At 41.2% G+C, this 144,179-nt stretch overlaps 5 protein-coding genes across 5 annotated transcripts; 2 read left to right on the plus strand and 3 right to left on the minus strand.

The window, feature by feature from the left end:
• Positions 1 to 25,518: 25,518 nt before the first annotated feature.
• On the minus strand, positions 25,519 to 66,162 carry snx19b (sorting nexin 19b). The gene is made up of 14 exons (XM_080428910.1): positions 66,079 to 66,162; positions 64,950 to 65,204; positions 64,629 to 64,823; positions 63,105 to 64,391; positions 62,542 to 62,755; positions 60,729 to 60,829; positions 60,340 to 60,459; positions 60,008 to 60,132; positions 58,687 to 58,780; positions 58,328 to 58,499; positions 52,559 to 52,694; positions 28,611 to 28,795; positions 27,759 to 27,846; positions 25,519 to 25,765 (listed from the first exon to the last, which is right to left on the minus strand). The coding sequence occupies exons 2-14, from the start codon at positions 65,190 to 65,192 to the stop codon at positions 25,645 to 25,647; spliced, it is 3,081 nt and encodes a 1,026-aa protein (XP_080285036.1). The 5' UTR covers positions 65,193 to 65,204; positions 66,079 to 66,162; the 3' UTR covers positions 25,519 to 25,644.
• A 1,128-nt stretch (positions 66,163 to 67,290) lies between these two features.
• On the plus strand, positions 67,291 to 75,739 carry il4i1 (interleukin 4 induced 1; the record flags this gene model as incomplete). The annotated part of the gene is made up of 8 exons (XM_080429198.1): positions 67,291 to 67,335; positions 67,563 to 67,665; positions 68,742 to 68,956; positions 69,670 to 69,782; positions 70,104 to 70,308; positions 73,874 to 73,942; positions 74,051 to 74,187; positions 74,971 to 75,739. The coding sequence occupies 8 exons, from the start codon at positions 67,291 to 67,293 to the stop codon at positions 75,737 to 75,739; spliced, it is 1,656 nt and encodes a 551-aa protein (XP_080285324.1).
• Positions 75,740 to 77,110: 1,371 nt separating this feature from the next.
• On the minus strand, positions 77,111 to 79,246 carry timm8b (translocase of inner mitochondrial membrane 8 homolog B (yeast)). The gene is made up of 2 exons (XM_080428547.1): positions 79,027 to 79,246; positions 77,111 to 77,570 (listed from the first exon to the last, which is right to left on the minus strand). Exons 1-2 carry the CDS (start codon positions 79,123 to 79,125, stop codon positions 77,403 to 77,405), a joined length of 267 nt encoding a protein of 88 aa, XP_080284673.1. The 5' UTR covers positions 79,126 to 79,246; the 3' UTR covers positions 77,111 to 77,402.
• Positions 79,247 to 80,400: 1,154 nt separating this feature from the next.
• On the plus strand, positions 80,401 to 91,684 carry LOC308085646 (succinate dehydrogenase [ubiquinone] cytochrome b small subunit B, mitochondrial-like). Its single transcript, XM_080428883.1, has 4 exons — positions 80,401 to 80,535; positions 83,088 to 83,198; positions 86,270 to 86,420; positions 89,777 to 91,684. Exons 1-4 carry the CDS (start codon positions 80,487 to 80,489, stop codon positions 89,940 to 89,942), a joined length of 477 nt encoding a protein of 158 aa, XP_080285009.1. The 5' UTR covers positions 80,401 to 80,486; the 3' UTR covers positions 89,943 to 91,684.
• A 129-nt stretch (positions 91,685 to 91,813) lies between these two features.
• LOC308085645 (uncharacterized protein) lies at positions 91,814 to 96,852 on the minus strand. Its single transcript, XM_080428882.1, has 6 exons — positions 96,801 to 96,852; positions 96,097 to 96,212; positions 95,948 to 95,962; positions 95,722 to 95,859; positions 95,098 to 95,237; positions 91,814 to 93,030 (listed from the first exon to the last, which is right to left on the minus strand). The coding sequence occupies exons 2-6, from the start codon at positions 96,158 to 96,160 to the stop codon at positions 92,806 to 92,808; spliced, it is 582 nt and encodes a 193-aa protein (XP_080285008.1). The 5' UTR covers positions 96,161 to 96,212; positions 96,801 to 96,852; the 3' UTR covers positions 91,814 to 92,805.
• Positions 96,853 to 144,179: the final 47,327 nt, after the last annotated feature.

A 144,179-nucleotide genomic window follows, 5' to 3' on the forward strand; every position in this document is an offset into this window, starting at 1 on the left:
AAGAACAAAACTCTTAACCACTTTAACCCTATATACTTATTTGGCTGGTGTTGCCCAGGGATCTATAATTGGCCCTCTCCTTTTCCCCCTCTACACCAAATATCTGGTGTAGAGAGGGAAAAAAGCTGATTTACGGGGTGGCAGTGGCAGACTGGCAGAGCGGCCGTCTTGGAATCCGAAGGTTACAGGTTCAATCCCTGGCTCCTCGTCGAAGTGTCCTTGAGCAAGACACTGAACCCCTAACTGCTCCTGATGAGAAGGTTGGTGCCTTGCATGGTTTCCACCGCCATCGGTGCGTGAATGTGTGTGTGAACGGGTGAATGTGAAATTCATTGTAAAGCGCTTTGGAGAAAAGCGATATATAAATGCAGTCTTTTTTACCATTTAAGCTCACAACGCAAAGCATTGAGTAAAAACTGAATGTCCTTTACCCTCTAACAACCTCATCTGTCTGAAAGAGGAGGAATTATCTGCTCAGTTCTAAGGTTGAACACTATATTGTCTTGGTAATCAGAGGCTGATAGCAGATAAACATCTTATACAAATTATACAATGGTGATGATTCAGGCTGGGTAAAACCAAAAGCATCACGTTCAGGTTACCGATGACAACATGGGAAACTAGAAAAAGTGCTCCTCGGAGCACAGGTCTCTGCCAGGTCAGGTAGGTTATTGTGGCCTCCTGGTGGTGCTATAATAGGCCAATGTTTAAAGGGTGCCATTTGTTTTTAGGCCTTGCACGGCAATCGGACACTGCATTCATGGTTTGAGGCATTTTGTGTAAAACAAATGTTTTGCTAAATTAGACCTGCTGGTGGCGCTATAACAGGCCAATGTTAAATTTGTTCCTCAACATAGTGTGAATGTGCGTGCAAAGTTTGACCGCAATCGGACGGTGCGTTCATGATTTGCGGAATTTTGTTCAAAACAAGCCACTACTGCAAACTTTAGATGTCAATCTTAGCCAATGAGGATGGAATATGAAAAATCAAACACATCCGTCTTGATCACATGACTATGGAGATCATGTGTACCGATTTCGGAAGGAGTAATATTAAAAAATGTGTTTTACATAAGTCGGCCTCCTGGTGGCGCTATAAAAGGCAAATGTGAAAAATGCAGGGCAAAAGTTTTTCCTTAGCCTCTAGGGAGTGCGCATACAAAGTTTTACACAGATCGGTGCAGTTATAGGTAAAAACATGAATCGGCCTGTTATAGCGCCACCATGAGGCTGATTTGAAAATGTTCAAGTTGCATTTCTTCCTGGCATAGTGGAAATATGCGTGCAGAATTTCACGGAAATTGCATGCTGTGTTCATGATTTGAGGCATTTTGTTGAAAACGGAGCACTCCTGCAAACTTTGGAAGCCATTTTTAGCCAATCAGGATGGAATATGTTTAATGACTATAGAGATACTGTGTACCGATTTGCGAGATTTTTGGACAAAATCTGTAGGAGTACTGTCAAAAAATATGTTTTGCACAAATCGGCCTCCTGGTGGCGCTATAACAGGCCCATGTCAAAAACTTGGGGCAGAGGTTCTGAATTGGCATCCAGGGAGTGTGTGTGCACAGTTTCGCAGCGACCGCGCCAACGGTGCCGGAGATTAGCTGTTCACAGACAGATGGACACACGGACACACGGACACACGGACGGACGGACGGACGGAGGGTAAAACATACTCTCTCGCCATGCCTTTCGGCCTGGCGGAGACAACAACAGAACAGAGTGCCTCAGCGGTACTGTTGCAACACAGCAACAAGGTTGCAGCTTCAAAGCCTCTCTGTGTAGAGTTTACATGTGGGGTTCATGTGGGATTTCCTCCCACACCAAGAGGCACTGGCCTTAGTGCTGGAGTTGTTCCCTGCCTCCCTGGGGCGCTGATCAAATACAGAGGAACAATTTCCCCACAGGGATCAATAAAGTGTAACTTAACATGGGCAACATGTGAATTCCACTACAGTATTAGCACAGCAGAGTGGCACTCAATTCTGATACCATGTAAGAGAAATTCCCTGCAAGCCATTAAATGCATGGCTGATATGAAGGAATATAAATGTGTATGCTGATAATTTAAGTCATGGGAAAGAGCAGACATGCAGGCCGTTTAAAGATACAAACGTCTAGTAAATGGACCTGGCGTTACATCTTTCCCCAAGCAGAATGGGGTGGAGGGGGGACTCCAGACACCGAAGCTACCAAACGTCCTCCCATCCTCTACACACACTAATGATATTTACCTCTGATGAGCAAGGGAGGGAGAGTCAGAGGGGGAGGGAGGGAGAGACGGAGGGAAAGCCTATTTCACCCACACAATAACTTGAACACGCTGATCAACGCGTTGCAAAATTATGTGTTGTCAGCACAATCCCCCAGCAGTATTTTCTGCTTGTGGATTATTTGTATTAGTTATGGATTATATCTGTTCATGTATTTGAGACATTCATTTAAAAAAGTTAATCACTGTGGGAAAAAAAACGTATCATGCTTTTGTTTTAACACCAACCATTCAAATTCCCATTCCTTATTTTTCCATGAGTAAAAACTAAATGTCTTTCGCTCTAACATCCTCATCTCCTGAAAATTATGAGAAGCATTTAAACACACTGAACCTTGATAAGTATTGGCAGTGATGCTGCAGTAGGCTATATGAGAATGATTTTTGTTGGGATGGTTGAAAAGGTCTTGTTGATAGAAGCTTAATCTGCGTGTGAACCGATCCACTGACTTTCCCATGGAAAGAAAATGTTCCTCTGTGGTTTTATTGCCTCACTTGCCAACAATGACATGACCAAAGAAGTGCATCTGTTGTCTACAGTCATACTTCTAACACGGGTATCCAGGGTTGTTTCTGAAAAACATCTCATCTCAGATAAGAATGAGGGAGGCTAAATTAAAAGTGACAGACTTTACATTGGAATTATCTTGTGATGTATCTTAGAAATGAATGCATGAAGTGTTGTGGCTTCAGCCCCTCTGGCTGATGTCATTAGACTGAACCATGGGTTCTATGATTTGCTGCTGGCGTTGGGTCGTAATGAGGTGGGCTGCTAGAACTGATCCAACTCTGACCAATGCAGGCTCAGAGAGTATGGAGTAATGTCAGCCTGAATTTATATACATGGAAACAAAATGTGCTTCTAAGTAAATAACAAATACGTTAATTAAATGATAGCAAATTATGAAATATAATTATAGCTTTTTTGCACTAACATCTGTTATGTACGTAACTGTATCATTTACAAGGAGCTGCCAAGTACAACCACAGCCAGTTTGACCATTGGGAATGCCCAATTCAACCTCAGTCTTGTAGAGTTAATCGCTGGGAACTGCCCAATACAACCACAGTGTTCTTCAGCTGTCCCAACAGAACATATGAGGATTCATTATGTAATACTGTACTTGGAAAGATAGCAATGTCCCACAGCCCGATAACAAACTAGCTGTCAGCTGAGAGTACAGTACAGTGAGGATACCACAGCTCCATTCAATCAGAGACTAAATCATGTATAATACATCTATTAAAACATTTCTGATTTAATTGACAGTATAAAATGGCAACCTGTGAAGAAAGAAAAGGAAGAGATGAAGAGAAGATGTGCATCATGGTTCATGATGTCCATGACATCACAACTAGGTCTGTGCTGCATATCGTCCCTGTTGGTCAGACCTTGTATCTCCATATTTCATCTCTCCCCCAACCCCCATGAATGTGTTATTGTCTCCGCCAGGCCGAAAGGCATGGCGAGAGAGTATGTTTTCGCCCCTGTCCGTCCGTCCGTCCGTCCGTCCGTCCGTCCGTCCGTCCGTCCGTCCGTCCGTCCGTCCGTCCTGTCTGTGTGTGTGTTAGCAGCTAATCTCTGGCACCGTTGGCCCGCTCGCTCCGAAACTGTGCACACACACTCCCTGGATGCCAATTCAGAACCTCTGCCCCAATTTTTTCACATGGGCCTGTTATAGCGCCACCAGGAGGCTAATTTGTGCAAAACCTTTTTTTTTACATTACTCCTACAGATTTTATCCAAATGTCATGCAAATCGGTACACAGTATCTCTATAGTCATGTGATCAACACAAATCTGTCCGATTTCCCATATTCCATCCTCATTGCCTATGGTTGGCTTCCAAAGTTTGCAGGATTGGTCCGTTTTGAACAAAAAGCCTCAAACTATGCACGCAGCTTGCGATTTCCGTGAATTTTCACACACACATTCCCACTAGGCTGAGGAAGAAATGCCACCCTTTACACATTGGCCTGTTATAGCGCCACCAGCAGGTCTAATTTAGCAAAACACATTTTTGGAACAAAATGCCTCAAATCATGAATGCAGTGTCTGATTGCCATGAAAGACCTAAGAATAAATGGCACCCTTTTCACATTGGCCTATTATAGCGCCACCAGGAGGCCACAATAACGTACCTGACCTGGCGGAGACCTGTGCTCCGAGGAGCACTTTTTCTAGTTTGTCATACAGTTTGTCTGAGTAGTCTGCATGTTTTTAAGCTGTTTTTTTGTGTTCATGTGTGCTTAGATAAGCATTGTAAAGGGATGCTTATGTGATTGTGAAGGCATTCAAATCCTTTTTGCATTGTACAGAGGTCTCCCTCATCGTCTACTACTGCTTTGGATCTTTGGCTTTTTTGGGAACCCTAGGCTATCCAATCTTTTGTGTGTGATACTTTATCATAGAGAGTGTCACACAAAAGGAGCTAAAATACATCCAATCTCATCATCATTTATTTAACTCACGACCATGTTCACATGGTATGGAGCACAGATACATAAATATAAACAGTATACGATACATAACAATATTCATATAGACGTAGCAAAAGGCATGGCATGCATTATTTGAACAGAGGAAGAACATTTTTCTTTTGGCTTGTCAGATTGCAGTATTACAATTTAAACTAGACGCGTCGCAATTCTGGGAAATTGCAAAGTGTGGTTGCGCCGACGCCGGTCGCGGGCGGCCGCCGGGACGTGAGGGATACGCCGGGAGGATTCCCGTCGGAGGCCGCGCAACGTAAGATTCGAATTCGGTGCCGATCGGATCCCGCGTTCGTGACGCGTGCTGTTTTGATTTGAGGAAATAGGCCCCTCCCACTAAAGAAACAGGCCCCTCCCACAAATGTAGCGGGCCAATGACATCGTCGTGTCACTCCTGAGATCACTTGCTTTTCTTTTAGAGAGAACTGATTCCCCCAAAAATCATGTTTTTGTGTCAAACGGTTACATTTTGCGCATTTGTGGCGCCCCCTATGGGTCAAAGTGGAAATGCTTTTGGGGATTCGTTGAGTAAGCCATCCTCGACATGTGATTAAAATTTGGGATTGATTGGACGTTTTGTTCGCAATTTTAGGCATTTTTGGTAAAACGGGCCCCTCCTGCTAACTTTGGAAGCCAATTACGGCCGAACGGTATAGACTATCAAAATTCCGCTTGGATATGTTTATCGCATGGGTCCAGAGATCATGTGTACTGATTTCTGTGAGATTTGGACAAAATCTGTAGGAGGAGGAGATAAAAGTGTGTTTTGAAGAAAATTCAAAATGGCGGAAATGGGCGACGGAAATGGGCGTGGCCTATATGGGAAGTTGCGTCTACGACCTACGGTTCAAGAGTTATAGGCCAAAAGGTATAGGGGGCTGTTATAGCGCCACCATGTGGCCGACTGGTGTGATTCTTTTATTAATAATTTTGCAATAAACTATTAACCTCCCCTCCAAGTCTTGTAACTGTAGCCCTTACGGTTTCCGAGAAAAAATACTTGAATGGGAGTTTTTTCATTTTCCCATTAAAGTGTATGGGGAAATTTAATGCACTAATAAATCAATATAGGAAAATCTATCCAGACGCAAATGGGCGTGGCCTATATGGGGAGTTGTGTCATGACCCAAGGAATCCAGGAGTAAAGATTTTTTCATTTTACGACCTACGGTTCAAAAGTTATAGGCCAAAAGGTAAAGTGGGCTGTTATAGCGCCACCATGAGGCCGAATGGTGTAATATTTGTTTCAATAATTTGGCAATAAACTATGAACCTCCCCTCCAAATCTGGTAACTCTAGCTCTTACGGTTTCTGAGAAAAAAATACTTGAATTTGAGTTTTTTCACTTTCCCATTAAAGTGGATGGGGAAATTTAATGCACTAATAAATCAATATCAATAAAACTATGCAACCAATCTCTTAGCCGGTCATTATGACATATGGCACAAAATTGGGAAAAATAAACTGTGGGAGAAATAGCGAATAAGAAAAAAGTTTATCTAGTGGAATAATAAGAATAAAGTCGGTAGAGTACTATAGTCTGGTTGCCCATTCGGGCAACCACACTAACTAGAAAAAGTGCTCCTCGGACAGGTCAGGTAGGTTATCGTGGCCTCCTGGTAGCGCTATAATGTGAAAGGGTGGCATTTCTTCTTAGGCCTTTGATGGCAATCGGACGCTGCATTCATGATTTGAGGCATTTTGTTCCAAGAATGTGTTTTGTTAAATTAGACCTGCTGGTGGCGCTATAACAGGGCAATGTGGAAGGGTTGCATTTCTTCCTCATTGTAGTGCAAATGTGTGAGCAAACTTTCACCGCAATCGGACCCTGCGTTCATGATTTGCGGCATTTTGTTGAAAACGGGCCACTCATGCAAGCTTTAGATGTCAATCTTAGCCAATCAGGATGGAATATGAAAAATTTAGCAGATCCATCTTGATCACGTGACTATAGAGATCATGTGTACCGATTTGAGTGAGATTTGGATACAATCTGAAGGAGTAATATCCAAAAATGTGTTTTACATAAGTCAGCTTCCTGGTGGCGCTATAAAAGGCAGATGTGAAAAATGCAGGGCAAACGTGTTTCCTTGGCCTCTAGGGAGTGCACATACAAAGTTTTACACAGATCGGTGCAATTATAGGTAAAAACACGAATCGGCCTGTTATAGCGCCACCATGAGGCTGATTTGAAAAATGTCAAGTGGCATTTCTTCCTCAGCCTAGTGGGAATGTGCGTGCAAAATTTCACAGAAATTGCATGCTGTGTTCATGATTTGAGGTATTTTGTTCAAAACAAAGCACTCCTGCAAACTTTGGAAGCTATTCTTAGCCAATCAGGATGGAATATGAAAAATCTGAAAGACCCGTTTCGTTTAATGACTATAGAGATACTGTTTACCGATTTGCGTGACGTTTAGACAAAATCTGTAGGAGTACTGTCAAAAAATGCCTCCTGGTGGCGCTATAACAGGCCCATGTAAACAATTTGGGGCAGAGGTTCTGAATTGGCATCCAGGGAGTGAGTGTGCACAGTTTCCCTGCGATCAAGCCAACGGAGACAGACGGACAGACGGACAGACGGACAGACGGACGGACGGACGGACGGGGTGCAAAACATACTCTCTCGCCATGCCATGCCTTTCGGCCTGGCGGAGACAATTAAGCTTACAAGCTTACAAGTTACAGACACAAGCTTGCAACGGCAGGTTACGGACACCAGGTTAGAAGTGGATAGGTCTGTGGGTTTTATCAACATTTAACCAATGACATTTATAAGAGCTTGTGACTAAATAATAACAATATTGAATCCACTGGGACACCGGTGCTTTTTCCCCCCACTAACCATTTTGGACATACAAGGTTTCCGCCCCGACAGCGACAATAACAAATACTGTATTCACTAACAGACTATGCTACCAGGTTGGAGACTCAACAGAGAATGCCATCAACCCACGCCATCCCACGGCCAAGCGAGCACTGCCAGAGAAGATGTGGAATCACTCATTAATGTGTTGACCATCTGATAAGCGCTGCTGTACTGGAAACAAAACCACGACAAGCATTGCAGCGTCTGAAAGATCAACACCCTCTCATCAATGGAATCAATCCAAACTGTTTCATAAACTGTTAGTGCTTTGCCAGTTGCCGTCAGATCCGTTCCAGGTTATGGGTCCATAAAAGCAGATAGCAGCCTCTCCAAAATGTTTAGGTCCAATCCAATCAGCATTTTGTAGCCACGCTATACTGTACACACTACAACCATACTGTACATCTGTAAGAGACTAATCTCTCAAGACAGATTCTGCTGTTTTTCTTCTTCTTTTTTACCAAATGGGTTCCCAGATTTCTAAGAGGATGGTCAATGGACTAGACATACAGTAGCCTACAGTAGAACCTACTGATAATGATGAGTTTGGTCAGAATCTAATGACCTGTCATCGGTCTCTCTTTCTCTCTCTCTCTCTCTCTACTGTAACTACTATACTGAAACCCCTGGTCATCTCTATAATAGAATGGAATAGAATGACTTTGCTATAAAGGGAAACATATAGTAGCGCGTCATAATAGGAAAAACAAAAGGATATTGACTATCAGTATAGAAAAGTTTGCAGCAGACGCTCGAGCACTTCCACTTGAATATCAGATGTAGCTTTGGGAAGAGGAGGTCACTTCCTCTCTCACTTCATCATCGCTTTGTTTTGAAGGAAGCAGATGGGACACTTCCACAGCGAACACAGCCCCCTCTACATTTTGCATAAATCACATAACTCACTGTTTGAAAAGAGATTTCACGAACTCTCATGCTGTTCCCTGTGAGAAGAATCCAGATTACAATAGATAGCAGGTATAAAAGGGGGGGGGGGGGAAGAAAAACGACCGCCAGCTGCTTTCATTCAAGCTCAGGCCCGAGTGGTGGACTGATAGATGCGAGATGGAAAAAGACAGAATGGGTGGCCTGCTCTTTTTCCAGTTCCGCTGTACCGTGTTATCTAATCTAGACATTTCAAATTAAGAGCCTGGCAGGTCTCTTCCCGTTACCTCTCTGAATTATTAGATTTCACACAGGCCAGCTGAGGCCTGGGTGGGGTGGGGTGGGGTGGGGTGGGGTGGGGTGGGGGTGGTGGTGATGGAGGGCTGGGACTCCAGACTGAAATAAAAGGGTTGATGTCAGAGCATAAGAAGAATCAGGTGAGGGAGAGAGTGAGTGGGTAAGAGGGTAAGAGGAGTGAAGTGGAGGGAAAGCATTCTCTTCAATATTTATTATTGCTTTACCGCTGTTATGAGTGATGTTACGTAAGTCTATTTTGGTAACCTACACATGAAAATATCTTGAGAGTTAATCACTTTAGGCTTATGTTTAAAAATAGATCTACAAGCTCACGAGTCGTGTAATGACATCAAAAATATGACCGCATGTTAAACATGCCAGTGGTTCAACATTATTACAGTCTCAGAGATAAATGAACACTGGATTGTGTAGTGGTAAACTGGCCCAGACTGTAAATATGGATTGTAAAACGCAGACAACTGTCTAAGACTCGTGGGTTCAGATGGGTCACAATGCTGAGCATATTAACGTGATACCTTTTAAATTTGATATACAGTATGCTGCCCCATGGGAAGCATTCTGGCACACACGCAGAACCATGCAATATGTGTTTAAGAGGTTATAATCCCAGATGCTGATGCCATATTGAATTTGTAACATGAATCTTTAAAGGACCACTTCACCCATTTTCAACATTATCCGTCTACTCAGTCTGCATCTCAAAGGAGGGCTGTGGACATTTCAGAAACCTGCAGGTTTAGTCATTTCAAACTAATTTAAAAGTTTTTAATTATTTTAATTATTTTAATTAATGCATGCACAGTGGCTTCTATTTCAGCATGCAATGAACTGCAAATAGATACTGGAATCACTGCTATGCTGTCCTTGTGTCCTGTGACATTTTCCATTGAGTATCAATTTATTGTATTCTATCTCTATTTAACCACATGAACCCTAGCGTCCCTATTCTAGGCATGTCATAATAATGTAGGCAAACATTCAAAAATAGAAGATCTACAAGCTCGCAAAGCGTTAGCTTGTAGATTGGCTATTTACGGCTAAGAGATTTTTTATAGAGGGAAAAAAGGAGGAGGCCTAGTATAGACCCCTGGGGGACCCCGGCCAGTGGTTCTCAAATGTTTCATGTTTTCAAATTAATATGTATTTGGCCATGGTATACAAGTTTTCCCTGTTTTTCCCCAAGATGTTTTTGAAAATAGATTGACGCGTTGTGAGTTTACATAGATTGGCTATTTTCAAATGGCTGATGCACAGTTTAAGGGTTAAAGTGGTTGAACTGATTTTGATGCTAGATCGGCTATGCAACAAGTTTTGAGCTTGTACATCGGCTATTTTTGCAACTTTTGTGTGACACTGTAGTACAATAAAGTATATCATACATTTTGAAATATGGAGATACAAGGTTTCTAGGGTTCTTCTAGGGTTTAAGTGGTTAATTCTACCACCATGAGGCCAAAGGCCACATACACATCTTATTGTTCATACGCATTTGTATGAACAATAACGTTTATTCTAAAATACAGAGACACAGACAAGGTGTTATACAATGTGAAAGTCAAAGATCAGATTGCTGAGAGCTGATAATATCTCTGCTGATGCTGTCATTTGACTGAGGAATTGCTGATGGAATTGAACCCCCATCACAGCACATGATAAACTGAACGATCCTCTGGCACCAAGCAGCTGGGACACCAGCTCCAGCATACCCCAAAAAGTTCAATGTGAGACTGGTGGAAGGGAATCCATGCCTCTGCTACCTCTGTTTGATACGTTTGATATATGTACAGTAACCTCACGTCCATATGGGCACATTTTCGAAGATTTAAATAAAATATTTCCTAAATGTCTTACGCTGTAAGACATTGTGTGACACGTTGTGAGCTTGTGTGTGAGCTATTTCCGCGAATTGCTGTATGACTAAGTATATAGGGCTTAAGTGGTTAAGAAAATGTCCCCCCTCTATTTATTTTTTTGTTTGTTTGTTGTCGTTTTCTTTCAAAAATCGAACAACTGATTTTGGTTCCAATACAGAATGCATGAGACCTGCACAGATGTAGAGCACCATTTATCTTCTCAACCAGAGGACTGGGGCCCAAAAGTGGGCTGTGAGTGACATGTTCTAGTAGAATTATGGGAATAAACATCAACAACTTGAATTTAGGAATAACTTATTTTAGTTGTTAGTGAATGCAGAATTGGGGTGAAGTTGAATGTGAAAGCAGTTGAGAAGCATAATCAGGACAATATCAACTGATTGCTAAAAGGCCGTAATCAGGCTGATTATCATCTCTGCAGCTGTTGGGTATAAAAGGTCACAGTGGACACAACACATCCACTGTGGTTTTCTACGACACCTTAAAATCGGCTTTGTACAAACCCAGGATTTTAATTTGCCAATGAATGACAACTGATGAATAACTGAATAAAAATGACTGTTCAAAGTCATCTTTATGGATATTTGTAGCCCACAGCACCGTGGAGAGATTCAGGAAATAATTTGGAAGAAAAGAGACATGACTTTCAACAAAGGCCCTGAGCCCGGTTCAAAACCAAGTTGCCAAAAGTAGGACAGAATGGGTTCCCAAGATTGCTTCATTCATAACAGTCAATACAGCTTTTATAATTATAACTCTATCTACCTAATTATTATGACAATCAAATTTACATAGCTCTCTCATCTCATTATAATTATGTTACCTTATCATTGCTGCAGCAGAAATGTGGACCTCTGGTGACCTACCACAGGCCACAGACAAGGTCAGAGAGAGAAGGATGAGAATGGCTGGTCACCGAGTCAGGCACCCGGAACTAGTGGCAAGCAAACTGACACTGTGGGAGCCAACCCAGGACACAGCCAGGAAAGGAAAGAGGCAGCGGGTGTGGAGGGCAGTGATTCAGGAGTCCCGAGTTGGTGTTGGATATATAGGAAGAAAGGCTGACTGATAGCCCTCACCTTGACTCTTTCAAGGCTAAAGGCCAAGCCGGAAATCCTGATGTCCCTCGTCAAGAACAATTTAAGCCTACTTATCATCATAAAAAAAGAAATACAATCTCACAGCACAGCAGGTGACAAGTTGTGAGCTTGTAGAGCGGCTATTTTCCAGGTTAAAGGCCATTTCACAATAGAGGGGGCCTGGAAATGTTTAAGAACCACTGGGTTGTCAGCTATAGCTCTTTCAGAATGCATCTGACTTGCTTCTACATTATGAACCCTCGAGCAATCATAGGTCGTCAAGGACCAATCTACTAACTGTTTCCAGAACAAAACAAAACAAAACAAAGCATGGTGAGGCAGTGTTTAGTTATTATGACACACATAGTTGGAACAAACTTCCAAAGGATCTGAGGCTTGCGCCAACAATGACTACTGTTAATTTTGTCCACAGCCATTTCTAAAAAGTTTTTTTTGTATTTAAATGCTTTTACTGTACACCTTATCTAAAGCACATTGTATTGGCTTTTTGTATGCAATGTGCTGTACGAAGAAACTTGTCTTGCTTGATCAAATCCTTTGTGTTCAGTGGCTGAACAAAACAGCAAGTTCAGAGTGACCCATAACTGCTAATTCTCGATGTCATCTGTCCTAACGTATGTAAAACATGAAGCTGTGCCGAGATCAGACTGTATTCTGGGCGGTCAAACAAGGTTCAGACCTTTGATCATACAACAATCAGGAGAGTGGTACAGTCAGCTGCCAGCTAACATAGCCTCATAAGCTTCAGGCCCAGCTAGAACAGAACCACAGAGACTAGAGGAACAGATCCATTACCTGACCCAGGAACGGCAGCTGTGCATCGTCCAGGCTGCAGAGTTGGGCTCGACTGTGCTTCCATTCAATACATCAGAATGGAATGTGGAATTAAGCTGATAAAAAAATAGTACACATCAAGATTCATCAAAAACTGAACAATTATTATTAAGCCCAAATTATACACCGTTGTACGACGGAGAATAATCTGTGCATGACTGTAGTTAAATTTTTCAGAGGGTTGCACTCCTGTTCCAGTTCATTTCTCCAAAGCTTCTTTTGATTGGCCCAGCAGCAGGTTTGAACTGGAAACACATTACACCTTGACAGGTGTTTCCAGTTCAAATTTGCTGCTGAGCCAATCAAACAAAGCTATGAACAATGGCAATGAACTGGAACGGGAAACGGGCATGCCGCCTTCAGAAAACTGGGACTACAGTTATGCACAGAGCCAATTAGGCTTTGGGTCAGCTATGCACAGCCGGTCCTCTGAGGGTCACAGTGACTATACGTCAAAGTATTGACCCAAGGGTTGATTGACTGATATCACTTGACCTCCTATTCACCCAGCCTGTGGACATTTCCTCTACAATTAGGATAGAAAGAGGCCAAATCATTCTGTTTCTTGTGTGTGTGTGCGTGTGTGCGTGTGTGCGTGTGTGTGTGCGTGTGTGTGTGTGTGTGTGTAGCGAGTAGCCAGGTCAATCCTGTGAACACACACACACACACACACACACACACACACACACACACACACACACACACACACACACACACACACACACACACACACACACACACACACACACACACACACACACACACACACACACCTCCAAGATGTGTCCATCCATCACATGCTTTCATCACTAGCTTTGTTTACTGGTCTGTGGAACGCCAAGACTGTGTCAGACTCAGACTGCATCCAAACTTGGCAGAGAGAAAAGGAGAGAGCAAAGTTATATTTCCTATTTGCTTCAGGAAAATAACTAATGCAACAAAGAAGACAGTGTTGATTGCATGTGAGGGGTAGTAGTGGGAGACAGCTGCACTGCACACCAAGCATTAACTCCAGTCCAGACACAAGAGACCAGCACAAAGGAATGACACAGTCTGTGGAATCTCAAATAAAAAACATGGTTCTCAACCGGTTTCAAATCTCCTTGTGAATTCTTCATTAACCATAAGCCCTATTTTATGCTTTCAAGAGGTAAAAAAAAAGTAAAGAATAAATAGAATAGCAAAAATAGCAGATCTACAAAAAAGAAAGAAAACGGGGAAAAAAAGAAGAATGTTCACCTACAGTATAATGACATGCCTGAACTAGGGACTCCAGGGTGAAAGTGGTTAACCACACATGAAACCTATTCTATCCCATCCCTTTTCTGGGGTGAACATTCCACGAAAACAGCTGATCTACAAGCTCAAAGAATGTTGTTGCATCGCGTTGCGATGGGTGGTGACCTTGTAGATCGGCTATTTTCTTCGAAGAGATTTGATGTAGAGGGAAATATTAGCGGACCTAGTATAGAGCCCTGGGAGGCCCTGGTCAATTAAGTACACATATGGGTTTTAAGTGGTTAACCATAAACTATTGAGTAAACGCAACATTACTCTGTTTGGTTTGTCTGGGTTGTAAAGTATTCAGGTCTGAAAGTACAGATTGCCAACATTTCAGCAGCTTGATTGTTTATAGTCAATTATATGTGATCCATGTGAAATCATCTAATGATCCATTTTGAACCCTGGTGAAATGCACAGTTTCCTGGATTTTGACAAGGAAGGTAAATTAAAGAAGAGACGTGCTGAACGCCAGGCATGCGCCATGACACTCAGTTTGATGAAATAAATACATTGCAGTGAATGAGAGCCGGTTGGACAGCTTGTGAACAAACACTATTTCTGAACAATTGCAACCGTCATATAATCGGTTCAGGAATATAAAAGAAGACATATCACAGGTTGCTTTGTGACCACTGGTTTTTAGATGTGCACAGGATATGCACAAGTAGTTTTATTGAGGCAAGCAGCGGCAGGTATCGATTCAGGCTCGGTAGTAAGTCTCACGATACTTGGCATGTTCATAAATTTATTTTGTGCTCTTTAAATACCTCTATAAAATTATACAGTGTACACATCGAAAAGAAACACAGCAAAAAACAATTTGTAATATGTCTTCTTTTATTTTCCTGGACCAAGTATTTTACAAATTAAGGTCTCAGTCATTCAGAAATAGTGATTATTTATAAACTGGTCCACCTGGCCCTCATTGACTCCAAAGTATTCCATCGGAGTCCTGGCTGCATTTTGCCACCCAGTGCAACACATCTGCCAGCTGGAATTGCTGGATAGAGAAAATTACATTGGTGACCTTTCCTTAATTTAGCTTCCTTGGATTTTTTTTTACAAAATCCATTCACCCCACCCTGAGAGCTTAGGTCTACTTAACAAGCACAACACAAGCACAATTAAGCAGGTGCAATTAATTAGACAGCAAACAATCCTGGTTACAGCTGTGGATGTGTTATGATTTGCTTGACGTGTTCAGCTGCATTGCGACCTAGGTGGAGAGCATAGTGGATTGGTACACAAGTGGCAAACAGGATGGATCCAGTAACATGTGTTCAAAGTGTGGTGAGGGAGGTGTCTTGGAAGCTCTGAAACCATAATAGATAGATGGAGAAAGACAAAATGGCCTGGGTTTCAATTGGGTTCAGAAAATGCGGCAAAAGGCAATGATTATATAATTATAAAATATCTTATTGTATGTAAATGCTTCCTAATGGAGAAAGAATTGATGCTTGTCCTGTTTCTTAAATATGGATTGACTGGCGCTGACTGACTGGCACAATAGGAATTTAGTAGTTGACGTTTGAGAGAGAGAGAGAGAGAGAGAGAGAGAGAGAGAGAGAGAGAGAGAGAGAGAGAGAGAGAGAGAGAGAGAGAGAGAGACTTCAAAAATAAATAAATAAAACGACTTAACAAACGGGCTTAAACTCCATCATGCTGTGGAAAGTAGTCACAGAGAGAGCAACAGGTGAATGTCAACAGTTTACCACACAGCACCTCCCCATGGTCACCACCAGTATGGCACACAGAATCGACACTTTGGTCATAGCACCCTCTAGTGCCAAATGGGTGCTTTCGCATCCATTTAAACTATGATAGATAAAAGGTATATAGATAATACAGTTTTAGTCCGTGAGATTAACCAATTCTATTATTAGTTGAATACATCTCAGTGTCGAGCTGCTGGGATGAATACAGATGGGCAATGTGTGCATACTGTGCAATATGCTGCTACAAGGCTGTAGTTGCAGTCCAGATTCATATATTATTATAACTCTGAGTTTAATAAAGCATGCTTTCGTTTTCCCAGTCACACAGTTGTGCTGAACAGCAGAGGGTGCTGTTGTGTTCTATAGATTGTTTAGCTTTGCTCCTAAGGGAGATGCCTTTATATTGTATGTATCACTTTGGCACAAGTTTACCTGCAAATTGTTTTCACAACACTGTTGTATTTTTGTTAGAATTTAATGTTATTAAGCTATCATTTGCTTGTAGTTCAGCTCAAAAATAGTAAAGTCACTATTTGAGTAAATTCATTCATTCATTAAATGAAAAATATAGCCTAAAATAGAGATGCCAGGGTTAATGTATTTAAATGGTTGCTGCATTCTTTAAGCCATGTAGGCCTAAGTGTATACATTGCATGGAACAGCCCACCCTTGCCCTTAACTCAGTGGATTAGATCAGTGGTTGCCAAACTTTTTAGCTCAAGACCCAAAGGAGAAATTAAGACGTTTGCCCAGTACCCAAACTAGTGAAAATAGCAGATCTACAAGCTCACAACACGCCACTTCGCGCCGCGTTGTGAGCTTGCAGATCTGCAATTTTCACTACTTTTTAACTTCTTTTATTTATTTATGTAAATTAGATTTTTATTTCCCATTTTGTTTATGGTATACTTTGGAAACATTTTGGAATTGTTGTTAATTGATAAAAACTTTTATTCAAAACTTTTTTTATCTTTTGAATTTTCTTTCCTCAGTTTTTAGGAAACGGAAAAAAGGATATATTTACTTGTGATCCATAAAAGTTAGTCCACGACCCAAAGATGGGTCCCGACCCACTGTTTGGGAAACAGTGGATTAGAAGGCCATAGACAGTGGTCCTGTGCTACTGTGGAAGGTTTGAGGCTGGTCGATGGTGTTTAAAAGGTCATTTTTCTTTGGGGGGGGGGGGGGGGGGGGGCATCAGTTATGTGTGCAACTTTTTAAAGCCACAGAGAAGTGCCATGCTGCAAACCAGGACTGACCATTAACGTCCCTATCATAGAGGGACAAACATATGCGGTTAAATAATAGTGAGAAGAGTCGGCAGAATTGCTCACCTCCATTTGCGCCAACTGGATGGTTTGATGTTGTAGTAATAGCTAATTCAGGTCAGTCCTGCTTCATGTCAGGTTCACAAGTGGTGGAGACGTTAGAAAAACCCCTTCTATGTGTGCCCTACCACCGGAAACCTTGTATCTCCATATTTAGTCTTTCTATGTTTGTTTGCCATATTTTATACTTTGTTGTATGACAGTGTTGTGCAAAAGTACAGAAAACAGCAGATCTACTAGCTACACAAACTACAAGCATGTAGATCTGTTATTTTCACTATTTTTGATCTATATACTGTATATTGACATGCCCAAAATAGGGATGCCGGTTTTTAAAGTAGTTGAGTCTTGTGTTAAAACATTTATCCATTAACAAGAGCTTGAGACTAAATAATATCCAAAAAATATCCAATGGAACACAGGTTCTTCTTTTCATTTCCTGAAAAGTAACAGTTTTGGACATACAAGGTTTCCATCCACAGATAACAGCATAATATACAGTACTTTATTCAATAATTAATTTGTTTCTGATAATCAGAATCAGTTTCAGCGAGCAAGTACATTAACATTTTCTTCAGCTGCTTCACAATGGAACCAATGCACTCTCATCTTCTACAAGGTTCAACTTCCACCTATCTGTCTGTGTCTGGGTAAAGGAGATTATTATTAAGATTGATGTTAGTGCTACAGCAAAATAACAGTCTGGGTGAGAGTTCCTACACAGATCTGTTTCCTCTGTATTGTCTAAAGAGTTACTCCTCAAATGTCTCCTGCCATCATAGTCTGGCTCTTCTAGAAGAACATTTGAACTTTGGCGCGTGTTTGTATTTTGTATAATGGCTATATTCTTATGTAAGACGTGGATAAAAACAAAAGAATAAGACAGGGGAGAAGCCACAATTGTCTCCTCCAACTGCCAGAGAGCAAAGCGTGTCAAACAGCATTGGGAATCAGAGCTGGGAGGTTGCGTAAGCTGCCGAGGGGAGAAGGAACATGTGTTTTCCATGTAAAGCAGCCCCATGAAGACGGAGGCTCACACCGATGCGAAACAAGACTTTAAATCTATTTACTCTCTCAAACCACCGGCCGCATGCTACAAATTAGGACGGATTGTAAGCACACAGTTCATCTGGAGAGAAAGACCCATGGGGGTGAACTGCTGATACTGCTGTTTTGTGCTGTAGTTTGCAGGACGTTGTAACTGGAACTGTGCAATTACTGTTACCACTGCATCTAGTTTGATCAATATTTTATCTATTAATTCAATTTTGATATTAACACAGACACAGGCACATCAGCCAGTGCACACTAAACACACAGCACGTTGTTATAATTTAATTTCTTATAAAAAAAAATGCCTTGCGATGAAATGCATTGCGATGTACAATAAGAACATGTATTCATAGTTTTGTTATGCTCTCCTTTATCAGAGGAATGGGACCCATTATGGTTTTCTGGGGTGTCTTCAAAGCTTTATAGCTTTTGTCATTAGAGAAAAATCTGACCCCATTCCAGGATGGCCTGTTCTCTTCACCTGACAGACTGGGGTTACAGGGGAATACCACTAATTTTCAACATTGAACTATGTCTTTAATACACCTTAGAGCTGTTGTGTGGGAATAAGAAAAAAGTCCCCCCCCCCCTTTTATGTTGCCTAGAACTGGATAATTGATTGAGATCATGTGATCAGTGACATACGCAAGGTGTACTTTTGGCTCCGCCCCCTCAGCCAAAAGTACACCTTGCGTATGTCACTGATCACATGAGTTCTCCTCTATAGAAGGAGGGGGGGGGGACTTTTTTTCTTATTTCCACACAACAGCTCTAAGGTGTATTAAAGACATAGTTCAATTGAAAATGAAAATGAGTGGTATTCCCCTTTAACACTGTATGCATGTTAGCGTGTGGAGCATGCTAGGACATTAACCACTTATACCATCAAGACATAGTAAATTGGACCGGAGGTGGCTCTGTACTTGGACCACTTTTTTCCCTCTACACCAAATCTCTTCACTAAAAATGGCCTATCTACATGCTCACAATGCTACACAACACTAATGATCCCCCCAGAATATTAGATGATGGGGGTTCAAGTGGTTAATAAAGAAGCTGAGTTGGGTTGTCACCCCAGCAACCTCTACAATTCCCCCCGACTATGCCAAAGTTATGCCTGGGTGTGAGAACTGCTTCCTGGGGCAGTAATTTCACTCACACTGACCCCCTCCACTCCACCTAACTCCCCCCCGGGGCAGTGTCAGGTGGGGAGGCACAACAAGTTGCCAAGGAGACCACATTAGTCAGTCTGGTCATGTAGTGGGAATGATGGGATAGCTGGCTTTGACCCAAAACATCTGCCCTGAAATACAAAGAGCGCTCCGCTCAGTGTGTGGAGAGACATGGTTTCAAAATGCAAGCCTGTGTTTCCTGTTACCCGTGCTGTCTATCCATTCAGATAGTTTTGGTGTGATTTGCAGTGGTTTAGAGATTTATGCCATCATCTCAATACAATGGAGCTCAATGGCATTTGGCTTGTGGTGCTCGAAGCACCACAAAATTACATTTGAAAAATAAGGGGTGACAGCAGAAATCGACAGCAGAAATCTCCAAAACTCTGCAAATCGGATCAATCAAGAGATTTTGGTGTAGAGAAAAAAGTACAGACCCCTTGGTGGCCCCGGACAATGAAGTATAAAGGGTTCGTTTAAGTGGTTAATACAGCATACTGTAATTACATTACAAACAGGAGGTTGTGTGACACATTAGGGGTTAACCATTTACACAAGCTCACATTGCGGCTACGGTGCATTTGAAAACATTTGAAGCGAGAAAAAGATAATGCGGTAACCGAAAATGTATTCTATTTGATGAACACTTCCTGTTGCTTTTCAAGGAGACCGTGTTGCGCTGAATGGACGGCCACACCTGGCATTAATTTATTAAATACTTTTATTACCGTAAGCAAGGGGCACGGTGGTGCCTGCAGTCAGTAGCGCTGTCGTCTCACAGCTAGAAGGTCATGGGTTTGATTCCCACCGGGGACGCTGTGGGCGCGTTCTCTCAGTGCCCATACCCTAGGTGGGGTTGGCGAAAGGGCCTTTCTGTGTGGAGTTTGCATGTTCTCCCCATGTCCCCCAGGGTAGGTACCGCCACAAAAAACATGCAGCAATCCTGGTCTCTATACTGCCTCCCCCTGGTCAGCCGGGGCGCCTGATGGAGGGGAAAGGAACTGGTTGGAATAACGTATTCCTTCCACGTGCTACGTCCTACCAGGGAAACTCCCCCGTCAGGTGATAAGCAGCAGCCTGCTCACTCCTCATGCGTTGAAGGAAGTATGAGCTCAGTTCGGGGCTCTCCCCAGGCAGAGGGAGAGTAGCGCCCAGGATTACAAGCTTAGGCATTGGCACTGGGTGAAAAAAATGGGTTACAAAATCGTGAGATAAAAAATTAGGAAAAAAATAAAAACATTACCGTAAGCAAGGAAATACTTTGTTTTGTTGTTACTTTTGGGTCAATTTATTAGTAGTAGCCGCGTAATAAGTGGGATAATTGACGGCGGGATAATTTTTCCTTAACTTCTACTATGTTTTTTCTATCTTTTCCAACATGGGAATCTCTTTTTTCATGTCAAGGACCCTCAAATGAATATGTATTTGGCCGCAGACCCCCCATCTAAAAATATTTGGCGTATTTTTTCAAGATTAAAAAAATATAAACGATCTACATTACATTACATTACAGTCTTTAGCAGACGCTTTTATCCAAAGCGACTTACAATAAGTGCATTCAACATAGGTAGGGAACGAAATTACTAATCACCAGAAGTCTTAAGTGAATTCTCTTCTAAAACAAGCAACTAAGAGTATACCTAGCGCCTAGGTAAAAGTGCAATATATCAGCTACCTACTTTCTTAAACAGATGAGACAAATAGGAAAATCAAATGAGCAAGAGCTAAAACAAATAAGTGTATCGAATACACAAGATCCAATAAAACAATAAAACAAGAGTTCGTAAAACTAGTTAACAACAAGTAGGCAAGGCGAAGAGGAAGGGTAGTGTTTCCTGAAGAGGTGGCTTTTCAGCCTGCGGCGAAAGATGGGCATTGACTCTGCTGTCCTGACATCAGTGGGGAGTTCATTTCACCACTGTGGGGCCATAACAGAAAAAAGCTGTGACCGTGTAGATCGGCCAGAAGGACCACTGAGCGACGAGGCAACCAGTCGCCCCGTGGCGGCAGACCAAAGTGGTCGGGCAGGGGTGTAAGCATCGACCATAGCCCGGAGGTAAGAAGGAGCTGTTCCTTTCACTGCCCTATAGGCTAGCACCAGGGTTTTAAACTGGATGCGAGCCGCTACTATCTACAAGCTCACAACGCATAGCATTGCGACGCATTGTGAGCTTGTACTGTAGATTGGCTATTTTCAAACAGTATATAGGGTTAAAGGGGTTAAACTTAAACTTTAACACATTTTGCTGGGGACCCCCCGGAACCCCCTCAAGGACCCCTGGGGGTCCCTGGAACACACTTTGAGAAGCACAGGAATAAATAATAAAATGTAAATGAAAGAAATGTACTGGTGGATGTCCTAAGTTTCAGTCAGAGGCATTATTTGTATCTGCATGTCGCATCTCTGCTTAGTGTATTTTCTCCAGCCATGCAAACTCTCCACTACCTCTGGAATCAATCCCTGGGGCAGCATCCAACAAGCTGTTCTGATCTTAATTATAGGATGTTTACAGGATTTCATGCACACTTTTTGTTGTTGTTGGACCTAGACCATGAGACCGCAGGGCACAGCAGGAACTTGGCACGGAGACTATGGTGCAGCATTTGGTTCTTCACTAATATCCATCAACATGTAAAAAGATCTAGAAACAAATGGGTGAAAACGATTATGCGAGATGGCCAGGTTCAAAACAATATCCATAAATTCACACAACCTCCGCCCCCAAGAGGCACACTTAATGGTTTTCTGCTGTGGTTAAATGAGAGATGGTCATGATAAACAACTGCAAATAATTCCTGTGTTTACCTCCTTCACCTACACAGTATAATGATATTACAACCAAAGCTAAACAGCACTCAGCTCAGGCTCGGCTGGATTAACCAATCATTTTCAATGTCAAATGGCAGTAAACAAATTGTCCCAAATCATCTCTTTTCCAGAAATGTTCATTGCTTAATAACTTCAGGGTACAAAATCGAGGCCAGTCAAAGCTAAATGTTTAAACTTACAAAGATAATACAGCTCATCGACGCCAGGGCGAATTAAATGGAAGTGTTTTTCTTGTAAAACATATTACCCCATCCAGTCCAGGAAAATAATGAGTGTGAACAACACATTTAATAACCCACATTTGGCTGTTTTATTGTTTGTGAAAATATGCTGAAGCACAAGAACAGCAAATGTTTAAAACTACTATGTGACAAAATTCATTGACTAGAGCTGCACTGAGAGAAATACTGTACATTCAGAGCATTTGACATACACACAATTATTAATTATTTTGAAGCAAGATTAATAAGCCACACATACAGACTAATATGATAAAGCCTCATTTATTCGGCAAAGAAGCATGAATCATGTCATACTTCTTGTGCCACATTAGACTTTTTCACCGAAGCTTGAATTGAATCGGGGACCAGTGCACTAATATTAAAACATGAAGTAAAATCAAAATGAATAAGACAGGCACAAGGAAACATGGAACAGAGGCTGGGTGCTAAAAAGCTTTGCAGTGTTATGATGTCTGACCACTGCTTTTTCTTTTTCTCCACACAACCAAGATGTTGTAGCGGCATTTAGATCAGTGGTCACTGGTTCTCAACCTGTGGGTCGGGACCCCCAGGGGGGTCCCCATATGATTTGATTGGGGGGGGGGGGGTCCCCAGATGACAGTGAAGTGACAATTTAATTTAAAAAAAAGAAAAGAAAAGAAAAAACACCATTACTGCATCAAAAGTAAACAAACTATACTATAAAAACTGGTCAAACATTGGCCAAATTGTCAAATAATATAAGAAAGAGGCAAAAAAATATTTTCACAATATTTATCTGTGGAACAGAGTCAAACTTAATTTAATGCCTCAACTCCTACATTTCAACGGCTTCTAAGGGTCCCAGCTCAAATATGATAATTTTGCGGGGTCCCCAGTTCAAATATGATTATTATTATTTTTGTGGGGGGGGCCTCCAAGAGGCCACGGGGAATTCAACACCACAAAACCACTGTGCCTCTGCAAACTGTGACTCAACCCCGGAAGATTAGACAACAGAAAGCAAAGGTAATTTGTTACTTCATCACCACCAAACACAGTTGCTACATAGTTAAAATCTGACATAAAAATATTGACTGGTCCAATGACTTCATAAAAACCATACAGTACATACATTAATTGGCTCAATAAGATTGAAGGGTTTCGTATTTACCTTATCAACCAAGAGATTGTGTGGACTTAAATCACATTTGAACAGTGCACATCAAACCTCGTTAGAGCCACAATAATCCTTTCACTATACCTTCATTAACTGAGGTGTTTCCAGTATTTGTATGGTTACCGACAGTATAATTCAAATTCAAAAAGTAAAACAAGAAGCATTAATAAGATGTACCTTCATAAAACAGGCAGCAGAGAGGTCAGTATTGGAGAACAGCGACATAATATTCAACTGAATGTGGTGACAACCCATACTATTGTGTATATACTGTACTTGACCTGAATATTTCAAAATATAACAAATTTGGCCAGAATGTATTTCAAAATATGTTTTGGACCCTCCAAATACATTTTCAAAAGTGCTTTACAAATAATAATTAACAAATAATTTCACATAAATACGGGCCCCTTAAAATATATTTGGTCCATTATATGTATATTTTGAGACAAATTAAATAAATATTTTGCTGTATGAGATTGATCCAACAACTTAAGGCATGGTCACTGACTGGGATAGGAGCTGCTGTGTGCAGGTGAATCACTTCAAGTCATCTTTTAAGGCTCATCTCTCTCACACACACGCACACACGCACACATACACACAAGTGGGGTGGTAAATATATTGGCCGTGGGACCCCTCTAGTGTTTTACAAGGTTATCAGACCATATTTGACAGACAATAAAGTGTTATCAACAATCAAACAAATAAATAAATAGATTAATACATAGTCATAGACCAATTACCTGAAATATTCACCAAATATATTCTCAGATGATCAGTTTCAACAATTGATCATGGCTGATGGGAAAAAGACATAAGAACAGAATCAATCTTATCATGTGTTGGGGGAGTTCGGTGAGGATCTCATTGTTCATCTGGAGCTTTCAGTACACAGAACATAACACATGTATGTCTGCCTTTTGAAAGAGTCTACCGGTCACAGGATGGTTCAAATTTAGGAAATGCAGTGCAGTCGGTGTAACAATCACACTCGTGTGGCTCTAACAGAGACCTAGTTGGATTTGAAGGATGAAGCTCGCAAAACAAAAAACACAAACTCCACTGTAATCCCCCATAGGAAATCAATTCCATCATTCATTCACCTCTAGAACGGCTGGTTTTCTACTGGGACCCCTAATAGGACGTAAGCACAACACAGTGAGCTTTTACGGAGGGAGAAAGGCAAAGCCTGCTTCCCGGAAAGCAACGCGAGCATTGTAAGGTTGCACCAAGGTCCTATGCAAGGACCTCGTGCTGAGTGGGGGGTGAGGGCCTTATTTACAATTCACCCTAACATGAGTCTAGCCTGTGTTAACATAGTGGAATGTCACCCCACTGTTGTAATAGTTTTGATGTTCTATGCACTTATTCCGCTGATGATTATACAAGACTAATTTCCTTTTCCAAATAGTACTGACAAATCAATCGATCAAATTCATTCCATCATTCATTCCCGTCTAGAACTGCTGGTTTTCTACTGGGACTGGGACGTAAGCACAACTCAAAGGCAAAGCCTGCTTCCTGGAAAGCAAGGAGAGCATTGTACGGTTGCACCAAGGTCCTATGCATGGACCTCTGTGCTGAGGGGGGGGTGAGGGCCGAGTGTGAAGACCATCTGAAGTGAGTTTGTCCAAAGCCGGAGGTTTTAGTGTGCAGGAAGAGGCTGGATGTGGAGAATGGACGAGGCTTTTCCCTGCACATTTAGATGTGATCTGTGTTTCAGCACGGCACATCAGAGCCTTGCCGCCATCAAATGCAAACCAGGTGTTCTCATGTAATCAAAACGGCTGCAAATGTGCGATGTGTGTATGTGCGTGTGCGTGTGTGTGTGTGTGTGTAAGCACAAATGTGTACAGCACACCATGTTCAAGAGCTACATACTACGTCAATACATCAAGGTTAAATTGGAGACAGACCGAGACTGGCCTCAGGGGCCAAATCCAAGAGATCCAAGATGAGGACAATGAATATTCAGTCTTCAGCCAGATGAGTTCATTTGAACACACACAGCCTAAAGTTCACACATACTTTATATCGATTGATCTGGGTCAAATGATCAATTAACCAATGGGAAATACTTAAAGTGTGTGTGTGTGTGTGTGTGTGTGTGTGTGTGTGTGTGTGTGTGTGTGTGTGTGTGTGTGTGTGTGTGTGTGTGTGTGTGTGTGTGTGTGTGTGTGTGTGTGTGTGTGTGTGTGTGTGTGTGTGGGGGGACCGGTTCTTATGTCTTCATGGGAGTTTGTCTGGGCTCTTGGATAGGCTCTGCAGCAGACTTCTCTGGAAGTATTCCTCTGGTATTTCAGGAACCAGGAACTCCAGGAGAAGGTCACATATGCAGTAGACTAGGTGTCTGGGGAGCAAAAAGGTTACAATAAGACACTGCACCTCCACTTCACAGTCAAACTACTCCCATCAACACCACTCTTTATAGGACAGCCAGTACAAACACAATGTTTATCCCCATATCTACAAGACTACACTGATTTACAATTCACCCTAACGTGTGTCTAGTCTGTGTTAACATAGTGGAATGCCACCCCACTGTTGTAATAGTTTTGATGTTCTATGCACTTATTCCGCTGATGATTATACAAGACTAATTTCCTTTTCCAAATAGTACTGACAAATCAATCAATCGTAGTAGTGCTGGTTCTCTATCCTACTAGGACCCCTTGCACTGCTGGTTTTCCAACAAGTTAGTTGTATTCAGCTGGCATCATTGACTGCAGCTGTATTATCAAAGGAGTTCAACCTGGGACATAAGGTGAATGCAATTAACTACCTGGTAGGATAAATAGTCCCCAGCAGTACCACTGGGAACCACTGCATAATATCACAGTGAACAGACCTATAATCCACCTCTAGACGTACATCATTTCAGCTCTATGTGCAGCAGAGAAATAAGACATGGTCTTTTGCAACAGCCTTGAATACCTGCTCCAGACCCTTCCAAAAAGTGAATGTTCCAATACATCGGCACCAATGTACAGAATTGTTTGATGTCTATGAAAATCTCCTTGGTTTGACAGCTACATAAAACTATAAAATATATACAGCACAGTGCCAAGGTTTTAGGCCCTTTAGATGTTTCACAAAAACATTTGTCTTATAGGGTTATTCTGTCTTCTCCATTAGTGTCAATAGGAAATATAATTGTGAAATATTTCAGTGATATTTATATGCTGTTAAAGAAAGAAACAAAGTAACAGACCACTTACATATTAAAAAAACAACAACGTGAGGGTTTTGTTCACATATAGATCAGTAGAGGATGCAATTATACCAAATACTGTATGTGATAATGATCATCAACAGAATATGTAGGTTGAAGCAAAGTCATAAACAAAAACAGAGCTGTGTAGGAGGAATAAAACTGGGTGAGGAACAGCTATACTACAACGGTAAGGTTGCTGAAGAAGTTTCAAAGGTGAGGTTGCTGAACACAGTTTAATCTAAAAGAAATCTTACACCATGGCTAGGGTGAACATAGCAACAAGACACAAGGTGGTCATTCTGCATTAGCAAGGTTTCTCACAGGCAGACATTTCAAGGCAGACAGGTTGTTTCCAGATGTGCTGTCCAAGCTCTTCTGCAGAAGCACAAAGAAACAGGTTTAGGACCGGAAACGCTGTGGTCGGCCAAGGAAACAGCAGACGAAAGACACATTAAGCTGCCTTCCCTTTGCAATCGGAAGATGTCCATCAGCTCAGAACTGTCAGAAACCGGTGGGACCATGGTACACCCATCTACAGTCCAGAGAAGTCATGGAAGACTTGAAGCTAAAAAAGCCATTCCTACGACGAGGAAGCAAAGCCAAGCCACTCACCTGTGCATGCAAACACAAGAACTGGGGTGCAGAACAACTGTTAGCAGTGTGCAGGCAGTTTGTTTGCCGAAGGTCTGGAGAACACTGCAAGGTTTCTGATGGAGGTTTCTTGCACTTTTGGTTGTAGAATTGGTCAGAATTAGTGGTCTCCCCAATGCTGAGAAGCAGATTCTTATCCATCATGCAATTCCATCAGGGAGGCATCTGATCCGTCCAAAATGTATTCTGCAGCATGGCAATTACCCCAAATATACTGTATAGTCATAAAAGTACAACATATCTTCAAAGAAAAATAAGAACAAGGAGAACCTAGGATAATAAGACACCTTATTCGAGAGAGACAGAGACAGAGAGAGAGAGAGACAGAGAGAGACAGAGAGAGAGAGAGAGAGAGAGAGAGAGACAGACAGACAGACAGACAGACAGACAGACAGACAGACAGACAGACAGACAGACAGACAGACAGACAGACAGACAGACAGACAGACAGAGACAGAGAATGTGTGTGTGTGTGTACCTGTTTATGAATGGATTCTGCAGAGACTGGTGTGCCGTTTGCCAGCTTAGTTTGTATTTGTCAGAGCCCAGCATGTCTGTCACCAGATCTACATACACACACATTGAAATCAATTGTTAGATATATGGAGGTGACATAGTAAACACAGCATCCTTCAAATCATTCAAAGAAACACGTGTCTGTCTTTCTCTCTGTCTTTACAGTTTACAAAGTAATACATAAGTAAACCAATAATCGAATAATAACTAATACATACGTAAACCAAGAACCTATCATCAGCCTACATTGAAACTATACACACTATAGGATGCCAGGCCAACAATGACCTGGCATCTGTATAACATGCTATCTAAATTACATTTTAGCCTTTGCATAATCCTGCAAGGTCGTCAAGGCTAAGGCAAATGCTACGGGCTGAGATAGAGTCTGAAGAGGTGAGTCTTCAGATTACGGCAGAAGATTCGGAGTGAGTCTTTGTTCTACTTCTATGAGGGTCAGTTATTACCACACTAGAATAGAAAGGAGAAATCTGCCATTGTATCGGTCCTCGTACCACTGTACTGCGCAAGGGTCTGTTTTAGGATTAGCAACTTAGTCTAGGTCTAGGGTTAGGATTAGGTCAAGGGTAAAGGTTTGGAGCAGGACAAGAGAATTAATGTTGTCAATGGGAAGGTCTTCACAGCTGTGTGTGTGTGTGTGTGTGTGTGTGTGTGTGTGTGTGTGTGTGTGTGTGTGTGTGTGTGTGTGTGTGTGTGTGTGTGTGTGTGTGTGTGTGTGTGTGTGTGTGTGTGTGCGTGTGTGTGTGTGCGTGTGTACATGTGTGTGTGTGTGTGTACATGTGTGCATTTATACCAGGTACTAGCTTGAGGAGGCTGTGCAGGGCCTGCTGTTTGGTATCTTCTTTCTGCTGCTGACTGCGTTCAGGGCGGGGTTGTGAGGGCAGCGACCCCCCTGGCCACACTGCCTCCTGAAGCATTCTCATGTACGTCACCCAGTACTGGACACAGGTCAGGTTGGCCACACTCACATCCAGCCATCTGATATGCACAACCACACAGAAAGAAACATGCTGTTTGTTTTTAGCCACATTAACCCTGGCATCAGTTAAGTCAATATAGGCAAACATTCAGTATAGGCAAAAATGTTCATTATTTGTAAAAACAAAGACATTATTATAACATTTAAATTGCCAATCTACAAGCTCACAACGCATCGCAATGCAGGTATTGCCGAGTATCGGTGGTTAGATTTACGTTTAAATGAACCTGTATGTTAGTGTTACTCTCAAAGAGCATGAAAGAGACAGGAGCATTACACAACTGAGCATTCTTACAAGACACAATAGCTTGGACTGAAACCCACAACCTAAACTGTTACAGTTCATGCAGTCAAGTCGATTCAAGATGATGTTGTTTTTTTAAGGACATTTATCCAATAGCCACAGAGGAGAGAAACAGAAAATGGCAGTCGAGGGGGGGGGGGTGGACATGCAGCGAGGACTGAGCCTTGAGATAGTACGCTCTGCCAGGTAAGCCACTGGGGTGCCACCGGAAGAGAAGATCTTATTAAATGACTATCTACGGATGACTGGGAAACATGGAGCCCAGGTCTGGTTGTGACCTGACCTTGTCCACACTGAGATTTACTATTGTTGGTCAGAAAATATGATCACACCAGCCATCCAGACTGGTTAGTGAGGTTATTTTTAAGCCCAATGCGAAGACTAAAAGACTACTTTTACTGTAGTGTTGAAGGAGCAAATACTGTAACAGCTGAGGTAGTATGATCCGAATCACAGCGTCCTGTATTTCAGTCTCTCATGTCATTCCCTCTTTTTCTACCTTCACTTTCCTGTACATCCTCTGCTTTAGACAATAATCTTAAAAACAAAAACAACTAAAAATAATAATAATAATGCTCTATCATACAGTACAGTGTTGATTTATGAGTCATATTGCAGAGATTATAGCTGCTGAAAAAGAATGGTCTTTAGACTGCTCACATACACAATGTATTAGTAAAAATACTGAGATGCAGACTTGACAAAAAACTGATTACAAATGCGCACACGCACACACACATTATTTCTCTCTCTCTCTCTGTTACAAATAACAGTTCTGACTCCAGACTCCGCTGAGATGTAGACATGATAAAAAACTGAACCAAAATGCCAAAATGATTTAACAGCATGCAGACACTCTTATGCAACGCTGTTCAAAACCACATACAGCTTAAAAGAAACAGGGACCTCCCTTCAGGGCTTATGTCATGTTTATCCATTGTTGACACATGAGGAACACCGAGGTCCCCCTAAATGAAGCTATTTCATTAGCGTGTCATTTTAGATTACCGACTGCTGTTTGACAGCAGTCCTTGGAGCTACAGAAGGGTGGATATTATGGTGGCCATAATTTTTCACTTTCTTATGCTTTCATCAGTGTTTCATAACTGCTAAAAGCGATACTGCGCTCTGATCACACTGTCTATTGTATGTGTTGTATAACTGCTGTGTTAAGACATCGTTGTGCCTGGGCATCAGGCACAACCTTCGCCAAGTTTATCCCTTTGTTCAATTTTTTTTACCTTGAAGTATTTAATACTGTAACTCAGATCATTTAAGGACATGCTCTGCTCTTTACGTTGTATAACTGTACTGTAGCACGAAGCTGAGCAAGCAAGAAATGATCCAACAGCTGAGATGTGCATCTGAAGACTAATGACAGAAACAACTATAAGTAAGTACAGAGTCAAGTCCAGACGCAACATATAATGCTGTCCCGTGCTTTATTCAACAAACAGACAGCATTAATTACTGTGTGCGAGTTTTTGTGTTTTTTCGTAAATTAATGACCTACTTGATCATACTACAGTCAGCGTCACACAAAAGCATCATAAGTAGCAGATCTTTCTTCAAGCTTGTAGATCTGCTACTTTTGCCTTTTTGAATTTGAATAGAGTTTTGGACATATGAGGTTCCCACCCGACAGAGACGATTACCTTTCTTTAATTTGAGGGGTTTGTTATATCAAGAATTAAAGTAGACATAAGTCAAAACTGATCATCACACACACACACACACACACACACACACACACACACACACACGCACGCCTGGCCCTGGGTTTCGTGGGAATTCTCCTGGTTATCAGTGAGGTCTGGCCTCCTCCCCAGCAACAGTGTTTATTTTGGTCAAGGCTAGTTAAGAGCCCAGTAGGAGGATGATTATGTGAGTCCATTCACCACCACATACCGCCCAGAGACAAGCTCATTAAATCACACTGACTGATGACAGGTCACTGCCCCATGGCTACACAGCACACAGGGAGCTACAGTTTGTGGAACACTGACAACTATAGACTAACGCTGCACACTGCATGCTAAACTAATACAAACATTAAAATGACTACAATTATTAAAATGACTACAATTTAGTCAGGGCAATAACCGTTGGGAATGCATGCCTTCCCAACGTGCTCAGTGCAGTACCCATTATCTTATAACTTGGAGGCCAGTCTATGTCATATTGATGAAATCCGGGCTCCATATATGGGCATAAAAGCAACACAGACCGAAAGAAACAGACAGATACAGAGATTTGTGGATTGATAGATATAGACCGGCGCCTACTCGGGAACGATGTAAGTTGGAAATACATACCCCACCCATCCCTTTAATGCCCATATTATGGAGATTTCGGTATCTGTCTGTCTGTGTCCATTTTCCCATTCATTTCAATGAAGTTGCTCACCCAGCGCATACACCCTCCTTCCAGGTTTGGGCACGCCGCATTGATTACATTATGGGGCCCATTTGTATGCGCAGCAGTGTCCTTCATGCATCTACGTCACAAACTACTTCCGTGTGTAAGCCCGTGAGTCGAGCCCATTGGTCGAAACAGTCTTTGCTATGTAGTGGGCCCCAACCGGCCCAAACTTGGAATACCAGATTTGGCCAGTAGGGGGGATTAACACTTAAAAATTCCCCCAGTCCTGGGGGCTTGGTCCAGGCCAGTCTATGGCATTCAGTACTATGACGTCATATGTATGATCCATATATGGGGATTTGCAGTTTTATCTATATTTTTGTAGATCCGCTGATCCAACCAACCTCCCACTCTGTGCATCACTCGACTTGATGATGTGCGCGCAAAGTTTGAAGTCGGTCTGATCGGCGGTTCTGGACAACCAGATCTCCATATTATGCCTATATATGGGCATATGGGTCCGATCACTGGCTCTGGACAACTGCCTAGCCGACCTAGTTCGAACTCGCATATCTCACTCACTCACTCACTCACTCACACACACACACACACACACACACACACACACACACACACACACACACACACACACACACACACACACACACACACACACACACACACACACACACACACACACACACACACACACACACACACACACACACACACACACACACACACACACACACGGTCTGAACTGCATGTTCTTTGTTTTACCTAGGACTGAACTCGGAAATAAAGTTAAGACTAAATACCACCCACAAATCACTTTTTCCGGGTCACCGGTCGGGTATCCAACGCAGGACTCTGGAGAGCTTAACGGCTCTGATGGCAAAACATCCACGAACACACAGTCAAAACCTAAGACACACAATGACATTGCTGAGGCCTTTTTTATAATTTGGGAGTAACTCTGTCCAACTGCAAATCATCTGATCTCGTCTCGTCTCAACACAGGAAACTTGATGTAACTTTCTCTCTAAGCCAAGTTTGTGTCGTTGTGAAACTGACAGCCTGATAAATGTCATGGAATGATGCCAACCTGTAGTAGCTAAGCCTGCTCTTGCAAGAAGGAAAATCTTCCATCAACTTCTGCACACTCCAATTTCTTTGAATATGCAGGTAGTCGTCCGTCCGTCAGAGACGGGCTATTAGAGAATAGAAGCAAGGGGGCTCAAGAAATTCCAAAACAAGATCTGAGACCAGCTCAAGAATATGATTAATGAGTTCAAAGATGAGACCACACACTTGGTGATCTTATTGTCTGATGGAAGACGACCTACTCTATAGCTGTGTATAGCTAGTGCACTTATGAATTGTTCAACATTATTTACAGAATGGAATCAATCTTACTGATGCAATATCTTTTCATACTGTACTGTCTCAGTAAAAAATAACATCCCAGATCCCAGCACTCGGTCCTTGCCATTTCTCATTCATTTACAATAATTCCTCAATTGTAAGGGGTACACTTTGTCATATACAGTGTTGTATACTGTCTGTATGTTCTGTAATGACTGGCGCCATTAGTGCAAGTTCTGTATGGTCTTGTGCCCTTTCAGTATTGTTATCCTGCCTGCAGCAATGTGTGGCAGGGTATTGTAATCGCTCCTCTGTTGCATATGTATGTGTGTACCTGTCGGTAAACTAAATGACTTGACGAATGTCCAGATTTTGATGGAACTTTGTTGGAATGATCAGTTGGCTGCCCAAAAGAGATGATTAACTTTTCGGTGGAAAAGGTCAAAAGTAAAGTCACAATTAAAGTCAATAAATGACTTAATTGCTCAAATGTCAGGAACAGAGACATAAACGTTAACACCCCCAGGTGAGTCTGCAACCCGTGTCTGTTTATTTGTCTGTCACAGTGATAAATCAGAATGTTTAATCAGATTTTTATCAAACTTGGTGGATGAGTTATGAGTTATCAGGACCTGCACTACTTTATTTGTTTACCAAATAGGTCTTAGAAAAGCGCTGTGTAAATTCCAGGTATTATTATTATTTTTTAAATCCTTGTGTGAATTAACCCTTTCCCCCCCAAACAATAGCGGAAATAGCAGATCTACAACACTGCTTGTAGATCTGCTATTTTAGCTATATGTTGTAGACGTCAGGGGCTTTGTCAGAGTACCCATTGTACACGTCTGTCTGTGTCCCTTTTGTGTCCATATATGGAGATCTCTGTATCTGTCTACCGGTGTCCCTTTAATGCCCGTAAATGGAGATCCCTGATGTCATTAGTATATGCCCATATCCTGTATATTGGCATGGTCATATCATTCGGATCGGTGGTTCTGGACAACCGCATATCCGAACGACTCGGTGGCGGGGACAAAGATTTCTAGAGAAAAGAAGAGAAAAACAAAGATTTCTTTGTTTTTAATCATTTGATGACTGGCAGAGTCTCCTACTGAGTCTTCTATTGACCCGGTCAAAAATCTTCAGAAATAGCAAAAATTGTGAGCTTGTAGGCTAAGAATAAAATAGGGCTTACAGTAAGTGGTCACTATAGATTGGACCAGGCACTGAAAGCAACACACCATATTACCATTACCAAAAACGTTCTGCTGCAAATACCATTACTATTACAACTACAACTAGCTACTACACTTGCGCAAAACTGACTAATACCACCACTATTACTACTACTGCCACAACAACAACAACAACAACAAGCTGGCACGTTAGCTCAGTGGTTAGCACTGCTGCCTCAGAGGAAGAAGGCACTGGGTTTTTAATCCTACTGGCTTCTGACTGGAAACTTTCTGTGTGCTTTTCCCAATCCCGTGTCCAGGTGGGTTCCTCTGGGTGTTCCATTTTCCTACCGCACCTAAAGACATGCATGTTAAGTGCTTGTCACTGGCCTTGACCAAAAGGCACGGGCCTCAAAGTTGGAGCTGGTCCCCGGGCACCGCAGAACCGTCGCTCACAAATTCAAGGTACGTGTAAAAGTACTTGGCAATAAATACACTTAACACTAACTAACACTATATACAGTACTATATAATGGTGTTAACACAACCAACACTGTAATTATTGTTTGCTACCACTATGCACATGTCCCTGCCACTCCCATTTAAAACAAACCCTTTTCACAGTCCCAGTGTGTGTTCTTATTTCTTTTGACACTGCAAAAATATAAACACAATCACTTAAAAAATACTCCAGCTGGAAAATGACCCCGTCTAATTGACATTTAGAATTAGCCTGGAAAAAGTGACATGGACACAGGGCTCGGGTTGGATGGCTATGCGGGCAAAGAGAAGGGAAAGCTGATGTTCATTTGGAGAAGTGAGTGAGGCAATTAATGCATGGTCTGTGACTTGTTGGAAGAAGAATGTTGACATGAGGCTGTTTTTCACATCTTAGCACGTTGGCCCCGATATGGTTCATTTAGAATACACATTAGCCCCTTACTGAAGGTCTGTTGGCATGGGATACATTTACCTGTCCAGTCTCATTTGTGCATAAGTAAGATTTGGATCCATATAAAGGTTGGTTCATATTTTACTCACGTAGAAATACTGCGACTTTGGTACACTTTACTCATGACAGAGACACTTGTCTGGAAAATGACCCAAATAAATAAATAATCCAACATTATGCTGTTCCTTGCATAAATTGTTAGGATTTTGTGTGACTTTCAGTTCATAGTTTGTGCAAGGTTCTATTTTGAGCTGTTGACTTTATGAAACATAGGAAGAAGAGCCTCGAATCACTTTCATTGGGCTTCATTACTCCTCTGTCTGGCAATGAAACATACTCAGGGAATAAATAAATACTCAAGCGTAAGGACGTACCTTTATAAATCCTCAGAGAAGTGACGTTAGTGTACAATTCTACTCAAGTGTTTAATTATTAACATAGTAAGAATAGTAGTCATGACTTATCAGTCTCTACCTCTGGTGACGTTTATGTAAATAGTATGCTACTCTGTAACCCAAACAACCTGGCATCCAAGTACTGGCACTGGCAATAACATGGTGGCATTCCTACCAATCTGAGCAGCATGCACTGCTATTAAGGATTCTACTGTGGACTTTTGGCTGCAACTCAGTCCAGAGATCTTCAAACCTGACGCCCGCCATTAACACATCCAGCAGTTGAACTAATCCATGTCATGACCCACTGGCTGTACAGGCAGTCAGGCACATAAAAACCAAGCAGCCTTCAACTCTATTCAACGTACCAGCACCCTGACTGAAGAGAACAGCACGGCTGTACCATCCAGCTGCCCGGGCTGAACCAGAAAAGAGAGGGCAGCGTTTTCCTTATGGTTGTGCGAGTGTGGAGAACATGAAAGCGTTTTGAGGGGCTCGAGCAAACAAGGAGGCAAATGAAAGAACTGCAGTAGTACTTTTCCTCATTTGAGTCTGTGAGATTAGTGCATGTCACGTATACTACAATACTAAAACAGCCCACTGGATAAAAACAGAATGTCCAAATCTGGCTTCACACTTCAGTTTAGATTAATGTGATGTTGCTAAGTCTAAGTTTGGGTTGTGATCTAAGAGAAGGCATGCAGTTGGCAAATAATCCAACATGTTCCAGGCCTAAATTTCCACTCCTCTGAAACCAATCAAAGTACTATCAAGTTAATCACATTAAATCTGATTACCGGGCCACAATTTGTCAGGGACAAGCAGGAAATATTGATTGTAAGTATGGCGGGCATTGCAAGTGCGAATGAACAGAACACAGATGTTGAGTTCAGGGCATTTCATAACCTGATTATCCACACTAACTGCTGGTCTCAATTCCTGCATACCTTCCAAAATGAGAGCCAAAGTCGAATCGGAAAGCTGTTGAAAACTTTGTTTCATTTATCCAGCAAGGTATATCACACTGTTGACACAATCTATGACCGACCGCATTTACACTTGGCAATGAGATGCTTCTCATATCCAGATTGTGTCTCGTCTCGTATATTATTGTTATTTAGTTTATTTACTTTTTAACAGGGAACTTTAGTTTGCAGATATATTACCTGAATCCAATTGTTCAATTGTGAGGAGGACATGTGAACACTTCCAATTCTGTATCTCTGTGCTGGAAAACCTCTGCCAGCCTATACATCAAATGACACATCTTGAATTCGCTGGTGGAGTTTTTCCTGTGTCTTAAAAAAACATATCTTCAGTATCTCTTTTGAAATCAGATCTGTCCGATCTGATCTATTATAGGGCGACCAACAATGTTAATAAGCATAAAGGTCTCACATGAAGTGCAACAGTGTACAGATTCTGTACCAGCCAGGAGTAGTCATCTACTGGGATATTAGATTATAATACGGAATGCAGTGCATGACAAGTTATCAACACAGAACTGATGAACATCTAGAGTCTCTAACTGATATGTTTTACCCTCTCACTAATCACATGCATCAGACTTACAATAGCCTTTCCGTCTATTGTGAGGACATGTGAAATCTTTCCAATGCATTCTGTGTCTTAAGAGCTCGCTATCAAAAGGTGCTGGAAAAAAGAAAAGGAAAATACATTATGTTAAAACACATCTTCGGTCTAATAATCATGATCCTCCTCAACGTTTTACAGCAGAGACAGAGAGTCCCGTCTAATAAAAGATGGTACCGGTCAGGATGCTGTCTCATTAGTTGGAGCACAATCACACAGACATGATGCAGAGTGAAAAACAACAAATAAACACATCTTAGTGGCTGGTTTATGTGGGTGCCTTCAGCGCTGTGCTGTGTAGCAGTTAACTCTAATTAGCTCCAGATGCCTCAACTCCAGGCTTGGTCTCCTGCCTACAGTACCCTCCTGTCCATACAAACCTCTTCGTTCTCCATTTCAACCTAAATACACAGCAATACCACATGACGTATATAGGATGAACAAACACAACTTACACCTGAGACACTGTTTTCGGTCTGACTTAGTTTGAGCACATTTATACTGTACCTCAAGTGGAGTGTTAACAGTAAACAGGGTCTGTACCCAATGTATGTATTCCTGACCATTACCTTCTTGGCTTATTTTTTTCAAATAGCCAATGTATATAGGGTTAAAGTGGTTAAACTGATTCTGATGCTATATTAACTCAAGGACCCCTTCATCAGCAGGTAATAGTAATAGTCGCTTCCAGACTTTTTTTCGACTTCATATTATAAAAGGTTTCAAAACTACATGGGGATGCTAAGGATAGGCCTTCACATTTGACCTTCATGAAGATGAGATGTGGAACATGGCGTCTAATGATGATGTGAGGACCTTGTGTACTGTGATAAAATGTTTATAGTTCAAGCCCTAGACACTGAAAATAGTGTATTCACATTCATTAAGTGTCCTTAACTTAATGTGGTGCCAACCAAGTGGAGTAAAAAAAGAAACCAGGGTAAGAGGAGACTGAAACATTCACACGCCGAATCACACTTCAAGTGAGCTTAAATAGTGCAACATTTGAACTTTAAGTGATTCATAACAACTTGAACCAGTTTTGCCTCAGCGAGAGCTCTGTCTGAACACCTCAGTAGGCGATTCATAATGGCAGCCACAGTTTACATCTCCAGTGATGGAAAAAGTACCCACATATTTTACTTAAGTAAAAGTATCAATACCCTATTGTAGAAATAGTCTGTTAGAAGTACAAGTTCGGTATTCAAAATTTACTTGAGTAAAAGTACAAAAGTATTGGCATCAAAATCCAAAAGTAAAAGAATGTCCCATTTCACAAGTTTTCAAATGCATAAAATGTATTAAAATCCTTTGAAAATAGCAGATCTACAAGGTCACAACGTGTCACCTTGCGACTGGTTGTGAGATTGTAGATCGGCTATTTTAGAATTGCCAAAGAATAGGTCTGAAGTGGTTTTGTAATAATAATCCATATCTAGAACTTAACTTGTAACTAAAGTTTTCAAATAATTGTAGTGGAGTAAAAGTACGACATTTGCCTTTGAAATGCAGTGGAGTAGTACAGAAATTTGGAAATACTCCAGTTAAGTAAAGAATACCTCAACATTTTACGTAAGTACAGTACTTAGTTACTTTCCACCACTGCATCTCCACACATGAGAAAATTCAGATACAGCCTGTAGGCAGCATGGAAGAATCAAGAGCCCTTCTCTGGGCAGAGCAACAAGGGGAGAGTCAAGGGTCAAAGCAGACAAGCTCTGTGCAAGGCCCAGTATGACATGAGGCCTCGTTTTCATGGGAAAACCGTGCAGAATGGGTTAGGGCTAACGGAGACCTGCAGGGACATTGGTATTACAGATGAAGGGTATTAAGAGACAACATGTCTTCTTGACAACATGATGTTACCTGGTAACTGTCAGCTTGTGAGGAGGGGGGAAAGGATTTACGATCTAGGGGATCTCAGACGAATTTCTCTCTATTGTGAATACTGTCATTCTAGATTGGACTGTGGTGAAGCGGGACTTAGCAGAAGATGAAAAAATTTCAAGAAGTTGTCTTGCAGGGAGTGTATTTTCAACACTCCCAGCAAGATACCCTCTCAATGACTAACGGGTGGGGTAGTGGGGGTGCCATTGTGAAAGAATGGGAGAATATTCAACCTCTTCACCAAGGACACGCAACACTGTCTCTGCACTTGAGTTATTGATTGTATTCTTGCTTTGAAATTACTGATAATGGTCTAAAAACATGTGCAACAGGTGAAATGATCTGTTAAGAGAACAACAAGGACTGTCTGCATTTCTGTCTAAAAAAATATTCAATCAAGGTCTCTACTGAGTTTCTCAAAATGTACCTCCATGCCCACTACTGTAGATGCTCTGTAGCAACAGAGCGTGTGGGACATAATGGTAGGCCATGTCCTACTGAACCATTATAAAACAGTATAACTGTGCATATAACGGTCAATCACAGTCACAGAGTAGCACTGATATTTAGTAGCAGCACCTGGATTTTGCCCATCCACAACGAGATCTGGAATTGGAATTTTGAGTAAAATGAGTGTGTGTATGTGCACGTCTGTCTATGACTATGTGTTTTTACTTTAAATGTGATCCAAAGTATTAAATCATTCATTGGCCTGTCTCTTTTCTGTGATCGTCTATCTTCTCAGTAGCACCACACATACATTCCAGTGGTTCTATAACCAACAAGTGCCTCATGGTAAAAATACCCTCTGTACCAGGTGGGGTCGACCTAAATGCCCTACCATAACCACCTCTATTAGAGTGACAAGTGGGTGGACAAAAAAAGAAGTCAGTCCTAAGGTGTTAATGGTTAAATGCTAACGTCCGAATCTTACACCTGATTTATACTTCGTTGTGCCCTGGTGTCTCGCACCGCCACCGAAAATAACTGATCTACAAGCAACAATCTACAAGTATAAATCAGGCTTTACTCAAGAACAGCCACATCCGTGGAGAGCACTGGAAGGCTCTTGTGCTGTCTGTTTATATATTGTAGATCAGTTGGCGTAACTCTGCATGTGGACTGGGAAGACAGCTCACTCCCTCTCAGTGGAAGAGGTACTTAACATTGTTATGTATCAGTTTATATTCAATATTTAATAGGGCCAACAACAGAGAAATTACATAATTTAGGAGTAACCCTTAACCCTCCCCCCTAGTTTATGGGGATTTTAATTCGATGGTCTTGTTTTTTTTTTTATGCTTTGGAAAAAGTATGTAAAACCTTTTGTAGTACAACAAATAAAAACATGTCATCAAAAATATGTAGTCATTAAAATAACTCCTACGAGCAAAATCCCCAAAATACAAACATACCACGCATGCACACACACACACACACACACACACACACACACAGGTTAAAGACAGCTGCTTTCGGCCTTGGTGATGTATCTGTTCTCAGTGAGGCATGCAGTCCTCAGGACCTCTGGATCCTGGTATGTATGTACAGTACATGTACAGCTCGGCAGTGGCTCAGGAGGAAGAGCGGCCGCTTGGGAAACTGAAGGTTTCATGGTTTGATCCCTGGTTCCCCCTTGGGTTAGTGTGTCCTTGAGCAAGACACTGAAACCCCCAACTGCTCTTGCTTAGATCTGGTATGTCCTCTGTGTGTGAATGTGTGCGTGAATGGGTGAATGCACTGAAAAGCGCTTTGGATAAAGTATCTGGATAAAAGGTGCTATATAAATAAACCATTTACATGTGGCCCAGTACACTTCCACAGCATTCACATACTACAAACACACACAGAAAGATGTACAGATAAAGGCATGTTCAGGTGCACAGGAACATTAATCAAACTGACACACACACACACACACACACACACACACACACACACAACACACACACAACACACACATTGCAAAGAATTCCCCTTGAACCAATTAGAGCTGACAAATGCTACTGTAAGTAATTCTATATGAGAGATTGTGGTCTGGTGGAGTCTGGGGCTGTGCAGCATTAGAGCTACCGTGAAAACCACCAAAGTCATTTTCCAGTTCTGCTCCGTCAAACTGATATAATTCATTCAGGGAGCAGAATAGGAGAGAGAGGTAGCACTCTGTCCTTTGCTGCTAAACTGGGGACTCACTGGATAATTCTGCCGGATCCTCAGTGAGTGTACTGCAATCTTCAAGCTGTACGTTAAAAACATGAAATAATCACACTCATGTATCGATTATGGGGAAGCTGCTGACCCAGAGACTGCACTGACAGAACTGCAATCACAGATCCATCATGTTTTGGCACAGCGCCGCCTAGCGAATTGGACCCATTAGTGCATTGATATAACCTTCATTGACAAAGAAATAATGTGACTTCTTCCCAAATGAAATGGGTTGCAATGTTTTATTTTGGAAGCAAATGAAAAAGAAAAAGAAAAAACGTTTTATTTTGAAAGCAGACTATTTGTTTCCAGTGGAAATGGCAAGTTGGTGCATCGGCACCTGCCCGGTTGTTAAGTGATGTAAAATGTCATGCATTTGTAAAGATAAATGTTTACTTCAATACATTCAAACGTCATGTCAGCTAACGTTAGCTATTATGTAGCTAACATTAGCACACTAGCTAGCTATAATTCACTAGATGGCACTGTGGCCAAAAATGTAGGTTCTGTGAGTGCAGTTCTATCAGTGCAATTATGTCAGAGCAGGGTCCGCAGCTACCCACACTACTGAATGTATCAGCCACTGTAAGACACCCGTTTCGTATACCACTTTGAATTTGGGAGTGACATTTTTAGGGATAGCTGCACTTGTCTGAAGGAGGTGGTTTTAAGTAACTGAATTGGATTAAAAATCCAATGCATGGATTGCCTTCAGCATGCAGAAAACTGACCAATTTATTAGCTTCCTAAACTAAGAATATCAGAATCAGGAGCAAATACTGCCACACACATAACTGTGAGAGGCTGATTTACTATGGACAAGCCAAGTGTAGCTGGCCCTGGACAACCTGCGTGAAATACAGGGACAGTCACAGAGAGAGAGTACTGGCCAGGATTTCTTTCTGGTAGTGATTATTCTAACTCTCCTGGGCATGAATTACTGTGTGTGTGCGTGTGCGTGTGCGTGTGTGTGCGTGTGTGTGTGTGCGCGTGTGTGTGTGTGTGTGCCGTGTGTGTGAGTGAGCACAGTATGTCTCTTTAATGTGCCAGGAAAGAGACATTTACAGCGGCAGGTGACATATGTTCTAATCCTGAGAGGAAAATGAGGGCACACGACAAGGAGTACTAGAAGAAGTGGAGATGGAGGTGCAGTGCAGTCCACACACTGACCACTGAAATGTGGGCTGATGCCTGCACAAATGATACAGTGGATAATAGACTGGATTTATATAGCGCCTTTCTAGTCTTCTGGTCATTCAAAGCCGTTTACAAACCCACATTCACCCAATCACACACCAACGACGGAGTAGTCCATGCAAGACTGTGAGCCTATAGCAGTTAGGCATTCAGTGTCTTTTTCAACGTAATGGAACCGGGAACTCTGGTTTTCTGCAGCAGTTTGACAGGACAATCATTGGAATAACTGCAATTGTATTAGTGAGTGCATTACTTACTGTACATGCACACTATGCCGAATTGTTGACCATACCCCAATTAAAGCAGTGCTCTGGTTAATGAAATGGTTATGTAAGCAGTGCATGATTTACATAATTGTTGTAAGGTCTTACCTTGGGTAAGCAAAACTCATTTAAGATGTCTGGTTTTGCGCAATGTAACTGATTGGGTCGAATAACTGCATGGTGTTGGGAAGGGAGCAGGATTTAATTTAGCCATACATAACAATTTAATGTGAAAAAAATATATATATATATTTCTAGTTCCTGTCTACGTTAAATAACCACAATAGCTTCACACAGAAGAGATGTCATTGCAGAAGCATGCCTCTGGAGACAGGAGATGAAGCAGGACTTTGTAACAGAGCTGCGTCTCGGCCCCCCCCCGGGCTCAGGTGAGCAGTGAAAACAGATACTGTCAGTGCGAAGGCCATGGCATGACCTCATCCATTCACTGCCTTAATTTAACACATGGCGTTTATCACTTATCTAGCTCCTTTCACAAACACTCTCCCTGTCCCTGATGAACGTTTCAAGTCACGGCACTTGCTGGAAATCTAACTTTGTCTATACAGCAGGGACAATAATGAGCTGAGCTGAGCCCCCCCTTCCCAAACCGCGGCTTCTATAGGATTTGTGTCTCCTGTCATGGGAGCAGCCTGGGGCGATAAATTACAACTGGGACCACTGCAACACTCTAACCATGCTGGTCTAAAAATGGCCGAATGGACACTGAGATTGAGTGACGGGTCTTCACCGAGGACACATGAGAGGGAAGAGACTATGGCAGGGAAGAGTTTCATAACATCAACACCTAACTAGAATGTCACAGAATAGAATGGAATGGAATTAAATGGAATCTAATCGACCAGTACATGACTACCACAAAACTCACTAACAAAAGCACCGGCTCCCGACAGAAGCAGAGGACGGTGTGACACGCCTGAGAAAAGTGTGTCTGCATCGATTCCTGGAGTCAGGAACAGCTGGTTCTGGGTGGTCACCCCTCACCCCCTCTGCTTTATAAAGAATGATAGACTGTTACATAATAGAATAGTCTTTTCCATCCATCCATCCAGCCCATCCATTAGCCTCTGTCTAACCACCAGGACAAGACACTCAGCCTGGGAGGAAATCGCTGCTGACATGAAGCTGGGGGCTAACCCCAACGCAGTGGGGTCTCCTATAAGGTAATACCTCACATGTTGCCCAGAGGAGCCATAAGTCACTGCAGAGCAACAGCAGATCAGAACACTAGGAGAATAGTGATATCTCTCGCTGTGAAAACAACCTGCAGTGTCAGAACCCTCCCGGGTGGTTCAGGAAGAATCTCTATGTTGGGACACATCCTTCAGAAGAGAAAACCACTGAATTATTAGTTGTCCGCACCATAAGAAGGCACTAATGTTGTGTCAAGCAGTGGTTAGAAAAATGAACAGTTGAGAAGTTCAGAATTGTAAACTGTACAATTCTAGCCACGTTTCAAAAAGTGTAACACTTTGGGAACGTTTTATAAGAAACAGTATTTCAATTTAGCGAACTATTTGGTATTTAGTTTTCCAATGTCATAATTTCCAATCAAGACGCATACACCTACACAATGAATGTATAGATATTTTTATTATTTGACTTTTTTCCACTCTGATCAACACTGACTGATAGCAGCTGGGAGCTCTAACTTTAAGTTTAGCAAGTTTAGCAGGGACACAGAGATTAGGGGCCCTTTCACACCTACCCCATTTGGTCCATTTTAATCGAAACATGGGGGTTTGTTTACTCCGTTAAGGTCCTTAACACATTCACTGCCAGGGGAACTCTCCTGGTTCTGATGTGGGGGGTTCAAACTTTCTCGGTTCACTTTCAAAGTGCACCAGAGTTCGGTTCACTGTAGGTGAGAATGCAATCTGACCAAAGTAGAACTGTGCCAAAACACAATCAACGTGGAAATGATTGTAGTGGACATATTTTAATTAAAATGTATATTCTATAATTAGGTATACTGTAAGTAAAAGGTCAAATTTACTGACAAGCAGATTGATGCAGCATACTACTGTGCTTTTAGAAAAGGCATCAGCTAATCATCCCTGCAATGAGGATAATTAAAAGACTGATTTAAACCTTGAACAGCATGTGATCAGACAGCTTATGCATTTTAAACTTATTTATAAAATCCAATGTTACATAATATCATGTTAAGTCTGGATGTCTGATCAAGTCTAAAATGTTCTCCATGTGCTCTCATGCGGTCACTGGCTAAATAACTTAGTGGACTGACGGAGCCAAACAACATGCTTTCACCACCGTAGAAACTCTATCAGACCACTGGAGCTCAGTATCAAGTCCCTGGGCAGTAATTAACACACTGCGGCATAACAGACAGAAGCGGAGTGAAAAAGAGAGACAGAGAGAGGGACAGACAGAGACTTCACTGACTGACGATGACAAGCTCAAAATCCTTCATTTTTCTTTCCATCTTCACCTCTATCATCAAGCTATCATCAAAGACTTGCAGCCCCACTGGAGATGTTTAATAAACTATTAATATGCCATTTTAGGGAGTAAAAATAATGAATTGTGTCATTGGCTGACAGGTGCAGAAGGAGCCAGACAAGGAAATGCCAATGTGGCTTAAAGGAGGTGAAACTTTCTGCATGCTAGCGTGACTGCAGCACTGCTAACCAAGAAACAGCCACTGACAAAAGCCATAAGCCAGATTCCATTCCCCAAAGCTCGGTCACTCGCTCACTCTCCTCGCTTCCTCCACTCGCGCCTAAGCCCCGCCCCTGCGAGGAGCCGAGGATTATTTGTGAGGACGAGTGGTCGAGTGGTTGCCGTCAAAGGATCGGACTGCACTGGGTCCGTCATCGACAGAAAATTCCGCGATCACTTATGACGTCTCAAACAGCTGGACCAGAGCCGTGGATGAAAATATACATGCATAGAATAATATGCAGGTATAGAATAATACAGAATATAAGAATAAACAATTCATCAATGTGGATGGCCACATTGTTATCTTTATAGTTAACATTTTGTGCAAAGCCATTTATTCCTGAAATAGTGAACGAAGCGCCAGGATGATTAAACATTTATGAATTAAATCCTGACCCGTCCCTCTTTTTGCTCTTACAGTCCCCAGACCCCCCACCCCCCGCAGCAGTCCCGCAAGGCACTGCTGCTTATAACAGCCACCGTATATTACAGAGTATGTCTGACTCTGAATTACATCATTCATGCAGGGTAGCCATACGTCCTCTTTTCCCCGGACATGTCCTCTTTTGGGGGGCTGTCTGTGGGGGTTTCATAAAATCCTTCAAATGTCCGGGGTTTGAGAGTTTGGGTGATATCCCTCCTGGGACGAAGAAAAAAGAAAAAAACTCAGACGATTTTGTGATTTTGCTTGATATTGTTTGATAGCGAAATAAATCATGACTGATAGACATGAAAGAATACCCTTCACAGCTAATAGAGAATTTTAAATTTTAAGAATCGGTTCAGAATTGAATGAATACGGCTATAGTTAAAGCGTAAAGTGTCCTCTCCTATATTCAGTCTATATATAAATACAATACATTATTTTAAACATAATCTTTGTCACAGTAATTTATAGTAGTCCATGCACTGCATTGAGACATGCAAGGAGAGAAATGAACTATCAGCTTTTGAGACAGAATAAGTGTGCACAATATATTACTATGTATATAATTGTATTATACTTTATATCGTATTGTTGCGTCTTTTCAGTCAATTTACACTGTGTGTGTGTGTGTGTGTGTGTGTGTGTGTGTGTGTGTGTGTGTGTGTGTGTGTGTGTGTGTGTGTGAGATGCGCAAGTGATCGGCGGGGGCGAAGGGGGGGGGGGCGGGGGCAGCCGGTGGTTTCGGGTTTCAAGCATTGTTTTTGTGGCCACATGTGGAGGAGGACCATGTATACGTCACGGGAGAAGGGAAAAAACAAAAAAAACGTGTACACGTGATGCGGAAGTCTGCCGCGGAGGAGCTGTGGAGAGTGGTCGAGCCTACACTTGATGTACACTCGCTAAATGCGGAAGTAGAGAGCCGACTCGGCTCCTCCACTCGACTCCACTCGCCTCCTCCAAGAAGCAACTGAGTAATTGGAATTTAGCACATCCGGTTTGGAGTCGAAGTGACCGAGTGGGAGTGAGCGAGTGGCCGAGATTTTCGGGTTTGGAATCTGGCTATAGTGTATGTGTGGGGGAGGGCAATTTAAGGGTGAGGTACAAATTAGGGTAATGGATAATTAAGGCATGTAGTGTAGTGGGTAGGGAATGCATGTAGTCAATGTAAAGGAACAGTCCTGAAATGAGAGTAGAGCAGTGTTATGTTACCTGCTCCAATGTGTGGGACGTGTGATGTGATGTGGTCACCTTGCCAGTCCATCAGACATGACATGTCCGCAGCTCACACACAGGGAATGTTCCACATGAGAGTCAGCTACCCACTAAAGTCCAGCAGTTACCGAGAAAACTCTGAAACCACTTGATGTAATTTGATTAATTACCATCATTATATTTTATCATAGACACGATTGATGCAGTTTTCTCCACTATGCTGTCGCAGCCAACACTATCCGCTGCACATAAGCAGGTAAAGTGCATGAAAAGGACACATGGTACTCTTCCATGTTTCATCACCGTTGGGAGTTCTGAGGTCATCTGACCAGCTCAGGAGTAGTGTTAGATCTACTGTATATCAACTTGCCAATGCCAACATATTGGCCTACAGTATCAATAGATATATGAATAGATGTATATTTTGGGTGGGATTTCTCTGGCATTACAGAAATACAACTTTATAAAGATATTTCAATAAATTTCAAGATATTTCATGTGGCATGCTTGCCTCTAAACATCAGTATCTGTCCACAAAATCGTTCCTCAGTCTAACTGCAGTCCACATTCGTGGCTGCCTAAACAAAACAGACAATTCTTTGACATGTTTGTGATGCTAGAAAAAAAAAGAAGAGGCTTCAGTCTGGAAGCAGACTTGCTGCTACATCTACCATCTTCTAGACAATGACAACAACCTGGCCCTGGCTGGAGTTTCCATCCAGACTGCTGTCTGAGGAGAGAGGGAGAGAGAGCGAGAGAGAGAGAAACTATATTCATCTTAAACTGCCCCACTTTCCAGTCCATAAAAATCAGACATGTCCCAAAGCAGAGCCGTTCCTTGGAGCCCATTTATAGGAACACAGAGCTGGCTTTTCCAGCCAGACTTGTCACACACAGACAGACCCAGGCTGGGCCTATTGGACCCTGGCTCCAGACAAACAAGCGTGAGTGCACATGCACGCACGGCCGTGTACACACACACACACGCGCGCACGCACGCACGCACGTATGGCAGGCCCCATGCACGTGTCCAATAAGGACTGTGTTACCAGTCTGCCACCTGAAATCCTGGATCCCATTCAAGGACTGAGTTTACACCACGGGAGACATAGCAGCTTTCTTCCAGGATGAACACACCTCCTCATGATTGCTCATTGAATACTTTAAGGAGCATTGGAATTATTAAACATGCATGACAGCCTTCTCAGTCACCAGATGTCACCCAAATTGCACACTTGATGTAAGATTAGGGAACGTTGCAAGTTGGTGTAACATTCTGACACAGCAGTGGGTACGTTAAGGCTGAACTCTGTCTTAAAACTAATCAGCATAATTCCGCCTTGGTTTTGATTTGAAAGAAGAACCTGCATACCAAGGTATTGTCTACAGGCCAACTGTATTAATCAGAAATGGCACAGTTTCAATCCATGGTGGATCTTCTTAAGGTCTAAAATCCAATCCACCACAGATCAAACATCCTTTCTCAACAATGATGACAGTGTCGTGGAATTCTGGATCAATCAGCTATCGATAAGGCACATAGGAGTCGAGACAATATTCTAGGTGGTGGTGGTTATGCTTTGTGTACATGATATCATGGTCAGAAGTACATTAACACTCATGTCAGTGGTACGGTAGTTCTGCCACGAGCACAAGGCAGAGATCATAGTTAGTTATACTGTAGCTGCCTGAAGGACAAACTGAATCATAACAAGATAGGCTGTACCAAAACAATAGTTATTAGGCCTAGTGGAGACATTTAGGCTCTTACAAGCTGTCAAATATCATAATGTATTGTAGAAGTATTATAAGTGATAGGAACATATGAAGGTTAGATATAAGCAGCCATATACTTTCTTCCTCAACAGTCTAAATAAGACAATACCTCAGTGTGTGGGTTCTATTTTTTTTTTTTTACCGCCCAGCACCCACGTCGATGTACGTATAGTTGTCTCTTTTAATATGCCATGGTTTTGCCTTAATTCCATCCTTCGGCACATCAGTTGGAAATGAAAGTCTATGAGCGAAGCAAAACCTTCACTGTACAGTATACCAAATCTCTCAAGTTAAGACTATGTGCTCTTGAGCCGTCAGAGTTAAACCTTATTAACTACAAAAGAACAACTCCAGGACCCGTCAACTTGCACATAAAACATTGAGGCACACGGCCAGAGAACCTCCATGAGGACCTTTTGGTTGCTTGCCACCAAAATATGCTATTGTAAGTAGAACTGTAAGTGGTACCATGCAGCTCATGAGAGGAGGAGATAACTGTTGTGGAGAGAGCTGTCTCCACAGTGCTGACAGCTTGCTGCCTAAAATAGATAAAGATAAACAAAAGCACTGGGCCTTTGATGCTGGGTTCCTGCTACTCCTTAAAATAGAGGGGCTAACATCCCAGCGGTGGGCATCGATACTGGGGGGGCTGGGCCCTATACTGCCCCAGGGAACATGAGGTCACTGCACAAAGACTAGAACCTGAGAACATTGTCTGCATGTTCAATGTGCTGGTGGCAGCGTCTATACCTGTCAGTGTCAAATACTTGGAAAGTTGAGGACCAAGTGTTGCAACTTGCAGGCACGTGTGTACACACACAAGATACATATAACGCACACACATTTAACAATGTCTATACTCAAATGCAAAATGCAATGCAAAAACTGAAAATATAAGTTGAAATCAAATCCAGAGCAGATGTTTCTTTCTTTATTGTAAACACACACACTCTCTCTCTCTCTCTCAGACACACGTATTACTACACACACTTATTATTGCTGTCAAATTAATAGATTGTCAATGCAGACTGATGCGCTCAATTTCTAAGACACGGAACACTGTAACGGCTGGTATGTTGCCCTGGTCTAAAATGAGACCAGCTATGTCATTAACCACTGTACTCTCCAGCTCATAAACAAGTTTCTCGCTGTATAATCTTTAACTCTGTGCTATGCGTGTCATCACATCGTGACCTGGCTACAGAGACACAGTGACCACTCCCATCTGGAACTTTCCATCGCTGCTGCTTCTTCTTCTTCCGAGCGGAAAACCTCGTAAAAGCCCTTCAAGCACAGAGTCATCCAGAGGCAAATGTCATTAAATCACGGTTGGAGGTGAAGGATGAGTTTGGCATTGGTGTGGCTTTATTGCCGATGCTTACTTTGAATAAACTAGGTTGTGTGTGTGTTTTAAATGTCATCGATTTACAATGGTAAATGTAAACCGCTCTACCACAGGTGGTAGAGCGGCCGCTTGGGAATTGGAAAGTCCCCTGTTGGATCCTCGGCTCCCCCTGGGTTAGTGTCGATAGTGATAGCAAGACACTGAACCCTTACCTGCTATTAACCCATTCAATCCGGGAACGGATTTGGCTATTCAAAAATAGCAGATATACAAGCTCATAGCGCGGCACCAAGTGAGCTTGTAGATCTGCTATTTTTGAAAAAATCGTGAAAATGTGTGCAAATCTTTGAATATGTATTTTTCGAAGCGAACATTTGTAAAATATTTTGTTCCAGGGACCTCCAGAAGCAAAGATTTGAGTTAAAAATGTTGTTTCAAAAGATATATGTGTTCAAAGATTTGCACAAATGTTCAAGATTTTTCAAAAATAGCAGATCTACAAGCTCGTAGCTCGGCTATTTTTGAATGGCCAACGTATAAAATAATGGTTATAGCTCAAATCTAAAATGACACAGATGCGTTCCCGGATTGAATGGGTTAATGTACTGTATACGAGAATGGGTGAATGTAATGCACATTGTTAATCTGCCTAATTTACGTTCGTAATGTACAATCTATCAACTCTAGTTTACCGATGTACATAAGTGGAGCTTCCCATGAACCGTTTTTTGAAGCATTGTGACTGTTAAAATGTACATTTGGGATTACAGCTTAGTTTACTGCTGCAAACTCAACACACCAGGGCACAAAATCGATGGTCCTGTGTGTTTGCATTTTATTACTAGTCTTAGTCTAGTACCACACTTTGTTTGTGAATGTATGTATGTATGCGTGTTCATCTTATAACAGATGCAGTTCATGTAAGGCCATCATTTTTAGAGGACTGAATAAATATCAGTAATTATTTAGTTCTAGGGAAGAGGTTCAGCTACAGGTGACGATGTGATATTGGTGACTTCTAAGGAGAACTATTTGATTATTGACTAAATGCTCATGTAATCTTTCAGAATCTTTTCTTAATCATTTAGGCTACATGAACCACAACAAAAAAGAAAATCAACAAAGTTTTCATTTTCAGGAACGGGTCCAACTACAAATGCTGAACACCAAGTACACACGCACGCACGTACGCACGCACGCACACAGACACACGCACACACGCACACACGCCAGTTCTTACGTGTGGCTTCAAGCCAGCTAGTGTCTACTGGCTCCTATCTACTAACACATGGCTATATAAAACGCAGGTTTCATTTAGAGCAGGTAAAACTCATTTCTACAGTCCACCTCAGCCTCTCTCCACCTCCGGATCGACGCTCAACCCCCTTCCGTGCCTGCCACAGGCACATTTTTTGGGTTCAGGATAAATAACGACCCACTAAACAACATAACAAAATGCAAAGTCATGCCAATCAACAGCTGTGAGGTTAAGACCTCAGCTTCTGGAGCGTGATGTACCCTCTAAGCTGGCCAGGGACTGACTCATGCCAGTGCCTCCCCTTCACTATCAGCTTTTTAAACTGAATAGTTTTGCATTGTGAGGGTACAGCTTGCCTTTTTTCTTTGTGTGACACTGTATGCAATCAAGTATAAATCAGGGGCCAAGGTTAGCAAGACAGCGATGAACGCTATACTCTGCATTTATGAACCAATAAGGCCAGTCCTAACTTCTCACCCTTATTCAATGTCCAAAGCAGTGTTTGGACCCACAGGCATATAAAATGTCATATCAAAAGTTGTGGCTTCACAGCATGCACTATAATGCTGTGACAGGTTTGAGGCTTCCTGTCCACCAAGAATACCCAGGCTAGCACTCCGACACAGTCCACATGTGTGCATGCTGTCAAGCGCCCAACCAGCCAAGCGAGCGATGACCACACGTTCCTTACAGGCAAGTGCAGCATTGCTGAAGCACAAATTCCTTCAGGAGGTCAGGAGGCAACAGTCTTGCACATTGTTGGTAAAGTTTCCAGTTTTTAACCACATGAACTCGTGCCTCTATTCGGGGCACGTCATAATAGAAAAACATTGGACGGAAATAGGCGAACATTCACCAAAAATAGAAGATCTAAAAGCTCACGTGTTACAACATGTTTTCAATTTATTTTCGGAGATGAGATTTGGCACCTGAGTGAGGGACCCCGGGTCAAAGAAGTGGTTAAAATGGCAACTTCTACATCCCATAGGTTTTTAAAGAAATGTAGCACTAACACATCTTGAATAATGTAATTGTGATATGCAAAAATAAAGAAAATCCATGATTTTAAGCAGAGAGGGAGAGATATCAAATCAATTAGCCCTCCATGACCTGCGCTAAGATGTAGGCCTTCACTACAATTTAGGCTCTGGTGGTGGCTGTGATTGTATAAACTCATTAGGGACATCTATAGTAAAATCATTAATACTATGAGGCGAGCCAAATGTTTGTTTCAGAGATCTAAATAAAATGTAATTCTAAAAAAAAGTTACGTTTTTCACCCAAGAACTTAATCATTTTCTCCTCCAGTCCAGATGCAGCACACTGTTCCCTGCTTACTTGTTAATGAAGGTCCCAAACAGCAGTCTGATGGTCCTCTGGATGTTCTGGGTGCAAAGCCAGCTCCACTGTTGTTTCACGAGCAGACACAGGACGTCCAGAGCCATTTCAGCCATTGCAGTCTCAGACACAATACCTGTCATGTGTAAACACAACACAATGCAATGGCATGTCAGTGATTCCCCCGCATTTGATACGCATTAGGCCACGGACCCCCAATTTATATAATTTTGTATCCCTTGGACCAAAGTCTACACTGTAAAATCTTCAGTGTTCATTTTACTCTCCGAGTTACACTTCGTTAAGGGTCCATTTTCCTTATACGCAATTATTTAGCTGGTGAACCCCTGCCATCAGCTCAAGGACCCCTGGGGTTCCCCAGACCCCACATTGAGAACCAGAGGTTTAACAGGTCTCTACTCTTCCATGTAGTTCATTCCGCTCTCATGGTGATCCAGGTCCCCTGATTAGACAGATAGAAGGACATGGCCTTATACTGTACTGGATAAGTATAGCACATTTTTATTTTCATGTTTATCATTCCACCTATAATATAGTATATGAATTTATGTACTAAATCCTATCTAATATATATATTATTATAACTATTAAATGTGGATCTAGCAATGTTTTAATACTATTATTAGTACTATGTTTCCTTTGGACCTCTCTGTGCATATGTTCAATAGTTGCTCACAGCTCCTAATAGCTAAGATGTGCAGAGGACACAAAATCACAGGTATGTGCAATTGTACTTGACCAATACCCCAAAAAGAACATACAGGCAATTTGAAATCCAATCAAAACTTGCACATCTATACATCAATGCTGCCCTCTAGTGGTTGGACTGAAATGCTCTGCTGAGCTAAGTGGGACATCTCGCTTGACTATTTGGCCAAGACAAGACAAACATAACCACTTAAACCTCAGCATTCTTACTGAAAGCTTTCACAGAAAATAACCGATCGACAAGCTCACAACGTGTCGCAGTTGCGAGCTTGTCGATCGGCTATTTTCAGCAAAAGCTTTCCCCACAATAACCCAAAACAGAAAGGACACTAGTATTGAGCCCTGAGGGACTCTGGTTGCCCATATGGGGTTTAAGTGGTTCATTTGTATAGCAAATTAAGCTAATTTGTATTTAAAATAAGGCTGCCGGTGGAATTTGGACCCTGTGTATGGGGCCAAGGAGCTTCGAGGAGTTAATTCTGGTTGCAGGCTCCTGGAAAGGATGAACATAAGACGCACATACCCTGGTGTGGGAACCTCATGTGGGAAGTTTAGGAAAAAGCCTCTGCTCCCACAGTGACTGTAAGTCTGAGGGATGTCTGGACTGTGACATCTCTGAGACGTCTGGTCAGTGAGACTAAAGCCAAGCACTTCATTCACCCTTGAATGTCTGGCTGTCCAGACAATGACCAGACAACCAAAACAGGTCAGTTTGGATTCAGTTTAACAAGGAAACTCTCGTTCCAGTGCAGCATGAAGGCACAGAGATAATTTCCATGAGATGTGAGTGGGATCATAAATTATTTTCTATGACAGAGAATGGAGGGGGGTTTTGAGAGGGGGGGCAATAAACTGAGGTGGAATAAACAGTGGGTGGATAGTGAGATATTAGATCTAGTAACAGACAGTAACCATGTAAACAGCAGGTTACAAACATAAGAAAAAGTTGGGTTCAGCTTTAATCTCTTGAAGCTAAATCAATATTTTCTCTGTAGACTGTAGGGAGAGGAGAATGAAGGGCTTTTTTGAAAAGGTTAAAACGTCGCCAGTGGCACCCAGTCATATTCCTGTGACTTCAGACGCGACAACAAACACGCAGCTTACAGTCAATATGCCAACGGCTGGATGCGATAAGAAGACAACGCCCAGAATGTGGGAATAAATACTGTTGTTTTGTAGAGCACCAAAGTCTGACATAATTTACGCATCCTACCTGGGTCACGTTCCCCCCCCCCATTCTGAATTCCCATAGACATGTTTAATATCGCAGCATATAAGAACTGTGTTCCAAAAATAAACAAATGAGACCTGCGGTTTGACTCATATGGGTATGAAGCATCAACTGCCGGGGAGAAAACACTAATGTTACCGCCGCTGAATGAATTACATTTTCGCCAGAAACAGACTGTATCAAATATGAGTGACTGACTAGCGTAAACGATACAGAGCCACCTCCGTGACAATATCGCCGGGACAATTTGTTTATTTTTGGACCACAATTCTTATATGAGACGATGTTACTTTCCATAGAGAAAACCTTCCGTGACCCAGGGGATGAGCGAGTGACATCAGGACTTCAGTACTCTATCGTCATACTTATTAAAAGGAGAAATTCACCCGCCTTATATTCGTATAATTGGTATTCCCTTAATGCTCATTATAAGATGGTACCGTTTCCGTCTACTCACAATGGTGGGCTGGGGACCGTTCAGAAACCTGCCTACCAATGACATCATCGATGAGGATTCAAAGCTAATGAAACTATAGCCTTTCTTTTCCTGGAAAGTTAGTATGCTGAAATAGAAGCCATTGTTCTTGCATTTAAAAAAAAAAAATGTAAATGACCAAACCTACCTACACCGATGATGTCACTGGTAGGCAGGTTTCTGAACTGTCCACAGCCCTCCTCTGAGACACAGACCGAGTAGACAGAAATGGTGCCATTTTATAGTGAGCATCAGTGACGGACAACTATATGAAGATGGGGTAACGATTTGGGGGTGGAGTAGTGGGTGGGTTAGAGAGGTCTTAACCCATATAGCAGCTCCCTCCGAGCGGTCACATCATGACCATAATGAGCAGGCATCAGCTGGGTGAAGCTGAAATTGAAATTCCCCTGTGTGATCGAGAATATCCGATAGGAAAAAAACACCTGCACACCGTCTACAAATGCAAAAACATCAAGGTTATGTTCATTGGGAAACAATTGTTTATTGTGTTTCCCATAATACCTTGTTTTTTGTTTGAAGACGGTATGTGGGAGTTTTTTTTTGTTTATCTGCCCTAGTTGGTCCTCTCTGACACACCTGTTATTTTATGTAGGTGTGCAAAAGTTGTGCTTTTCATCAATAAAAAGGTCTACCTTTCTTATCTGCATTGTGTTGATCAGTGAAATTCAACATGAGCAGTAGTTTGTTCAATACTACAAAATGTTGCAAAATAACTTATTGAATTTTTTTTTATAAAATAGCCCATCATCTACAAGCTCATACCATGTTGAATCACAATGCCTTATGAGTGTGTATTTCTGCACAGTGCTGTTGTACAACAAACAAGTATAAATTATTAAAAATACTTTAAAAATGTTTTCACGTCAATTTGTTGATATAAATAAAAGATGAAAAAGTATTATTCCATTAATCGAAAAAGTAATCAATAAAATAGTCAATAAGAGGATAATCGATAGCTGCAGCTCTATTTGAAATCCAATGTTGACTACACACTGTTACTACGGGCAACACTTGACTAACGTACTTGACTAACTGACTGTGTTCCAACCCATCCTGGATAGGATCCCACTCAAGTAATGACTCACAACTATACCACACAGACTAAACACACAAGGAGATGGTGAGACATATCCTTCAAAGTAGAACTTTACCACTTTTATGTCCTTACTGTAATGTGCCGATGGAGAAATCACAGTTCTCCTGCTCACACATGCTGACAGTGCGTACATGTACCAGTATGCATTGTGCAGTTCATAAGGTTCTCAACGGCAGAGACGTGCATTTACTATTTGCAGTCAATTACATAGATGCCGAACGAACGCAAAAGAAGCTGCAGGAAGTTGGACATCCAAATATAGTTTGAGAGTTGAGTCAGTTTACTTCCATCACGTTTCAATGGTCTGCAGCCACATACGTACATTTGAAACTCAGAGGGTGATGGTAATGAATTAGGGTCCTACCGCTCACTACAGGGATATTCTATTGATAAGTATTGTTGACAATACAGACATGACACGCCTATAACTAATACGTTAATGGAAATAACACAGATCCCTTCAAATTAAATAGTAGAAGTAAGGGCTGTATTCTTCTGATATCAAAATCCCTGTCTTTCATCTCAAATTCAAATCTATCCAATATGGCGCTGATTTCAAAACAACAAAAGTTGACTTCAAACCAGAACACAAAAACAGAAAGTACAATCAAATACTTCTGTAATACCTCTGTAAGACAAGACATGTGACGACTGGGAAGAAGCCGTAGATGTGTCATGCTGAAAGCTTCTCAATCTCTAGCCTTGTCTCATGCCAAGACTGATGTCAGAGATTCCAGCTGTCCCGTGTGGGTGCACAGTACATGGACTTTCTAATGATTTCAATACAGACAGAGCAAACACTGCAGCGCTGCTGCTGTCCAAACCCATGAGCCACAGCTCGACAATGCAGGAGTGCAGGACCACTATGAGTCATTCACTATCCCAGACAACACTTGATTAACGTAGACTCGCTGTGTTCCGGACACTCACGTGCACAGTCTGCACACATGAGCTCCCTTAAGTGCAATACATAATCCTTCCGACGACCAAACTTTTCTTTGGAAAGTGAGGCGATAGCTACAAATTGACATCATTCCAAAATCGATGTCCTGACTCACCGAACTATGGGAAGCCTTTCCGACCCGGGAGATTTTCCGACGTCGGAAGGAGTATGTATTGCACTTTAGTCCCTTTGTCACTGGGGGTGTGTCCCACACATCAAATCAATTTTCACTGACGCATTTTGGGCCAATCGTTTGAGAGAAATCTTAAACCAAGAGACACTGTGACCGGATTACAGGTGGAACTAACGATCATATCAATTCATTTAATACGGAAATTATATACTGCATATAAGGGCCTTACAAATGATTTACCCTGTAAAATCATTATCCATCAATAGGAGAAGTTTTGACAATGGATTTATTGTCACTAGTGAGGTCACATACTGTAGCTTGAAGCAGTTGAGGAGTTGGTCAATGGAATGCGTCTCACAAAGTGCTTCTGTAGATTTTCTGTATTACAATTTATTTCTTTGCTGATGGTTGATTGTTTATAACAGTCTTCAAAAAAAAGTTTTACTGACATTATACCCCTCCTCACCCCGTAGCATCTTCTCAAAAAACCCTCCCTACCCCAATTTTCGTATAAGCTATAGCCATAGTCTAAGGGGTTGGAATCCACCACGGTGAATGCGGCTTGGCTGAGCATCTATACAAACACAATTGGCCCGTGTACAGGGGAGGGAAGCTGGGCTGGGAGGGTGATATTTGTCACTGCACGTAATCCTATGGGCTGGGGCGCTGCCTGTCAGTGGAAAATGTTGAGCGGGAGGATCAGAAGGAACAGAGTGCTAAACTAAAGCACAACCAGTTTAAAAATGCATGTTAAGTTTGCAGACGTAGCAGGTAAATCTGTCCATGTAAAACATACTTTTTCGAGTATATCTTAGTTATAATAAGACTTAGCTAACAGTTACAGTAAATTATTTTCAATGTGTGGTGTTTATTCCGTTTTTGGGTCACATGTCTCAGTGATTGTACAAACTAGAATCTAGCCTGTACAATGCAGACTATCTAGCCGCTAGATACAGTAGTCTGCAGAAAGTGTTGCCACTGCCATCTAGCGGATGAATTGGTTAATGCTCTCTATAGACGTAAGGTACAAAAGGGAGCATATGAGCGCAAATATGGAGAGCCCGTCTTGGAGCATATTTAGGCCTTTAGTGCATGTGTAATGGTCAATAACTGGTTGAGTAGGGCAGCAGGATCTTACCGAGCTGCTTACTCTGCCTCTCTGTCAAACTGTTCTTCTTCTGGCAACCGCAGACTCCTGCTTCTCTGAGCGATAGGCAGTCTTCCCTTTCCGACTCTGAATCCTGGACCATCAACCTTTCCTGTTCACTGATGAAAACCTCCAGTTCTGCCGGAGACATCCCACTAATCACCTGGGAGAGAAGACCAGGAATCATCCCATCAGCTATACTGAATAAATAACAATAATAATAATATTACTATTATCAATATCATCATTATGTATTTACTTTTGAGGGGTCATTTCATTTCTTAATAATTTCTAACCTAATGTCTAAACACGTTATTTTGAAGCACACTGTTCCACATCCTACAACTTACCATTCTGCTCTGGCCCAAACCAAACAGCAACTGTGGTCTCAGATCAGAGCCATTCATAAAAGGGCCGCCCTTGTTGGAGAACCGCAGACGAGACCTGGGTGCACACACACAAAGTCATACACACTTGCATGCACAAGACATTCACTCACAGTATATCGTCGCTGTCAGGCAGAGACCTTGTACCTCCATATTTCATCTTTTTGCGTTTAACTTTTTTTTAATAACTAGAGGTTTGGGCCGCATCTAGAGCTCACCTACGTTACACCGCCGATCCGACTGATATGAGCATATATGGAGATCTCTGAGGCAACGGCTGTCGTCTTATTCGTGTCCACACATGCGCTGTGTAAGTGGGAAAATGTGACGCATATCGCGTAGGAGCACTAATAAGTGTTGCGCATGTATTGAGCAATAATGTAGTAATATAGGGCTATTATTGTGCAATAATGTACAACTACACAGTGTAAGGAAAATATGAAATTTGCAAACATGAAATGTAGTTTGATAAATTTCCCATGACATGCATTATTATTTGTGCATAGTGTGGAGGCAAATGCAGAACTGGTGTGGTAGAAGAAGGGGAACGGGCAGGAATGGATAAACAGGATGTCCACCCACTAGGCCATTTTAATGGAAATAGGATGCCATATTTCATACTTCGCCATATGACAGTGTCGTTCTAAAAAGTAGCAAAAATAACTAATCTACAAGTTCACGAGTGGCCCATTGTGACCTTGCTATGTTTTGAAAGATTTTGAAAAGAATTTGCCTCTGTTGACATGCCCAAAATATGGACACCAGGTTAAAAGTGTTTAAAATCGGTCTGTGGCTTTTGTACATTTTTAACGAATGAAAAGTTTTACCAAGAGCTTGCGACTAAATAATAAATGCATTGGATCTAATTTGTTTCCAGTTCCTGAAAAGTAAAGGTTTTGGACATACAAGGTTTCTGCCCAACAGCGACGATATACAGACACAAATACTATGCACAATACAAAGTGGTCAATCATGCTATACACATAATGGGAAGAATGTCATCAGCTGATCTGCAGATATCTCAGACTCTCCACTGTAACTGTAGTCATTCACCATGTCTGGAGCTGACTGTCACGTTGCATGAAAAGCTTTGAGGGTTACCATCAAATGGAATGAGAACTCATGAGACTACGTAGTAATGTGGCAATTGATCCCCATGCAGGAATGCTCTGCAGTTACTTCCACTTAGGTCTTGTTGTCTAACATAACGTAATGCTATGGTCATGTCCCTGTTCATTGTTAAATGTTACTTTGTACATCTAAGTACAGCTATTTGGAACCATACTTGCTCTTGTTCTTGTCAGTTATCTTCCCTCCATCCATCTCATCGTTGTCCTCGGTGGGACTCTGGGGCTCTGAGCGAGGAGGAAATGCCGTCTTCAAGGTGTCCACGATGGCATTCACCACAATCTATATACAGACACACACGCAACGTATTATATTCAAGGAGACCCTATCCTGATTCTGCAACCCCTGCCCTCAACCACAACCTGCTTAACCCTTACCGTAACCCCAATTCCAACACTAACCCTAAACCTACAGTATAACTCAAGCTCTGTTTGTTTTCAGAACCTTTAACACAAAAAAACATTACCATTACCATTACCAGTACCGTACCTTGTCTATGCGTGACACAATAAAAGGCTTCTTGACAAAGGCTATCCTAGCATCTGTATTGAGAGCAAGAAACTCCTGCATCTCTTCGCTGTTGGCTGTTTCAGGGATAGCACAGAGTTGCTAGAAGAAGAAAAAAAAGACAGAGAATTTGCTAGTAATGTTTGAAATAATTTCAAAGATATCTAAACCTACCTTTGGAACCAGTTTGACAAAGTGTCTCAAAAATACTTTATTTTTAAATTATACTTTATCAGTCGTCTCGTAACACATGCTGATATTATGTTAATATTTTATGCTGCAATGGAGCCAGCAATACAAGAGATTATGTCTGCAGGTCACAGGAATAACTAATGTACAGTATATCCATGAAATTAAAAACAATAACTAACCTTTAGAAAGGTCTCTAGCAATCCTTTCCTGGCTTCAATCTTATCGCTGTCCATGTTTCCAAAAGGCATATCAGGAAATATCTTCTTTGGCCCTTTCAGACCTGAACCACAGCAGTGAGATTAGTCAAAACGCAGTGAAGAAACTAGTCTAGTTTTTGTTTACTTTTATTTAGTTTAGTGGTCATTTCATTTTCTCCCCAATTTAGTCATTGCCAATTCCTCCCATTTTCTGTACAGTCCTCGTCACTGCTAAGCCCAGTGTTCTTTTCACCTGAAGGGCATAAGGCGGGCAGAGGAACACACTATCCCTCCCAGTTCTGCAGCTCCCTGCTTACAGGTGCAACCTGTAGGAGTCGCCAGTGCAGCGACAGAGATCGGCTGCCGGCTTCCCACCCGCAAACACGGCCAATTGTGTTCTTTGGAGCGCTTGGCCAAGCCGGAGGTACCATGGAGGAATCGAACCTCAGTCTCCATGGTGGTGGGCAGGATCTTTACCCCTGCCGCCACACAGATGCCAGTCATGTTTAAAATGTAAAAGTTTTGAATGATCAAGCTTGATGGCATCCACAGCGTCACACTTATTTCCAGGTCTACGGAGTACCGGAGATGCATGCTTTCATTATTCAGACTGTAAAGCTAGACTTCAATGAGGATAAACTGCTGTGGCTACAATACATAAAATTCTAATCAGGCCAATCTAGTCTTATTGATTGATCAAGTCACCCATACAAGTAATCAATACACTCTATTGGTCCCTCCGAGGGTAATTCAGGTCACATTCACACTAAGATGTTTTTATTGTAAAACAGCTTTAAAAATTAAAACCACCATCTCTGTCCAGTGTCCACACAAGAGTTGTAGCATAGAAATAATCTCTTGTTGTATGTTGGCTACATTTTGTGAGGTTAGGCTACAGAATGTAACTGCACAAAGGCATAAACAACAAGGTCAGCGATGCATGATGTAATTAGTTATCCATGTTAAATTGACCACTGGTAAGTTATTCAAGACATTTTTTCTTCTGGAAAAGGGTCACATGATTGTGACGAAGTCAAGGAAGGCCATGTCGTGACTGATAGGACACAATCAGGAAGTGAATGTAGTTGTCAGTGTCTTCATTTTCTAAAGATCTCCTTTCCCACCGTCCAAAACAGCGTCGGCAATGTTTTCTAATATCTCCATTTTAGGGGTTTAACCCATTAAGATCTGAGGCCGATTCTACAAATGCCTTCTATATCAGTAGTTCTCACAAGATTTTTCTGAAATGTTCAAAGATAGCAGATGTACAAGCTTGTATATCTGCTATTTTTGAATAGCCAACGCAAAAATCTAAAATGACACAAATGCTTTCCCGGTTTTAATGGGTTAAAAACACCAGCGTAGGGATGCTAGGTACAATGCATGTAGCAAAGGTTATAGGTTTCCATATGAAAACATACATAAGGGTGATTTATACTTAGTTGTGCACCTGTGTTGCGCACCTAAAATAATCTACACACTCACAACACGTTGCAGCACGAAGCGTTGTGAGCTTGTAGCTCTGCTATCTTCGGTGTGCGACAACGACGCATAATTAAGTATAATTTTAGTGTGGATGTGGCCTCAGTCATTACCCCAGCCAAGATATTAAAGCTAGATATAAAAAGCTAGAGATACACAAGGGAAAGTAGTCAGTCATTCACAGAGCCTTAATTGACACATACCATAAATAAAGTGGAAGGAGTAAAAATTAAGAAAAACAACAAAGATGTGTGGAGCCACTGTAACAGCCACCTTGCACACAGCATCCTATGGAAGATGTATTTTTTTTTACCTTTGATCAATTTCCGTAGCTCTGGTTTCTCTTCCAGACGTGTCTGCAGGTTGAGGAACTCACTGTATCGTCTATTAACTGTGTGATAGGCCACAGGATGAGCTGGGAGTGCAGCTGTGTTATCATCACAGACAATCTGGGTGGAATCTGGTCCCGTCTCCTCATAGCCTGGCTGGAGAGATGCTGGGTTCTCACAGCCCACCACTGTCTCATACTAGAAAGCCAACGCACCAGATATCTTTTTAATTTGCATCAACACACCATTATTTTCATGATTACGATTTCTGTTATTTTGTCATTTTTTGTATTTTGTATTAACTACCAATTAGTGCCAAGAATGTTTGGTTCTTGTGATCCAAACAAACCCCATCTTAGCTCTCATCCCTGTCCCCATAATGGCACGTCCCTTTATGTAATCTTTTAGGATCACAGGAACATTTGCTCTGACCTATTGGTGACTGATAACCAATAGTTGAATGTTGATTGCTTAGCATAGCATAATGCATCATATTAATGTTCTTAAAGATAAGAGTGTAGAGGCACCAGAGCTCTGATCTACTTGCCTTAATAGTGTAGAGGGTGTAGGGATGAGAGCCAGTGCCACGGTGTTCCTTGGCTGTGATAGTGCCAGTGATCCGGAGGTTCTGGATGATGACCGGTCCCTCTGGGCTGCTGAGGGGCTCAAAACTGAAGGAGGGGGATGGGGGTCTCAAGGGGCTGACCACTGCCAGCTCGTTGGCGTTTCCCATCCCCACTTGCTCTACCCCGAGAAGGAGCTCCCTGGCTGGGTTTGAGGGGACAGAGCTGCTGTCCTTCTCCAGGTCCTGGAGGCTGTTTAAATGGGAGTCCCCCTCCACCCTTCGGGACGATGAGGAGTCACATCCATAAGCTTGGTCTAGCGGTTCCGAGTTCAGCAGTACTTTGGGGCCATCCACCAGGCCAGTGTAGGCATCATCTTCCAAGTCCATGGCATTGCTGTTCTCAGAGGGGGTGGTGGATTCTTTCCACCCGTCAGGCATGCCCTCCTCTTGAACAATCATAAGGAGAGAATCCGTCGAGCTTCGTTTGTAGTCGGTTGACGGGGAGTCCAGATCGGAGTCGTTTTCCTGGTAGAATGGGTTGGACTTCCCCGGTCTTAGGTAATGTCTTAGAAAAGTTCGACTCGGCTCTTCCTCATCAACATTGTTCTGTGGGCAGTACATGTCCTCAGAGTCGACGGCATCGTACACGGGCAGGTCCGGTGTGACTGTCCCTGCATCGGTGGGTGTTTGCGTCTCAACCCGCAGAGTCATAGAGGACGGGGGAATTTCAGGATACTTCTGGAGCTCAGATTTGTTCTCCTGCTGTCGAGGAGGCTCAGACTGAGCAGAGGGGAGTGCAGGTAGTAGTGTTGTTGGTGGCGCTAATGGTGGTGGTGGTGGTGGTGATGAAATCAACTGCGGTGTTCCAGCTGACTCTGGCTGTTCATTGGACTTGGAGTTTGTAAATACTTCTATCAGCAGTATATTCAGCCAGTCTGGGTCCGACAGCTTGGTGATGAGAGGGAAGAGGACATTGCAGGTGATGAGCTCTCCAACGATTAACCTTCCAGTGCGGCTCTCCAGGTGAGGTGGTGGAACCAGGACATGAAGCAGCAGGTCCACCATGGACCGGGTGTAGTTCACCTCCGTGGCTGCACTCTGCATGGCGGGATGAGGCATGCTATCCTCGGAGTAGGCTTTCCACAGCATGTCACTCTCATCGCTTGGATTTTCTGATGGAAGCTTCTCCAGACCCACCACTACTTCCTTGGCTTTTAAGTAGCTCTGCAGGTGGCTACCACACAGATCAAGGGTCCTCTTGGTCAGCATCTGTTTCAAAAGTTATTAAGAATTCCTCTCATACAAAGCATGCACATACAGCACATGTTTTACATGTGTATAAATACTACAAAAAAACATAGAAGTATCGATATAGGCTGGCTCCCTTCTAATAGAAGGATATATACCGGTATATATACACATATAGATAGATAGACACACACACACTTCACCCTTAGTACCTGAATTTATTTCACTGGTGAGGGGCATAATATGAAGGTACATTACCTTGTGGTCCACCCGTCTAGCACGTGCCTTCAGTTCCATGGCCATGAAAACCATCGCCTCCTGCACCTCCGTTTGGAAGCCTGACTCCGTGGACACAGTGGAGTACCATGAAGATACAAAGTCCCTGATGATCTTCTTCACGGTGTTCTCGATCTCCTGGTCTAACTGCTGCTCATCCTCTGCAGTGGCTGGAACCTGCATTCAGAATCAGAATACACATTATTGCCAAGTACGTTCAGCATGTTGTATGTACAAGGAATTTGCTTTAGCTTGTGGTGCCCTGACAACTGAATGAGCGAGTGAATGAATCACATAATGTACCTGCTCCAGGGCAATAAACCTCTCAAGGTGCACTACGCTGTTGGATTCCAGCACAGCCTGCGAGCCGAGCCAGCCCCCCAGCACAACCAGCAGGCTGGTGAATATACACAGCAGCCATATGTTCACCAGCAGGTGGAAGAGCACCAGCCAGCCCAACACAACGCCGAAGCCCAACAGGCAACTCAGCACCTCAGCCATGCCTGGCTTAGCACCTCGCAGGATGAGATGTTCTGTGGTGACCATTCATCTCAGGACCTTGAAAAACAAACAAAGATCATCATTGATTCACTCATATGCATATATTCGATAAGACTACATAATTAATTTATATATTCATTTTTACTAGACTGTAGATAGATAGAGAGCATGGCAAGAATATACAGTATCCATCCGTGCACTCATTGTTGATAGACTGCACATATAGAATCATTCATATTCACTGATGACTGAGACTGCTCATGCAGTATATAGACTTAGTCATTCATTCAGATAGATACCCAGTGCAGATATCTAGCCAGAATATTATTTAGTTTTAGCTAACTTAGTTTGGGTCGTGACTCTTAACATGTGTTTCACTCTTACTGCTGTTGCTGCTATGACACCTGCATTTCCCTTAATGGAATAAATAAGGTTTAATGATCTCATCCTATATTGGCCCAACAGACCTCCAGGAGGCTCAACACACACACACACACACACACACACACACACACACACACACGATCCCATGACAGACATTCCTTTACTTCAGAGCGTGGAAAGCTGCTTGGCTCTGAATGATTGTGTAACTAACCATGCAACTAGTGTTCCTTCAACTCGGAAAGTTAGCGATAGATGACGGTATCAAATCAAATATATTGTAGTCAAAGATGTAAGAAGCGTTATATAAAGCAATTAGGTATACGCGAAATGACTTTGTACAACAACTAGCTACTATTTAGCTAACTACCCAGCCGTATTCATTACTACTACAATGTGTAACTGTGCTAATGACAGCAGCATGCTAACTGTACTGCATCTAGAATTACAGAAGAATATTCACAACTAGTAGTCACAATAAAACCTAATGCGGTGTTTAGCCATGTGTAAGTTTAGTTGACGTAAGAAAAACGTTTGATATTTAACTTACCAGAGACGTCATAGTTCTGTTAGGGGAGCTTCTGGCGAGCTCTTCTCTTCTCCATGCATATTATGATGATGTAGGGCAGTGATGACAGCTCCCCTCCGTCTGTCTGTTTACTTCCGGGATCGTGACGCACTTTGACAGCGTCTGGAGAACCTATGCTGGAGAATGACAAATTATAATAAATGAGCTGTAAAATTGGTATTTTGAAAAAAATATATAAATAAAATTAAATAAAATTAAATAAAATTAAATAAAATAATTAGTATTACGATTATTATTTTACATTGTTTTTATCAATGACTTTGTTTAACTTTTTTGTTTTGCCTTTGTCTCGATGAATTGAATACACAGGACCACAATGGAAACAAGCCCTTAATAGAGCTTTTTGTGTTATCCTTTTAGCACCATTGTATAATCGTACTGTACTATTTGCAAACTGTTGATTAAGTTTTCAATCAATCAATCAATCAATCAATCAATCAATCAATCAATCAATCAATCAATCAGTCACATCAATAGCAGGTAATAAGCTCTTTCACCTCTGATGTCATTTGTAACCAGTACCAGTATTGTCTTTTTATTGGCACCACTGTAAGGAAAATGAAACTAACAGTATGATTCAGTTTCAACACATGAGGACTCCAGTGTAGTACTGACTCAGAGATGTGGTCATAAGTGTGGCTTGTAAGAAGTTGTGTGTTGCTGTGTCTGTTGAAGACAGAAATAACTACAGGTGAGTCTTTAACTTTATTATTATTCACCTTATTATTTCATAAAAATATACAAAAATGTTAATTATTTATTCATAAATAGGTAAAGTCAAAGACGGCATGCCTGTGCAATATTTAATAAAACCTATTATTATTAAAGACTTGAATTACTAGGTACCCCCCCCCCCCCCTTACACATTGTTGAGCACATTTAAATCAGCCTAAAGCCTTTTTTCAGGACAGATATGGAAACCATTGAGGACGGGGCAAATGAGCTATGCCAGCGAATAGTATAACCTCACTAATCTAATTTGTTCAGTGTGGTTGAATCTTGAGCTGGTGTGGGAAAATATTTCTTTAAGACCCATGGCCACATGGACATGGTCCCACATTCAAATTCACACATGCCTTGTGTGATATTGCTTTTACGCTTTTGCGTTGGAAGACACTTCATTGAAACTTTAATAGGATCTTGAACAGGAACAGGTGCATTTTTCTTCAAATCATGCCCAGGTTTATGACATCTTATGAGACATTGCCTCTGATGGTGGTAAGTGGGTTCTCACTGAGTGCTCCTTATGGGAAATTATTTAGCTACAGTATAAATGGATATCATAAATTGATGCATTATTTTGCCAAACATGAATAGTTTTTGTGTTATTGCATAAACATGACTGTGGCCCCTGAACTGAACAATGTATTTGTTTTATCTGTATTAATGTTTATTTGTCATAGTACTTGCTTCATTAATGTGTGTTGTCTGCTTATCTCTGGTAGGGTTCTGGGTCCTCTCATGGTGTCAACATCAACAGCAGAAAAAAGAAAAGATCCTGGAGTGCCATCCTCAACATGATCCCTCAGATGACACTCTGCAAATTCTGTAAGCCCAGATTTTTTTTCATTCTCACTGTTCCTGCCCTGATCAAACATAAATGGACAAAGATGAAGCAATTAAGCCTTTTGAGATAAGGATGAATATGCTGAATCAATATGAACCCAACATTGAATGTCTTGCAATAGAGAAATACCAATTGTGCAATACAAGAAAATGTATGTGAAACCTAACTCTGTTGTGAGTGGAGATAGAAACTCCTTGTCGTCCACCCTTAGTTCCGCTTTGTGTTTTTGGTTGTATCTTCCCAACTCTGAATGGAAGAAAGGAAAGTGAAGCTGGCTGGTGCTTATGCTTATCATGTCTGATGCTTATGATGCAATAATGTGTCCAGCACAAGCGAGTGACTTTCTGTACTCTTCTGAATGTTTTGTTATTATGGGAATATCTCTTATCATATTATTCTGCATTTGCTTTGTGATTCTTTAATTTCTGTCTGACAAATAATATCAAGGTGTCCCGACTAGTACAATAAACTCTGGAACAGTTAACAATTTACAATTTAGGCATTCAGTAGCCAAGATCGGAGTTTACCTAAGCGGTAACACTTTACTTGAGGGGGCAAATTCATAAACATAATTAATAACGCTTGATTAATGATGGTAAGCATACATACATGAATTCATCATGAATTGATCATGAACTTATCATTAATTCCTGGCCCTCACCATTTACTAATGGTGAAGTATGACTTAACCAAGTGTAATATATAGTAGCTTGAATTTATATAGTGCCTTTCACAAAACCCAAGGACGCTTATACAATGAACAACCAACAAACAAATACAAAACAAAACTACAAACAACTAGTTGCCATAAGCCTGAGAGAATAGATATATTTTCAGAGACCGACCCTGGAGTGGAACTGTGGAATAACATCCATATTACACTTGGTGCATGTCACCTTGTTGTCTTTTATGTTGTCATCTTTTCACCTTTGTTGTTTCACCTTATGAACTGAGTGAGCTATTGTAACTCTTTAACACAGGAATAACATGCATTTAGTTTTGGTCGTTGAAATTAAAATAAACTACTGGGACTTATTTTATGTTCTGTGTCCTTCAGTTCCTCTGGTTTTAGTTGCGTTTGTAGTTTTCACAGTCGGTGGAATCACTGGAGACCCTTTGTTTGACTGCCTCCAAGATGAAGACTACAGTGAACTACTGGACATAGTGCAGAATGGACTCCCCCCCACAACGACACCTCAGCACATAGCCATTGTTGGAGGGGGTGTTGCTGGATTGACTGCTGCAAAGTTTTTGGAAGAAGCGGGCCATAAGGTATGGTATCGTATCAAATGTTGATTGCCACACATCTAATGTTGCAGATACAACATTTCCATAGTAAATGTAAGCTCCGATCCAGGGGTCAATATCCCTCACTTGCCAGCCAATCTGGCTAGGGATTAAGATAAAGACTCATGGTTGGTCAGACATGAATTCTCCGCACAGTTCATTCAGTTCTCAACTGAATGAACTTCACAAGGTTGGGTTACAAAAGTACAAAAGTACAAAAATAGTTGTGGTAGATTCTTTGATGAATAGGAACACGCTAAGCAGAAACAAGCACCAAACTAATATAAAAACTATTTAACCTAAAGAAACAACAACACAAAGAGAAGGGAATGCCATCTCTAGTGGGACAGAAGGGAAAAGAGGAACCAGGCCAATTATTTCTCAATGAATACGTAGACAGAACTCTTACCATACATCCACCACTAGGTGGGGGCTGTGAGGGCGAAGATGAAGTAGGGAAGACCACAGGGGCCTCATTAGGAGGTTATCTTTACACACTATGGTGATATGCACCTACCAGTTAGAGGCAGAGGAGTACCCCTTGGTACCCCTTCCCCAGGTATTGGGGTTACTATGCAGCAGGGCCTTATTCTGTTACATTTTAATTGTCAAGCTCCACTTTGCACACTTGGTCACAAAAGCATAAAATGTGGCTTTACAGAACATTAAACAGTCTTATTGTCTGCTATCTCTACAAGGTGACCATAATCGAAGCCAGCGGGCGTATTGGAGGCCGTGTGGAGACCTTCAGGAATCGAAGAGAAGGCTGGTATGCAGAGGTCGGTGCTATGAGGATCCCGAGCTTTCACAAGTAAGTTCTCTATATGGGACCATCTGTGCATGTGTAACAGGGGGGATTTCACATAAAGGGACAGACACATGACACAAATTCTTAAAAAGACTAAACTAGTGCCCGACATGTCACAAATTACTAGCAAGTGACACTACTACACTACAAAAATGTCTTCCTAAAGAAAGAGCAGAGCGTCTCGTGTTCCTGTCCAACTAACTTGCATTGGAGCAGAAGAGGCCGCGTCTCCTTAGGTCTCCATAATTACACTGCAAGGAGTAAAATAGCAGTCTATTTCTTTTTATAAGAGTTATGCTATTTATCATTTTTATCATGTCACAGAATCCTGCTCTCATTTGCCATGGACAAACTTCACCTTAAGCTGAACCACTTTATACAAGATGACATCAACACATACTACCTGGTAAACGGGCTGCTGAAGAAAACATATGCTGTGGAGAGTGACCCGGACATTCTCAACTACAACCTGACTGGAGAGGAGAAGGGGAAGTCAGCCGCTCAGCTCTTCAGCCAAGCCCTATGGAAGGTTTGTACAAATTCAGCCTTCATAAACGACATGAACACATTCGGTGAAAGTAGCAGATCTACCACCTCACAACGCCTTGCAATGCGATTTCCTGCAAAGATATTTAGTGTAGAGCAAAAACAGGAGAGGGCCTAGACCCATGGGGGACTCTGGTCAAGTATATACTGTAGGTTTAAGTGGTTAAAATATCTTTGACACACATTGTATTGCATAGATGGAAAGTATTCTCATTATTGAATTTGAGTAGCTTTTTCATGTACATTTTTTTTTGAGTACATACTGTATTTTTTTAAACCGGAACCCTACTTTCACTTAGCCTAAGGAGATTTTTGATTAAGTATTGTATACCCGACTACTTTGCAAAGGAATTACAAAGTAGTCAGTTCTGCTGTTATTGTACAATCAGGAGTTTTCACTGAAGTTTGATTTGAATCTCTAACCCTGTGAGTTGGGGTGGCAGGACATATTCATATTGAAATGGTTATGCAATTCACTATAGGCATAAAAACCCTCCATCAAGATCTATAGTGAATAGTTTACTGAAAGAGTGAAAGTGGTGGTGATGCAGTTGGTACCGTGTAAAGGTGATGTAGTAGGGGGTACTAAGTGAAAAATCGTTACGCGGCGGATAAAAGCATGAAATTTGATACAGATGTCCCTTGGGTCATCCTAAAACATCCTAGAAGGGGTGCCCAAAAAAATCTTAAACAGGAAGTGAGTTATGGACAAAATCCAAAATGGCCACCTAAACTGTTGACCGTTGACTCAAAAGACACCAAAATAATCTCCAAAAAGCATACAATGTGGCACACATGTCCTTTGGGTCATCCTAAGACATCCTAGAAGGGGAGCCCAAAAAAATCTGAAACAGGAAGTGAGTTATTGACCAAATTGAAAATGGCCGCCTAGTGTTGTCGATTGACTCAAAAGACAACTAAAGAATCTCCAAAAAGTATAAAATGTGTCACACATGTCCCTTGGGTCATCCTAAGACATCCTAGAAGGGGTGCCCAAAAAAGTCTTCAACAGGAAGTGAGTTATTGACTAAATTGAAAATGGCCGCCTACAGTGTTGGCGATTGACTCAAAAAGCCTATAGAATCTCCCAAAAGTATACAATTTGGCACATATGTCCCTTGGGTCATCCTAACACATCCTAGAAGGGGTGCCAAAAATAATCTGAAACAGGAAGTGAGTTATTGACTAAATAACTCAGTGTTGAAAGAACTACAGTGTTGAAAGATGATGCAAGATACCTACAGAATCTCATAAAAGCATGAAATGTGGTACAAATGTCCCTTGGGTGATCTGAACGCATCCTACAAGGGGTGCCCAAAAAGGTTTTAAACAGGAAGTGACCGCCTAAAAGCAGTTGACACAAAAGAAAACATAAGGGGACGTCATAAAAGTGTATAATTTGGTACGTACATTGAGTGCTTCTTAATATATCCTAGAAGGGGTTATTTATTTGTTTGCTTGTTTATTAAACTTTTTAGGAAGGGACCATGTTGAAGAAATTCTAAATGGCTGTTTAAACAGTTGACCATGGCAGTCTGCATATTATGCAGACTCAATACGACAGGTTATGCAGTGCATAACTTGCCGTATTTTGTAGTCTACCTTCTGTTTTCATTTCTACATCACTTATTTATTTTACTTTCTGCATAATTTTTTTATTGTACTCTTTGAATCTTCTTTATTTATCTAACTCTCTGCATATTCTCATTTATTTTACTCTGCATCTTATCTTACTCTGCATATTCTTATTTTACTCTCTGCATCTTATTTATTTTGCACTCTACATCTTCTTGCTTGTTTTACACTCTATCTTCTCATGTATTTTCTTCTTGATCATTACTGTTTTTTTGTGATTAGTGTTTAGTAACTACATGTATTCATGTGTGCCATTTCGCAATTACCAGCACATTGGCATAATGCTCTGCAAGGTAACCCAGCATCCCGGCATCTACACTTTCTCGAACAGAAGGGCTCAGCTTTGCAGCCACACTTGAGTTCTCTACAAACTTAAGCAGCCCTCTGGCAAGAGTGTCCATAAAGGTGTCCACGAATCAGCGACTTTAATTTATTTGTCAGGAGATGGTAGAGATTGCATAGCTTTCAGGCTTCTGGACCAAATGCTAGATTGGCTAACTTTTTTTGGCACCCCTTAGGATGCATTCAGATCACCCAAGGGACATTTGTACCAAATTTCATGCTTTTATGAGATTATTTTTTATGAGTGTCTTTTGCATCATCTGTCAAGACTGTACACAGCCATTTTCAATTTAGTCAATAACTCACTTCCTGTTTCAGATAATTTCAGGCACCCCTTCTAGGATGTCTTAGGATGACCCAAGGGACATGTATGCCATTATGAGATTCTTTAGTTGTCTTTTGAGTCAATCGACAACACTGTAGGCGGTCATTTTCAATTTTGTCAATGACTCACTTCCTGTTTAAGATTTCTTTGGGCACCCCTTCTAGGATGTCTTAGGATGACCAAAAAGACATGTGTGCCAAATTGTATGCTTTTATGAGATTCTTTAGTTGTCTTTTGAGTCAATCGACAACACTAGGCGGCCATTTTCAATTTAGTCAATAACTCACTTCCTGTTTCAGATTCCTTTGGGCACCCCTTCTAGGATGTCTTAGGATGACCCAAGGGACATATGTGCCAAATTTTATGCTTTTTGGAGATTCTTTTGGTGTCTTTTGAGTCAACGGTCAACAGTTTAGGTGGCCATTTTGAATTTTGTCCATAAGTCACTTCCTGTTTAAGATTTTTTTGGGCACCCCTTCTAGGATGTTTTAGGATGACCCAAGGGACATCTGTATCAAATTTCATGCTTTTATCCGCCGCGTAACGATTTGGCCATTTTTTGTGCTTAGTACCCCCTACTAATGTTCCGGGAGGGATCGCTGACCCTGGAGTCTTTGGTGTGAAGGTAGTTGCATCATCTCAACTTTCAACAGACTTCATTAAGACCTGAGGCCAATCCTAAAAACGCCTTCTAAGTCAGTTTACAGATTTTTTTTAATTAAAAATAAAATACAAAATGTTGCTATATTCTATGTATACTGTATATAGCAACATCTAAAATTACACAGATGCTGTCCCGGATTGAAAGATAGTCAGTGACTGATATCAGTCAGTAAGAAGCATGGTGGAGCATGGTGGTGCACTGGTGGCCCTGAAGTGCTGGAAGACGGTATAGGAGGGAGAAATTGAGAAGAGAAGGTACTGCACGTGGCTTGAAATGAGTGAAGTGGGTGAAAAGGGTGCCAAGACCGACTAAAGTGATATGGAGCGCAAAGGTCACATGGGCCAGAATGGGGATGTTGGTGGTGGGTAGATGTGGGATAGTTTGCAACCTCCTAAGGAATGATGGATAAAGGGAGGGGTGAAAGAATGCATAGATGAATGGAGGCAGAGAGGAATGAATGAATGGAAGGAGGGATAGATGAGTAGATAGATGGATGATTCTAGATAGATAGGATATTCTAGTGCCCTTTCCATCTGATTACACAAGCAGACATGTTGCAAAAATATTGTGGTCTTTTGGCAGGTAAAGGAGGATTTGACAAGAAGTGGCTGTAATGCCATGCTGAACAAATATGACTCCTATTCTGTGAAGGTAAGACTTGTTTTTTTTCCATCCACTGTTTCAGGACAGGACCCGAAGTCATAATTTGGCTTTAGGTGAAAAGGTGTTTTATATTCTCTTAACTAATTGTCTTGGAAGGAATATCTGGTTAAGGAAGGAAACCTAAGTCGTGGTGCCCTGAGGATGATTGGAGACATCCTGAATGAAAACAGTTTCTTCTACACATCCCTGACAGAGACACTGTATATACAGTCAGACATCAGCGACAATGTTGAGTAAGGAAAGATATGTTGCAAGACTTGACCAGCAAATTTTAATTTTCCTATCTCTCTCTGTCATCATGGCATGCACACAAACACACACACGCACGCACACACATACCGTAATTTTAGCACTATAAGCCGCACCTGAATATAAGCCGCAGCAGCTAAATTGAATGATTTGTACATATATAAGCCGCACTGGACTATAAGCCGCGGGTGCAAAATCCATAGATTTAGGAGGTCCCCTAGTGGCCGTTAGCTGTAAAAATCCATAGATAAGCCGCACCTTATATAGATGGGTTTCTTGTTTGTAAACATGAGAGGATGATGCGCGCGCAGTGGAGGGATGAGCCTGTAGAGGGCGCTATTACCCGCAGCAGCTCTGGCCATTGTACATTCATAAAATGAATGGTCTTCACCGGGTTTAATGAAAGTAGATTAAATGATGCAGTTTGTAATATCTTCTTTACTCAATAAAAATGATTTGTCGGAAGTTGGATCTGTTTGTATATAATAGCAGCATTATGCCTATTATGCCTATAATAGCAGCATTATGCCTATCTAAATCCCGAAAATAACAAGAGAGTGAATGGCACTTCCGGGTCGTTCTACCACCCGCATGCGCAGATTGCACACTCTGCTCTGTGATGACGTCGCTCGGAAACCCATCTATAAGCCGCAGGGTCGAAAAATGGGAAAAAAGTCGCGGCTTATAGTCCGAAATTTACGGTACTTAATTATACGTATATTAACTAAATTATCCCAAAATGTTCTTTTTTTCTTTTATTTTTTCAGGTACTTTGAAGTGACAGGTGGCTTTGATCACCTACCTAAGGCTATATACCAGATACTAAATGCCACCATCCTCCTCAACTCCAAGGTCAAGCGCATCGATCAGTCAGGTGGCAGCAATGTCACTATATCCTACCAGGACTGGCGTAAATCAGCTAACATCGTAAATGTGACTGTCGACTACGTCCTGGTGACGGCCACCGCCAAGGCCAGCCTCTTCATTGAGTTCCACCCCCCTCTCTCCGCCCACAAGATGGAAGCCCTGCGCTCTGTGCACTATGTCAGCTCCACCAAGGTGGTGCTCAGCTTCAAAGAGCGCTTCTGGGAAAAGGATGGCATCAAGGGTGGTAAGAGCATCACTGACCTGCCTTCCCGCTTCATCTACTACCCCAGCCACAGTTTCCCAGGGACGGCTGGGGGCGCCCTTTTGGCGTCATACACTTGTTCCGATGACTCTACTCTGTTCGAAGGGGTGAGCGAGCAGGATCTGATGGCGCAAGTCCTGGAGGACTTGGTGAAGATCCATGGAGAGGACATAAGACCTCTGTGCACAGGAGGGTTTGTGAAGAAATGGGGCTCAGATCCTTACAGCCTGGGGGCCTTTGCCCTCTACACTCCTTACCAGCACGTGGACTATGCCACGGAGCTGTTCAACAGTGAGGGAAAGGTCCACTTTGCAGGAGAACACACAGCCTCACCTCATGGTTGGATTGAAACCGCCATGAAATCAGCACTCAGGGCAGCGAAAAACATTAACAATCTTAAGGTTTAGTTTTTGTATAGTAGGCTAAATTTTAAATGGCTACAAGTGTAGCCTTAATGTGTATATCTGGCCATATTTTATAAATGTACTCTGTTCTGCAAAGATGACACCTCAGTTTTTATTTTAACGGAATATTCTTCAAGACACCAAATTATCATATGGTGAAATATTTCTGACTGCATATCATTATACTAGAATTAAGCAAACATGTTTTTGAATACCGTGTTCTAAAAGAGCATAACTTTGGATAAACTGACGGATGTACAGTATGTCTTGTAAATGAAAAAAAAATATATATATATCACAAACAATAGATATACTGCAAAGGGGAAGAGAATGTTATTTGCAACTTTTAAACATTTATATAACTGAACGATTTGCTTAAAATACTTTGTTTAGATGTGTTGTATACTTGTATACTGAAATAACAGCACAGTACACTATAGTAGCTGCAGTCTGGAGTGCATTGCATCACAACCTTTTCTTTTGATAAATCCATGTGACTTTAGGGGTGAATTAGGTTATTTCAGACAGTGTATGATTTAATCGTCCATCATGTCGGTATCTGATGATTTGCTCAAGGTAGAAGACAGAATGCAACATCTCTCAATGGGTCTGGTCTTTAAGATACTCAGAGGATCAGTGCCTAGATACCTGTCAAACTACTTCTGTAGTGTAGAGTATGTGATGCCCATAACACCAGGAGCTCATCTGACCTCGTTCCCCCAAAATTCATCTCAAAAATGCATTCTACTATGCTGTCACTTAAATGTAAAATGACCTACCAAAAGGAAAAGATTCTCGACTCCCTATCCAAACACAAACCTAACCTAAAATAATTCCTGTCCTCAAAATACAAACAGTCTAACTCCTTGAACACCTTAAATCCTCTGACTCCCGCCTCTCCTTTCTCCGTAAATATACCTTATGATTCTACTGAGCTTTATTCCAATATGTTTTGTTGTGTATCTGTATTGTATTGAATGTATTACTGATGAATTAGTAAAATGGACCACAATGGAAACAAGCCCCTTTTGTGGTATCCTTTTAGCATAGCCTTTGACTGTACAACCTTAACTGTTAATAATCATGTTAATAAAGAATTCAATATATCAATCAATTAATCAATCGGTATTGGCAAAATAATCCTGATATTTTTGGCCAATATTTTATTTTATCTTATAAGCTGAAAAAGCCTTTTGTGATTATTGAAGGCTGCCTATTCAATCAGTATTTTCTGAGGAAGATTTCAAAAGGGTCTACCTGTCATAAATGTTACATCTTTAGTTTGTTATTTAAGTAGTTACTGTGTAACAAGTGTACGGTAAAACCTACTGGAAACTTGTATCGCAATATCGGTATTAATCGATTTGACCTTGCAAATAATCAGTTATCAGATATCAGCCAACATTTTAATATTGTGCATCAGTAGGTAAATTAGCTACAGTACCAAAAAGGATCTAGTTTCCTAGTTTCACATTGTGTAAACTGCATGAAACAAAACATTTTATTCATGTCAGCACGATAAAGATCTTTGATCACACCTGAAGAACATCACATTTATCACGAGGTATATGCAATACAGACTCTGTATAATACATTACATGCTATGGCAGATGGTTTCAATCAAAGTAGCCTATTTCACAGTCCCATCAACGTTTGTTGTCCATGATTAATGAGCGCCTTTCTGGACTATTTGTGTGAAGCGGTTGGTGATGGCCAAGGTAGTATCGATGAAGCGCTCCACACAATTCACCAGACATGTCTCCGTTCGAGTGTCCAGTTTGGAGCCTGGACTGTCCATGCACTTGTCCCAGCAGACGTCTGTGAAGGTATGTACCTGAAAGGAATATTAAAAGTTACATACAACTGACTGAGAAGTATTTTATGAGGTAAGAAGACAACATGATATTGTTAACGAAGATGATAAGGTCTCTAAGGGAAAATTCCATTATCTGAATTCAGTCAGGACAGAGTTTAGATTTGTTTTTGTCAAAACTATGGAAAAAGCTATTGAGGGTAGCATCTCAAAATAAAAGTAGATGTGTAATGTGCAGCTCATGTAGTCCTACAGTATATTACCGTGTGCAGTTTTGCACAACAAATGCCAAAATAAAATACACTACAGTGAATACAAGACAGGTTGGCACTAGGGACATCTAGGCACCATATTTTTTGGCATGACTGGGCACCTTTTTGGGATGACTGGGATGACTGGGCACCTGGGCAACGAGTGGGTACCTGGGGAGATGGGAACCAGGACAACTGGGCACCACAATTATCTGGACACAAGGTACATGTGGGCACCTGGTGAGGTGGGCACCAGGATAAGTGGGCACTAGGACGAGTGGGCACTAAGGACATGTGGGCACCTGAATTAGGATTTGTGTCCACAAGTGGTTTTTAACTTTAGATAGCATGCTGATTTGTTGTTGTGTACTGTTCAGCTATGTTTTCTCTATCCTAGCATTAGTGCAGAATTATTTTTAGTTCAGTTATTTTTTCCCCTCTATTTTTTAACAGTAGGCTACAATTTATCCCCATGTTTTCAATAATTGTATACTGTACTGTTCTATTTGTTGGGGTATCCTTAATTATTTGAGGTATTTTACCATTTCCCAATTGTTCTATTTTTTAACAGTACTATTTTGGCAAATACACTCTTATATTGTATTTGAAACTCTGTTAGAATGTACTTTTCACCTCAGTACTATTTTGACAAATAAACTTTTGATTGTGTTGTGTTTGGGGGTTTAAAGAACAGTGGGTTAAAAGTCACTTACCAACAACAAAGCAGCATGCTATGTTAAGTTAAAAAACACTTGTGGACACGAATCCTAATTCAGGTACTCGTCCAGGTGCCCAGTTATCTACACCCCTAAGTGCCCGTCCAGGTGCCCATGACCCTAGTGCCCAGATGATTTTGGTGCCCAGTTGTACCTAGTGCCCAGATGGTTTTGGTGCCCACCTGTTACCAATACAGTAGCCTATAGCATGAGGGTATATAGCCTACAGTACACAATGTATAAGTGAACATTCAATGAGCCTGGCTGGAAGACCTGTGTACCACTAGGCAATGGAAAATGATGGTAAATAGGCTTTACATAAACATGAATTACAGACCGGAGGTCATCAGTTAATTCCTGGAAAAGGGTAGACAACTACGTTTACATGTTCACTGCGCGATCATCTCCTTCTCATTGTGCTGAGTTTATTTATAATGTAGTATTTCAGAGGTCGGTCGGAGTCCACTTTCAACTGAATCGACTTAAAAGCACGCGTTATAGCCTACAAACCTGGGCCTGGAACTGTGCTTTCTGCTGTTCAATGGCGATCATGCGCTGAAGTTCTGACGCCTCTGCCTTTTCTGAATCGTTTAGATTATATCCGTCCATCGTGGTGTTTGTGATTGTGTGTGTTATAGATGAAGGAATTAAGTTTAGTGCAAGCACGCCAAAGCAGCGATTATGACCTTCTGTAACAGCAGCCTACAGCCAGTGTTGCCAGATTCAGCGAGAGAAATCAGCAACTAGGTCTTTTTTTGTTTACATTTCACAAATAAAATCTTGTACAGGGGTCCCTGGCATTAAAAAAAATCATATGAGGGGGTCTGCACTGCAGATAAATACATATTAATCTGGGGGGGGGAGAGTCCTAGACAACAACCACTGGCAAACAACATTTAGGAAACAAGCCCAAATAAGCAACTACACTTTAGAGACAAGCCCAAAATAAGCAACTACACTTCAGAAAGAAGCCCCAAAAAAACGCACCTCGCAACTGCCAATTTTTACAAGCAACTTTACATAAGAAGAAGCCCAAAGTCGCTTATAATATGCTGACATGGCAACACTACGTACAGCGCGAGGTGGCGTCACTGCGACGAGGCACGAAAAGCGCTGATCTACAAGTCAACTGTGCGGTGAAACTGAAGCGACAGACGTGTTGGAAATCAACGTGCGCAGGTCTGCGCGAAGTGACGTAATAAAGACCCAAAATGCACTGCATTGTTATGTATTTACTATTTGTTATTACATTTTTTATACTTATATATATATATTTTTTTTTTTAAAAGCCTTCTTTCTTTCTTTCTTTCTTTCTTTGTGCACTTGTTGTTTTAACTGTATTATATATTTAACTATATATTTATTATTATTATTATTATTATTATTATTATTATTATTATTATTATTATTATTTTTATGATTATAAAGCTCAGTACATTATTTGTGACACGTGTGATAATCTGTTTCTTACTCTCCCTTGTTTTTTTGTCAGCTAAAATGGAATTATTCACATAGTATTTATTTATTATGATTATTTATGTTTATGTCTGTGTCTAAGCTATTTTCGTCGTGCGGTGCAGTCGTACGACCAAGCCCCGATATAGCTCTATGCCAAGCCCCCAGAACCAAGGAGGATTATTGAAACTACTGAAGCCTGGTGGCCACGTCTGGTATTGCAAGACCCCAGCATTTATAATTCTACTGCGCATGCTTCAACCATCTCAAACGCTAGTGCGCCTGCTATTTTGGCTCCAATGTTGGAGCCAATCCCGGAAAAAGGGTGTACTTCCGCGTGCTTCATGCGCTTGTGAGCAACTTTCATTGAAGTGAATAGGTGGGAGCGGGGCCGTCCGCTCTCTAGATATAATATAACCATATGCGTATGACGCATAAACAAGCGGGCCATACACGCCGCGTACCAAGAAGAAGAAGCACATCCGGTTCATAGTGGTCACCTTGGTTGGTTCATCATGGCGGCTATAGTCAGGTTAACTTCTGTCTGTCACAGAGGAATCAAACGTAAGTGTCTCTTCTGTCGCTCGTTGTTATAATGTTGTTCGTTCGGTTCATGATGAGCGGTTATTATGGACGACGGTGACCCGACAGGCCTGACGTCAAATACGACGTATATTTATTTACCAGCGTTCCCCCCCGCAGATGCAACGTCAACGCGGCGACTTTCAAGTACACAGCGGCGCTATTATAACACTGTGTTGACCGTAAACATGTTGTCTGTCCGTTGAATAGACGTGGATGATGAAGTATATAACGGTAACGTTCATACATGTGTGACCCGCTCAGACGTGTGGTTGCTTGAGTGATTTACTGAGATTACTAGATCGAAGTGCTGGTGACTTCGTCAGTCCGTGTCCTCCTGTAACCCCTGGCACTAATTATGGTCAGCAACACAAACCCCCGATACACATACTATACACCCTTTTCTATCTCATCATCACATAGTTACTAAAGGCTATATATTGGCAGTTATTACGTTTTTGTTTTGTTGTTCTCCACACAGAGATCTACATCCAATAAGTGGTAAAAAGCTCTGTATTCTGATCATTGTTTGTTCAGTAACACATGGGTGTTCAGTAAGGATACAGGATAGGTGGGCACTAAAGGGACATCTGGGCACCTCGTTGTAAAATTGGCTATTTTGTCCAAAACGTTAAAGTAAATATTTGAAAAAGTTATGTAGAGTATGCATCATCAGTGGCGTCCCCAGGAATTACATTTACGGCAGGCTTTTTTTTTTTGTTTATACCCCAAAATGACTGGATATACAGGTTTTGTAGAAATGTTAAACCTTAATTGTCGAATGTTTAAGCATGTTCTAATCATGTATATTTACTTTACTTGACTTATTAAGACCATATTTCTAATATTAAATGTTTTAACATTTTGGACAAAATAGCCAATTTTACATTGAGATGCCCAGGTGTCCCTAGTGAAAGTTATTTGGAAAACATAAAATACATTTTCAGGTCGGGATAACAATGTCATCCTACCTGGAGAGAACTCACACAGGATACAGGATAAACTAGTGTAATTGGAAGTGATGAAACAAATACATGAGCCGACACTAATTGTTACTGAATGATCTTTGTGGGATTCTCTCACATTGTTGGATATAATTGGTGACCCAACTGAATATGTTATGTTTTTTAAAGAACTGGAGACACAGGAAGACCCCTGAACAAACACAATGATTACTATCAGACTGTTAGAGCTTTAACCTTTTAACAAATGTTGTGATTTAACCTCCAAAATGATGATACATGATATGGCTGTCATGTTAGCACCATATTCCACTATGGCAAGTCAACCTTAGTGACCGACTACATTATTATATATTATTAATAGCATAACATCTGGCTAAATGTCTTGTCACTTTACCAGAATGGACATTTAACAGTGTTTTCATTTTCATTATACTCCGTACTTACTGCACACCTCTCTTCTTTTGTGATGCTTCATGAGGTTTCTTCCTTTTCTTTTCCAACCAAGGGTTTTTCTTGGGAGTTTTTCCTTGCCTGATTGAGGGTCTAAGCTAAGAGTTTAATCAAGTTTTAACAATCCTTATGGAGTGTTTTTGTCAAATAAGTCATATACATGACTGTTAAGGAGGGTGGTTCAAAATAGTCTAATAATTTCGCCATATAAATAGTTTTTTGTTATGTTTGGCTTACTTGTATGTGAGATTTGAGCTTGATTTGTGGATATTGAGAAGTCACCCCACACTTCATATAATACATTTAAGCAGCCTCCTATTTAGAGACCCTAGCAAGCACACGAGTCATGAACTTTAGCCACTAATTAAGATAACATTTTACACAGAAGTAAGTTGACCCTCCCTAGTGGACAAAGACGAGGTATTTTGAACAACTGGGACGATTTGACTAATGTATTTTATATTGGATGGTGGACCTTCATTATGTTAATTTTCTCATGTACATGCTTTTGTTCTGTCAAATATGAATGCATAATATAGTCGAGTTGACCAGCTACAGCTAGACTTTCCTGGGAAGGTTACAGTTGGAAGCAGAATAACATTTTTTGTGCCTTAGTCACTCCATGTCCTGTGGTAACCCCGCCCTCTGTTAGCAGAGACTAAAAATACAAATACTTTCTGTATGCAGTTAAAGTTTGCATGCTGCTTACACAAACTCCAAATCTGAACATGTCTGTATAATTTTAACACTTTAAGTGAGAGAAAAATCATTAAAGTTAATAGACCCAAAGTTACTACTCCATTAATATTGTAATTGTTGGACTTGGAACTTGTTGGAAGTCTGTGAAGACAAAAGTGGCATTGAGCATTAATGTTGGGAATTATTGCATATACCAGTGCCTCTTTAAGTGTTCTTTCTAGTTTTCTCAAAGTCAGTTTCACCCAAGTCACTCCTAATAATCCCATTAACCACACAAAATAAGATTTTGGTTCTGAATTATGACAAAATGAGAGGTCATCTTCTAATTGTGGCTGATTTTGAACAAACAGTGATGGATTATCAGAAACGACTCAGTTTTACAATGAGACACTCATGTGCGGTGTATTGTCTGCTGTCCAGCTTTGTTTTTTAGAAACAGTCTTTTGACAAGACCGCTGGCAGTGACGCATCAAGACCATGAGAGACCCTATCTTCTCACAGCAAGGATCCATGCGTCACAGGCTCTCTATGGTAAGTTAAGTTATTACTGTATTATTGATCAGGTTTTCCGCTAGGCATTTCTCTGGCAGGCATATGTGAAGATTATCTTTCACCGGCCAAATGTTAAATTGATCAGCCATAATGTAATACACCTAATGTGCGTGTTTGCAGATACCTGCGTGTGTGCAATGAACCATTTATTTGATCATTAAACCTCATTACTGTAGCACAGCACTTCTTTCCACATCACAGAGGCACTGTGCTGTTACTGTGTTTATCATTTCCAAAAAATAATGCTTTTCTACTCCATTATGTAGGGGTGTCTCTTGCCAAAAAGAACAATGTATTCAGTGGCCATAAATAATGTTACTCCCTATCACATAAACATAGATATCTGGATAGAATCCTTCAGTGTGTCTTGTCTCTATTTTAAAATATTGTTGTGTCTACATGTTTTATCGGAGGATAAACCCCTTGAGATGCAACATCTCGTTTTCCAGGGGGTCCACAAACAATGACACAAAATAATCACATAACATTCAACAATAACAACAACAAAACATACACATGAGGGCTCTCACACCATCCCAGACCATTCTACAAGATAATCCTATAAGAAAATATCTGTAGTGTGGGACGCAACCACATTTCAAAATCGTTTTAAGATTTTAAAACTCCAGTAGTCGGAGCCCATTCAGCCCAGCTTTACGGAATCCTTGGTGTTGATCCGTTGGGGAAACTCAAACTCAAAGCATTTGACCCCTCTAACCATTAGGAGCAGTGGGCTGGACGGCCAATGAGAGCGCCCAGGGACAAGCCTTGGCAGAACCCTCATGAACACAGGGAGAACATGCACATTCCACACAATAAGAAAGGCCCCAGTCCAGTTAGAACCACACAGAGACAGTTCTACGGTATTAACCACTGATCCACTGTGCTACCCTAGTGTAGTCTAGGGCTGCAGGATGTATTCTGTGTTATCATTATATCACATTGTCACAATGTTATTTTCCACAAGTCATTTATTTGCTGAACTTTTAAAATTGAGTTACTGGTATCAGATCACATTCTCAAGACAGTGACCGTTGAGATGAGTCGCAGCAGGCCTGCCATCACCATTTATTTGTATATTAGACCAGACTGCTGTGCAAACGATGAGAAGAGATGCTTAAGAAGTTAAATGAATCCGTTTTGGTCCCTTACCAATATGTAGACAAAAAATAAAAATATAAATAATAATAATTATGCATCACTGTTACAAAATGAAAATAAAACGATATAGTAAAATACAATTCATACTAATTTAACTTTAACAATTCCTACAAATTTACTCCAAAGAACTGGAAATTAGACTTCATTAAACAAAGCGATGGTTAGTCATTTAGTGTATCATATTTCCTATGTAAATGTTTATCTCATTGAAGAACATTTGTCCCCATCAGAATGTCTATTCATTCATTTCATTCAGTCATTTTGTGGTATGGGTTCATCACAAGGACACATTTTAACATAACATAAAACAAAACATAATAATTACATATAGAGTGTTAAAAAAATATTGATAAAATTAGGGAATACATTGTCGCAGGATACATACTCGTCCAATAATACTTATTTGAGAACTATAAGTAGTGTACAGGTCTCAGTGCTATCTGGAACTGTCTTCACATTGTGTAACAAAATAAGAAAAGAAAAAAAAAACTTTTTTGGCCATTGAGCTTTATCAAGCCACATTACAGTAGGTTTGTGGAGAGGAAATGCAGGATGAATCCAGTGATTTTGTGACAAGTGGTTTGCAAATGGTTAGTAGTGCAGGGTTAAGCCTGAGTTATACTTAGTTGTGCGTGTGTCGCACACCGAAAATAGCCGATATACAAGGTCACCACCCAGTGGCAGACTGGAGACTGTAATGTGACAGCAGGTTCATGTGAGCTCCACTAGTATGTGGGCAGTCAGCCTGCGTTCAGTAGGGCATTCAGAGGCCCACACACGGCCTAAAAAAAGGGTCTAGTGTGAAAAATCACCCACCACAACTTTAATCACCATTACATTTTGTGGGTTCTGGTAAAGAAGGAAGATTACAATTTAGGCATTTAGCAGATGCTCTTATCCAGAGCGACTTAAAAAGTGCAAGATTGGAACAATAAATGGTAAATCAAGTCAAGTAAATAGAATGCAAAGAAAAGACATGTGCTACAAAGTAACTTGTTTACCAGCCACTTCTAAACGGCATGCTATCTAAATAACATTGTTATTAAAGTAAACCGTATGTATGTAAATAACAATAGCATGTGAACAAGAAACCAACATACTGTACATCTGCATAGTATACCTAGCCCATCTATTTAAAAATAAAAGGCAACAAGAAGTGATTCAAGAAAAGATGAGTGCTAGGGGTTTAGGTAGAGTCTGAAGATGGAATATCTGCTTAGCCATGGAGACACTGCGCTTATGAGCTCCAGGCAGTACTACTGCAGTACCTACTCAGCCAGTAGGTGTCCTCCAACACTAGGATCTAAAATTGTCAATTGAAGAGTAGGGAGACTACCTCCAACCACTGCAGATGTGCTGGTTTATTCAACCTTATTGATTGGTTACAATAAGGTTTTATTCAGCTTTTAAAAAGTCATTAATAAACATTGTCACATACTGGTATCTGATCTGGACATTCTTTTTATCAATCGTACCCAGTGGTAACTTCCCCTGTTGTAATTGTGTATATTGTTCGTCCTCTTTTGATTAAATGCAGTCATTTAGCCGATTGATTAGGACATCAGGGTTAAGGCAGAATCAATTGTAACACCAAATTTGTGGTATACAATACTTATGTATCTAAAATGTCCATGCAACCTTCTTTATGTGGGCAAAACAATCCTGGATTGAGAACTAATTTAGAAAGAAGAATGAAAATCTTAAATCGGCATCCAGATAAGATTGTATATAAGGGTAGAGTGCATTGATTCTTAAACATTTCATTAGTTACCCCTATCAAACAGGAAAAAACATGCCCATACTATTGCAATTCATCTTTTGATTTCAACCAAACATTCTTTTTTTAATTTCTCTATCAATGTAATGTGACTGTTCATGTTTTACTACAGCGAGCTCTGGCTCCAAAGCGGCATCCATGCACTGGACAGGAGAGAGAGTGTTGAGCATCATGTTGCTGGTTATGGGGCCTGTCGCCTATTTTTACCCTATTCCTGCGATTGACTACTCCTTGGGTGCTGCCCTCACTCTCCATGGACACTGGTAAGACCTGGCAGGCAAACATGACCTTTGTTCTGGTAAAAGCCCAGCCAGCTACAGTGTGTGTATGCAAATCTTACCCTTAAGCCTGAGTAATGCTACTTGCGTGTGTGTCATGCACTTGAGAATAAACGATTCACAAGCTCACAATGTGTTGAAGCGTCAGCACAACACATTCAGTCAGCTTGTAGAGCTGAAATTTTCGGTGTGCAATAACTGTGCACAACCAAGTATAAAATCACTCATTAGGGTCACTTGGATAGACAGCTCAAGTTTTCTGTGAAATTTGTCCTACCACCAGTCCTTGTTATCAAATTTGCCAAGACTGGGTAAGCCAGGGGTCAAAGTGGTTAACTTTCAAATCCCAGACGTCCTCTCTACCCACTCAGCTATTAGTTGAAAGCGATACATCAGAAAGTGACTATGGATGCACTGCATTACATGACACTTGTGGCATATGGCCTGGGTGTTTTATGCTCAAATGGGTTTGTATTGCGGAGGTTTGAAGAATTGGGACTGGCTGACCAATGTTGACTTACAGTATAGCCTACTATGCAAAATGCAGTTTGATGAATATCATTGAGATTTGTTTATTCTTAATATTTTTTGCAATGTATTTATTAGCCTATAGCCAAGGCTATTCCTAGTCGAACCTTCAGCACAATTCCTAGAAACGATTTTGAGATGCTTAAAATACGGGCCCAACTGTTTGTCTTCGCGATAACTATGAAAGAAAAAGACCAAAGGGAAGTGAGCTACTCACTCAAACCCAACTTGTCTTTGAAGAAGACCTTTTCACTAAAGGGAAGCCTTAGGTCTTAAATGACTTAAGTAAGGGTGTCACGATACTCGATACGTACCGAAAATGTACCGAAAATTACGTTCGATACAGTGTATCGAAATCAAAAGCCGTATCGCGATTCAAGGGTTAATAAATAAAAAAATACTCCCGCGCTTGCGCACATCCGACTGCACGTCCGGGTGAAGCCATGCTCGAGCCGCTGTTGTTGTTTTTCCGTGCATCGCGCATGCGTGCTTACGACGGGCGAGGAAAAAAAAGACCACAGGACAAACCCACACACACGGCACAGAGGAGACGGAGAGAGAGACAGCTGTAGCGTTGCGTCTGTACTTTACATTTCACCATGGCCACTGCTGAAGCCAGCGATGGTAATGATGATAATACACAAACGGAAGAATTGGAAAACCCTCCCGCTTCCTTTAAGTCAAAAGTCTGGCAATATTTTGGCTTCCCAGTGAATTATGAGGGCACCCGACGCGTTGTTGACAAAACGGCTACCGTTTGTCGATTATGCTCCACACGCGTATGGCTTAGCTCAGGGGTCTTCAACGTTTTCAGCCCAAGGACCCCCTAGTTGAGAGAGAGATGAGGCAGGGACCCCATCTATATTGTATAAAATTGTGTTTCAGATGAAACTTTTTTTGTTTACTTGGTCTTCTCTTTTTCCCCCCTACACCTATACCGTGTGAGCTTGTAGATCTGCTATTTTTGGCTAAAGTTCACCTCAGAAAAGGGATGGGGTTAAGGTAAAAAAAATAATCATCACACAAAGATTTGGCAGACCCCCTGTAGTAACTCTGAGGACGGAACCCCTGTTGAAGACCCCTGGCTTAGCTTATTATTCACATTTCTTGTTTGTTAAAGCTCTTACCTGTTCAAACAATGTGAACATACTTTAGGAAGTTTAAGAACATGTAGCCAAATAACAGTTGTCTTTGGATCCTTTTTTCATACATGTTCAACTTTGTATTTAGATTTTATTTAGTTATAGAGCTTCACAAGAATGTTGTTGTTAACTCATTTTAAAGAAGAATCTGAAAATTACAGTTGTTGTAAGGGCATAAAACCCTTTAACCCGTTATTCTCATTCTCATTTGATATTATTCAAATAAAAGGGACTTATTGAGAAACATGGTTTTTCTTTACAAATCAAGACAATAACCTAAATTAATAATCATATAGCCCTCAAAGCTGAAAAAAAGGACGTTTTAAAAATATATATCGTATCGAAAATGGAATTGTGACCTTAAAAACGAAAGTCGAATCGTGGATTAGGCGTATCGTGACACCCCTACTTGTAAGCATATATGTTTTTTCTTTCTTGGTGAAACCCAGACAGGTCTCCACCCACGTTCCAACTGTGAATCATATTTAGATCTTTGTTGGTCTTGAAAGGAATGTCCTTGTAATCCTGTTACTATTACAGTTGAAATTCCCAAAAGCCTTGCCACTCCAGTGCACCAAATTGTTCTGTCTATGACCTAGATGGCGCTTTATGGCGGAAACCTAGCCGTCTAGTTATAGCCATCAGCACCCCTTAAGCCTTCATTTGTGGCCAACTGTGTTTTCTGACTCAGAAGAAAGTGGCTTTGACTTAGCGTCATAGCAATGCACTCCCCCATCACTCAGGACCCAGACTGGGCACCATGGCAGCACTAGGACTCAGTTCCAAGTCATGAGTGGTGATAATTCCTTTTAAACGGTGACCTCTGGGCCACTTGGATATCCTCAGGGGTCAAAACTATGCTCTCTTAAACAAAAGCCAGCTAGATTAATAGTCAAGTGTCACTTGTCATTATTGCAAGTCAAAGCATGATAATCTACAAAGGCATACTAAATGTGGTACTTTTATGCTGGAATGACAAATAATATACAATATTTTTTTGGTTTAGCTCACCTGTTATTCATCCCAGCGGTTTGGCTGCTAATCTTGTTTGTTGTCATGATTCCCCTTGTCACTTGCTTGCCACTTAACACATTGAATGCCAATCGCGTAGATCTACGCGAACCTATCTAAAGCCGCAGCGTGCCAATTGCGTAGATCTACGCGAACCGCCGATTCGCGTTGATTTTTCCCAGGTGCACTTTCGGATTTTTTTTATCCATTTCCGGTTCCGGTTTGAAGACCGGAAACAGAATTATTTGGGATCCGGTTTTGCCGATCACGTCGGCCCCCATTCTAAAGCGCACACTGAAACTCAATTCTCTTCCTGTAGTTTTTTCTCCTCGCATATCACTGTTTAACGTAATCTGCTCTAACTACAACCATGGAGGTCCGTTTGACACGTGGTTTTCACTGGTAGATTCAGTGAGATCTGGGCGATGTAAACAGACAGTGCACAGCTCAATCTTAAGGATTTTAACAAGGTCTATGGTGACGTGAAAAAAACAAAAAAAAAACAATAACACGTTGGCACTGGTGAGTACATTATGAGATTAACGTCTGGCATGGAATGTGTTAATGGCAGAATGCAGCTTTAAATGAGCCATTGATTGATTTAGTGTCGTTTTCCTTTCAGATTTAAAAAAACAAACCTTTTGTGTGTTCCTTCCTCAGGGGTATTGGCCAGGTGTTGACGGATTACGTTCACGGAGAAGCAAAGGAGAAGATGGCCAACATCGGTCTGTTTATCGTGTCCTCCATCACATTCGCCGGCCTCTGCTACTTCAATTATAACGACGTGGGCATTTGCAAATCGGTCGCCATGCTATGGAACAAATGAGTAGCCACACTAGAGGACTGGGCACTGGGAGGGGGACGTTTCCCATCCTAGTCAACTTCGTTCAAGGGATGTTATGTAAATTCTTATAAATATATTACTTTTGACAAAATATTTCAGTGATTCACAGCCTAGGTGTTTAATTGTAATTAATGTTGGATCGATTCAGGCTTCTTTTTATTCTTAAGGAGAGATGGTGGGGGATAGGCAGCCGAGGCTTGGGTCCCGTCAGTCCACGATGTGGATTGCATTTAAAATGCGTTATCCTTTAAACACAAACTAGTTTCTGCTTGTTCATGGGTTCATGGGCTATATATGTATTATATTTAATTTATTTTTTCCCTAATCCCACTACCTGATTTTGGTGCAGTAGAGGTATCAAACGTCCTGGAAAGCAGCTTTATAATGTACCATATTCGGCAACATTTCTATTTCTGAAGAAAGATGGCCAATAAATTCTAGGAAGTGCTTTTCAACTGCTTTCATATCAGGACCCAGATTTGATGGCGGCCATTAAATTGGTAACCAAGAAATGACACAATATCCCTCATTTGTACCATGTCCATGACCCTGCCAGAAACTCATGTGACCCATTTTGAGTGCTGATCCACTTGTTGATAAACACTGGTGTAATTTTTAAATAATATGTTGAAATGGCAGTGAGCTGAACAGTGTTTCCCATTTGAAAACATGCTAAACCGTGGGGCTTTGATTGACCAGGTCAAACTCAGCCCGACTGTCACTGTAGCCTGATAGACACGCGCACATGTTGCAGTCTAAAACACCCCACAACTACAGAGTGCAAAGTGTACTAAAACAGTAATGTAATGGTGAACTGTGCAAACGCTCTTTCCATGTGCACGGAGCCTTTATTCCGATTTTTTATCTTGTATGTTTCCATCAGTGCCCTGGTGGGGCTCTGCCCTGCTGCTCAGGTGGGTGTGTCTGTAAATGGTAAGGAGTGTAGGCCACATCTGAAATACGTTGTAAATTCAAGCCATCTGCTAATGGTATCTTGGTGGCCTCATCCAGCTCAATGTAAGGGATTGGCCTCTCTTTAGCTTCATCTTGCAATCTTCAATTGTGTGCTTCCTCCATGAACGGCAAAATGCATTTTGGCACAATTGAAACTCGTGTCAACTTAAGTGTTAAACCTGATATAGTTTGTCAAATACTCTCTCCTTATAGTCCGGTCTAGTTAATGCAAATCGCTTCATGCACTAGGTGAATGCATGATCCTCAAACCAGGTTCTCAGTGAGCCCTAGTATTGCTGATTTTCTATGCCACTGGAGGGCTAATTGCTTTTACCTGGTGTCTTAATCGTAGCTGTCGAATTAATTACCTGGAACACCAGGTGAATGGATTTGACCTTTCTTGTTGGGATTAGAAAAACGGCAATACCAGACGGTTGGTTAAAACTGGTTTAGGGATTTGCACATTGTCATTGGCAGCCTAATAAAAGGTGTCGGTGTCCATGTATCACTGCATGCATGCACTTATTAAAATGGCAAAGCTTTATTTTTGTACTGCAGAGTGGAGTGTTGGCCCGGACTAATCTGTGGTTTGGTCTCTGTCCACACACTGCTTGTTCAGGAAAGATTTACTTTAATGTTAGCATGCTGGTCTGTGGTATGTTATTCTTTTTCTTTTACAACACATCTGTTTTTACAGATTATTACGCACAAGGAACCATCAAGGAAAGTGCATTTCATGCCTCAACCAGAATAAAGTGAGACTTATTGGATCATGTGTTCATTGTGGCTTATCAAAGCATTACTTTATTGCATAAAGATGGCAGTAAACAGGAATAAAGATAAATTAAATAAATTAAAGTAAAAAAGTAATAATTAAAGAAATGGTTGGGTTGTCATTCAGGACGGCACAACCTCTAAATGGGAAGTCTTCACTGTGATTAACCACACATTCCCTGGATAAATCATATGATGTTGAAACAAAAGGGGTGATAACGTAAGTCCTGCTGAGTATCCCAGTGATCAAGCTCTCATTTTGGGGGCTGTCATTTTTTACTGAGTGTGCCCCCTCACAAGCTTGCTTACCCTTGGTGGATTCACACCAGGTACTCGGATCCGGACGCAGGTCCACTTGCCATCAACATCTGTACCCGGGAGGCCACATGGGGAAGGTGGTAACACTTCAAATGGCCATAGCACGGTGACCATTGCTCTGATCGGGGCTGTTTTCACATTTAGTCCAATTGCTTTGAACTGTGATTGCTCTTCCCCTACCGGTCAGCTTTCACATTAGTAATGTTTTTCTGTACCCAAGTACACTTGGGAGGGAGAGAGTGCTCAAATAGCTATGAGCCTCTGTGTTTTGGTACGCTTGGGTTTCACACCTGATTGGTACTGTACCCAAGTACACATGAAGTGTAGTCTGGACACCTTTCCCAAGTGGTCCCGGGTACGGCTGTTGATCTGTCGCTTACGCTGGGTAAGCTACGGTACACTAGTGTTCACACAGTCCCTGGTGTGAATCCATGTGCGACCTGACAATCTAGTAGGCCTAATAATGAAATGCAGGGTGTTGGGCACCACCACACATACATCTTTACAAATGTATACAAATCCTTCAACATGTGTTATTGGGGTCCAGGCAGCAACATAATGCTGCATAATTACATGAGATTCTTCATGTACTCAAAACTACATTTGTTTATTTATAAATTGCTCACCTTTAATTACATGTTGATAAAGATAAAGATAACAACATGGCCAGAGTCCTACAGTGGTTCGCTTGATGTAAATGAAAAATATCCTACAATTTAACAAGTGGTCAGAAATGATTTGGCACAAGAGTCAGACCGAAGAGGATGGAGGAGTTTCTGATTCAGATTTTTTTTCTTTCTTATTTAGTATACTCTAGAGAAATGTGGCAATGTTCATCTGCTTCTTTTGGTGACGACACCACGGTCAGTTTGATCCGAGAAGGGTCTTTAGTATCAGCAACAAATCCCAGAAAGTTGGTGGGACGAAGAGATGGCACAATCCTGTAGGTATGGGGAATGCCTGTGACAACATTCAAGAAGAACAACACCTTATCTTTGTCCCCAATGCTGTCTGGAAGACTGTCCTACAAAATCATAGGAAAAGGAGGAAGATAAAACATGTCAGGTAGGTTATTGTGGCCTCCTGGTGGCGCTATAACAGGCCGATGTGAAAAGGGTGCCATTTCTTCCTCTGCCTTTCACAGCAATCGGACACTGATTTGAGGCTTTTTGTTAAAACTTTTTTTTGTGCAAAAGTTAGCCTCCTGGTGGTGCCAATAAATCAGATGAGAAAAATGTAGGACAGAGATTTTTCCTTGGCCTCTAGGGAGTGTGCGTGCAAAGTTTCACACGGATCGGTCCAGTTATAGGTAAAAACACAAATTGGCCTGTTATAGCGCCACGATGAGGCTGATTTAAAAAATGTAGGGTGACATTTCTTCCTTGGTCTAGTAGGAAAATGTGTGCAAAATTTTGGCAATCGGACACTGGGTTCATGATTTGAGGCATTTTATTCAAAACAGACCACTCCTGCAAACTTTGGAAGACAATCTTAACCAATCAGGATGGAATATGACAAATCAGACGGATCCGTCTTGATCACATAAATATACAGATACTGTGTACTGATTTGCGTTATGTTTGGACAAAATCTGTAGGAGCAAATATCCCAAAAATTGCGCTATAACTATAGACTGATCTGAAAAATTTGGGGGAGAGGTTCTACTCTTGCATCCAGGAAGTGGATCCACTGTTGGCCCGGGCCAACAGTGCCGGAGATTAGCTGTTCACAGACGGACGGACGGACGGACGGACGGACGGATGGACGCACGCACGCACGCACGCACACACACACACACACACACACGGACACACGGACACAGACACACGGACGGACAGGGGGCAAAACATTGTCTTGGCCACGCCTTCGGCCTGGCGGACACAATTACAAATATGAATGATAATGATTCTTAGATAAGCCCCAATAATTTTGACAGTTTAACCTGTTAAAAATAAGCCTGTCAACAGAACCTACTGTAGCAAGTTCACACTTTTGAGTGTTACTTGCATAATGTCCTACAGTATGTAAACCACACTTCACACCCACATGTGTCTGAGAAATGTTTACATTTCCTTCTTCTGCTGTGTGTTTTTAAAGGTGTTGCATAGCGAGTGCTGACAACTTCATTTGCTATTTTCTGCTGCTAATTAGTGCTGAATTGTCAGATGTCATGAAAGCTGTGAAGAAGCTGTGAAGAACACATTGCTTTAGCCTACTTCACCATTCTGAGGTTCGATGGATTTCACATGGAACAGTGTTCTCACGCATGTTGAAGTTATGTTGTCTAGTCAGGAATTTTTACTTCTCCAAAACTGCACAGAGATGGCTGACAATTTCAATGACGTTGTCTGGGTTGAGAGCTGAACAGAATTTTAAAGTTCTATGCAAGGCCACAATGCACACGCCATTCACGTTTCTGTATGACAGCATGGAACATATTAGCATCTCTGGGGTTCTTATTGGCCCGAAAAACTTTTAAGACCCCTGATCTACATAAAAGCGGAAATATGTCATCCAGGCAAATCAAATGCTTACTGTGTTTACCGAAGACCAACTACATCGCTTACAAGGTTCTATAAATTAATTGTGAAAACATTACAGTAATGCATTGATATATATGAAATAAATAAAAAACTTCTACTTTTACTTGTACTTAAGTATTTTTAAAACAATGTACTGTTGAATACTTACTGTAAGTATATTTAAAAGCAATTACTTTTGTACTTTTACTCGAGTGACAATTTGACTGAGCTACTTTTACTTGTAGTGGAGTAAATTTGACCATTTGTATCCGTACTTTTACCCAACTACCGGGGTTGAGTTCTACCACCACTGCTGAGCGCAGGGGGGAAGCAGTTAGGGGTCGAGTGTTTTGTCACCACCTACGACTCGTTGCCTGGGCCAGGAATTGGCTTCTCTACGCATTCAGCTATGGCTGCCCAGCTGTGGCCGCCCACATTGTACTAATTAAGTCAAACTGAATAATCTTCCAAAAAAAAGAAAGAAAGATGTGAGATTGGGTTTAGACACGTGCAACAGGCTTTAGATATAGGGTCGTTGAGCAGAGCTGCATATGACCATGAACACTCACCTGGGGGTCCACGTGAACTTCACCTTGGTCATTACAGCACACAAATAGGTATTTTTTCTCTTTGATGACGTACAGCCTAACTGCCTTTCCTCCAACCTGTGTTGTTTTTTTGCAGTGTTCTTCGATTCTGAATCTACAGTCTGAAGAAGAAATGACAGGGAAACGACAAATTAAATATTCCTTCAGCGCCTATGATAGATGTGTATCTCAGTGATTTACAGTATTGCAAACAAATAGAATCAAACACAAAAAAATGAGAAGAAATGTTGGCAAAAAAGATTGAGCTGCCACTTAATGGTAGCTTATATTTTTTAGCAGCATTAATGACATGAGTTGCTTGACTGCTGTAATTGTGTGTCAAAAATGGGTCAGGGGTGTTTTTACATCAAGTAATGAAAAGAAAACAACATAAATATTGTATTAAATGTCTTGTTTCTTGTGCACTGTGTGTGTGTGTGTGTGTGTGTGTGTGTGTGTGTGTGTGTGTGTGTGTGTGTGTGTGAGAGAGAGATACTGACACTCAATCTAAGTATCAGTGCAGTCAATGTCTACCCACAGCAGAATTAATATTAGGTCAAATTAATTATACAGTAGAATAGCACTGTCCATGTACTGGAATCTTACCAGATGCAGATCGATCTTGTGTGGATAATGTGTCACAGACTAACTCGTTTCCATTCTGAACAAGCAGTAATTGGTTGTCCTTGTTCTTGATCCACCTCTCACCTTTGCATTTCCAGGAACAACTGTCTGTCTCAATCCCTGAAGATGTAGAGGAGAACAAGTTACTGCAACTTCACACATCTCATAATTTCATAAATCACATCATTGTATTAAAATACATCATTACCTTCATCATCGGCCACTTGTTAGAGGATGATCCAGGGGAGTTATAAAGCAAATTAATTCCATTATTTTCTCAAAGATCATAACCAGGCAAAATGTTTTAATTAACAATCTGTCAAGGGGTAATGGTACAACAACTAAGCACACATTTACCTTGAAAATAGAATGTATCTTGGCTTATATCGGCAAGCACCACATCTGTGATTTCGCAGGCCATTGCTGCAAGTTGACGTTGCTGTTGCTGAGGTGAACCAGATCAGGTCTCCTGACTGTATTTTTAAATAAACAGATTTTACGGACAAATATACCAACATCTCTCTCTTTCGCTCCACTTTCCCACCTATAACCAACATGCATTATCTAATTCATATTTTTACAAATGTAATAATTGTATTAGTTTCCTCCTTTTACAGAATGACCCTAATTGACTCAACAGAGACCTCAGTAAGGCACACCGCCTATAGTGTCTGCTGGGCTGCTAGCAGTAAATTTTCTGTTGAACCAGTGCATACCACTGGTGGTGTAGTGGAGGGTATTCAAAGGTACATGCCATACCTTTCAATGATCATTGCATATACTCCTACTGTGCAGCAAGCAGTGTTAGTGTTGTTGCAAACAAACATTTTTCATTTGATTCTGTGTGTGATTCGCACCCACGCACTCGCACACGCACACGCACACACACACACACACACACACACACACACACACACACACACACACACACACACACACACACACACACACACACACACACACACACACCCTTGTTAACACCATGTTATTCAAGTCCCCTGATGCATTACTATGACTGTTATAACTACACTTACAATTGGTTAAAGAAGAGATATCCTTACCTCCAACAGTTGCTTTTCTATGTTGAAACAATTTCCTGCATTTCCTTTTCAGCTGCTGCCACTGACCACAAGCAGTTGAACTGAATCAACTAAACAGATACTTTTCCTGTACTACTGTACCCACAAACGTAAGGTTTGAGACCTGTTTGAGCCCACCCACAAGCCTGACTTCTAGCACCAAATTAAATATCAGAAATGTCTGAGAAATGTCTCAGATATTTGTCAGAAATTTCTCAGAAATTTCTCAGAAATTTCTCAGAAACTTCTCAGAAATGTCTCAGAAATTTCTCAGAAATTTCTCAGAAACAAGGAGGTGTGCTTCCTTTTTTAAGCAGTGGGTGCTCAGAAACCGGAACAACCTAGTTGCAAGATGATGGCTCTGATGCACATTCTTGTATTTGGACAGGCTAACACGTTTCAGCCTCAGCCTTCCTCAGAGCAGGTTATAAACTGCTAGGGTGGGCGGCCATCTGCCTTGACCTTGTGGGGGGGAGAGAGAGAGAGAGAGAGAGAGAGAGAGAGAGAGAGAGAGAGAGAGAGAGAGAGAGAGAGAGAGAGAGAGAGAGAGAGAGAGAGATACAAGCAAGCAATAGTAAAATGTCCCTCCCCTAATGGATAAACTAACTTAAACTGGACTAGAAAGGTGGAATAGCTTACACATAACCCTGGTTGGGAAAGTAAAATGCTTTAAAAATGAATGTGCTCCCACGCTTTCTGTATCTGTTGCAATGCCTGCCTGATAACAATAATAGCAGTTATAACAGTTGTATTGTAATAGCAAGATGACAGCAATAACATTAATAGCACGTATAACAATATTATAATAGCAATAATTGCAGGTATAATAATAGTGTAATAAAGGAATAATATAACATAGTAACAATCCACAGCATGTTCCATGGAAACCATCCATCCATCCATCCATCCATCCATCCCCATCCATCCATCTATCTATCAGAGTTTTAATTTTTAAATTAATAAATGCATTTTTTCTTTTACATAAAACTTTTAAACTCTCTCTTCGACTTCCCTTGAAAATACAGTATGTAAAATCAAATCAATCAACATTTCAATTAATTACCCTTTGGAGTGTTACTTCTAAACTTTTCCATGGAGGTGTATGTCACTGGATGGCACTAATGCCTTATCAAGTCTCTAACGCAATGTGTAACAGGAGCCCCCTCTGGTGGAGAAGCTTGCACAACAGTGCTTTAACAGTGCTTTGGTGATGTGAAAGTTCACGTGCGCACACGCACACACGCACACACACACACGCACGCACGCACGCACGCACGCACGCACGCACACGCACACGCACACGCACACGCACACGCACACGCACACGCACACGCACACACACACACACACACACACACACACACACACACACACACACGTATATATATATGCTAGACTCTGGGATCAGGCCGCTACAAGGCCCTGATATCTAGAATTCAGGCCGCTACAAGGCCCTTACACCTACATCACACCGCCACCATCTGACTGATATACCCAAATATGGAGATCTCTGTATCTGTCAGTCCTTGTCCCTTTTATGCCCATATATGGAGATCTCATATACACGAATCCACTGAGCGCTGCCCTGGGCGCAGCCATTGCTGCGGTGTCAACGCTCTGCGGACGTGACACCGCAGCAATGGCCGCCTACAGGCAGCTACAGGCAGCGAACTGTGGATTCGTCTATATGGGCATGCATGCTGACTGATTTGTTTGCACCTGATGCCATGACAACACATTGAGGTTAGACAACACACTCCATATTTGGGTATAGCTGCATTGGGAACTTATATGGTTATGGCTGAGTCATGGTGACATGAGCGTGACGTCAGAGGTCTGCTGGTCCTCCCTTAAGGCAATTTTAATATAGGATACTAGAGGTTTGGGCCGCTACGCTGCCCTCACAGGCACCACGGTCCCACCGATAGGCAAATATTTGGAGATCCCTGATGTCATCAGTATATGCCCATATATGGGCATGTGACAGGGTTATATGTTTGAGTCATTGTGACGGACTGCTTGAACTTTATAGAATAGATTAGGCTACATCACAATTTAGTCTCCAAATTTAATTTCAAGCATGTGTCCAAGCATGCCATTTGCATTCTATTGAACATACAGTACTAATGAATCTCTAGTGGCATGAGGATCATTGATAGGCTATAGTGAGAATTAGGGAGGGGACCTGGCCAAATTTAACAGGTTATTATCAGTGTTGGCATGCAAATAAAGTTTGTAGTTAAGGGTCTGCATCTGCGAACCATGTTGTGTTGCGTGTTCACAATTCAATGTTGTGGGGATTAAAAACCTTTTCACTGAACGATTCTGCTCCACGTACTGCGTAACATTTTCTCTGGCGACCAGGCTGGTACAACACATGATTGTGATGAAAAATACTCAATTTCTCAGTCTCTCCGGCACTTTATTTAAATGTATCGTTCAATTGAATCCAATCAGGAGAGAGTACCAATTTGACAGCTTACATTGTATGGTGTTCCAGTTCCAAATTTGTCTGCTCATTTCTTTGTGGCATCACTTTGAATTTCACTTGGTTATCCTTTATTCTGTATATGATTTCTCTCTCCCGTATATCCCAACCTGAAAAGGAATTTTCAGTTTACTAAAGAGCTGGAGAGTCAAGGAGACCCCTGTTACTGAACAAACGCTCAATAGCAATGATTACTATCAGAATATATAGATATATTTAACACTTATTTGAACAAAAACAAAGCAAAGATAAAATAAAAAAATCACTTACTGCACCTTTAAGACACTGATTGAATCTCCAATTATTTCAGAAGAACAGAAACAGAATAGAACGTTCAGAATCAGTTTGTTCCATAGAAATCTCACAGGTTACAGGCCATGGATTCACACGATAATTAAATGAATGATTTGATGTAGAATGTAATTATAGGCTCCTTATTCTGGCACATAAACAGTAATACATTACAACTTTGCTCTCATTTCCCTGTGTCGATGGACTGGAAGTGGACTCTCTCTTTTCCCGGTGTTTCGCCCAGGTGGACATGGTCTTGAGGTTAGGTTTAGGCATAGTTTCTGTGAGGTTAGGTTTAGGGTTAAGGTTAGGTTTACGCATAGTTTCTGTGAGGTTAGGGTTAAGGTTAGGTTTAGGCATAGTGTTTGTGAGGTTAGGGTTAGGGTTAAGGTTAGTTTAGGCATAGTGTTTGGTTTAGGCATAGTTTTTGTGAAGTTCAAGGGTAGGGTTTTTACGCGCCACCTGGGCGCCACACCAAAGGAAGCGAGAGTTGAAGTTGAATGTATGTTATGACAGATTCTACAGCTCACTCTTCAAGCTCAGTACATGACCATTACTATATAATTGTCATGTTTAGACTTTACATAAACTCCTGTAGTTTAAACATGACATTCAAACAACAGTAGGATTCATAAACAGGAATATCCTCAACGTTGTAATGGCATAGCTGACAACCATGACCTTTAAATGTTCAAATATCACACACACACACACACACACACACACACACACACACACACACACACACACACACACACACACACACACACACACACACACACACACACACACACACACACAAGAACACCGCATATTCCCTTTAATTCAACCATTCACAAATCGATGGCAGAGGAAACCATATGCGAGGCACCAACCTGCTCACCAGGAGAAGGTCAGGGGTCAGTGTCTTGCTCAAGGACGCTTCGACACTAATCCAGGGGGAGCCAGGGATTGAGCCGGAGACCGAACCGGGAACCAATTCCGATTCCCAAGCAGCTGCTCTACCTCCCGAGCCATTGCCGCCCATTTAGTCACCGGAAAGTCACTAAGACAGTGGCTCTCAACCTGTGGGTCGGGACCCCCAGGAGGGTCCCGCAGGATTTTTTTTGGGGGGCCCCAGGTGACAATTTAAAGAATTTTAAGACCCTTTTAATACCTAAAAAGGTTAAAAAAAATAATAATAAAAAATACCATTACTGCATCAAAAGTAATCAAAAAAACGATATTATAAAAACTGGTCACACATTGGCCACATTGTCAAATACTATAAGTTTATTTTTATTTTTATTGCAGATCAACAAGCTCACAACAATCAAAAAAACCTGCAGAAATAGAAAGTGAATAGACATTCAGGATGATAAAGAGACCAACGAGGGTAGGACAGGATAGGCTAGGGCAACACTTTCTCAAGCCCCCAAGGGGGAAATTCAGGGTGTAAGGCAGGCAGCACAGAATAATAAGACTAAAAGAAAGCCTTGCCAAGCCATATGGCCCATAGCCTATCTCCTATTTCTGTATCATAAGGAAGCTTGATGTACACGCACATCCCCCAGCCAGGAAGTACACCCACTTCAACAGATCAGGTGGTGCACGCACATCCAATCATTTTGACGGGTGCTGGACAAAAGGTGGCACATGTGGAGGAGAGAAAAGTCCACACACCCAAAACATTCTGCCTCACTAAATTTTCTACCATTTTTATAGTCTTTAATATATGACCCGGCCGGGGATCAAACCCTAATCTCCCATTCTCTGGGTGGACACTCTAACCACAAGGCTGCTAAGCCAGTGTTATATATCAAAAGAATGCATACTAAATACTATATTAAAACAGCAATGAATACAGTATACCATACAATAATGACCAGATACACTGAAGACAACATTCACTCACACAAGCACACACATGCTCAGTCGCAAGTACAACCACGCACCCACCCACACACACACACACACACACACACACACACACACACACACACACACACACACACACACACACACACACACACACACACACACACACACACACACACACACACACACACACACACACACACACACACACACACAGATACAATACAAACAGTAATAAACTATAAGCGTAAGGCAGCTTGACTTACACGCGTGTCACTTGTAGAAGGAGGGCTCTGGGTGTGTCCAGAGAAGGTCATTGAACGGGACAGTTAGCTAACAGGTGGATATAAATACAATGCAAAAAATCGAATATGAACCAAACTAAGCTGTCAGAAAATGGTGCTGAACAGGATGCCACAGCGATGGCTGCAGCCGTGGATGGTAGTGTTCTTGGGGCTTCCTGCCATAAACCCTGGTAAGCAGCACAAGTTCAAGTTTAACAAATGTAATAGTTTTATGTTTTATGTTGAATCTGAGTAAAGAAAAGTTCATGTCCTAGGCACACTATAATGCTGTGCTGTGTTTTATTAAAGAAATAACGTTGGTTTCACCCAGGAAGGACACTGTGTGTAGACAAGACCTTTTCTTTACTTTGAGTTGTTAATTGGTCCAGCATCGGATGAAGAATTTTGGGGATGTGCATATCCTACCTGGGCGGCTGTGGCTCAGGAGGTAGAGCAGGTCGTCCATTGATCCGTGGGTCGGCGGTTCGAATCCCAACTCCTGTCCACATGTCGAAGTGTCCTTGGGCAAGACACTGAACCCTACATTGCCTCCAATGATTCGGTCGGCGCTAGCTTGCCACCATTGGTGTGTGAATGTGGGAAAAGTGGGGACGCTGGCGTCGACTGTTTGCCGCTCCACCTCCCAATTCCCCCCCCCCCCTGTATGAATGAATGAACCATTGTAAAGCGCTTTGAGTACTTAGAAAAGCGCCATATAAATGCAATTCATTATTATTATTATTACCTCTTTTCTTTTCTTATGTTGAATCTGATACATGTAGCGGAATTTTAAATAGGAGCAGAAATGCAGGAAACATTTGTTAAATTACCCTGACATAACCAATGATGTCATTGTCATTAAATGTATTTAGAAGTCTTTGCAAAATGAGATGTTTACGTGATTTGAGAGTAAATATATTTTATTTCTTTTCTTCCAGTCTTAATTCAGTCGATCAACAAAGGCCCTTTAACAGGTAACATTGGAGCACGCACGCACGCACGCACGCACGCACGCACGCACGCACGCACGCACGCACGCACGCACGCACGCACACACACACACACACACACACACACACACACCTATTTATTTATGTTTAATTGTAAATCAATACTAAATGCTTACGTTATTTTGGTACTGTACTGTCTATTACATTTATTATCAGGCTGCAACTCTTTATTATCAGGCTGCCCAAGTAAGTCCCTAAACAGCCTGCAGCTAGTCCAGAATGCCGCTGCGCGCATACTGACAGGAACCAGAAGAAGAGATCATACCACTCCTTCACTGGCCTCTTTGCACTGGCTCCCGGTTAAATACAGAATAGAGTCTAAGGTTCTCCTCCTCATCTACAGCTCTCAATGGACAGGCACCAGTGTATTTTAAAGAACTCATCAAGCCCTATAAACCAGCCAGAACACCATTGCGTTCACAGTATGCAAAAATGCAGGCCGAGCATTTAAGTTTCAGGAACCTCAGCTGTGGAACCTTCTCCCAGTCTCAGTCCGTGAAGCAGACACACTCTGTATATTTAAGACTAGATTAAAAAACCTTTCTTTATGAAAAAGCCTATAGCCGAAGTGTATAGATGTAGACAGATGTCAGGTCATTGACATCATTGTCATTGTGAGTTGCTCTGGATTAAGAGCGTCTGCGAAATGCCTACATTGTGATTGTATTGTGTTTCTCAGTACTCAGTCATCCTCTCTCCCTCCCTACCTCCCCCTTGCCCTCCCCTCTTCCTTACATCCCCTCCCTCTCTCCTCTCGTCCTCTCTCTTCTCCTCCTCCCTTTTGGTTGTGTGGGTTTGTGTCCCACTTGTGCAATTGTAATTAACACTGTACGGACTCACGCTCCAGCAAGGCCTGCCACTAATTCCACATCCGGGGACCCGCTCCCCGGTGTTTCTTTTATCTCCCACTTCGCAGTTCCATGGACTGCTATTACGGACCCCCAGCTGCAGATCAAGAGTGTGACTGCGGACCGGGCCTCTCTGGAGCAGGACCGTGGATTCCTACTACATTACACTATACCACTACACTATACTGTATATTATCTTAACATTCTTATATTATACCATTATATACTATATACACATTATTGTTGTACTATATTATATTATCATATACTATCTTATACTATTATATTTGCTACTATTGTTATTGCTACTACTTGTATCTCTCTCTCTCTGTCTCTCCTCTGTCTCTCCCTCTCTCTCTCTTCTTTCCCCCCGACACGGTCGAGGCAGAAGGTCGCCCACCCTAGAGCCTAGGGTCTGCCTGACGTTTCTTCCAGTTAAGGGGGAGTTTTTCGTCACCACTGTCGCAAAATTGCTTGCTCAGGGTGGGACTGTCGGGTCTCTGCTCTACATGTAAAGTGTCTTGAGACAACTTGCTGTGTTGAATTGAATTGAATTATAAATGTTTTTGTTGGTCATCACTGCAGAGGTTAGACCATCTCATAATGAGAAGTTCTACAGTACATGGGGGAACCAGCACTTCAAGACATTTGATGGAGATTTCTTCATCGGGCAAAACATACAATATATGACCGACCCTAGGTCATAACACATAACACAAATGTGCAGAAATACAGCGACAAAAAAAAACAAAAATAAAGGAGTGGGGTCCATATTAGTATTTTCTCTAAAAGGAATTGATTACCTCTATTGTTTTTCATGGATAAAAAGAAGAAATTAGACTCTCAGCCTATTTGTTCTGGCTAAAAAATACTTGTAAAGAATAAATTGTAGAACAAAGAAAAATATGTTTTAGTCCAGGACTTTTGAGATACCTCGGAGCTCTCTGTAGTCTGTTCCACTTACAGTACCTCCCACTAAGACGTCCCTAGTAATCTCTAGTAGTGATCATAACTTCTTCTATTTCATAGCATGTTATGTAGACAGATGCCAGGTCATTTGTAGACCTGGCATCCTATAGTGTGCAGTTTCAATGTACAGATTATTGATTTTTTTGGATGTTCTACTGTTTAGACTGATGGGTTCTTGGTTTACCTATGATCCTAGATGACTATTTCTATGCATTTGATGTATTACCTCATGTTTTTCCTTGCTTACTGTAAATCGTTCTGGATTAAGAGCGTCTGCTAAATGCCTAAATTGTAAATTGTAAATTAACCACTTGAACTCTATATACTTCATTGACCGGAGTCCCCCATTGGTCTATACTACACCCCTCCTTTTTTCCTTCTACACTACTCTCTTGCTGTAAATAGCCGATCTACAAGCTCACGAGCTTGTATATCTGCTATTTTTGCCGAATGTTCGTCCCTGCATAATAGGGACATAGGTTTCATGTTCACTAATTGATAGATACACTTTCTTGTTGACTGTGATTGATTTGTTAGTCATTTGACAGATGGTTCCTTCCAGGTTCATGGTTACTTTGAATCCGTCTTCTGTTCAGTGCACTTTGGATGTTAAACGCACTATATGAGGCTTTACATTGAGTTGTCAGGATGTAGTTACAACCTGAAGGAATCTGGAAGAAATCTCCATTATGTAGCCAAGCAAAGATCTCTTCTCTCACGCTTTCATCTTTGCACTTTAGTTTCTTGCAGGAAATTCTCCACAAAAATCCTTTTTATGAGCACTTCTAGCCAATCGGAATTATCTGCCAATCTGCAGTCAGCCAATCAGGCGTTTGAGCTCCGTCTTTAAATATCACTGCCTCTGGACATGTCATTCTCTTTTCAGCAAGCGACGAGCAACCCACCTCCGTCCACAGCTCCACCTTATTAAAGTCATTATTGTCCTGGAGTTGAGAAGGAAGGAGGTTCATCTGCAATGCCACCACCAGAGCTTTTACTATTAATCCTATACATTAATGTTACCACTGTCTGATGGCCATTTATTTTATTTTTATTCAATAAATAATTTAATTTGCATCAACTTGATCTTTCCTTTATTGAACAAACGTCTTGAAGTGATGGTTCCCCCATGTACTGCAGAAGTCTTCTCATTATGAGATGGTAGTCTCTCTGCAGGGATGAAAACATGTTCTGAGCTTTGTCTAATAAGTTAGATGTATTAATAGACATTTTAAAGTGCAAAAGGAACTTTATAGTATTGATTGCACGTGAGAGAGTGTGTGTGTGTGTGTGTGTGTGTGTGTGTGTGTGTGTGTGTGTGTGTGTGTGTGTGTGTGTGTGTGTGTGTCTGTGTGTGTGTGTGTGTGTGTGTGTGTGTGTGTGTGTGTGCGTGTGTGTGTGCGTGTGTGCGTGCGTGCGTGTGTGTGTGTGTGTGTGTGTGTGTGTGTGTGTTCCTGTCTGCACTTACCAGACACTTTGTCAAATGCTCCAACAATACCTGTTAAAGGGCCTTTGTTGATCGACTGAATTAAGAAGGAAAGAAAATAAATAAAACATTTGAATATTTACTCTCAAATCGCATGAACATCTTTACCATCAGCATTTTGTAAAGAAACAAATTACATCATCAGATGGTGATCTAAGGATTTAACCTTTAACACATTTTCTTTAATTTCTGCTCTTATAAAAAAATTCTATATCAGACTCAACATAAAACACGAATAAAACCACATTCCACTAATAATCTTTATACTGTATGCACATGCCTATTTGCTGTTCCATATTAATTTGAAATGTATTTCACATTGGTTCAGTCACATTGTACGCAATTATCAGTTATATTGTAAACATATTTAAAGAAATCTAAATCTTGAATTTTGAATTTCCTTCATGTTTCCCTTCATGAACAGCCTCAAGTTGCTATTTCTGAGAGCTGTTTGAATATATTGCTATATAAATTTACATAGCTATATCTGCTATATTTTAGTTTCTACAGTAGGCTACAACAGTCAAACAACAGTCAGACATCTAATTATTGTTCATGAGAATGCCAAATTCTGAAATAATTGCAGTTTTTCCACAGTTGCATTTGAGAAACTTGAGTTTGTGTTACCTACAGATGATGATGGCATGAAGTCCCAGGAACACGACCATCCAAGGCTGTAGCCACGCTGTGGCATCCTATTCAGAACCATTTCTGACAGGGTGGTTTTTCATCTTGTCTAATATAGGCCTATCCACCTGTTAGCTAACCATCCCACCCAATGACCTTCTCTTGACACACCCAGAACCCTCCTCCTGCTATTTGTTCTTTTTAATATCCTGCATTTATATTTGCTGTTACTTTGTGCCATGTCATCTTGGAACTTTTTAAACCCATCCAATGAGTTCATATTCAGAATAACGAATCACAATCTATTTCCAGCAGGTACTAGTCCATATCTAGACAACAATATCAGTTGCTTTAAAGCAATTTATTTAAATGTTGATGACTTATACATAATAAAGTCAAACCACTTATAGACATGTGTTTATTACAGGCAAAACGTTTGATAGCCCTTAACTGGAAAAAAGTTAACGGGACGAATATTGGCCAATGCCTGAGAGAAATGTCATCTTCTCTAACAATGGAAAGGATCAATTATATGGTCAGGGGTAAATATGATATCTTTAAAAAGGTTTGGTTGACCATTTATGGAATCTGTTGAGCAAAGTGATGTGGGTGGTATATTGGCCATTGAGGTCAGCTCGGGGTGAGTCTGTGTTTTTGCTTTCCCACAGGCTGGTATCGGCACTGGGTCTGGACGTTCCATATGTGCCCCACAGGATCAGACCTCTGTATGCTGTTTTGTACTTGCTTGTATTTGTGAGTATTGTTGGATAGCTTTGATTTGCTTTTTTGCTTTTTGTTGTTTTTATGTTTTGTAGTTGTTGTCTCCGCCGGAGGTGGAGAGTATGTTTTCGCTTCGTCCCGCCGTGTGTTAGCATGGCCCCTAGCCAAGCTAACATTGGTCAAGCTCCACGTGACACGTGTCAATATGTTGACACCAATGCCTTTGATTGGCTAGAGGGACGCATGACGAAATAAAATCCTATAAATAGGTGTGTCACTTCAAAAGGCCATTTATCAGTCTTGATTGGAACAGTACCTTCCAGTACCTTCCAGTGTGTGTGTCCCTCTGAGAACACCTAACATTGGTCAAGCAAAGGCGCAGAAGGCCAAAGCTAAGAAAGCATACTCATCTACAACAGTAGCACAGAAGAGGACTATAGAGTTGAATTGATCCCACAACAAGGCCGAAGTCTTAATACTGTAACAATTGGCCACCTTGATCAAATACATTATGTAGCACTAGAGAAAACTGACATAGATCAAACACACCAATCAACTGCTGAAACTGTTCAAGACAATGAAGATGAAGAAGACAGACAAGCATTTGAACAAACCAGTCAATTACGACGACTCCCATATGACACATTGCTTCAAGAAGAACATTTTTTAGATGCAGACACTACATATTCAGACGCCCCTGCAGAACACCAAAAACCACGCGCATTCTACCAAGACGACCCGTTCTACCAAGACGACCCGTGCTATTAAAATAGCACAGGTCTGCTGGCGGAGACTTGTGCTCCGAGGAGCACATTTTCTAGTTTGTTAATGTTATGGTCTTCTGTTTCTTTGTTGTGAAGGTGCAGTGTGTTTTTAAGCTCCTTGGGTGATTGAGAGGATAGTGACGGATCTCTGTTTGCCCTTATTTTGTCCTCTGGACAGTGGCTGTGTCCTCTGTCAAAATGAAAAATCAGTAACACATAAGTATACAAAAAATTCAAATTACTTAAACTTATAAAGTTAAAAAGGAGCTGTGCGGGTATGAAGAATCATGACATCACGGAGCGGAGGAAGTTGCTAGTTGTACATACTGTATTGACAGTATTTGGTATAATATTGGCCCATAAATGTACATTCTAGCATTCAAAGCTATATCTGCAATACTCTGGAAGCCTTTCCACAGTTAACAGTCAAACATCTAACTTGCAGGATTGGTCCGTTTTGAACAAAATGTCACAAATCATGAACGCAGCGTGCGATTTCCGTGAAAATTTGCACGCACATTCCCACTAGGCCGAGGAAGAATTCACATTGGCCTGTTATAGCGCCACCAGGAGGCCACAATAACCTACCTGACCTGGCGGAGACCTGTGCTCCGAGGAGCACTTTTTCTAGTTGTATAATAATTTAGTGATGCCCATTGGTGATGCCCCTCCGGTTCTGCCTGTTTTCAGAGTATCCTAATACCTATAGTCAGAGTACTTGGTGCTGTACTTGGATAGTACTAGTACTTGGAGGCCAGTCTATGAAAGCCATGAAAACTTATAAAGTTTTCAAATGCTTTAAAATCAGTCTTCGTAAATGCCAAGCTAATACATTCCTGTACAACCGGATTGAGTACGGATGATGAGAGGTCATAGCATAAATAAGTGTTCACGTCAATTTATAAAGGCTGGAAGCCCTAGACATTAGCTGTAACTAAACAAAAGCCATAACTAATATCAAACCCGAGTCATGGATTGACATGTAAAAATGCCTATACTCCTCCTGTACTTTAAACATGACATTCATTCAACAGCAGGGTTCGTCAATAGGAACATCCTGCATGTTGGCACAGCCTACAACCATGACCTTTATATAAATATGACACTATCACACATGAATGTGCACACACGAATGTGCACACACGAATGTGCACGCACACGCACACGCACACGCACACGCACACGCACACACGCACACGCACACACACACACACACACACACACACACACACACACACACACACACACAGAGAGAGAGAGAGAAAGCTCCCACCCATCTGCCTAGAACCAGATAATCAAATTTGGGGGGGGGGGGGGGGGTCGTGTGATCAGTGATCATTCCCTTTAAAAATGTTCACCTTTCAAAGTATCATCTGATTTGCAGAAATGTACAGTGCCAAAGTTTTCTCTAGTGGCCAGGCTGCCTAAATTCCTCCACAATTTGTTAATTAAAAAGTTTGGCCCGGTGGTGGTGCTAGACAAATGTCATGTGGTCACTCAGATCAATACTGCTTGGAAGCAAGAAGGAACAGCAAGCCATCATTACTTTTGGAGATGTTGGTCACAGACAGGGAATCAATGTCAGTGAGCCTGAGCATTCATGTAAAGCAGGTTTCCATTATCAAACATGTACTGTAACATGTAACAACAAAATTATTCTTTGCATCAAAGGAAATAAAACTGGCGTTTCAACTTCAAGTTTCTATACAAAGAACATTTTCCTTTTTTACATTTGTCTTAAGTTCTATAGTGTGTGTAGTGTAATGCTGAACCTTTCATCTCTTGTACTGTGTTACTTATGTGTATGAAGATACTGGACCTGCTGGAAATAATTGTTATTTAAGAATTAATAATTAGATCTATTTCATCCCACAGGATAATTTTCAGCTTCACCCAGCTGAGTGCTGTTCACAGAGGATCACTTGGGGCTCAAACCTGGGACCTTCTGTTTTCCAGGCGGCCTCTCACCCATTCAGCTATGGCCGTCCTGGTTGCAGAATTGTGATTCTGAACACAATGGATGGGTTCAAAAGGTTCATGATGACATACGTTTAAGTAACGGCAAATAGAAATAAAGGCTAATAGAAAGAGCAAATACAAGCTGTAGGGTTCTGGGTGTGTCGAGAGAAGGTCAGTGGGCGGGTGGTTACTATTAGGTGGATATAAAAACATGCAAAAAGTCCAACAAGAAGAACCAAACCTACCAGTCAGAAAATGGTTCTGAACAGGATGCCACAGCGATGGTTGCAGCCGTGGATGGCCGTGTTCTTGGGGCTTCCTGCCATAAATGCCGGTATGTAACTAAAGTTCAAGTTTGTAAAATGCATGTTCAAACAGCTCACTGAAATAGTTACTTGAGGCTGTTCTCAATATTACAGATCATAAGGCAAGTGCAAAATGAAACATTTAGATCAAATTAGATCAAATAATTGGAGATTATAAGCTGATGAATGCATAATGTGTTCGATTTGTCATTAAAATGTATTTAAAATTAATATTGTACCAGCAATAGGCATGTGCACAGAACTAATATTAGTAGAAAGTGGCTTTATTTGGGTTTTATGTTGGATCTGATACAATAGTGACTATTTAAAGGAACAGAAGTTGTGAAAAATTTGTTAAAATATCCTCAGCTCATTGATGATGTCATTTATTAAATGTATTTGGGAGTCTTTACAAAATTAACAAGTACAAAAATAACGTGTACAAATCCACTGATGTATGGTAAAGATGTGATTTGACAGCAAATATGTTTTATTCCTTTTCTCCCAGTCTTAATTCAGTCGATCAACAAAGGCCCCATAACAGGTAACATTGGAATATTTAACAACGTGTCTGCCTGGAAACAAAAACACTGCATACAGGAATATACACACGCATATACATATACATACACATATACATACGCACGCACGCACACATGCACGCACACATGCACCCACACACACACGTTTATGTTTTATTGTAAATCAATACTATAAAGTTCCTTTAGCATTTTACATGTATTTTACTCTTATTAGACAAGGCCCAGGCTAATCTTTTGTCATCCCTGCAGAGGTTAGACCAACTCATAATGAGAAGTTCTGCAGTACATGGGGGAACGAGCACTTCAAGACATTTGATGGAGATGTCTTCCAGATGACTTCAGGTTGTAACTACATCCTGACGTCTCAATGCAAAGCCTCGTATAGTCAGTTTAACATCCAACTGCAGAGAACAGAAGACGGACTCAAAGTCACAATGAACCTGGAAGGAGCCACCTTTCAAATGACAAACACATCCATCAGTTTTAACGAGAAAGCGTACGTATTGGCCAGTATACAAGTTATGATCATTACTAGCAGGGATGTCTTTAGTGGAACTGACTACCAAGGGCCTTGTAGGTGACCCCCCAAAAGACCTGGACTAAAACATTTCTTTGGTCTATCATTTTTAACTTACATCACATCACGTAATTTGTGACATAGATAAATTAATAGAGCCCGAATAAATATGTTGAGGCACTACATTTTGACACATTTTTGTCCACACCCACAAGGATTCAGTCATATTACATGCATTACAATCATGCTGACTTCAGGAGTTAACCCATTAAGACCCGAGGCCGATTCTACAAATGCCTTCTAAATCAGTAGTTCTCAAACGTTCTTTTTCGTGTCAAGGACCCGCAAAATGTATTTGGCCGCAGACCCCCTATCTGAAAAGGTTTTGTGCCAGGGACCCCCCAGAAGAGAAGATTTGTGTCAAAAATTCAAATTATTCATTTCCAAGATCTTTCCAAAGAATTTCAAAAATAGCAAATGTACAAAGCTCGCAGCGTGGCACGAAGTGACGCGCTGTGAGCTTGCATATCTGCTATTTTTGAGAACTACTGTTCTAGACCAATGTTCTAAATCCTGAAAAAGCTTATGTCCAAGTTGCAAAACCAAGAAAAAAGAAGAAGTAAAGAATGAGAAAGAATTAGCAGCCAAGTATTAGCAAGCTCTCCGGTGTAAGAAATATGTAATTAGCTGTTTTCACAGCTAATTACATATTTCTTACAGTGGAGAGCTTGCTAATGCCTAATATGCAGAAATCAAAGGCAAAGGTCCTCATCAGCAAATGGTGGGGAAAAAAAGAGTAGATCCCATGGTAAAACAAATTACCTGGGAGGGATAGTCGGCCGCAATGTGATAACCTGCTATTTGGTTGTCAGGTAACTGCTTGTTTTAGCTAGCTATGACTTTACACAAACTAGTTTCAGCCAACTGTGTCTGTGTCTGTGTCTCTCCAGGGTGAAAGATCAGTTCAGTGAGTCTGGCGTTTCAGTGGAGAGACTTTCGTCCTACGTCAAGGTCAAAGCTAAGTTCGGCCTTGTTCTCATGACCAACTTTGAAGACTCTCTGTGGGTAGGTCTGGACAACATTCTTCATTATTAATTATTACAAATGAATACAAAAATGATTTTTTGCTCAGCACGATATTGAATATTTATTAAATATTCATAAAGATGAAAATATACCAATTATATGAATGAATGATAAAGGATAACATCCACTGAATCGTGGGTATACACACGTATGCACAGATAATAATAATAATAATAATAATAATAATAACATGCACAGATGATTACAATGACAAACAATCATTATAATGAGTCATTTTTCATTTGAGCATTTCAGATAGGTGTGTTATCATGCTGATTTAAACACGTTCTAAATGTCTAGTTGACTAATCCGATGTACCTATTGTATAATGTCACAATACAATAATAATGATATTAATACATATTCATGTTAAAATAGTGGAGCAGAACATTGATACTGAATACATTTTATGTATAATTATTTATGAAAATTGTTTTAAGGTGGAATTGGATGAACAGTTCAAGAACCAAACCTGTGGACTGTGTGGAGATTTTAATGGAGTTCAAATCTACAACGAGTTTATTGAAAATGGTAAAAAATAAATAAAATAAAAAACATACTGTAGAAACTCTGTGTTGCTAAAAGTGACTTATCATTAAAGTTTACTTATCTTATTGTCTCTCAACAGGGGACGTGATTGAAGTGGATGATTACGCAGAACGCTGGTTAGCCAATGATCCCTCAGACAGCTGTGTAGCCGTCCAACCAAACAACAAGTCTTGTAACCAACATGTAATGAAAACAGAAGTGATACATATCAAATATTCAACATATTTCAATATGTCACCCACGTGAATATGCTCCATGCAAATTCTGTTTCTTTATTCTGACCCACAGAACGTAACGTGTGAACAACTCTTGGCATCATCGCCCTTCAAAGGCTGTAGAGAGCTGCTGGATTATGATTCTTTTCTCCAAGCTTGTTCCCGTGATCTCTGTCACTGTGACAACGGCAGTTCATGTCTGTGTTCAACCCTGGCTGAGTATTCTCGCCAGTGTGCCCACGCCGGTGGAAATCCACAGAATCATCAACTCTGTAGTAAGAAATATTTAATTCTTAAAAATATATCAAAGCACTGTTTAAAATGCAGTCATGGCACTTACAGTATTGTTTTGGTATTGTTCAATAGCAAAGAGCTGTCCATACAACATGGAGTACAAAGAATGTGGAAGTCCCTGTACAGACACCTGCAGTAACACAGAGAGGAGTAAGCAGTGTGACGACCACTGCATCAACGGATGCTTCTGTCCAGCAGGTACAACAAGAATCACCACATTAATATAACATAAATATCTGATTCCTGGAAATAATTAGGTTATGAGAATAAGTAGGTTAACATGTTTACATGTGTTGGTCACATAAATACACACAAAGATCTGATGTCAGAATACGCCGTAAAGGTTTTTCTCCTATGCACCGTAAGTGTAGAAATCCCCGAATATGTAATAATAATTATTATTATTACCTTATCTTAAGGAACTGTGTTTGACGACATCCAGAAGAGTGGCTGTGTCCCTGTTACACAGTGTTCCTGTGTTCACGATGGCAAAATCTACAAGGCTGGAGAGTCCTACTCCAAGACATGCTCAAAATGGTAATAATAAACTGTATAGAAAAAAAGGGAATCCCACACACTACCTTCACTTACAGCCAAAATAATCTTTAATCGTACGTTTCGGTCGTTCGTATGTGTGCTGGATTCCTTTAGTGCTCTTCTCCTTTATTAATCTCCCAAGAACAGATTCAGAGCTGCGTTTGAATCTGTCGGGAGCCCCGTTGAGAACCTATGCACATTGGCTACAAGTGGGCGGGCCTTCAGATCAGGAAGCAGGCCGCGCTTTACCCAATCAAATGTAGTGGGCGGGATTTACATCTGTGCGCTCGCTTCCCACTGGAAACAAACCGAAACTCATTTAACTAGCGTCCACGGAGCCGACAAAACCACAGAAAGTTAGTAGCATTTTAACGTGTTCTTTCATCATAGAAACAAGTGGGCTTATAACCAAAACGATCCATGTTCTTTGGGAGAAATGGTGTTAGTGTTCCGTGGAGAAATATTGTTAGTGGGAATGAAAACATAGGCGCACCACCGGAAGTGGAGGGCTGAGGGCATGTCGGCTTCCAGCCTCATAGGTCTAGTTAATCCCCCCCCCAAAAGTGAAAAACGCTGGGGGCGCTGTTTTTCCTTTTTATTTGACGATGGGTTCCCAGATTGCTCCTTTATTGACTGCCTACTCTTACCAGCTCCTATGCACCTGTCCGTTGAAGTAGGTGTGCAAAAATACTTTTTTTTTTTTACAAATAATAGTGTATGCAATATAAACATTATACGACATACAGTACATAGTATGTACAGTATTCACCACCACAACACTTGTTGTCACAGAGAGAAAGACTCACATAGACAGAACATACATTTATAATGTCATACACTTTTTGTGTAACTTGCAATATACTGTAAGAACGGAAAATACAGATCCAGACATAATATGTGTAGTGTAACAAGGCAACCCCAGGTCCCTCTGCAAAGCTTATGGACAGTCAGTCAATATTTAAACATGACAAACATTTACGTCTAATTATAATAACAATGTTGTCAATATGGCGCAATGTCTCAGCATTTTCACCCCTAGTGCCTGAAATCAAATACTACATGAATGACAGGTGTACAGAATTGTATACAGTGTACAGACATACTGTGTATACAGAGTTATTATATACATTGAACAAACATACAGTGTACTGTATATACACAAATTACAGAGATTACAGATACGCTGAATATATGTTCTACTTTATATACAGAGTACAGCATTATATATTGCAGAGTGTATTACAGAGTTATACACAGTTTACAGACATATAATTTATATACAGAGTATGAATATATATCTACAGTTTAAATTTATATTCAGTGGCATAAGCAAATATGATCAATGATGACAGATGTGCTAAAGCAGTGGTTTTCAACCTTTTTCATGCCAAGGACCCCTAAATTGATATACATTTGGCCGCGGACCCCCATTTGAAAATGTTTTGCGCCAGGGACCCCCAGAAGCAAAGATATCAGTTAATTTTCGCTTTAAAAAATATAAATATTCAAAGATATGCACACTTTTTCAAGGTTTTTCAAAAAATAGCAGATCTACAAGCTCATAGCGCGGCACTCGGTGCCGCGCTATGAGCTTGTATATCTGCTATTTTTGAATAGCCAAAGCTAAGTGGTTAAAAATGATTGTGACGCTATGTTAACTAATTTTGCTGGGGACCCCTACTCCCTCAAGGACCACTGGTTGAAAACCACTGCGCTAAAGGCATGAAATACACATGTGCATACCGTACAATTTACATGAACTGTACTACATGGAATTATGTGTAAGTGTATAGTAGTAACTATGTAAACGTACACGTGTGTGTTTTTCAGTACCTGTGCAGGTGGTAGGTGGAGTTGTGTTGACACCAACTGTCCTGGAACATGCAGCGTCATGGCTGGCAGTTTCTTCACCACCTACGATGAGAACCAATACGAGTTCAGCGGAGACTGCTCCTACATTCTGACACAAGTTAGTCAAACAAACAAACAAGATGAAGCGTCTCAAACTGTATCGATTCATGCTACTGTTGACTGAGATTTACTGCATTATGAAGAAAGGGTTTTTCTTATGTTAAAGGATGAATTCACCCATTTTCAACCAATCTTCATATATGGTCGTGACTAATGCTCATTATAAGATAGCACCATTTATGTCTGTTCAGTCTGTGTGTCAGAGGAGGGCTGTGGACAGTTCGGAAACCTGCCTTCCAGTGACCAGTTTGTATTGGGTTTTTCATTGTGTGTCAGCACATACAAAGGTATTAATTAATTCCTACAGGGTGTGATGGGCAGTAACTACATTTCGCGTGGGTATACAGTAGCTTCACTACTTTCAGAATGATTGCAAACTTGCAAGTAAAGCTTCAAATTGTAACTTTTCATTTCTGGTGTTAAGCAAATCCTGACAGGTTGATGCTTATCAACCTGTCAGGACCTGTTGTGATCTTGTTGGTCTGCTATTCTTGGCCGTTCCCGGCCCGCGACACCATCGTGTGACGGAGCATGAATTAGGCCTTAGCCTCTCTGATCTTTTGTTCCTATTTCCCAGTTCAAATAAAGGCTGTTTCTGTATTCACCTTGTTTTCCAGGTGAAAAGTGAGAACATCACAGTTCATGGTGATCTGTCCAGATGTGGCAAATCTGACTCTGAGACATGTCTGGAGGCTGTTACTGTGGTCCTGCCAGGACAGGTAGGCTACTGTCTCTCTTTCTCACACATAAACACATCAACACTTGCCTTTGGTAATAATGTTTAGCTTCTCATAGTTTTTGTAATGCCCTACTTTCACTCCTGGTTTTAGTTGGTAAATTAAATTTGTAATTTAAAATTTGTAAAGGTACCTCTGTGATATTTATTTTTTATATTTATAGTTATCCTCTGTGCTATTTTGTCTGATGTATGTTGTGCTGATGTGCTCTTCTTTTTATCACCAAATAAATTCATTAATTCATGTATTATTATTATTATTACTTTACATTTTATATAGCCTAAGTACATATGATGGACAATACGTAAGACATACTTATTTGTTTTTTAACTACAGAAAATTAAAGTTGAAGAGAGTGGAACAATATATTATAACAAACTGATTTCTCAAGTACCCCTCCTCCTGGGTGAGTTTCCATCCATTGGATGGATTTTTTTTTCTTCTTACATGTAATCTAATTGGTTTATTACAGCCATCGATGTTGATTGTCTGTGTATGTACTGTAAGTCATTCTGTAAATCTGTATTTCACAGACAATCTAAAAGTCTTCAAGCCGTCCACGTTCCACATGCTCATTCATACTAGCTATGGACTCCAGGTGCAGATACAGCTAACACCCAGAATGCAAGTCTACATCACAGCTGCTGCATCTCTTAAGGGGAAGCTCCGTGGTATGCATCCATACCATAATGTTTTGCATTATTAATAAACAATATATTCAATATGGTGATGTATTGATATGACTGTTGTTTCCCCAGGTCTTTGTGGAGACTTTAACGATGTTAAAACTGATGACTTGAAAACCACTTCTGGGCTGATTGAGGGTCGGGCTGCACAGTTTGCTAATACATGGATGAGTAAAGCTTCCTGTCCTGCCAGCAAAGTCTTTACCGGCGCATGCAGTCTGAATGTGCAGAAAGGTCAGTTATCTGCACAGTGTTTTAGTGTGTCTATTGAACTATTTCAGTGCATCATACTTTCTTTATTTTTTTTTGCAGAGAGGTACGCTGAGAATTGGTGTTCCATGATTGCTGATCCCAAAGGGATTTTTTCTCAGTGTCATTCTCAAATAGATCCAGAGTTCTATGAAGCTGTAAGATTTCATATTTTACAAATAATTCAGCCAAATGTCGATTAAACGTGTGTATAGATTGACCCTGTGAATAACCCTCTTCATAGAGCTGTAAGGAGGCTACCTGCTCCTGTGCGAAGAGTGAGGACTGCATGTGTGCGGCTGTATCTGCCTACGTTCAGACCTGCGCTGCTGCAGGCATCTTCATCACTGGGTGGAGAAACACAGTGTGCGGTAAGCTCTACATACAAACATCTGCTTTCACATGAACAGCAGCGCTTGTTAGAATTAAACCACTCACAGGCTCTCATGTTTTCACAGACAAATACACAACCTCCTGCCCTGCTAACATGGTGTACAGCTACAAAATGACCAGCTGTAATCGGGGTTGTCGCTCTCTAAGCCAGCCCGACGCCACGTGCCAGATTGCCTTTACTCCTGTGGACGGCTGTGGATGTGCTGAAGGAACTTATCTGAATGAAAAGGGAGACTGTGTGCCAGCGATAAAATGTCCCTGCTATGACAAGTATCACCAGATTCAATCTGGGAACACCGTCAAGATCCAAGGAACAACCTGGTGAGGATTTCACTGCTCCAATGCTTCTTCTCTGATGTTTTACTGCTACTCTTTGATCTTCTCTCCAACGTGTCTCTTTCACTCCCCAGTGTCTGCAAGCATGGGAAACTCAACTGTTATGGAAAACCAAACATTACATGTGGGTACTCAGCACTTTGCTCATTGGATCATTTCTAACATAACAAGTATGGTGTGGTTTTTAACACCATTTTCTTTTCAGCCTGCAAAGCTCCGATGTTCTTCTTCAACTGCTCCAATGCTTTGGTGGACGCAAAGGGCTCAGAATGCCAGAAGAGCTGTCAGTCTGCCGACACTGAATGTGTAAATTGACTTTTGTTGTTTTACCATAGCATGGAAATAAACAGTGGGTCCTTGTTGAGACAATACACAAAACAGAACCCCAGAATGAATTCAGACAGCTAGAAAGCAACCTCTAATCTATAGTCAGAAATGAAACATACAGGATTGAATCATCATCAACACAACACTTGGCGATGGAAAAATGAATCACTTAGCTATATCCTCCTTCTAAAATAGTACACGTTGTCAATGCAATGCTGACTTCAGTTTGTTGTTGATAAAGGTGTGGCGTTTATGTTGAACAGAACTTGTGTTTTGTAGGTGAGCTCTGATTGTGAGTCAGGCTGTATGTGTCCGGATGGCTTGCTGTCCGATGGTAAAGGGGGATGTATCAAAGAGAACCAGTGTCCCTGTTTGTATGGTGGGGTCACCTATCAGCCTGGACAGACAGTCAAGGTGGACTGTAACACCTGGTAAGGGACTTGTATGCACTGGATGATGTTTTTGTGTTTTATTTAGCATTTCTCTGTTGTTCTAGATTAACACCATTCTGTCACGGTCATTATAGCACATGCTCTGGGAGAACATGGAATTGCACCACAAAGCAATGTGAAGGGACCTGCAGCATCTATGGAGAGGGTCATCATGTCACTTTTGATGACAAGAGGTTCTCTTTTCATGGTGGCTGTGGATATGTCTTTGCTCAGGTACAGTAGTAAGGTTTCTATTCAGTCTCTTTCTGTGATTTCAGTGGTTTGATGTGAATTCAGTCAGACTGCTAATGCCAGCATCTTACAGGATTACTGCGGCAGCGATACCAACGGCACCTTCAGGGTTCTGACTGAGAGTGTCCCATGTGGGCCTGCTTACCAAACCTGCTCCATCTTGATCAAGCTCTTCTTAGGGGTACAAAGCACAGTTAAAAAAATACATATTTGCTGTACACATACCTTAATGGTGCATTACAAGACAACATGTTTTGCTCTTTGTTATTTCAGGACACTGAAATTGAACTGAGTGAGGAAAGAGTCAGAGTTGTCAAACAAAATAAAAGCCAGGACGTCTCCTATAAGGTCCACACTATGGGCATTTATCTGGTGCTTGAGGCAAAACAGGGACTGACTCTCATCTGGGACAAGAAGACCGGTCTGATGATCAAACTCAGCTCTACATACAAGGTGAGTCAACAATAGAACACACATACATCTAGTTAACAATAGAACTAATACTCTATATCTATAGTATCTATAGTATCAATTATGTGCTGTAAGAATTATTAAACTATATCAAAACATCTGAGGGCTTCAGAATTGGGGTAAAATGCTAAACTGACTGCCTGGAGCAAAGGCGGTTGTTTGATGATTCCTGAATGTTTTATAAATGGCATGCAATTTTTCCTCCAGGGAAAGGTGTGTGGTCTGTGTGGGAACTATGATGGAAATGCAAGGAATGATTTCACAACCAGGAACCAGGAAGTTGTCGTGAAAGCTCTTCAATTTGGAAACAGCTGGAAAGTTTCTCCTAATTGTCCTGACAAGGAAAGTGAGAAAGGTCCTTGTGTTGTCTACTCCTACAGACAGGCCTGGGCTGTGAAGCACTGCAGCATTATCAACACTGATGTATTCAAAGCCTGTCACTTGAAGGTAACACGTCACACACACACACACACACATACACGCACGCACGCACACACGTATGTACGGTTATAATATCATAATCTTTTGTATAGTAATTAGTGAACTTTATTGATAATTGAAATGAATCCACCAAAACAACATATTTGTGAACTTGTTAACTGCAACAAAATACTGAATATTTAAGTTAATTTAGGTTATTGAGGGCAGTGTTGTGGTCATATATCATCAAAAGGATGAGACCTGCATATAAAACCCCAAGTTGAGGTCCAACTTGAATCTAGCACAGTTAATTCAACTCTGCTCCGTCGTTCGTTCGGTCATTCATTCGTTCGGTCCGTCCGTTCCTCCCTCCCTCCCTCCCACCCAAGATGCAAAGAAATCCACACTGCTACAGTACACACTCTCTCTAGACATAACAAGCATATTTTGTAAACAAATCCCCCTTCCAAAAACAAATAACCACATAAACATATTGCACATTTATTGCTAATAAATACTGCTAAAATGTATTAAGGAACTTTATACAGCATTTTATTCTACTGATTGGTTTTGGTTAATTCTTGTCAATAACATATGCTATGTTTAGTAATGTCTTGCTGATTTCACTAGAAAATCGTAATTGTAATTATTAAATGTTTTCTCTGGAAAAAGGTGGATCCCAAAAACTATTATGATACGTGTGTGAAGGACTCATGTGCCTGTAACTCTGGGGGTGACTGTGAGTGTTTCTGCACAGCGGTGGCAGCTTACGCTGCTGCCTGTAACACAGCTGGAGTGTGCGTGAGGTGGAGAACTCCCAAAGTCTGCCGTGAGTCTTTGTCCAAGCAAATCAAACACATAAAGCATCTGTCATTGTCAATCTGTTGCATTCTGATACACTAGAGACCCTAACAGATAGGGGTTTGTTGTTGTCTTGATAACTGTCTCTGTCCTACACAGCTCTGTTCTGTGATTATTACAACCCATCTGGAGAATGTGAATGGCATTATGAACCCTGTGGTAAACCATGTATGAAGACATGCACAAATCCTTCAGGAGTATGCACCAATCCGATACCGGCTCTGGAGGGTATGATGTATTCATTTATTTTTAGATAAGGAAAAGTAAGATAACAGAACTAAATGCCTGAGGAGAATTCAATTAAGAAAAGTAGTAGTTTAATGCAAATGGCAAAACAAATGAAAACAATAAGTAGAACATCAAGTCCTGTTTCACGGCTCGAGTTTGTTACAGTAGTTACTGATATGGTATATGATCCGGGGTAGTGTAATATTATAAATATAATGAAATGTTTACACCAGAGATCCGGATGTGCAATCTCAACTCATATCCATTCTGTGTTGTTCTATGTTCTCCACTGAATCATCTTGTCTCAGGGTGCTACCCACGATGCCCTCAGGAACGACCTTATCTGGAAGAATCTACTATGAAATGTGTGCAGACAAAGCAGTGTGGCTGTGTGGTTGATGGAGAGCATTATAAGGAAGGAGAGGACATGCCTTCAGTCTATAACTGCTACACATGGTATTTATATAAATTGGTTGATGTAATGCTGACTGAAAGACTCAATGATTGACACATACAGTGAGAGGATAGTGGAATGTGTATTGTGTGCACCAAAACTCCCCAAAAGGAAATAAATCAACCAAAGTGAGGGATTCAAATTCATATAATGTGTACATGTGCTATGCACAAAATCTAATGTATGAAATTGGTATAAATGTATTTTCATTCCTCAGCCGACTCAGTGCTCTGTACATGAAAACCTGAAATGTGTTTAATCATTCAAATCTCCAAATGAATCCCAAAAAACGAATCAAATATCATTGAAACTGTCCAATGCTAAATGTTCTAAAATATTAACAATCCTCTTGACAATTGTGCTTGAAAATGTGATGTCAAATTGCAATGTAGTTTTCAATATTCATGAACTAAACTTCTTTAATCTCCATACGTTTGAAGTTCTTGTGCATCCACAAAAGCGACCTGCACCTATGATGTCAATGGTAACTATATATTATTCTGATATATTCATAATGTAATATTATTACTTTAAACATATATACTACAAAAATTACTGTATCAACATTGTGTGTGTATGTTGTTTCTATCTTAGCTTGCTTTTGTTGGTACAATGGAAACAAATACCAATATGGAGCAACAATTTACGACACACATGATGGAGATGGTACTTGTATCACTGCAACCTGTGGAAAGAATGGAAACATTACGAGGGTCATGAAGCCATGTCCTACGAGTACTACAACTACAACTACAACACCAACAACTACACCTACCCCATCAACTACTACACCCCTTATCTCTACTACCACCACTATTCAAGCTACTACTACTATGCCTACCACAATTACAGAAGTGGTCCACACCACAACTACAGAAAAAACGACAACGACCACAACCACAGAAAGGCCGCCATTAATGGCCACAACCACAGAAAAACCAACAACGACCACAACTACAGAAGTGGTCCACACCACAACCACAGAAAAGCAGACAACGACCACAGCCACAGAAAAGCAGACAACGACCACAACTACAGAAAAGCCGACAACGACCACAACTACAGAAAAGCCGACAATGACCGCGACTACAGAAAAACCGACAATGACCACAACTACAGAAGTGGTCCACACCACAACCACAGAAAAGCCGACCACAACCACAGAAAAAACGACAAAGACCACAACCACAGAAGGGCCGACATTGACGACCACAACTACAGAAAAGCCGACAATGAACACAACGACAGAAGAGCCGACAACGACCACAATCACAGAAAAACCGACAAAGACCACAACTACAACTACAAAACCAACAACTACACCTACCCCATCAACTACTACACCCTTTATCTTTACTACCACCACTATTCAAGCTACTACTACTAAGCCTATCACAACTACAGAAGTGGTCCACACCACAACCACTGAAAAGCCGACAACCACCACAACCACAGAAAAACCGACAAAGACCACAACTACAGAAAAGCCGACAACGACCACAACCACAGAAAACCCGACAACGACCACAATCACAGAAAAACCAACAATGACCACAACTACAGAAGTGGTCCACACCACAACCAAAGAAAAGCCGACAACGACCACAACCACAGAAAAGCCGACAACGACCACAACTACAGAAAAGCCGACAACGACCACAACTACAGAAAAACCGACAACGACCACAACTACAGAAAAACCGACAAAGACCACAACCACAGAAGGGCCGCCATTGACGACCACAGCTACAGAAAAGCCGACAATGACCGCAACTTCAGAAAAGCCGACAACGACCACAACCACAGAAAAACCGACAAAGACCACAACCACAGAAAAACCGACAAAGACCACAGCTACAACTACAAAACCTACAACTACACCTACCCCATCAACTACTACACCCTTTATCTTTACTACCACCACTATTCAAGCTACTACTACTAAGCCTATCACAACGACAGAAGTGGTCCAAACCACAACCACAGAAAAGCCGACAACGACCACAACTACAGAAAAGCCGACAACGACCACAACTACAGAAAAGCCGACAACGACCACAACTACAGAAAAACCGACAAAGACCACAACCACAGAGGGGCCGCCATTGACGACCACAACCACAGAAAAACCAACAAAGACCACAACCACAGAGGGGCCGACATTGACGACCACAACTACAGAAAAGCCGACAATGACCACAACCACAGAAAAGCCGACAACGACCACAACCACAGAAAAACCGACAAAGACCACAACTACAACTACAAAACCAACAACTGCACCTACCCCATCAACTACTACACCCTTTATCTTTACTACCACCACTATTCAAGCTACTACTACTAAGCCTATCACAACTACAGAAGTGGTCCACACCACAACCACTGAAAAGCCGACAACGACCACAACTACAGAAAAACCGACAAAGACCACAACCACAGAGGGGCCGCCATTGACGACCACAACTACAGAAAAACCGACAAAGACCACAACCACAGAGGGGCCGCCATTGACGACCACAACTACAGAAAAGCCGACAATGACCACAACCACAGAAAAGCCGACAAAGACCACAACTACAGAAAAACCGACAACGACCACAACCACAGAAAAACCGACAAAGACTACAACCACAGAAGGGCCGCCATTGACGACCACAGCTACAGAAAAGCAGACAATGACCGCAACTTCAGAAAAGCCGACAACGACCACAACCACAGAAAAACCGACAAAGACCACAACCACAGAAAAACCGACAAAGACCACAGCTACAACTACAAAACCAACAACTACACCTACCCCATCAACTACTACACCCTTTATCTTTACTACCACCACTATTCAAGCTACTACTACTAAGCCTATCACAACGACAGAAGTGGTCCAAACCACAACTACAGAAAAGCCGACAACGACCACAACTACAGAAAAGCCGACAACGACCACAACTACAGAAAAACCGTCAAAGACCACAACAACAGAGGGGCCGCCATTGACGACCACAACCACAGAAAAACCGACAAAGACCACAACCACAGAGGGGCCGCCATTGACGACCACAACTACAGAAAAGCCGACAATGACCACAACCACAGAAAAGCCGACAACGACCACAACCACAGAAAAACCGACAAAGACCACAACTACAACTACAAAACCAACAACTGCACCTACCCCATCAACTACTACACCCTTTATCTTTACTACCACCACTATTCAAGCTACTACTACTAAGCCTATCACAACTACAGAAGTGGTCCACACCACAACCACAGAAAAACCGACAACAACCACAACCACGGAAGGCCCTCCATTGACGACCACAGCCACAGAAAAACCAACAACGACCACAACTACAGAAGTGGTCCACACCACAACCACAGAAAAGCCGACAACCACCACAACCACAGAAAAGCCGACAACCACCACAACCACAGAAAAGCCGACAAAGACCACAACTAAAGAAAAACAGACAACGACCACAACCACAGAAAACCAGACAACAACCAAAACTACAGAAAAACCAACAACGACCACAACTACAGAAAAGCCGACAACGACCACAACTACAGAAAAACCGACAAAGACCACAACCACAGAGGGGCCGCCATTGACGACCACAACTACAGAAAAACCGACAAAGACCACAACCACAGAGGGGCCGCCATTGACGACCACAACTACAGAAAAGCCGACAATGACCACAACCACAGAAAAGCCGACAAAGACCACAACTACAGAAAAACCGACAACGACCACAACCACAGAAAAACCGACAAAGACTACAACCACAGAAGGGCCGCCATTGACGACCACAGCTACAGAAAAGCAGACAATGACCGCAACTTCAGAAAAGCCGACAACGACCACAACCACAGAAAAACCGACAAAGACCACAACCACAGAAAAACCGACAAAGACCACAGCTACAACTACAAAACCAACAACTACACCTACCCCATCAACTACTACACCCTTTATCTTTACTACCACCACTATTCAAGCTACTACTACTAAGCCTATCACAACGACAGAAGTGGTCCAAACCACAACTACAGAAAAGCCGACAACGACCACAACTACAGAAAAGCCGACAACGACCACAACTACAGAAAAACCGTCAAAGACCACAACAACAGAGGGGCCGCCATTGACGACCACAACCACAGAAAAACCGACAAAGACCACAACCACAGAGGGGCCGCCATTGACGACCACAACTACAGAAAAGCCGACAATGACCACAACCACAGAAAAGCCGACAACGACCACAACCACAGAAAAACCGACAAAGACCACAACTACAACTACAAAACCAACAACTGCACCTACCCCATCAACTACTACACCCTTTATCTTTACTACCACCACTATTGAAGCTACTACTACTAAGCCTATCACAACTACAGAAGTGGTCCACACCACAACCACTGAAAAGCCGACAACCACCACAACCACAGAAAAACCGACAAAGACCACAACTACAGAAAAACAGACAACGACCACAACCACAGAAAACCCGACAACGACCAAAACTACAGAAAAACCAACAACGACCACAACTACAGAAGTGGTCCACACCACAACCACTGAAAAGCCGACAACGACCACAACCACAGAAAAGCCGACAACGACCACAACCACAGAAAAACCAACAATGACCACAACTACAGAAGTGGTCCACACCACAACCAAAGAAAAGCCGACAATGACCACAACCACAGAAAAGCCGACAACGACCACAACTACAGAACAACCGACAACGACCACAACTACAGAAAAACCGACAAAGACCACAACCACAGAAGGGCCGCCATTGACGACCACAGCTACAGAAAAGCCGACGATGACCGCAACTTCAGAAAAGCCGACAACGACCACAACCACAGAAAAACCGACAAAGACCACAACCACAGAAAAACCGACAAAGACCACAGCTACAACTACAAAGCCAACAACTACACCTACCCCATCAACTACTACACCCTTTATCTTTACTACCACCACTATTCAAGCTACTACTACTAAGCCTATCACAACGACAGAAGTGGTCCAAACCACAACCACAGAAAAGCTGACAACGACCACAACTACAGAAAAGCCGACAACGACCACAACTACAGAAAAACCGACAAAGACCACAACCACAGAGGGGCCGCCATTGACGACCACAACTACAGAAAAACCGACAAAGACCACAACCACAGAGGGGCCGCCATTGACGACCACAACTACAGAAAAGCCGACAATGACCACAACCACAGAAAAGCCGACAACGACCACAACCACAGAAAAACCGACAAAGACCACAACTACAACTACAAAACCAACAACTGCACCTACCCCATCAACTACTACACCCTTTATCTTTACTACCACCACTATTCAAGCTACTACTACTAAGCCTATCACAACTACAGAAGTGGTCCACACCACAACCACAGAAAAACCGACAACAACCACAACCACGGAAGGCCCTCCATTGACGACCACAGCCACAGAAAAACCAACAACGACCACAACTACAGAAGTGGTCCACACCACAACCACAGAAAAGCCGACAACCACCACAACCACAGAAAAGCCGACAACCACCACAACCACAGAAAAGCCGACAAAGACCACAACTAAAGAAAAACAGACAACGACCACAACCACAGAAAACCAGACAACAACCAAAACTACAGAAAAACCAACAACGACCACAACTACAGAAAAGCCGACAACGACCACAACCACAGAAAAACCAACAATGACCACAACTACAGAAGTGGTCCACACCACAACTACAGAAAAACCAACAACGACCACAACTACAGAAAAGCCGACAACCACCACAACCACAGAAAAGCCGACAAAGACCACAACTAAAGAAAAACAGACAACGACCACAACCACAGAAAACCAGACAACAACCAAAACTACAGAAAAACCAACAACGACCACAACCACAGAAAAGCCAACAACCACCACAACCACAGAAAAACCGACAACGACCACAACCACAGAAAAACCAACAACGACTACAACAACAGAAGTGGTCCTCACCACAACTACAGAAAAACCAACAACCACCACAACCACAGAGAATTCTAGCACAACCACAGAAATACCCATCATCACACAAACAACAACCACAAAGCCAACAGTAACCCCAGAAAGATTGAGAACATGTTCTTGCAAGTACAAGAATCAGAAGTTTCCTGCTGGTAAGTAAAAAACGTTCCTGTAGCGAATGCCACTCATGGCTTTATTTCATAAAAACATATCTTTTAAATCAGTTAAGTGCAAGAATTAATGTTTTTTTTTATCTTCTCCCATACTAGGAGCTATTATCTATAATGTGACAGATGCAGAGGGCTGGTGTTACCTTGCAATCTGTGATCCCTTGTGTACGGGTAACATTAAGAAAAACAGTACTCTATGCCTGTCTACTACCACAACCACCACCACGCCCCTATCGACCTCTATAGGCCCAGTTGGATGCAAAAAGAGTGAAATCTGTGAAGTCATAATGAGCATGTAAGAAGGAATTAAACATCAGGTAAAATAATATCTGTGTAATGTAGTCACACACTAACACAAGTGTACTTTATTTGAACACAAAGGGTTTTTGAGAAATGCCACGAAGTCGTTTCACCAACACCATACTATAAAGCCTGTCAGGCTGACGTTTGTTACACGAACATGACCTTGGTGGGCTGTAACATTATGAAGACGTACGCTTCAAAATGTGCAGAAAGCAAAATCTGTGTTGATTGGAGGAATCATACAAATGGACAATGTGGTAAGGTTTTCTTTTGCTGTGTCTCAAAATGTTTAGAGTTGTAAATAATATTCAGACTACCTTTCTGTATCAGCTTGATTCTCAATCTGCTTCTTCTTGTTTCAGGATATAAATGCCCCAAGGGCCAGATCTACAAGGCTTGTGGCCCAACTTCTTCACAAACAACATGTAATGGAAGGTACCTGCTCTAGTTCAGACAATATTTTTACACATATAATATACTATAGCCTAATTCATGTGCTAATGCTTCATATCCATATGAGCAAAATCGGTGGGTGGTTTGTTTATTTTTGGAACACAGTTCTTATATGACAAGATGCAATTTTTTGTAATGAATGAATTATACATGCGTGGCCATATACGCGCGCGTGCACATTTTTAAAATTAATTAATTTTATGTGCGCGTGCCGTGCGTGAGGGAGGGAGGGAATAATTATAGTATACCCTCCAAAACAATCTAGAACACACCACTGATAGCGCCCTCTTGCGGCAATGATGTCAGACTTCGGTGCTCTATACATATACATTTTATTCTCTGCTGTACTCCAGTACACAACATTAAGTAACATTATTGTGATCTCCCAGCATAATTTGATGTTTGTATTATCGTCTTTCTGTGATGTATTTCTTCATTCTTAGATACAATGAAAAGAATTTGGTGAAAAGGTCAAGAATTTCTGCGTCTCATGAAGGATGTTTCTGCCCTGAAGGAACTGTGTTGTTCAGTTCAAAGTCGGACGCCTGTGTTTCCACCTGTAAGCCCAAATATTTATAAAATAGGATATGTTCTTGATGATGATTATTATTATTATTGTTGTTGTTGTTGTTGTTGTTGTTTTATCTTAAGGAGATACATCTGACCTTTGTGTTCTATCAGGTTGTACCGGTCCTGACGGCAAGCCTAAACAGGTAGATGTTATGTGATTTCGAGTTTCGACCTCTATTTGTATATATTGCTGCCATTGTTTAATACTTTTCTACTAATGGACAGACAGACAGACAGACAGACAGACAGACAGACAGACAGACAGACAGACAGACAGACAGACAGACAGACAGACAGACAGAGAGACAGGTAGAGAGAGAGGTAGAGAGACAGACAGGTAGAGAGACAGACAGGTAGAGAGAGAGAAAGACAGAGAGACACATAGGAGTAATATGTTTGTGTACATTTTAAGGTGTATGACAGACATATACAAATGTTTTGTTAGATGTTTGGTTGGTACTAACATTGTGTCTGATACAGGTGGGTGACACATGGAGAAGTAATTGTCAGCAGTGTACTTGCGATGAAACCTCAATGAGTGTTGAGTGTGAGCCAGTGGCTTGTACAACCCCACCACCTGCTCCTAGCTGTGACCAGGATGGACAGGTGCTGGTCAACAAAACCATAGACTGCTGTCCAGTATCCAAATGTGGTGAGTTTGAACCTTGTTTGTATGTCAACATAAAAGAGTAGCATTAAATTAGACAATCCTTTCCAGAGTCATGGTGTTAATATGCCAAATGTGACCCACACAGTATACAATAATAAAGTCACAGTGTATTTCCAAATATAAAACTTTATTAGCTCAAACTAACAAATTTGATTTCAATAAAAGCCACAGAGCTACCCAGAACATTTGAATGCCGCAAACCAAACAATGAACTAATAGGCCTAATATATGATGTAACAAAATGTCAGGCTTTCAAAATGATGAAAATTGGTTTTGTTGTTCTGGATCCAATAAAAATAATCAACACAGTATTTCTCAAATATCTTGATTTGAAAATGTTCCTGATGTTCTACAAAGGACAGACTTTATTTATCATGATATGCATCATATATGCATATACTTTCTACTTTGACGGTAATTATCACAAATGCCATCTTGTACCTGATCTTCACCCACAGAGTGTAATAAAACAAAGTGTTCCAGACGCATACACAAGTGTCCAACAGGGTTTGAAATGACCGTAGAAGACTTACCCGACAGATGTTGTGACTCATTTAAATGTCGTAAGTAATTTTATTGATTCCAGTGATACAGTATGTATTGTAATTTGTATTGACTTTGATGGTTATGTCAGGAATATGTGTATGTCTGTTTGAATACATTTGAAATATTCAACATTATACTTCTCCAGAACCCAAAAAAGTTTGTGTCTTCAATGACACTGAATACAAGGTAAGCTGTGATGTCGATTTGTAAACATTCATAATCAAACATGAACATTTGCAATACAAACGAGCTACAGACAATCCTCATTGGATATAACTTTATTTTGATACGTTTAAAATATCCGTCAGACAAAATGTAATGAGCTTTCCATTCTGTCACAGCCAGGTGTATCCATCCCCAAAGACATTTGCCAAAAATGCAATTGTAGTGAAACAAAGGATCCCATCACTTCTCTGAATGTTATCGAGTGTGAACCTATAAAATGTAACACCAGCTGTGCCCAGGTAAATGTGCATGACATTAAAGGAGAATTCCGGACAAATTAAGTGTTATCTTTGATGTCTCGTTACTCACCTACCGATGTGAAAAGTAGCGTTCTTTTTTTTCATATATTCCCCTGTCGTCATTTTTTAAACATCCTCCGTTGTTATAATGGTAGCGTGAGGGTTAGTGAAGTTCGTCTATTATAACCGACGCAATGTTATTTTTTTCTCTACTACGATTCATTGTAGAGTCTCATGATAGTCAAACATGCGCTGAAAATTCCTGCGAGCCTGCCGTTAATGGCGAACGATTTAACACTGGTTGCTTGTTTCCAGAATCTGGCAACACGAGTTGCCAGGTTCTGGAAGAAACAAGCAACCAGTGTTAAATCGTTCGCCATTGACGGCAGCCTCGCAGATAGTTTCAACGCATGTTTGACTATCATGAGACTCTACTATGAATACTAGTAGTGAAAAAAACAACTTTGCGTCGGTTATAATAGACGAACTTCACTAACCCTCACGCTCCCATTATAACAACGGAGGGTGTTTAAAAAATGACGACAGGGGAATATATGAAAAAAAAGAACGCTACTTTTCACATCGGTAGGTGAGTAACGAGACATCAAAGATAACACTTAATTTGTCCGGAATTCTCCTTTAATAATCTGTTCAATATTGGATTGGAATTAGTATAATTTTTTAACCAAAAAGCACCGGCAATCCACAATGTATTTATTTGTTTTAGTTTTTATCAAGCCTATAAATTACACCTCTCTCACACATAACTATCTATGTACTGAATCTCTGGATCCTAACTATCATCTGTCTGTGATCATGTACAGAATTGGTCATGTCAGACTGCTTGTGAAACTGTTACGGGTCCCAAGCTAGGCCGGGTACCACATTAACAAGATTGAATTTAGGTTCAATGCTTCAGTCTCTGAAAAACAGTATAAACAGGCACAGGAATGAAGACATGAACCGTTCACTTGTGTTCCTAATTGTCCTCTGAAGGAAAGGGGTGAGGCACCCAGACCTTAAAGGGGACCCTTAGGCAACACCTGCTGCACACACAAAGGTTCCGCTCCTCATCCCAAGTGACCTACAGTGAATTACTACTGATATTACTTTGGCTTGTGACCATAGGAATAATAAAAAATAAAAGTACTGGACAATACTTAATAAAAAAAAGTGCGTTCACATGTTCAAACACATTTTGTGAGGGTATCACAAAACCATATTTATTCTTACATAAATGCATGGTGTTGTTTGGAACAAACACAAAATGACAGGATCACTAATCTAATTTGATATGAATATTGTTGATGATGTTAGCAATACATGTACTGAATGCTGTCAGGAGATACAACATGATATATTAAGTATTAAAAGGCAGCATATTCATCCTCTTAAAATGTTCTTTGCTCATTAGTGTTGATGCCTAAAATACAAGATGTGTTGTTTTTCAAACAGGGCTTCACGTATGAAAATGTGACAGGACAATGTTGTGGAACGTGCATAAAGACCAGCTGCACTGTTCTTCTGCCAGACAACACATCTTATGTTATTGAGGTGAGTTCAATAGAAAACCCGGGTCTGTTGGTTTATTAGATGATGCTTATTAGATTAATGCTTTTAATGCTCCATCCAACCATTATATGTCTATGATTTATCTGTTTTAATCTTCTCACAGCCTTCACAAACCTGGTCTCCATCAAGCGATAACTGTACAAAGTACGAATGTATTCCAGGCCAACTCACAGTCCTTGAACACAAAACTGAATGTGCTGAATATGATCCCAGCAACTGCCTTCCAGTGAGTATACGTAGAGGTATTGTTAATAACTGTCAACTGAAATTGATTTTGTGGTTGTGAAAGTGAAACACTGTCCAGGGACTTTATTTTCTTTCATCTGCAAGATTGAAACGTGATGTTAGTCTTCATTAAGTGCAGTAGTAAGAAGCTTTAGTCAGCAACCAGTTGTAACTGGCTTTTTATCTGATGATTTCAATGTGTATAACATTTTTATTACAGGGGACAGAAAAAATGGACAAGAAAGGCTGTTGCAAAACATGTAAGAATTCATTAACATTTGTTATGCAGTTTTACTGGTGTTTCCATTCATTGATAGTATAATAACATCCTTTAAAACCATGTTAAAATGTCATGTCTGTAATAACTGTGCTTTGTATTGTGTATGCACAGACACTGTTATCAGTTCTTGTATTCTTTCTCTCTGATAAATATTACCTTGTATGTGCAGGTACCCTGCGTTACAACTGTGTGCATACGAACGAAACAACCTACTTGGAGATTAAAAAGAAACGGCCTGTCACTTCAAATCGGCCCATCGGTTCCTATGAAACTCAAACTGTCACTGTTCCTACAAGTCAGTTCATCGGTCCCAAAGAAACTACAACTGTTGCTGTTCCTACAAGTCGGTTCATCGGTCCCGAAGGAACTAAAACTGTTGTTGTACCTACAAGTCAGTTCATCGGTCCCGAAGGAACTAAAACTGTTGTTGTACCTACAAGTCAGTTCATCGGTCCCGAAGGAACTAAAACTGCCGCTGTAACGACAAGTCAATTCATCGGTCCCGAAGGAACTAAAACTGCCGCTGTAACTACAAGTCAGTTCATCGGCCCTAAAGATACCAAAACTGCCGCTGTACCTACAAGTCAGTTTGTCGGTCCTGAAGGAACTAAAACTGCCGCTGTAACTACAAGTCAATTCATCGGTCCAGAAGGAACTAAAACTGCCGCTGTAACTACAAGTCAGTCCATCGGCCCTAAAGAAACGAAAACTGCTGCTGTACCTACAAGTCAGTTTGTCGGTCCTGAAGGAACTAAAACTGCCGCTGTAACTACAACTCAGTTCATCGGTACTGAAGGACCTACAATTGTCGCTGTACGTTCAACTCAATTCATCCCTCTCAAAGGAGCTAAAACTGTCGCTGTACCTACAACTCAGTTTGTCGGTCCCAAAGGAACTAAAACTATCGCTGTACCTACAACTCAGTTTGTCGGTCCCGAAGGAACTAAAACTGTTGCTGTACCTACAACTCAGTTTGTCGGTCCCGAAGGAACTAAAACTGTTGCTGTGCCTACAACTCAGTTCATCGGTACAGAGGGTAATAAAACTGCAGCTGTAACTACAAGTCAGTTTGTCGGTCCCAATGGACCTATAATTGTTGCTGTACATTCAACTCAATTCATCCCTCTCAAAGGAACTGTCGCTGTACCTACAAGTCAGTTCATTGGTACTGAAGGACCTATAATTGTCGCTGTACGTTCAACTCAATTCATCCCTATCAAAGGAGCTAAAACTGTCGCTGTACCTAGAACTCAGTTTGTCGGTCCCGAAGGAACTAAAACTGTTGCTGTACCTACAAGTCAGTTCATCGGCCCTGAAGGAACTGAAACTGCAGCTGTAACTACAGGTCAGTTTGTCGGTCCCAAAGGAACTAACCCTGCCGCTGTACCTACGACTCAGTTTGTCGGTCCTGAAGGAACTAAAACTGTTGCTGTACCTACAAGTCAGTTCATCGGTCCCGAAGGAACTAAAACGACCGCTGTAACTACAAGTCAGTTCATCGGCCCTGAAGAAACTCAAGCTGTCACTGAACCTACAACCCTGTTCATCGGTTCCGAAAAAACTCAAGCTGTCACTATAGCTACAAGTCCGTTCATCAGTTTCAATGAAACGCATGCTGTCACTGAACCTAGTACAGGTCGGTTCCGTGCTTCCACTGAAACTCAAACTGTACCAGTTGGTCCTGAAACTCAAATCGTTGAATGCAGGTCAACAGTTCCAGTTGAAATTACATCCTGCGGCGGTGGCTGTCCAACATACTCAATGTAAGATTTCTATCTATTCTAGGATGATTTGGTTTTCATGGGAGAGATTTAGGCTATCACCAACTCTGCATAATTTATTTGGAATTCTTCTCAAGACAAACCTGTAGATGAGACAGTGAGGAGACAGAGACAGACAGTAGGAGAGCTGAAAGGGAGATAGTGTACACTATAGCAGAAACAGACACTAGGACCGCTGAAATAGTGTATGAGAGACAGACAGTAGGGCACCTGAGAGGAAGACATTATGGGAGAGACAAACAGTAGGCAGATGAGATTGAGACAATGTAGACAGAAAGTCGGATATCGTTGCCTCTTATCTCCATATTTTAACTTTTTGAGCTTTGTTGTAAATGAATGCCCTACTTGATCATACTACAGCGTCACACAAAAGTATAAAAACTAGCAGACCTGCAAGCTCGAAACGTGGTGCAAAGCGATGCGTTTTGAGCTTGTAGATCTGCTGTTTTTGCTATTCTTGAATTTGAATCCTGAAAAGTAACAGTTTTGGACGATATCTAAGATAGATACTTTCTATACAAATACAGTATTCAGTTCATTACTGACTGAAGACCAATGTTTGAGATAACTTAGATATAAGTGACCAATGGCTCTGTTTCCAGCAACTCTAACTCTAGCACTGTTCTTCTCTTGTCTCTAAAGGTATTCAACAAAGACAAATGGCTTAATGCACAAATGCACCTGCTGTCAGGAGGTGGCCACCAGTGAGAAGGAAGTAGAGCTGAAATGCTCCGATGGCACGACAAAGATGTACTCTTACACCGTCATTGAAAAGTGTGGTTGTCGTGAACTCAAGTGTGAAGATTTGATATTGAAGTGGATCCCATAAGCATATAGCTATACTTACGCTATTTGTTGTGGTCAAAGGTTTTTTTCCCCTCACTAATCTGTTATTAGTTGTCATTTCACATGCATCCAGGCCTTGGTTAGAGCCCACACGAGCCGCCACAGTCTCGTAAATCATGTTTTGGTCATTTGGTGTGAGCGTTTGGCACAACTGCCAATCAAAGTGACTACTGGCCAATCACAGCGCGTCTTTTCCAGGACTTGGCAAAACACATAACAGCTGTATATACGCCGTTGGTCTGTTTAGCAGAGTACGACGGCTCGTGTGGGACAACCAAGGTATGGATGCGTGTGTAATGACAACTAATAACAGATTCATGAAGAAAAAACAACAACTTTTGACCGATGTTATATTAGTCCGGATTTGTCCTTTAAGTAAAGTGTAATCTTACTTTATTTTGGTTTGGAAAAACGTGTTTGGTGTTCTAAAATTAACTCTTAAACAAAGACTTGCAATATTTTTTCCACAAAAAATGGTTATCTTCATTGATCTAAGAGATTATTTTACATTCTATCCTAATATTATTGTAACTAATCTTATAGCTTTAATTATTTGATTGATTTTAACAGTATGTGATTTGTCAACCTGAAGCAATTTTATTCAATTAAAATTCTTAAGCATGTCTGGTCTTTTTATTTGTGGTTATTAGCTTATACCTGTGGGTCTAATTGAATGTGCATTCACGAAGGTGATTTTATTTTTGTCATGTCTTGATTATTCAAACACATTAAACAGCAACAAAAATTACATCTCCATTCCGATGCACACAGAAACTGATTTGAATTAGTCAAACTTGCAGTAGTATCTTCCATCAAACCTTATTGTTTTTTTTAAAATCCCTGTGTAAATATACATTTTAAAAACAAAGGAAAATAATAACAAATATAGATTATCACTCCAAAGTACCCCAAAGTCAACACTATCCAAAAGTACCCCAAAACACAGAAATGTACCCAGAAGTACCCAAAACACATTCCCAAAACTTTATAAACATATCTTTGATATACAGTATAGTTTTGCTATTGTTAATCTTGGCCTCAATTTACTTCAATTCATCAAGTAATAACAAGTTTCTTATATGCACTTACGTAAATGTCTTATAATCTAAGAAACATGTTTACTATGACATAATTAACACTTATACAGTCATATACTATTAATGCTTAATACGCTTCTTATAAGTACAACAACCTCAGTAGAAGTTGCTACCATTATAATTCTCAAAATTGAAATACATTTTGTTCTCTTTTTGTAAAGCGTCTTTGAGTAGCCTACTTACGCTATATAAATTCCAGGTATTATTTATAATAATTATAATAATTGATAATGCATTAACTCACTATAAATGGTTTTTCATTTGGTGCTTTAAGTAAAGGGGGGAAATATCATTAACCTAATGCAACACAAAACACGAAAACTATTTTTATTAAATATTTTATAGACACAGTTAATATATAAGTATAAGGACATATACACCCTATATGATCCTGCCTGATGCAGAACAAGGGATTAGCAAGGTATGACATTAGTTATGATATTAGCACAAACCACAGGCAACATGAATGGATGTTACAATAGTTACACAATGCCGTAAAGCTGCTGAGTCACAGAAAGTCAATTACTGTTGCCCTATGTGTGAATCATTATACATAGATGATTGAATCCTACTGCAGGTGCAAAGTAAACCACAGTATGTCCTTGGGAAGCCATAGCTAAATGGATAGAGAGCCCGTCTGGGTTTGTGCCCTGCATGGCCCTGGTCTGTCTGCCCCTGAGCAAGACACTTAACCCCTAACTGCTCCCCGGGCACTGCCCCTGTAGCGCCCACTGCTATTAAATAGCAAGGATGGGTTAAGTGCAGAGGAAATGTTAAAACATGAAGCTTCCCACTTGGCGTGGGTACTAGTACTCACTGGGCTAGTGCCTGCCTTGAAACTACAAGATGCAACATGGTTTGCAGAAACGTATACAACGGGCAACACTTTTCCTCTGGTGATTGGGTAGAATCGTTGCATCTTCAAATATGGAGCAATATGGAGAAATATCAAATATTAAATTAAATGAAAAAAATAGAGCTGGAGACTAAATCAATGCTTCAGGCTTAAAGAGTTTGTTCACACAAAGTCCAAACAACCAAGATGCTCATAAACCCGAGCCAGTGTCCCAGTGGACATGGGGTCCGCACCCCAAGGTCCAACCGCCGACTCATTTGAGCTCCTCGTAGCCTCGGTTTGTATAGCAGAGAAGCTCATCCTTTAATGTCATTTTATGGCTATTCTTGGCCGTTTGTGTGTATGTGTGTTTATAAGCATGTGTGTGGAGTGCATGCATAAATATTTATTGGTGTTCAACTGGCAGTTTTAATATACTTCACTGTGATTTATCTCATTATGTTGTTATGGTCCTAAATCAGGTTCAATGTCTCGTTAACCTGTCATCTCACAAGAACAACATAAATGTCATCAGATTTGACAGCATGTCATTAAACTGTCATCTCGCTGTATTTTATGGCCTATAAATCTCAGATGAATTTACACCATTAACCTCTTGAACCCCAGCATCCATATTCTGGGGGGGTACATTCGTCAAAAATAGCCCATGCATGTACAAGCTCACAACGCCTCGCAATGCAACTTGTTGTGAGCTTGTAGATCGGCTATTTTGGAAAAGAGATCCGGCGTAGATGGGGAAAAAGCAGTCCAAGTACAGAGCCAACCCAGGTCCAACTCTCCAAGCTTTAAGTGCAAGTGTCATCTCTCTGTATTTTTGGCCCCACATTGTGCTCACTGTCTTTTTTCCTCAGCTACCTGCAAAAAACAGGTTACAGAGAGTTCACCTCAAAGCACGGCCACATGTATGTGGCCGTGCTCTTTCCTGAAAATGCTGGAATGTTCTTCCAACTTTCAGAAATAGTTGTGAACATCATCCTACATGCAAAATAAAAAATCTGTTTTATATACATCTTGTGTATCTGTGTTGTCAATTATATTTTAATTAATTCCTCTAGCAAAAACCTGACTCTTGCATTTCACTAATTACGGTTATGTTCCATTCAGACTCGAATCAAACTCGAGTCCTGGTGCGTGTTGGCTCACTAAATGAGCCTAATGCCTGATTTAATGGTTGCAGACCGGAAATAGCTGCTCTACAATCTCACAACAAGGTGACACGTTGTGAGCTTATACTGTAGATCTGTTATTTTTTTAAGTGTGACACCGCAGCTAATTATGAATCCGGGTTGTAGCATAATGTAATATAATATATAATAACGACTCATAATGTAATAATGGTTCATAATGTAATAACCTAAATGTAATACAAGTTTATAATGTAATAATAAGCTCATGTAATAAAGCATGAGCGGATTGAGCGCAGAACATGATAACAGATTTAATAATGTGTTATATTAAGAACCTTAATGTAATAACAATTCATACTGTAATAATGGCTCATATTGTTGAGAAAAGTGTTGCATCGTAATAATCAGTATCAGTATCATATCAGTATAAAGGTCAGTAAAATTATGTCAGTATCATGTCAGTATCATGTCAGTATCATGTCAGTATCATGGTCAGTATCATGGTCAGTACCATAGTCAGTATCATGGTCAGTATCATGTCCGTATCATGACAGTATAATGGTCAGTATCATGTCAGTATAATGGTCCGTATCATGGTCAGTATCATGATCAGTACCATAGTCAGTATCATGGTCAGTATCATGTCAGTATCATGACAGTATCATGATCAGTACCATAGTCAGTATCATGTCAGTATCATGTCAGTTTCATGACAGTATCATGTCAGTATCATGGTCAGTATCATGGTCAGTATCATGATCAGTACCATAGTCAGTATCATGTCAGTATCATGGTCAGTATCATGTCAGTATCATGTCAGTATCATGGTCAGTATCATGATTAGTACCATAGTCAGTATCATGTCAGTATCATGGTCAGTATCATGTCAGTATCATGGTCAGTATTGCTACTATATATGTCTATGAAATTAATTCAAGGACCCCAACGGAAACATGTCCGCAAGGACTTTTTTAGTTGGACCTTTTAGACAAAATTATTATAAATGTAACTGTGTTGTTTTACATTCTTTTGCCTAATAAAAATGTCAATCAATCAATCAATCAAGTATCATGTCAGTATCATGGTCAGTATCATGTCAGTATCATGTGAGTATCATGTCAGTATCATGGTCAGTACATTTGATTGGCTCAGCAGCAGGTGTGAACCGGAAACACATATGACACCTTCACATGTGTTTCTGGTTGAAATATGCTGCTGCAGCTGAGCCAATCAAACAAAGCTATGGGGAAATGAACGGGAACAGCAAATAGGTATGACACCTTGTTATGCACAGAGCCTATACACATGCCAAATGTGAAGGGGATTGTTTGGACAGTTCTAGAGATAGACAAAAGACAGTCACACTCACAGAGATTTTTGGAATTTATAGCTAGCTATAAGTCTGTCATGAAAAAGGTTTATTGACAAAAGAAATTCACAATCAGAGTATGAGAATTACAGGGAAACCTGAATGACAGGAATCTGAGAGAAAGATAGAGAGCGGTAAACAAGGAATGTGTATAAGAGAGACATGGAATAAGACAGTAGAGTCAATATACTGCATGGTAATATCATGCCACACCACTTTAATGGCAGTAGGTAGACATTGTTTGGACAGTTCTAGAGATAGACAAAAGACAGTCACACTCACAGAGATTTTTGGAATTTATAGCTAGCTATAAGTCTGTCATGAAAAAGGTTTATTGACAAAAGAAATTCACAATCAGAGTATGAAAATTACAGGGAAACTTGAATGACAGGAATCTGAGAGAAAGATAGAGAGCGGTAGACATGGAATAAGACAGTAGAGACAATATACTGCATGGTAATATCATGCCACACCACTTTAATGTCAGTAGGTAGACATTTCACTGTACATCGTTATTATTAAAATTATTCTCAATAGCCTTGATGATCAAATGTGAAATCTCATTCTCTAAGCAGTGCACCAAAACCCCAAATGACCATGCCACTATTTATCTTCTTTTTCTTCACTCAGAATGAAATGTTTACAAAATGAACATTTTACAAAACACTAAACACAATTGTCATCTATGCAATCGCATTCAGCTATGAGATGACAACCAAAACAGACTGACTTTTCTCAGTCGGCTACAGTATGTATATTTCCTGCCAACATTGATTCATTGGTTCAGTTGTTCATTGGGTAAAACATTGCATGCAAAATACTATGTACCGTGAGCAGTGCAAGAGAACGCCACTTCACACAGCTGACGAGTGATGAAGAACACTCAATGACAGATGATGTGGGAACATCATGGGACATCGTGACACAACGGATGTGCCAGGCCAGCTTGGGGGTAATCTTTCAACATTACGTTCTATATGAGGACTGGTGGAGGCCATTGTCAGCTTTCACCGCTCCATTCTTGTTAGAGAATAGTTTGCTGCTCACCATTGGATTTTGATTGAGTTCCTCTCACCCTACTCACCCTTCCCTAATAGAGTACCGAAGCCTGACGTCAAAAAACACTCCCCCTGGGTCAAGGAAATACCATCAATGTTTTTTAAATCACGTAATGTTTTCTGTTCCAAAAATTTAATAATTTGGCATTTTACTCATAGGTTAAAAAGCATCAACTGACACTAAGTACTATGAATCCAATGAGCAAGAAAACAAAAGGCTGCCTGCAAATTGACAAAAGAATTTAGGTTTAGAAATGACCCAACGACTGCATCTCACATTTTACATGTGGCCGCCTCCCGGCGAATTTGTTTTGACGGAGTGTGACGTGTGGAGACAGTGAGTCACGTGACTGTCACAGTCACAGACTTTTGTGTCATTGATTGATTAAACCCGGAAAACCCCCCTACGTCCGGTGCCAGTACTGCTCCCGGTTCGGCTACAATGAGAAACATGGCCACAGGCTGACTAAATAAGCGATTACGGGTTGTTTCGTCCCCGACCTAAAATGTATGATGGCGGACCATACCTTAAACATCTGTACAGTTCGGAATCTACCATTAGTTTTTGGATATGATGTGGCGAAAAGGGTAAACAGCGGACCCTTTGCGGCCGTTCAACCGATTCTGGGAGACCTCGCAGTAGGACCTCATCTCGGAGCTGTATAGCGGAGTGAGAGGTTCGTAATGGGGCTACTGTCTCCTGTATTAAAACACCCAAATATGGATTTTGAACACATACCTTGCCTGGCTGTCCTGCATTTGGGTTCTCACCACACCAGCTTGTGACAGAATGATTCAACCAGACTGGACCCAGCAGACGGCACCCTGACCACAGCCTGTCTACACCTGGTCAAATGGACATCAATGAAGCTCCGGCTAGTTGACTGTTGGGGAGGGGGGGGGGGGGGGGTAATTAGTTTGATGCGCTAGCTGGTTGACTGTTGAGGGGAATACTATTGGAGCACCAGCTGGTAGATCATGATATCCTGGTCGTGGAACTTCTGGTACCTCTCCTAGAAAGCCGTGGTTGTGCTAGCTCTGAATACACTTCTCTGAAGTCCTGGTTGTGGAATCGCTGACTGTCCAGCACCAATTCAGCCCCAGTTTCTACATCTGTATCCTGGCAGTGGAAGAATGCTCTGGGGGGTTCCAGCCCCTTTCCCTGTCCTTCGGACCCTGTCTCAAATCCCTTTCAGGTCTGCAGTGGAAGAACGCTCCATGGGGGTTTCAGCCCCTTTCCCAGCCTGTACCCACCTGTGCTCTCAAGCCTATTCTGTCATGATATTGAATTAATATCTAATATCATGACATCTGGCCACTCCTATATCCTAATCGGTAGGTACTGATAATTCAAGCAATAATGCACGATAAGGCGTTCTGATAGGCCGACTGGAAAATAATGAAACAGGCAGATGTGAATAACGTTATTTTTCTATATCTGAAAACATCAGAGTCCATTATTGCTGATAACACGGCCACTTAAGAAAAGAGAGGCTGTGTTCATACGTTTTACTTAATTGGATATATCATGAGCACTGATTTAAAACATTGCTTAAACTGTTGACAGGGAGTATGTTTGAGGTGTCCTGATATACTGTACAATCTTAACGATTCTTGCAAGCCAATTAGAAACGAGTATATTCCGTCGCCGCGGTATAAAAGGTTTTAATGCACACCTTCCAGCCAATCAGAGGAGAGCAAAGCTGCTTCACTCGCCTGTTTTCAGTGCCGTGAGCGAGTGATTAATGTGACACACGCGCACGCATGCATGCACACATATATAAACACATGCACACACACACACACACATATACACAGCAGAAGCAGCAGAGGCGGAGCCAGCAGAGAGAAGATGCTGTCAGGTTGCCGTGGTTGCGGTCTCTTGTTTCCAGTGGCGACCGTTGCTGTGTGAGTGTGTGTGTGTGTGAGAGAGAGAGAGAGAGAGAGAGAGAGAGAGAGAGAGAGAGAGAGAGAGAGAGAGGGAGAGGGAGAGAGAGCTAGGACCCTTCAAGCCTTAAGAAATAAGGAAGGAGACATTGGTCTATGTGTGGCCACTGGTCCTCTCCTCCTTTCCTCCTTCTCTCATCCTCCTCTCCTCTCCTCTCCTCCTCTCCTCCTCCTCTCCTCTCCTCTCCTCCATGGATTAGCAACGCTGCACATTGGATTTAGCGATAGTCTCTCTCCTCCTCTCTGGTGATTGGAGCTGAGCATTTTGTGCTTTGTGAGAAAGAAAAGGAAGGACCCATCCATCCATCACTCCACCCTCTCTTCAAATGGGAGGTGAGGATGAGGAGTTGTCTCCTTTATAGTGTAACGGGTGAAGATGGACAGGAAGACAGACATGGACACAAAGATGGTGGATGTCCTCTGGCTGCCTGAGACCCTGAATAAACTCCACTACATCTCCTCTCTCCTCCTCTCTCCTACCCCAATCCTGCCGGCTTGCTGTTAGGAGAGCGCCACCTAGACACGGTAAGACAGAACAATGACTGTAGTCATTTGATTCTTCTTTTTATTCATTTTTTTGTGTGTGGAAATGAGCAGTGTTTTCTTTTTAATAACAATATAATTCATTTCTCATCCAGCCATTTTGCTGTGTTTAGTATAGGCCTAATTGTACATGTTTTTATTATCTAATGCATTTAGCAATTTCTTAATAGCCTACACTTAGAATTTAACTCATGTGTTTATGGCTCAAATGTTTTTGCTAGCATTGAGCAGTCCAGCCTCTGGCATTTTTTCATTTCTCTTT

The sequence above is a fragment of the Gymnoscopelus braueri genome (assembly GCF_963280865.1).
Source record: "Gymnoscopelus braueri genome assembly, chromosome: 5".
Taxonomy (NCBI): Eukaryota; Metazoa; Chordata; class Actinopteri; order Myctophiformes; family Myctophidae; genus Gymnoscopelus; species Gymnoscopelus braueri.

Bases quoted from the DNA above. Each gene is read 5' to 3' on its own strand.
- snx19b (XM_080428910.1), bottom strand. From the start codon at position 65,192: ATGGTCACCACAGAACATCTCATCCTGCGAGGTGCTAAGCCAGGCATG. The intron at 58,500-58,686 runs GTAAGTTGTAGG...CTTCTCTCCCAG, and splicing joins GTTTGGGCCAGAGCAGAATG to GTGATTAGTGGGATGTCTCC. The intron at 25,766-27,758 runs GTACACACACAC...TTTGCTCCCCAG, and splicing joins CAGAATCCATTCATAAACAG to ACACCTAGTCTACTGCATAT.
- LOC308085646 (XM_080428883.1), top strand. From the start codon at position 80,487: ATGGCGGCTATAGTCAGGTTAACTTCTGTCTGTCACAGAGGAATCAAA. The intron at 83,199-86,269 runs GTAAGTTAAGTT...GTTTTACTACAG, and splicing joins TGCGTCACAGGCTCTCTATG to CGAGCTCTGGCTCCAAAGCG. The intron at 86,421-89,776 runs GTAAGACCTGGC...TTCCTTCCTCAG, and splicing joins CTCACTCTCCATGGACACTG to GGGTATTGGCCAGGTGTTGA.
- timm8b (XM_080428547.1), bottom strand. From the start codon at position 79,125: ATGGACGGATATAATCTAAACGATTCAGAAAAGGCAGAGGCGTCAGAA. The intron at 77,571-79,026 runs GTTTGTAGGCTA...TATTCCTTTCAG, and splicing joins AAGCACAGTTCCAGGCCCAG to GTACATACCTTCACAGACGT.
- LOC308085645 (XM_080428882.1), bottom strand. From the start codon at position 96,160: ATGGCCTGCGAAATCACAGATGTGGTGCTTGCCGATATAAGCCAAGAT. The intron at 95,238-95,721 runs GTAAGATTCCAG...TTTCTTCTTCAG, and splicing joins ACAAGATCGATCTGCATCTG to ACTGTAGATTCAGAATCGAA. The intron at 93,031-95,097 runs GTGAGTGTTCAT...ATGATTTTGTAG, and splicing joins AAGTTCACGTGGACCCCCAG to GACAGTCTTCCAGACAGCAT.